Source organism: Syngnathus typhle, linkage group LG6, assembly GCF_033458585.1.
Source record: "Syngnathus typhle isolate RoL2023-S1 ecotype Sweden linkage group LG6, RoL_Styp_1.0, whole genome shotgun sequence".
NCBI lineage: Eukaryota > Metazoa > Chordata > Actinopteri > Syngnathiformes > Syngnathidae > Syngnathus > Syngnathus typhle.
The window spans coordinates 5,178,133-5,307,671 of NC_083743.1; the positions used below are offsets into that span (position 1 = coordinate 5,178,133).

At 44.8% G+C, this 129,539-nt stretch overlaps 16 protein-coding genes across 37 annotated transcripts; 8 read left to right on the top strand and 8 right to left on the bottom strand.

The window, feature by feature from the left end:
- The first annotated feature begins 1,102 nt into the window (after positions 1–1,102).
- Positions 1,103–17,352, top strand: prx (periaxin). The gene is made up of 9 exons (XM_061280559.1): positions 1,103–1,217; positions 3,768–3,823; positions 3,949–4,056; positions 4,604–4,729; positions 4,975–5,143; positions 5,216–5,409; positions 5,563–5,792; positions 6,016–15,746; positions 15,938–17,352. The coding sequence occupies exons 1-9, from the start codon at positions 1,103–1,105 to the stop codon at positions 16,186–16,188; spliced, it is 10,980 nt and encodes a 3,659-aa protein (XP_061136543.1). The 3' UTR covers positions 16,189–17,352.
- Positions 17,353–18,798: 1,446 nt separating this feature from the next.
- On the top strand, positions 18,799–23,814 carry si:ch211-14c7.2 (uncharacterized). Of its 2 annotated transcripts, XM_061280939.1 has the most exons (7): positions 18,799–18,937; positions 19,475–21,456; positions 21,788–21,936; positions 22,041–22,156; positions 22,566–22,680; positions 22,825–22,968; positions 23,214–23,814. In XM_061280939.1, the coding sequence occupies exons 2-6, from the start codon at positions 19,674–19,676 to the stop codon at positions 22,954–22,956; spliced, it is 2,295 nt and encodes a 764-aa protein (XP_061136923.1). In that variant the 5' UTR covers positions 18,799–18,937; positions 19,475–19,673; the 3' UTR covers positions 22,957–22,968; positions 23,214–23,814. The 2 variants fall into 2 exon arrangements, with proteins under 2 accessions (XP_061136923.1, XP_061136922.1); XM_061280938.1 differs by having other exon boundaries at positions 22,825–23,814.
- A 1,132-nt stretch (positions 23,815–24,946) lies between these two features.
- On the top strand, positions 24,947–27,778 carry kcnk6 (potassium channel, subfamily K, member 6). The gene is made up of 3 exons (XM_061280940.1): positions 24,947–25,444; positions 25,871–26,263; positions 27,232–27,778. The coding sequence occupies exons 1-3, from the start codon at positions 24,979–24,981 to the stop codon at positions 27,432–27,434; spliced, it is 1,062 nt and encodes a 353-aa protein (XP_061136924.1). The 5' UTR covers positions 24,947–24,978; the 3' UTR covers positions 27,435–27,778.
- A 51-nt stretch (positions 27,779–27,829) lies between these two features.
- On the bottom strand, positions 27,830–30,837 carry sertad3 (SERTA domain containing 3). 2 transcript variants are annotated; one of them, XM_061280941.1, is made up of 2 exons: positions 30,677–30,837; positions 27,830–29,414 (listed from the first exon to the last, which is right to left on the bottom strand). In XM_061280941.1, exon 2 carries the CDS (start codon positions 29,405–29,407, stop codon positions 28,589–28,591), a length of 819 nt encoding a protein of 272 aa, XP_061136925.1. In that variant the 5' UTR covers positions 29,408–29,414; positions 30,677–30,837; the 3' UTR covers positions 27,830–28,588. The 2 variants fall into 2 exon arrangements, with proteins under 2 accessions (XP_061136925.1, XP_061136926.1); XM_061280942.1 differs by lacking the exon at positions 30,677–30,837 and adding an exon at positions 30,010–30,588.
- Positions 30,838–31,464: 627 nt separating this feature from the next.
- Positions 31,465–40,608, bottom strand: LOC133155296 (remodeling and spacing factor 1-like). Of its 2 annotated transcripts, none has more exons than XM_061280507.1 (19): positions 40,382–40,608; positions 39,039–39,130; positions 38,853–38,945; positions 38,530–38,735; positions 38,324–38,448; positions 38,037–38,120; positions 37,347–37,880; positions 36,753–37,212; positions 36,445–36,640; positions 36,111–36,305; positions 35,921–36,025; positions 35,672–35,751; positions 35,544–35,592; positions 35,366–35,466; positions 35,223–35,284; positions 34,974–35,142; positions 34,433–34,638; positions 34,183–34,368; positions 31,465–33,913 (listed from the first exon to the last, which is right to left on the bottom strand). In XM_061280507.1, the coding sequence occupies exons 1-19, from the start codon at positions 40,533–40,535 to the stop codon at positions 33,234–33,236; spliced, it is 3,777 nt and encodes a 1,258-aa protein (XP_061136491.1). In that variant the 5' UTR covers positions 40,536–40,608; the 3' UTR covers positions 31,465–33,233. The 2 variants fall into 2 exon arrangements, with proteins under 2 accessions (XP_061136491.1, XP_061136492.1); XM_061280508.1 differs by having other exon boundaries at positions 38,037–38,123; positions 40,245–40,386.
- Positions 40,609–41,178: 570 nt separating this feature from the next.
- LOC133155297 (pannexin-1-like) lies at positions 41,179–44,348 on the top strand. Of its 2 annotated transcripts, none has more exons than XM_061280509.1 (8): positions 41,179–41,339; positions 42,103–42,292; positions 42,372–42,487; positions 42,551–42,738; positions 42,795–43,079; positions 43,145–43,367; positions 43,525–43,747; positions 43,832–44,348. In XM_061280509.1, the coding sequence occupies exons 2-8, from the start codon at positions 42,112–42,114 to the stop codon at positions 43,918–43,920; spliced, it is 1,305 nt and encodes a 434-aa protein (XP_061136493.1). In that variant the 5' UTR covers positions 41,179–41,339; positions 42,103–42,111; the 3' UTR covers positions 43,921–44,348. The 2 variants fall into 2 exon arrangements, with proteins under 2 accessions (XP_061136493.1, XP_061136494.1); XM_061280510.1 differs by having other exon boundaries at positions 42,801–43,079.
- Positions 44,349–45,589: 1,241 nt separating this feature from the next.
- On the bottom strand, positions 45,590–57,019 carry LOC133155836 (fibroblast growth factor 12-like). 10 transcript variants are annotated; one of them, XM_061281422.1, is made up of 7 exons: positions 56,912–57,019; positions 56,608–56,820; positions 53,875–54,016; positions 49,781–49,891; positions 48,825–48,928; positions 48,252–48,450; positions 45,590–47,716 (listed from the first exon to the last, which is right to left on the bottom strand). In XM_061281422.1, exons 3-7 carry the CDS (start codon positions 54,008–54,010, stop codon positions 47,538–47,540), a joined length of 729 nt encoding a protein of 242 aa, XP_061137406.1. In that variant the 5' UTR covers positions 54,011–54,016; positions 56,608–56,820; positions 56,912–57,019; the 3' UTR covers positions 45,590–47,537. The 10 variants fall into 10 exon arrangements, with proteins under 10 accessions (XP_061137406.1, XP_061137411.1, XP_061137407.1 ...); XM_061281427.1 differs by having other exon boundaries at positions 53,923–54,016; positions 56,608–56,985; XM_061281423.1 differs by lacking the exons at positions 56,608–56,820; positions 56,912–57,019 and adding an exon at positions 55,684–55,845 and having other exon boundaries at positions 53,902–54,016.
- A 246-nt stretch (positions 57,020–57,265) lies between these two features.
- On the bottom strand, positions 57,266–62,250 carry LOC133155969 (nucleotidyltransferase MB21D2). Its single transcript, XM_061281665.1, has 3 exons — positions 61,866–62,250; positions 61,394–61,776; positions 57,266–61,318 (listed from the first exon to the last, which is right to left on the bottom strand). The coding sequence occupies exons 1-3, from the start codon at positions 62,116–62,118 to the stop codon at positions 60,437–60,439; spliced, it is 1,518 nt and encodes a 505-aa protein (XP_061137649.1). The 5' UTR covers positions 62,119–62,250; the 3' UTR covers positions 57,266–60,436.
- A 1,054-nt stretch (positions 62,251–63,304) lies between these two features.
- On the bottom strand, positions 63,305–69,598 carry gpr4 (G protein-coupled receptor 4). Of its 2 annotated transcripts, XM_061281613.1 has the most exons (5): positions 69,434–69,598; positions 66,192–66,263; positions 64,931–65,490; positions 64,559–64,823; positions 63,305–64,460 (listed from the first exon to the last, which is right to left on the bottom strand). In XM_061281613.1, exons 3-5 carry the CDS (start codon positions 65,057–65,059, stop codon positions 63,742–63,744), a joined length of 1,113 nt encoding a protein of 370 aa, XP_061137597.1. In that variant the 5' UTR covers positions 65,060–65,490; positions 66,192–66,263; positions 69,434–69,598; the 3' UTR covers positions 63,305–63,741. The 2 variants fall into 2 exon arrangements, with proteins under 2 accessions (XP_061137597.1, XP_061137596.1); XM_061281612.1 differs by lacking the exon at positions 66,192–66,263.
- Positions 69,599–70,746: 1,148 nt separating this feature from the next.
- On the bottom strand, positions 70,747–84,052 carry eml2 (EMAP like 2). Of its 2 annotated transcripts, XM_061280291.1 has the most exons (25): positions 83,914–84,052; positions 81,350–81,416; positions 81,097–81,145; positions 80,498–80,717; positions 78,161–78,385; positions 77,917–78,034; positions 77,738–77,842; positions 75,586–75,614; positions 75,360–75,489; positions 75,006–75,155; positions 74,731–74,800; positions 74,525–74,635; positions 74,359–74,454; positions 74,156–74,290; positions 73,920–74,019; positions 73,679–73,833; positions 73,481–73,606; positions 73,171–73,302; positions 73,022–73,089; positions 72,865–72,953; positions 72,706–72,803; positions 72,398–72,485; positions 72,232–72,327; positions 71,871–72,001; positions 70,747–71,764 (listed from the first exon to the last, which is right to left on the bottom strand). In XM_061280291.1, the coding sequence occupies exons 4-25, from the start codon at positions 80,592–80,594 to the stop codon at positions 71,639–71,641; spliced, it is 2,475 nt and encodes an 824-aa protein (XP_061136275.1). In that variant the 5' UTR covers positions 80,595–80,717; positions 81,097–81,145; positions 81,350–81,416; positions 83,914–84,052; the 3' UTR covers positions 70,747–71,638. The 2 variants fall into 2 exon arrangements, with proteins under 2 accessions (XP_061136275.1, XP_061136276.1); XM_061280292.1 differs by lacking the exons at positions 77,738–77,842; positions 77,917–78,034; positions 78,161–78,385; ... (2 more) ...; positions 81,350–81,416; positions 83,914–84,052 and adding an exon at positions 77,049–77,180.
- On the bottom strand, positions 81,959–91,301 carry pak4 (p21 protein (Cdc42/Rac)-activated kinase 4). Its single transcript, XM_061280293.1, has 11 exons — positions 91,143–91,301; positions 86,964–87,201; positions 86,691–86,863; positions 86,330–86,522; positions 86,019–86,252; positions 85,487–85,930; positions 85,184–85,317; positions 84,951–85,077; positions 84,732–84,857; positions 84,507–84,641; positions 81,959–84,409 (listed from the first exon to the last, which is right to left on the bottom strand). The coding sequence occupies exons 2-11, from the start codon at positions 87,162–87,164 to the stop codon at positions 84,254–84,256; spliced, it is 1,923 nt and encodes a 640-aa protein (XP_061136277.1). The 5' UTR covers positions 87,165–87,201; positions 91,143–91,301; the 3' UTR covers positions 81,959–84,253.
- A 3,069-nt stretch (positions 91,302–94,370) lies between these two features.
- Positions 94,371–102,353, bottom strand: ccdc9 (coiled-coil domain containing 9). 2 transcript variants are annotated; one of them, XM_061281558.1, is made up of 16 exons: positions 102,245–102,353; positions 101,703–101,760; positions 101,252–101,356; positions 101,005–101,163; positions 100,114–100,437; positions 99,946–100,029; positions 99,567–99,731; positions 99,173–99,354; positions 99,044–99,108; positions 98,421–98,465; positions 97,243–97,363; positions 97,056–97,161; positions 96,535–96,982; positions 96,202–96,402; positions 95,843–95,989; positions 94,371–94,955 (listed from the first exon to the last, which is right to left on the bottom strand). In XM_061281558.1, the coding sequence occupies exons 2-16, from the start codon at positions 101,703–101,705 to the stop codon at positions 94,951–94,953; spliced, it is 2,160 nt and encodes a 719-aa protein (XP_061137542.1). In that variant the 5' UTR covers positions 101,706–101,760; positions 102,245–102,353; the 3' UTR covers positions 94,371–94,950. The 2 variants fall into 2 exon arrangements, with proteins under 2 accessions (XP_061137542.1, XP_061137543.1); XM_061281559.1 differs by lacking the exon at positions 98,421–98,465.
- A 3,061-nt stretch (positions 102,354–105,414) lies between these two features.
- bbc3 (BCL2 binding component 3) lies at positions 105,415–109,857 on the top strand. 2 transcript variants are annotated; one of them, XM_061281746.1, is made up of 5 exons: positions 105,415–105,693; positions 106,668–106,896; positions 107,966–108,138; positions 108,776–108,873; positions 109,524–109,857. In XM_061281746.1, exons 2-4 carry the CDS (start codon positions 106,680–106,682, stop codon positions 108,869–108,871), a joined length of 486 nt encoding a protein of 161 aa, XP_061137730.1. In that variant the 5' UTR covers positions 105,415–105,693; positions 106,668–106,679; the 3' UTR covers positions 108,872–108,873; positions 109,524–109,857. The 2 variants fall into 2 exon arrangements, with proteins under 2 accessions (XP_061137730.1, XP_061137729.1); XM_061281745.1 differs by having other exon boundaries at positions 105,416–105,693; positions 108,776–109,857.
- A 1,302-nt stretch (positions 109,858–111,159) lies between these two features.
- aldoca (aldolase C, fructose-bisphosphate, a) lies at positions 111,160–113,050 on the top strand. Of its 2 annotated transcripts, none has more exons than XM_061281068.1 (8): positions 111,160–111,275; positions 111,368–111,575; positions 111,708–111,762; positions 111,837–111,997; positions 112,079–112,162; positions 112,232–112,406; positions 112,500–112,699; positions 112,821–113,050. In XM_061281068.1, the coding sequence occupies exons 1-8, from the start codon at positions 111,160–111,162 to the stop codon at positions 112,911–112,913; spliced, it is 1,092 nt and encodes a 363-aa protein (XP_061137052.1). In that variant the 3' UTR covers positions 112,914–113,050. The 2 variants fall into 2 exon arrangements, with proteins under 2 accessions (XP_061137052.1, XP_061137051.1); XM_061281067.1 differs by having other exon boundaries at positions 111,160–111,271; positions 111,364–111,575.
- Positions 113,051–113,591: 541 nt separating this feature from the next.
- Positions 113,592–117,331, top strand: srsf1a (serine and arginine rich splicing factor 1a). Of its 4 annotated transcripts, none has more exons than XR_009714609.1 (5): positions 113,592–114,017; positions 114,884–115,083; positions 115,374–115,546; positions 115,702–116,639; positions 116,932–117,331. XR_009714609.1 is itself a non-coding variant. In XM_061280313.1 (4 exons), the coding sequence occupies exons 1-4, from the start codon at positions 113,830–113,832 to the stop codon at positions 115,909–115,911; spliced, it is 771 nt and encodes a 256-aa protein (XP_061136297.1). In that variant the 5' UTR covers positions 113,592–113,829; the 3' UTR covers positions 115,912–117,331. The 4 variants fall into 4 exon arrangements, 2 of the variants coding, with proteins under 2 accessions (XP_061136297.1, XP_061136298.1); XR_009714610.1 differs by having other exon boundaries at positions 113,593–114,017; positions 116,538–116,639; XM_061280313.1 differs by having other exon boundaries at positions 115,702–117,331.
- Positions 117,332–117,799: 468 nt separating this feature from the next.
- On the top strand, positions 117,800–120,262 carry dynll2a (dynein, light chain, LC8-type 2a). Its single transcript, XM_061280315.1, has 3 exons — positions 117,800–117,975; positions 118,367–118,546; positions 118,772–120,262. Exons 2-3 carry the CDS (start codon positions 118,415–118,417, stop codon positions 118,907–118,909), a joined length of 270 nt encoding a protein of 89 aa, XP_061136299.1. The 5' UTR covers positions 117,800–117,975; positions 118,367–118,414; the 3' UTR covers positions 118,910–120,262.
- The last annotated feature ends 9,277 nt before the right edge of the window (positions 120,263–129,539 follow it).

A 129,539-nucleotide genomic window follows, 5' to 3' on the forward strand; every position in this document is an offset into this window, starting at 1 on the left:
CAGCACCAATGGCTGAACCCCATCCAAGTCCAGATACCCCAAACTGAATAATGGAAATCCAGGCTTTGTGTTTCAAAGTCCATGTTTGCTGACAGTGATGGCAGCTGCCCCATCTCAACACAATCCTGATACCAGACCAACACAAAACCATCCAAATGTTAATCCTTATATGGGCTTCTTGGATTAATCCTCTAGGGTTATCTTATAAAACATCGACAAATTCCTAACACTACTGAGGCCATCTCCACAACATCCCATCGAAATCCAATGCCGTTCCCAAAACCTCTTGGCTAAATCCTAACACTCTACAGATGCAATCTCTACAAGATCTTGACATAATCCCAAAACCGATCCAATCCTATCCTAACCACAACAGCACCTCTGCAAATGCCAAAGGCATTCTGAAAACTTCCCAATGCCTACCTGACAAATTCCAACAACATCTTGATAACCATAGGTCCCACCATCATCCTGACTACAGTGTGATACTGGATTTGATTTGTAGCTACTGGATGAAGTCACACAATCTACCACAAACAAATGTATTATGCTGACTGTTCAGTCCTGATATCGAATTTACACTCTCCGTTTCAGATTATGAGAATTCTGGGAACACGTCTTGTGTTTTGTCATCAATCCACCTCATCACAAGGCAGGAATTTTATGCTGGGTCTGTTTGTGCGGTTGGGCGGACTCACTGTTTAGCACACTAATAATACACACTTAGAAACACACACTAATAATAGAGAGGGGCACACACACTGTTGCAGCTGCTCGAACATAGTGAGAGGAAGCTTCACCCTTTCTCCAAATCCCGTTCTTTCTATTTTTAGACCTTTGCTTTAAAAATAATCTGTAAACATCTCCCGCTGGGACCGTCATTCTGCAAGCCCATCAGAGTTTTCTCTCCACATCCCTAAAGTTCCTACTTTAACGACATTGGCTCAAAAAGGATACCCGCTTTTGAAATAATGCTTGTTCAGTGAGTAGCACCACATTCAATCTTCTCACAAAGCCACTTCCACCATGTCCCAACCCTTGTTATCTCTTTCTCCCTCCCGACTTTATCAGTAATGCAGTCCCCACCTCCCGCTGACCTAATATGGTGCATCTTCCTGCCTACCGGCCAATCAGCAAGCCGGCCCCGTCCCTCCTGGAGATGCTGTGGTCCCGTGTCGGGCCGGAGGCTTTCAGTGAGGGGAGCCACGGGCTGGCTGGTGACGAGGGATAAACATTATTGACAGAGAGCGAGGGGGGGGGGCAATTTTAAGAAATACCACTAAGAGTGAAAGACTGAAAGTTCTAGGGCGGGAAGAAGACAGAGGCTGAAATTGAAGATCTGAAGGGAGACCCTGAGAAGGCTGAGAGGAAGGTAGGATGGAGCTTCAGCTTCCTTTAAAGCGCCGTTGAGTAGCTCTGGAGAGAAACGTCAAGTTTCTGTCTTGGAGTTGTCATAGGAAGTTTTGCGGAAAGTTGCTTGGCCTGCACAGTACGGAATGGCTGCCCATGGCGGAACAATAGCATGCTGTTTCAACAAACACTCGAGTAGTGTGTGTGCCACCGTGACTTTTAGAGTGTTTGGTGACAAGACCTGGCCAAAATAAATGCTAACTCCCTCATTCAGTATTTAGACAAGCCACGTTGGGTAGGCTTTGCAGAATGTCAGAATTTCAGTGTTTGTCAGAGACCAAAAATTGGCAGAAAAGAAAATGACGCAGAGCTGTCAGAGGTTCTGCCATGGCATTGATTCAGCCTTCGTTTTAGCGTTACACACCAGTGACAGCTGCAGCATGATGGTCATTGGATCCGTTTGCCCCCTCCTACACAGAAATGGACCCCCCTACCAACCTTACCCGCCCCAGCCTGGAATGTCGGTATGGCGAGGGCACAACGATGAAACCCAAGATAGTATGGACTAGAACTTTTTTGTATATGTAAGCCTTGCAAAGCTTTTTCATTCGAGCGGTCGTGTTTAAGACTATCGGTGCTATCTGCTATAGTTTAGTCAATGGGCTCTATTTTCGTAGACTGTGCACATGCGCCTAGAATGAGTCTTGACTTATGTGCAGATGCAAGCCTCCTTTAGCATGTTTGGGAATTTGTCAGACCGCACTGCGCCGTTGTGGGTTTTCCGACAACCCAGGCACACCCGACAGTTTGTTGTCTGAAAGTTGCTAATATTTTACTATGTAAATGATGGAAGCAGGTCTAAGTTGTAGTGCAAGGTGACGTGATTTCGGTGAATTTGTTCGGACAATAAACATTCAAGTATAGAGTCCTCAAAAATCAAATTTGGTACATCAACCAAGTTTTTGTTTATTGTTACTTCCAACCACTGGTCACTACACAAATGGAATTGTAGTCATGTCTTCATGGTCAGATGTAGTGTCAAGCTGCTCCTGACATGTGAAGCCTCCATGAGTCCAGCTGGTGTGACTGAGGCCAAGAACTGGATTCTCTCTTTTTTTTTTTTTTAAAGATTCAGAGGGTAGTGGAAGCAGCTTGACGGCATCGCATGAACTCTTGATGCTTCGGCGTAAACATGGACCACAAGTGACATGATGGATTGCAACCGTGGTTTCCTGGCTTCCGCCGTCCGGGCGGTGGCTGTGGTGCAAGTGGGCGAGGTTCCTTTTTGAGCAGGAAGTTGGGTCAAGAATGGATCTGGGCTTGGGAAGGCCTCACCCCCTTTCCATCCCATGAGGAAACAATGTTTGACATCTGAAGGAGGATGAATCCGTGAGGGAAGAGCCCTGTCAGTGAATGTAACAGTTTACTCACAAATAGGTGGGCATCTTTGTCAGAAAGACTTTCCTGTTTACATGGAGCCATTTCCTGTCTAGAGATGGGCCAATCTGATTTATGGACCATCAGAACAAGAGCTGGCTTTACGCACTTGATCCTAAGGAGGATTGGTTCCGTCTGCACTCGTTTTTTTTCTTGTCTCATGAGTCAGACAGGAAGTCAGAGGATGTTTCCCGTCTGTGTTGGAAGTAACAAAATCCTGGCCTTTTTCAGGTATCCATACTCGACAGATTTTTAAGACCTTTGATTTTTAGGTTCTGCACCTTTTGAGTTGTTTTGTTTTGAAGTCGGTTGATGTTCAAATATCCGTGGTTGTTTTTAAAGTGCTTTCCAAATCAAGTTCAGTTCAGTTGAGCGTGTGTAGAAGCCGACATCCCAGCACGTTAACATTTCACGAATGGCTTGGCTTGCAGTCACTGCGGGCGGACCTTCAGCTATTTCATGTGATCACTTTCTCAGGACCTCGCTTTGGCTATGTATGTTCCATGCACCTGTGTGCGTAAATTCATCCATGTGGAATGGCGAACCCCGTTTGGGGTGTGTAGAAGAGTGTCCGGTAACTAGCGGGTCACAAGATGACATAACTCGCATTCTGTGGCGCTCACTTCAATACGGAGCGACCCTTGCTGCAATAAAGGTCCAGCCCCTATATAAGTCCCCAGCTGCGTCATCCACTTAGGGCAGATAAACGCCTTCCTTTTGCCCTCTTCAAGAAAAACATGCATTGCAACTTCACAGAGGCAATTGTTCACACAGGATATGACGTCTGTTGTTAACCAAAACAGAAGTAACAAGCGAGGGGTATAAAACAGTCTCTGACATTAATTTAAGTCCTGCACACTCTGACAAATGTGCAACCATGTTTATGATATGGACAGCTAAAATTGCTAAACGACTGTTGTGACCGCTCAGCAACATGGTTTGATATGCTTCCTTTATACGTTTTGTCGTTCCCCTTCCAGACTCTGACAGAGAAGACGACGACGGCCATGTTTACTTTGCCAGCAGAGATCACACGGTACGCAGAACGCATCTCAAATGTCGAGCTACGCCCTCACATTTGTTTAGCAAAGATAATTATTCCTTTCCATTGACACACATTGAAATATACGAGAGCCATCACTGTGTGGTTCCTCTGCACAGGTGAAAGATAAGAACCGGTCTCCCCCGTCCAGCAGACCCCCCGCCGGCCCACAACGCCCCCCTCACCACAGCGCTTCTGCAGAGGAACACGAGAGTCCAGAGAGAGTGGTGAGACGCAAATTCAGACATATACTGTAGCCTATTTTTTTTTTATCAAACTCCCATCCATAATCTATATACACAATCACTATGAACTCTATCCCAACTAAAATATTGGGACAGTGTGGAGTTGCTTCCACCTTCGATTCTTCTGCAAAGAGTCTCAACAATGGATCAATTGAAAAAAGTGTCTCCAGAGACTTTTGTTGGCTGCCACTCATGAGCTCAGCCGGCAGCACAGCCTCAACTCGCTCACTATGCTATTGTGGAGCACAATGGTCGGGCCACATAAACAGCTTTCATTTGTGCGGAGTCAGCAGAGTTGTCAGCAGTCTTTACACCAGGGCATCAACAACAAACAATGTGGATCATCTTTGATAAATTACTCGAGAGCCAGAAATAGATCTTACCACGGTAAGACTGCTTGGTAGAGTATGGGCAAGACAATTATTTAAAATATTGCTGACACACAAAAGACATGAATCAATGTTACCAAATTGAATAGTAATGATGGAGCCGAAGGCATTATGGCAAGCTCTTCTTGCTTTGTGCACAGGAGCAGAAGGAGAAGCTCCATGCAGAGTTGAAAAAGGTGCTGAGTCAGAAAAGAAGTCACCTTAGAGCATCCACCTGCCAACTGGCCCAGCCCGAGATGGACCCAGAAACTTTTGACGAGCAGACAGTAAGTCCCCAAAGCCGTCATACAAACATCGATCCGGGTTCAATTAGAAACGTTCAAGTAGTCTCCTAAAAATACAAACCATGCAAAAATGACAAAAAGACAAATTCACAACGAAGAGGCAGACGTGTTGCCCCTAGATGAAGTGCTAACAGTTTGGCTGCTGATGCTCACCATCTTGATTTGTAGCTTGATGGATTTCACAACAGTGACAGTCCAGACTGAAAAACCTTGCGTTTGTGATTGAGGACCAGACCCCGGCGAAAGCCGCCGAGCCTCCGGTGGAGATCATGGTGGAGACGGAAGCGGAGGCCGGAGCCAGTGGCTACAGCGTGACCGGTGGTGGAGAGCGAGGCATCTTCATCAAAGACGTACTCAAGGACTCGCCAGCCGCCAAACATCTCAGTCTGCAGCAAGGTGCTTGCATGCTACCCTATTACCTCTAACTACAGTCAACCCTAATTCTTGCTGACCTCCTCTGCACACCAGGTGACCAGCTGCTTAGTGCCAAGGTCTACTTTGACAATGTGCGATATGAAGACGCTCTGAAGATCCTTCAGTGCGCCGAGCCCTACAAAGTCAGCTTCCTGGTCAAGAGGACGATCCAGGGGGAGGATGTCTACTTACGTCCCCGCCTGCCCAGTGTGGACATCAAAGGTCCCAACACCAAGATGGCCAAAATGGTAATCAAAACATTTTATTTGTCCCACGTGACTTTCTAGCACCGGCATCTGAATTAAACATATTGCCTTTTTCAAATTGAAATTCAATAACAAGCTTACTATGACTTTCAAAAAATGCCTAAGGTGAAGGGTGACTGACCTTGTATGTTTCAGAGCGTGAAGGCCATCAAGCCATTCAAGGCCAAGAAAAAGCGAGGGGGGCGCTTTGGTCTGAGGAGGCTGAAGGAGAAGCGGCGTGAAGAGCTGGTGATCGAGGGAACGCCGCCCCGGCTGGACATTAGCGATGTGGACGTGGAATTTTGCCTCCCCAAGTTTAAACACAGGCAGAGCGGCCACCTGGAGGCCGATGGGAATTCTGCAGCAAAGGCAAAGAGGAAAATCAGGTTGGTCAAGGTGTACTACATATCATATGATTTTTTTAAGAACATATCTTGTGTGTATATATAATAATATACGTACATACGTACAATTAAATGCTCCTCCACTGAATCAGAGAAGGTTCAGTTCATGTGTGTCCACCTCTTGCCATTCACCATGATATGGTGTTGTGTCAGAATTCTCATTCTTCTCTGTAGCAGTTTTCATCCAAATAAAATGTCTTCTCAGGTTTCCTGGGATGAAGATAAAAGGTCAGAGCGGAGGAAAAGAGGACAGCGGACGACTGGAAGCAAAGGTGAAGGTCTCCCCGGCTGAGATTCCTGCAGCCAAAGTGAAAGCCAAAGGAAAAGCTCCCAAATTTGGAATCAACTTTGCCAAGAGTAAGGACGCCAAGTCTGGATCCGTGGAACTGAAGAAGCCGGGTGTAAACATTGCGTCGCCATCTTTAGAGTTCAGTTTGCCTGCTGGGAAAGGAGTAGATGTGGAGATGGGGGGAGCGTCGTTAAATTCCCCAGATGTGGAGTTTGCCCTCCCTTCCATCCAAGCTGATGCATCTTTGCCCGCCGAGAAGGGAAAGGTGGAAATTAAAGGTCCGAAAGTTGACGTAAGAGGAGCCGACGCCAAAGTTTCAATGGGGAAAGTTGATGTGGAAACAGGCAAAGGTGATGGAAAACTGCAAATGCCAAAGTTGAAACTTCCCAAAATGAGACTATCGCGTCATTTGGATGAGAAAGATGACAAAATGAAAGTCAAAGCAGGAGGAGAAATCAGCGTTCCAACGGTGGAGATAAAGGGAGGAAGTAGTATTGTTGTCCCTGAAGTAAACGTCACCAAAGGAAACGTCCCATCTTTGCCTTCTGTTGACATCTCTTTACCCAAAGTCAAAGGAACATCAGACATGGATGTAAAGACATCAATTAAGAAGCCTGGAATGGACTTTTCTGTGCCCGACGTGGACCTCCATGTCGGGAGAATTCCTGACGAGGTGGAGGGCACTTTTAAAGGACCAGAAATTTCCATGCCCACACTGGATATCTCTTTACCAAAGATGGGATCGACTGATCTGGATGTTGATGGTGCAGAAAGTAGAGGGAAATTTTCTCTTCCTTCTGCTGAGATTGGAGTAGACATGAGTCGTTACATTGGTGGCGATGGGACATTCAGCCTACCCAGTTTTGATGTATCTCAATCACAAAAAGCTCATCTGAAAGGACCAGATGTTAAAGGTGAATTCAAGATGCCCAGTGTGGACCTGACGCTTCCCAAAGGCAAAGATGTGGACCTCAATGTGCCATCGATCAGTCTTCCAGAGGGTAATGTAAAGCTGAAAGGTCCAGAATTCAAGGCTGGGAGGATGGAAATGCCAGATATTGACGTCTCACTTCCGAAAGGAAAACTTGAAGGTGGCGTTGAGCTTCAAAGCCCTGATATCCAAGGAGGAAAGTTCAAAATGCCATCGTTGGATGTTTCTTTACCAAAAGTCAATCTTCCAGAGGGTGGTGTCAAACTAAAAGGTCCAGAATTCAGTGGAAAGATGAAAACTCCAGATGTCAATGCCTCTCTTCCCAAAATTGAAGGAGATTTGGACATTGAAGGCCCTGATGTAAAAGGAGGAAAGTTTAAATTACCAACGTTTGATGTTTCTTTACCTAAAGTCAACCTTCCAGAGGGTGGTGTTAAATTAAAAGGTCCACAATTTAAAGGAAAGATCGAAACCCCAGATGTCGATGTCTCGCTTCCCAAAGGGAAATTTGAAGGTGACATTGAACTTCAAGGCCCTGATGTCAAAGGAGCAAAGTTCAAAATGCCATCATTGGATGTTTCTTTACCAAAAGTCAATCTTCCAGAGGGAAATGTAAAGCTGAAAGGTCCGGAATTCAAGGTAGCAAAGATGGATATGCCGGACATTGATGTCTCACTTCCCAAAGGGAAACTTGAAGGTGGCGTTGAGCTGCAAGGCCCTGATGTCAAAGGTGGAAAGTTCAAAACACCAACGTTGGATGTCTCATTACCAAAAGTCAATCTTCCAGAAGGTGGTGTCAAAATAAAGGGTCCAGAATTTAAAGGAAAGATGGACATTCCAGATGTTGATGTCTCGCTTCCAAAAGCTGAAGCAGATTTTGACATTGAAGGCCCCGATCTCAAAGGAGGAAAGTTTAAAATGCCAACATTTGATGTTTCCTTACCTAAAATCAGTCTTCCAGAGGGTGGTGTCAAACCGAAAGGTCCAGAACTTAAAGGGGGGAGAATGGAAACGCCAGATATTGATGTCTCACTTCCCAAAGGAGAATTTGAAGGTGATCTTGAGTTTGAAGGCCCTGATGTCAAAGGAGGAAAATTTAAAATGCCAACATTGGATGTTTCTTTACCAAAAGTCAATTTTCCAGAGGGAAATGTAAAGCTGAAAGGTCCAGAATTCAAGGGAGCAAAGATGGATATGCCGGACTTCGATGTTTCACTTCCGAAAGGAAAACTTGAAGGTGACGTTCAGTTGCAAGGCCCTGATGTCAAAGGAGGAAAGTTCAAAATGCCAACATTGGATGTTTCTTTACCAAACGTCAATCTTCCAGAGGGAAATGTAAGGCTGAAAGGTCCGGAATTCAAGGGAGGAAAGATGGATATGCCGGACACCGATGTCTCACTTCCCAAAGGAAAACTTGAAGGTGACATTGAGTTGGAAGGCCCTGAGGTCAAAGGAGGAAAGTTCAAAATCCCAACTTTTGACGTTTCATTACCAAAAGTCAATCTTCCAAAGGGTGGTGTCAAACTTAAAGGCCCAGAATTCAAGGGGGGCAAAATGGAAATTCCAGACATGGATGTGTCACTTCCCAAAGGAAAGGTTGAGGGTGATGTTGATTTTGAAGGCCCTGATGTCAAAGGAGGAAAGTTCAAAATGCCAACATTGGATGTCTCTTTACCAAAAGTCAGCCTTCCAGAAGGTGGCATCAAACTGAAAGGTCCAGAATTCAGAGGAAAGATGGAAAATCCAGATGTCAATGTCTCTCTTCCCAAAGTTGAGGGTGATTTTGACATTGAAGGCCCTGATGTCAAAGGAGCAAAGGTCAAAATGCCATCATTGGATGTTTCTTTTCCCAAAGTCAATCTTCCGGAGGGCAATGTCAAACTAAAAGGTCCAGAACTTGAGGGCCGTAAGATTGAAATGCCAGACTTGGATATTTCATTTTCTAAAGGAAAAGCAGAAGGACAACTAGGAATTGAAGGACATGCTGGCAAAGGTGGAAAGTTTCACATGCCCTCTGTTGATCTTTCTCTTCCTAGAATAAAAAAAAAAGGTCCGGAGATCAACGTTGAGGGTCCTGAATTTAAGGGTGGAAAAGTCACTTCCCCATCTGTGGATCTTTCCCTTCCCAAAGTTGAAGGTGAGCTAGATCTCAAAGGCCCTGATGTCAAAGGAGGAAAATTTAAAATGCCAACATTGGATGTTTCTTTACCCAAAGTCAGTCTTCCAGAGGGCGACGTGAAAGTAAAAGGTCCAGGACTTAAGGGAGTAAATCTTGAAACGCCAGACCTTGATGTCTCACTTCCGAAAGCTGAGGGAGATTTTGACATTAAAGGCCCTAAAGCCAAAGGAGGAAAGTTTAAAATACCATCACTGGATGTTTCATTACCAAAAGTCCATCTTCCAGAGGGTAGTGTCAAACTAAAAGGTCCAGAATTGAGGAAAGGGAAGATGGAAATGCCAGACCTTGAGGTCTCACTTCCCAAAGGAAAGGTTGAGGTTGATCCAGGAGACCTTGACGTCAAAGGAGGAAAGTTCAAAATGCCGACAATTGATGTTTCTTTACCAAAGGCCAATCTCCCAAAGTTTGATCCCAAATTGGAAACACCAAATATCAAAGGAAAAATTGAAATGCCGCACTTGGATACTTCATTTCCGAAAGTAAAAGTTGAAGGTGACCTGGATCTTGAAGGACCTGATGTCAAAGGAGGAAAGTTTAAAATGCCGACAATTGATGTTTCTTTACCAAAAGTCAGTCTTCCGGAAGGTGATATCAAACTAAAAGGCCCAGAACTTGAGGGACGGAAGACTGAGATGCCAGACTTGGATGTTTCATTCCCGAAAGGAAAAATGGGAATTGAAGCGCAGGTTGGTAAAGGAGGAAAGTTTCATATGCCCTCTGTTGATCTTTCTCTTCCTAAAATGAAAACAAAAGGTCCAGAGATAAAAATTGAAGGTCCTGATTTTAAAGGTGCAAAAGTCACCACCCCATCTTTGGATGTTTCCCTTCCAAAAGTTGAAGGCGAATTGGATCTTGAAGGCCCTGATGTCAAAGGAGGAAAGTTCAAAATGCCAACATTAGATCTCTCTTTACCAAAAGTCAATCTTCCAGAGGGAAATGTAAAGCTGAAAGGTCCGGAATTCAAGGGAGGAAAGATGGATATGCCGGACATCGATGTCTCACTTCCCAAAGGAAAACTTGAAGGTGACATTGAGCTGCAAGGCCCTGAAGTCAAAGGAGGAAAGTTCAAAATGCCAACGTTGGATGTTTCTTTACCAAAAGTCAATCTTCCAGAAGGTGGTGTCAAACTAAAAGGTCCAGAATTCAAGGGCGCAAAGATAGATATGCCGGACATCGATGTCTCACTTCCAAAAGTTGAGGGAGATTTGGACATTGAAGGCCCTGATGTCAAAGGAGGAAAGTTTAAATTACCAACATTTGATGTTTCTTTACCCAAAGTCAACCTTCCAGAGGGTGGTGTCAAACTAAAAGGCCCACAATTTAAAGGAAAGATGGACATGCCAGAGGTCGATGTCTCACTTCCCAAAGGACAATTGGAAGGTGGCGTTGAGCTTCAAGGCCCTGACGTCAAAGGAGCAAAGTTCAAAATGCCATCATTGGATGTTTCTTTGCCTAAAGTCAACCTTCCAGAGGGTGGTGTTAAAATGAAAGGTCCAGACATTGACGGACGAAAGATTGAGATGCCGGACTTAGACATTTCATGCCCTAAAGGAAAAGTAGAAGGAGAAATAGAGATTGAAGGGCATGTTGGTAAAGGTGGAAAGTTTCATATGCCCTCTGTTGATCTCTCTCTTCCTAAAATAAAAACAAAAGGTCCAGAGATAAAGATTGAAGGTCCTAATGTTAAAGGTGCAAAAGTCACGATGCCAACGGTTGACATTAAACCTCCTAAAGTTGAAGGAGACCTGGATATTGAAAGCCCTGACGTTAAAGGAGGAAAGTTCAAAATCCCAACATTTGACATTTCATTACCGAAAGTCAATCTTCCAGAGGGTGGCGTCAAACTGAAAGGTCCAGAACTCAAGGGCGGTAAGATGGATATGCCGGACATCGATGTCTCACTTCCCAAAGGAAAACTTGAAGGTGGCGTTGAGCTTCAAGGCCCTGATGTCAAAGGAGGAAAGTTCAAAATGCCAACGTTGGATGTTTCTTTACCAAAGGTCAATCTTCCAGAGGGTGATGTCAAAATAAGAGGCCCAGAGTTCAGCGGAGGGAAAATCGACATGCCAGACGTTGATATGTCATTTCCGAAAGGAAAAGCAGGAGTCAGTGGAATTGAAGGCCATGGTGGTAAAGGGGTTAAGTTCCATATGCCCTCTGTTGATCTCTCTCTTCCCAAAATTAAAACAAAACCTTCAGAGATCAATATTGAAGGCCCTGACATTAAAGGTGGAAAGGTCACCATGCCAACAGTTGACGTTTCGCTTCCAAAAGTTGAAGGAGATCTGGATCTTGAAGGCCCTGATGTCAAAGGAGGAAAGTTCAAAATGCCAACGTTGGATGTTTCTTTACCCAAAGTCAATCTTCCAGAGGGTGGTGTCAAACTAAAAGGTCCAGAACTTAAAGGAAAGATGGACATTCCCGATGTTGATGTCTCGCTTCCCAAAGGAAAACTTGAAGGTGGCGTTGAGCTTCAAGGCCCTGATGTCAAAGGAGGAAAGTTCAAAATGCCATTATTGGATGTTTCTTTACCCAAAGTCAATCTTCCAGAGGGTGGTGTTAAAATAAAAGGTCCAGACCTTGACGGTCGAAAGATTGAGATGCCAAACTTAGACATTGAAGGCTTAGATTTAAAAGGAGGCCAAATTAAAATGCCCAAACTTGATGTTTCTTTGCCAAAAATGAGTCTTCCAGAGGGTGGTGTTAAAATGAAAGGTCCAGATTTGGGGGAGGTCTCACTCAAAGGAAAAACAGAGGGAGAAATGGGTATTGATGGTCATCTTGGTAAAGGAGTTAAGTTTCATATGCCCTCTCTAGATTTTTCTCTTCCCAAAATGAAAACAAAAGTTCCAGAGATAAATATTGAAGGGCTTGATGGTAAAGGTGGAAAAGTCACCATGCCAACTATGGATGTTTCTCTTCCCAAAGTTCAAGGTGAGCTGGATCTTCAAGGCCCCAATATCAGAGGAGGAAAGTTCAAAAGGCCTACTGTTGATGTTTCTTTACCAAAGGTTAGTCTTCCAGAGAGTGGTGTTAAACTACAAGGTCCAGAATTCAGAGGAAAGATGGAAGCACCAGATGTTGATATCTCAATTCCCAAAATCGAGGGGAATATTGAGGGACCTCATGTCAAAGGAGGAAAATTCAAAATGCCAACCATTGATGTTTCTTTGCCAAAAGTCAATCTTCCAGAGGGTGGCGTCAAACTGAAAGGTCCAGAATTCAAGGGCGCAAAGATGGATATGCCGGACATCGATGTCTCACTTCCCAAAGGAAAACTTGAAGGTGGCGTTCAGCTGCAAGGTCCTGACGTCAAAGGAGGAAAGTTTAAAATGCCATCACTGGATGTTTCTTTACCAAAAGTCAATCTTCCAGAGGGTGGTGTCAAATTAAAGGGGCCGGAGATCAGTGGAGGGAAGACTGGGATGGCCGATCTGGATGTGTCATTTCCTAAAGGAAAAGAAGGAGAAATAGGATTTGAAGGGCATGTCGGCAAGGAGGGAAAGTTTCATATGCCCGCTGTTGATATTTCTCTTCCTAAAGTGAAAACAAAAGCTCCAGAGATAAATATTGAAGGTCCTGATGTTAAAGGTGCCAAAGTCACTCTGCCGACGGTTGACGTTTCTCTTCCCAAAGTTGAAGGTGACCTGGATCTTGAAGGCCCTGACATTAAAGGAGGAAAGTTCAAAATACCAACATGGGACATTTCTTTGCCAAAAGTCAATCTTCCAGAAGGTGGTTTAAGAATGAAAGGTCCGGAACTCAAGGGGGGCAAAATAAAAATTCCAGACATGGATGTGTCACTTCCCAAAGGAAAAGTTGAGGGTGATGTTGATTTTAAAGGCCCTGATGTCAAAGGAGGAAAATTCAAAATACCAACAGTTGATGTTTCGGTTCCAAAGGTCAGACTTCCAGAGGGTGGTATCAAAATCAAGGGTGAAGAATTCAGAGGAAAGATGGAAACTCCAGACAGTGATGTCTCACTTCCAAAAGTTGGGGGCGATTTTGAAATTGAAGGCCCTGATGTCAAAGGAGGAAAGTTAAAAATGCCAAAAATTGATGTCTCTTTACCCAAAGTCAATCTTTCGGAGGGAAACGTAAGACTGAAAGGTCCAGAATTCAAGGGAGCAAAAATGGATATGCCGGACATTGATGTCTCACTTCCCAAAAGAAAAACAGAAGGAGAAATGCGAATAGAAGGGCATGTTGATAAAGGAGGAAAGTTCCACATGCCCTCTGTGGATATTTCTCTTCCGAAAATGAAAGCAAAAGGTCCACACATAAATATTGAAGAGCATGAAATTAAAGGTAGAAAAGTCACCATGCCAACTGTTGATGTTTCTCTTCCAACAATCAAATCTCCAGAAGTTGACTTCCGTTTGGAGGGTCCTGATGTAAAAGGTGGAAAACGTGGAGCAGTCAAACTTCCAACTGTTGACATCTCAGCTCCAAAGGTGGATCTTGACTTTGGCCTCACCAAACCAAAAGGTGACGATGTGGAAGTGGCGCTTCTGAAAGCAGAGGGAAGTCGGCCATCTTCTGGAGGAAGTTTTGATTTGCCTAATGTTTCTCTCAAAGCCCCTAGTTTTACACTTCCCAGGTTTGGTGGAAAGTCCAAGAGTGGTCGTTTGGAGGTGTCGGGACAAAGTTCTGAGGGTGATATTTCTCTCAAGGCGCCATCTGTCGAGTTGGGTTTGGACAGTACAGTGAAGGGCAAAAAAGCTAAACTCAAAACACCCTCCTTTGGAATCTCCCCACCTGATGCCGATGTGTCTGTGTCTTGTCCTGAATTTGATGTCAATACAAAAAAGGGGGGCATTGCCATTCCTAAACCAGATGTTGATGTAGAGGGGAAAGGTCACTTCCATGCACCTGATGTCACTATCAAATTCCCAAAGTTCTCCATGCCAGGAAAGCCAAGTGGTGACCTTGAAGCTAAGGCCAAGGCCAAGATGCCCTCAGTTGAGCTATCACTTCCCGCCGCTAAATCACCAGAAATGGAGGTTCTTCTCCCCAAAGCAGAGGTAGACGTATCCCAGTGTGACATCCAAACCTATGAGGGACACCTGAAAATTCCCAAAAAGCCTGGGATTGATGTGACTGTGCCTAAAGTTGACCTCGATGTGCCACTTCCCAAAATAAAACTCGAGTCCAGTTCTGAGAGAGGAGCGAAATTTAAGATGCCTGATGTGGACTTATCCCTACCAAAAGGAAAAATCGGCAGCCTGCCAAAAAGTAAATCTTTAAAGATGGAACCACCAGAAGTTGAACTTAAAATGCAGTCAATGGACGTGTCCCTACCCAAGCCGCCAGATGCTGACGTACATGGAGATGGACGAAGCACTTTTAAGACGCCACGTGCCGACATTGACCTACCAGAAGCCACAATGCCAAAGCCAGACATATCCATGAAGATGCCAAGACTCGATATTACAGGTCCAAAAGGGGACTTAGAGCTGGATTTACGACTTCGGAAAGGAGACACCAAAGTAGATGTATCTGATGTAGAAACCAACAGCAAAGTCAAAGGGCCCAAAGTCAAAGGAACAAAATTCAATATTGGAATGCCCAAAAAGAAAAATGGTGGTGGTGTCAAAGTCTCTGGACTGGCATCCACAAATCACAACGGACACAAAGAGGGAAACGTTAACGTCCAAATGCCAGGCGTTGCGTTACCAAGTGCAGGTGTGAAAAGCCAAGAAGGCTCAGCAGAACGGGGCCTACCGTCATCATCTAGTGCAGTCCCCAGGATTCCAGACATAGACTTTGATATTGGCACAGCACAAGATGAAGATGAGGACAAATTAGGAAAGAGGATAAAAATCCCCAAGTTTGGTGTCCCTCTTCCTTCCCTGTCCTCCCCGGAAGGAAGACTGGAGCTCTGTGGGTCAGAGATCAAACAAGATGGCCCCAAAATAAAGAAAGCAGTTTTTGTTTTAGTAAATCCACCTCAAACAGACAATGTGACTTTAAATACAGGTGATGTCAAAGTGAAGACTTCCAAGTTTCAAACAAAGACCATGGAAACGTCTGTTAGCACAACCGGAACGTCAGCGTGTGCCAGTCCAGTCAAGACAGAAGACCCAATGTCAAGGTTCCATTTTGAAAAAGATTCAAGACCTCATAAGGTCTTCAAGAGCGAAGACGTGGCCGCTCGTGGAAAAGTCAAACTTCCAAAGGTGGAATTCACTTCTCCTTACGGAAAGAAAGCCGCAGGTGACGGCAACTTCGAAATGGCAACCAGACTGGGCAAACCTTCATTGTCCGGGGAAGCTCCTAAAGGGCTCCAGATAAAACCCGCCAAGGTTTCGTTTGAAGGATTTGCTGAGGAGTCCTCAAGGGAAGTTGTCTCACACCACTCCAGAACAGAAATGCTGGATCAGGACACCTTTGGATCACCAGCTGCTTTTACCATGGGGTTCAGCTCAACAAAGGTCCAAACCTGGAGCGAGGGAGACACCATAGAAGATCCCCAGGGAACAGAGGCTCCCTCTTGGTTCAAGGTCCCGAAGGTCACCCTGAAACCTCACTCCACAGGTAGGCACGGTTTGAAAGCAGTCGTGTCTTGTATTTTTAATTTTTTGGGCATTTGTTTATTCTCATTTTATTAACTGTCCCATCTTGTGTTGTCTCTCTGCTACAAAGGCTAACCTTCCCTTCTGTCTTACATGCTTCTCCTACTGTTTTCCCTCCTCACCTCTTGTCCTTTTGACCTGGCCTCCTGGCAGGCTTCCTCCAGATCACCCCAGAGGGGTCTCCTCAGGCACAGCGGCGAGGGGAGCTGGGAGGCGAGGCCAACTTGTCAGGCTCATTCTGCCAGCAGTCCTCCGACGTCACCACAAGGGAAGTGTCTTCCCCGAGGGGAGGGGGCTCGGTTACCGTGGTGACCAAGACCACCAGGACGAAGCAGCACTCCACGCCAGCCGGGACGTCAGCGGGTCATTGGTTGGGAACCACTCATCCGCCGTCAGACCTTTGAGGAACCGGACACGCCCACAAAATTCAAGTCTATATAAATACAGACACGTCCCACCTTACGAGTTATGTTCTAGGAGGCTGTTTGTATATTCAATTGTTTGTAATCCGTTACAGAGCTTTATTTTAATTTGCAAAGAACCCTACAGTAACTATGGTGTGACAGTCTTTTTACATTTTTAGGACTTTAGGGGAAATTTTGCCATTTTACTATTGTCACTACGTATTAGTGCCTGTTCATTTTGCGCATCTTTGTTGAAAATCTGGTCAATCCAGTCTCATTGGTGTACAGTTCTTCATATTACAACGTAAGAATAAATACGATTTTACAAGCGACGTTAAACAGGATTTTTTTGCAACGCAATTTCATTGTAGCTAAAGTAGTTACATTTGACATTACTGCCAGAGGATGATGTAAATAGAAGTTTGTTCCTTGTGGAGGTAGTTTAAGCATTAGTATTATTACCACATTCTCCAAGAGTAGTGACGGGAATGTTTTTGTCACATTGATTTGTGTGTCTTTGAGGCTTCTTTGACATTGTGACACATTTTGTACTTTTAGCTTGTGAGTCATGCCATAACTTTTTTTTTGGGGACATTTGTCTGGATCATATCTGTAAACTTTTGACTGGTGGTCAATCATTTAGACCAAAATGCTGCTGTTCTAGTTGATCTTTTTATTTTCCTTGGATCCCAAGTTAGGAATATCTCGCTGAATTGAAATGTTTCTTTTCATATGAATTATATGGACACAGTTATCAAGCTATTTGCGTGGGATAAACAGTATACAATAGAAATGAAAGGCTGATTGTCCATATAGTGAATATACACCTCACCCTCATATTTACCACAGAACACAAGTGATAGTTTTCACGAGATGACATTTTGTAGAATTAAAAAAAAAAATGAAAAGAATATCTGACAGCACTACCCATCATCACATTTGTTTTTGACTCCGGTTGCTGCGCCTGTTTTGCAGGTGAAATTTAAATTTTATTTTACAAATGCTGGATAAAGAGTATATGTCAGTACACACTGAGATGTTTGTGTAGAAACGAAAACTTTCGAGTTTGACGTATTTGTTAGGTGATATAGTAAATGTGTTGTCATGACTGCACTGGAGAGATTGTTAGTGAAGGAATTACACGAATAAAATAATATATTGACACATCGTGTATATTTTGATAACGGTGTATTAAGCTGCAACACAAATAACTTATGAGTCAATATAAAAATGAAAACCAAATTAACTAGCTACGAGATGCCGGGGTTCGTACGGGACGATTAGCATTAGCACAACTAGCAAATACCAACAATTTGTCATAAACTCGACATAAACGTCTTTTTAAGAACACCAATGGCCTGCTAACAAGACATAATCGGAACGATAGTATAATTTATTTATTACATACCTCTTAAAAAGTGACAATTATTAGAGAAGAACGACGGTACGCCACAGCTGGCGCCAATCAAGATTTTCCAGTCGACTTCAGTCATTGCCAACAGATCGCTGCACAATGGATGTGGAGAAACCATTAACAATATGGTAAACACGGTGAATTAATTATCAATGAACCCTTAAATATACTTAAACGCGTTCAATAAACAACTATTTATATATATAAAAAAAAACAATTTGGGGATATATTTCTCCTTATGAGTAACGGGTCAATGGCCACTTAATTCAAGGCATTGCGAATCGATCGCTGCACTAAAGATCACTGAATTCGCACTCTTTTAATAATCCCGTTAATCAATATTCAAACGTATTTCCATTTTGCTTATAATAAACATTCGTTTACCATTAAACACACCACTTTTTGGCACATGCACAGGCTTATCCTTTGAGTGTTTAGCACATTTACTTTTCCAATTTGCATGTTTGTCCCAGGATTTAGCCATTTTTAATCTTACCCCAGCAATTACTTTTCCAAATTTCAGCCGTTCCTTGTTTAATACCTTAAAATCTATGTACAGATAATGGAATTCAATTATCTTTTAAATTAATTTTTATTTTAAATGAAAAAAATATTGTGACAGTATTTTTTAAATGTTTTTTATTACACATTTTATATATGAATGACTATTCTATGTGAAGCACTTTTAGGGAATAAAAAAGATTAACAGTAAGAATAATTCAATTCAGTTTTAGTCTTTCTGAGCGCTAAGGGATACAATAGGAACATGAGAAAAAAAAGCAGTATAATAAAAAGAAACCAAGATTTTTCTGAAATGAATATTGTTATTATCGTGGTTATAAAAAGATTACATTACATTTTGACACTTTTGCATCAATTCCGTTATTTTTCCTCCCTTTGAGTGACAGCTCGATGGGCTCCGCCTGCAGCCCCCGCCAATGATGGTTAGTGGGCCGTCCTAGGCATCACGGGGGAGGCTGGCTGGCTGGCTGGCTGGGGCTTGCGACTCTGCGAGTGCGTGGAAGCGAGATGCGGTGATGATGCGGCTGCTCTCACGCAGTGCATGTCGCAGATGACGCGCAATGGCCGCAGTGGTGTCGGTACTGGTGCCGCTTGGGGGGGAAGGCTGACGATGTTGAGGGAGGGCAAAGTAGGAGGAGGAAAGACGCCTTTGTGGTACTGTCGTGTCTATTTTAAGCCAGCGTGGAACGGGCGAACATTCGGTTTATCATCAAGGCCCACAGGGAAGATGAGGATGCTGCACAGTCCGAGGAGGACGCTCAATTTCCGCCTGTGATTACAATAGAATGCAAGACAATATAATCATCAAATTGGGTGAGCAATTATTTATTTTCTTTTTTTTTTTTTGGTGTGTGGTCAATGACGTAAGTGACGTGCAAGCTTGGATACGAACGAGCGTGACGGCCCACGAACGACTATTGTGTCACTTTGTCTTCTACATGCACACAAGGGTTATATAAAGCATTTTTTTTACTCCACACGTGGAGCAGTCGCTCCATCTGATGACATCCGAAACAACAAAAAACATGTATAAATAAAATATGAGTCATAATAAATAGATTTGATGCAGTAGCAGCAGGATCCAATTTTCCTATTTAAAATGCAAGAGGGTTGATGATCAGCACGGCGGTAGCATGTCTGCCTGTATGACTTTTTCTCCAAATATGCAGCGTTTTTTCTCAAAAATATACACCCCCCCCCAAAAAGAAAAAATTCCCTTGAACCAACTGTACTTTTCTGATTATGAGTCACTGTATGATGCTGATTTTTTTTTTACATTCACTGTAGCTTGAACACTCTTTTGTGAGCTTAAAGATGTGAATAAAAATGTTTTATGTTTCTTCGCCCCAGGTTGTTCATAAAGTGGACCAGAAAGACTCATCCACATAAACTTCTTGTTACCTCCTGGGCGTCGTCACCAGGAGGACCACAGGGTGGCACGCTGAGGCCTCTTTTTTTCTTTTTTTTTTTTCCAAGCACCGTTTCGAGACTATTTGAATGACTTCTGACTGAAGTTGTTTGACAATTATTAAACAAAACGCCTCTCTCGATGAGGCTCACGTGGAGCGCCATGCTGCAGCACAACAACAATAATAATTACCCGTGCCTGAAGGCGTCCCCTCGTGAGGCCCCTCTCAAATGCCCCTTGGGCTCCCAGCCACTCCCCAGCAGGCTGGAACTCGGCTTGGCGGACCTACCGCTCATCCGGGGCCTGCGAGCGTGGGCGCTGTGCTCCAAGAACCGACAGAAGGGCGCCACTCCGCCGAGCGGCGCACCAGTAACACCCCCCACCGGTCGGAGGACTTCTTGTCCCAGGCCGGCGGATGTGCACTTAAGCGGGACGTGGGGTCCGGGGTATGGCCTACCCCAAGCCGGGGCGGGCGCCTTGGTGACGGTGGCCACTCTGAAGACATCCGAAGGCAACGGTAAAACGCAGACTCAGTGTCTCTTTCTGCGAAATGACAAAGGTTTGTACTCAACATCTGGTGGGATCAGCGGGGCCGGAGCGTGGCTCAGAGGGAAACCTGGGACTGGACGGCGGGACGTTTCCGCTCCCCAAACGCAGACTGCGGCGAGCCGAGTTCGAGTTCGGTCGGGTCGCAGATGGAGAAAGTCCACTCACCCGGTTGGCCGAGAGAAAAGACATCCTGACGAAGAAGTTGCTGAGAATCAGGAAAAACAAGGCAAAGCTATTCTGCAGCGTCTCGTCGCTACTGAAGAGGAAGGCTGTCGGGAACAAAGAGGACCAAGACAGAAAGAGGGAGCCTGTCAGAAAATCTGCAGACCAGCTGCGAGTCCTGAATGCCTTCAGAATACTTCCGATGAGGAAACCCAGAGGAAGCCCAGTCACGTGGTCAGCCAAGACAAAAAATTGGACCCGGTCTGCCAGACCGGTCTTGATGAGAGTCCCTGTCTCCTAGAACTGATTGGATGCTTTGAAAACGCTTTCAAGAGTGAGAGGAAGTCTAGTCATGTGGCCTGCCAAGACAAAAGAGTCCCTGATGAGGAAGTCATCAAGAAGCAGGAAGAGCCAGACAAAGTCAGTCCGGAGCACCTCGCGAGTCCTGCATGGGGGTTCTGTCAGGAAAGTCGAGAGCTGTGGAGTGCTGGATGCCATCGGAATGTTTGCAAAGAGGAAAGTGCGAGGAGAGAAGGCACTTTGTGTGGGGAGATACCAGGAACAAAGAGAGAGTTGGAAAAGAATTCGGAGGAGAACGAGGAGGGGAAGGGTCTCTGCAAGAATGGTCCATTTATTTTGTTGGGGCCCAACCCAGACGTGGAATTTTCTCACTCTCACTCGGAATGTAAGGCCGGCAAAGACTCCATAAACATAACAAAGAGACCAGATGAGGAAAAGAGAATCATCCAGACGCCTTTTGATGACATCACAGCCGCAAGCAGATGCATCGAGGATCCAGAAGCAGAAGGTGAGCTTTGCCAGGTTGGGAGAGCGCTCGGGAACATTTGGCCTGACCCGGAGCCGGAGCACAATGTGATCAACACAACAGAATCTTCTTCAAGAAGAAACGTTAGAGTGGACTGTGAGGAAGGGAAAGAAACTGATTGGACGCCAAATGAGGTAACTCCCGTTGGCCCCTGCCTGCATAATCCCACCCTCGCCCTGCCCAGCTCGGGCGCCATGGCAACCAGTCAGCCCTGCGTCGAGTCAGAAGAAGTAGAAAAAAGAGGCCAAGACGGGATAGAGCTGGAGAGCCGGGACAAAAAAACGGAGGAAGAGGAAGATGAGTTTGGAGGGTTTATGCAAGCGGAGGGAGAAGAGTCCAGCCGGGGCGTCGCCGATTCTGTCCCGGTGTCTTGTGGGAGCTCAGCGGGTAAATTTACACAACATTTAGCACGTGTTCACGCACCAGACACTTCATTAGGGACACCACCAGTGAGACCTAAAATATATATATATATATATATATAAGAAAAAACCTTCTACATGAATAATAATGTGAAAAAATTCCAAGTGAGGTCAGACCTTGAGGTTGAGCTGTTGGATTACATTTGTTTACTTCTACATTTTTGGAATTATTGCTCGGGATTAGGCAGTCTTGTGCTTCTGGTTTTAAGGCCATAAGGGAGAAATGTTTTGGAACACATCCAGTTATTTTATCAAATGAACAAATCTCCCTTTTCAACATTGTGTGTTCAAAATAGCATTCGCCAGCAGTGATTGGAAGCCCACCTGGAAGGGAAGTACGGACACATGGACGGCTTTTCCACGGGATGTGTGGGACCAAGGTCGGGATTCGGTGGGACAGTGGTGGCCCGACGAGGAAATTACGGATGAGGTAGATCATAAACTGGTAAGAAGGTTGTCTCATCATTGAAGGGCAAACACATTCCATGAGCGTGCCATGACAATGGCAGTTTACTTACATAAGACTGATGTGGTCTCGCCCTCCTGCAGGGTTTTCTCTTTGCCACAGCTTTTCCCTCGCTGCCCACCTCGGCCCCACGTCATCCTGCAGACGTCATTCCCACATTGACGCAGCTCCTCAGAGAAAGCAGCAGTCAGGAGCAGCGGTGAGTCAAATTTTGTTGATGTTGGTGTAAATACCGCCCTCGTGTGGCCATGGGGTGAACTGCAACATTAAAGGAGCAGTTGGGGTGAAAAAAAAAGCCATTCATCTTTTGAAATAGGAATTTATCGTCTTGCTATTATTTCCCTTGTTTTATTAGTCATAATTTATGGATAACCAATGATGTAATTGAACTTAAATATCACATTTTTCTTTTTTTTATTTATTTACAATAAATCAATGAAGACATTTTCATTTTGATAAATTAATATAACATGAATAATTACATCCAAATGGATTATATTTCATAAAATAAATATTGTAGCCAATATTACTTAGTCTTCATAACAAAACGCACTTTGCCCACCCCTCCACTAGGTGGCGTTCAATGACATTTTTAAAAATTTGTTCAGGCTGTTGGAGGGTTTACATGACGTCAGCAAAATGTCCATCCACAAACACAAGCGAGGTGTCAGCGTGTCCCGAGGTCTTCTGCTGAGCTCCTTACACGTGGAGCAGCCCAGCAGCGTAAGTCCATATTAGACCTACAGTGAATATAAAAAGTCTACACACCCATGGTCAAATTCCTGTTTTACAATACTTTGCCTTTCAGTGTTTGCAAATAAATTGGCTGAATTTTGCCAATTATATCTCGTAATTTAATGTGTACAGGACAACCAAGCCACTAATAGGTGGTCGAATCGGCGCCCGTCCCCTGGACTGCACTCACCCAATCGGTACACTCACAACGTGGTGGCCAAACGGCGGCTGTCGTATGACTACAACAGGAGTGGGCCAGAGTGACGCAGGCTTCCGGTCAGCATTCAGTTTTTTTTTTTTTTTACAAACAAAAACAAAAGATTTCTGGATGAGGACTAGAAAATTTTAAGATTCACCACCACACATATGAAAATACAGGAGACACACTTGTCAGAAATTATTACATCGTTCATGTTGCTTCTCACCTTTTAGGAATTGTTGTCCCAGAAATTCCTGTTCTTTTCACTAATTGTATTTTTCTATCTTTTGCCAACATTTTGTGTATTTTTTTTTTAATGTAGGTTACAAGAATGCTTTTGCATACAGAAGATTGCTGTCACATCTAGCACACAACCACTCAGTAGAAATGATTTTTGAATTTTTTTTTGTTACACCGCTGATTGTTGTCATACGTAGGACTCAGCCACAAAGCTCCGCAACTCCTTTTTTCCAGGAAGTGGATTTTTTAAAATGAGGATTGCAACCACCATTTTGTGTTTTTAAAAATAAATAAAAAAACACCATCCATGCCTGCTCAATGGTCAACCCTCAGTGATCGCTTTTAACCAGTAGATGGCGCTAAGGAGCGCTCACATGATATCCTGTGTTTATATAAGGCCATGATTTGTTTTTTTGGGCCTACTCCTCCACATTTACAAGTTGGCCCCGAGCAGGAAGTCACCTCGCTTCCAACTCGGACTCAACTATTGGCTGTATTCCACTTTCTGTCCTTTCCATGCTGTCAATCAAAGTGTTGCTATGGGAACGTGCTAGGTTTACTTTGTGGACTGAATGGCTGTCACTGGTTTGTTTGTTTGTGATGTCCTGCTGTGTTTGTATCATAACAACTTTCATTGCAATGAGGAAAGCCTTGACCAGATCATCAATAAATTGATGCTGCTTCCTGCGTCTTGTTGATCAAATGACATTAAAAATCTTAATTCAAGTCAGACCTCTAAGAAGAACATTTGTTTTAATAGGCAGACAGTCGAATTCTGACCATGGACTCACAAGACCACTGAGAAAGAGACAGCTAGGCTTGCAGCCAGAAAAAAAAAACACAGTGGACCTACTGTAAATCAAGTGTTGTCTTTGAGGGAACATCTATAAACAGTTTTTCTTAAAAAAAATAATAAAATACACTGCGTAATATTCATCTATCTGGCTAGCTTACTAGTATCTATCGATCCTAGCCTATTTATATTCATGTAGCCTATTCTTCAGACATCCCAAGATTGTTTTTCGCACGTGGATGTCAAGACCGCTACGGCTAGGTTGCGTTTTTCTCACCTCCCTGCTAATCACTTCTAGTAAGTAGGTTTTATTTTTCTGCTTCTTTGAACTGCGAGGTAAGAGTTAAAAAAAATTGCTGAGTCAACAGAGCAGCAGGATGACGAGAAGTGCTTTAAGCTAAAGAGGAAGGAAAACAAGGTTGCATGAAAAGAACACCCCAAAAGTGAAAACAAGTTAGATGAGTTGTTGAACAAACACTCATGTGATTCCAAGGACAATCTGGGTGGAAAATAACAACAGCGAATGGATTGGGATCTTTGTCATGTGTGGGAGTCACAAGAAAAAAAATGTGGACGTTCTAATGGATTTGTCACAGCAAATGTTTGGTGCATTTTTTGGTGCAAAGTAAAATAAAAGTATTACAAAGAAATTGCCCATTAACACCAGTTCCCCAAATGGGCATGCAAGTGCATGGACATGTCTATTTATAAGTGAAGCATGAAAAAATCTCTCAAAAACTATTTTTGTTTGAAGCAGTCATTTCGGAGTGCTTTAAAGAAAAATACACAAAAATAAATTTGTGAAAAATTAAATGAGTAAGTAACTTTAACTTTATTAAAAATTAACACCTGGTGGGACAGAATTTTAGGTTGAAACTCAGATTAGGTGGTGCAGGTGTACCTAAAGAAGTGTCCAATAGGCACGTGGAGAAAAATACTGAATGAACTTTTTTCCCCCCGCTCGAATGTTGTTTTTCGAACACGAAGCAACTTTTCGTGTGACGATTGTGTAACGTGATTGTGTGATACCGTGGATCCGGGATGAACCTCCGGGATGAAGTTCCAGGACGAACTTCCTCCTCCTGTGTGGGTGGAGGATGCAGGCGACGGGGCGGGGTCGTCGTCCCAGCTGGGGCTCGGCCCCCTCAAAGTTCCATCTGGGAGGCTGGTGTCTCCGACCCGTCCCGGTTTGGTGGCAGACATGCATCCCCTGGGCAAGTCGTGGCTGCTCCTCACCGGCTTTGTCATCTTCTACGTCATCTACCTCTTGTTCGGTGGGCTCGTTTTCTCCAGCCTCGAGCGACCCGTCGAGGAGCAGCTCCGTCGGGACGTGGACGCCCTGAAGCAAAGTTTTCTCAACCAGAGCTGCGTGTCCGCCGCCGCCCTGGATCATTTCTTGGACCAGGTGCTGGCGGCCAACAGGTACGGCGTGGCGGTCTTCCCGAACGCCTCTTCTGACACCTCCAACTGGGACTTGACCTCGTCCATGTTCTTCGCTAACACGCTGGTTACCACCGTGGGTGAGTCAGGCAAACTTTTTTTTTTTTTTTAAATCACCTTAACCTTCCTCCTGCAAACATTGAACTTCTCGAAAACGACCAAGAAGAAGCTTCGCGGAGGAAACTCCATTTTGACCAAAAGTTGCCACGTGGGTTCTTTTTGTGTCGTCACAATAGTGGAAGAAAGAAAGAAAGAAGACACGCTCGAACTCGTGAGACCTTAAGCTCAGTAGTCCTTCAAATGCTTTAACTAGCGCGTTCTTTGTGTCATCTGATTTTAATAGTTGTAATTGCACTCAACATCTGGGACGATGAATTTAAACATTCTGTGATTTCCGATTGTCACTGAAGGCAACACTAAATTATTTAAATAGAAATTTTATTGTGCAGGTTGGCTCGATTCAACTTTTTAATAGAAGTTTGAGAAGCTAATTTTGTGTTGTGCAGGTTACGGTCATACTACGCCGCTGTCTGACGTGGGCAAGGTCTTCTCCATCGTGTACGCGCTACTGGGCGTGCCCTTCACCATGCTTGTCCTGACGGCCTGCGTGCAGAGGCTGATGTACCCTCTGGTGGCGGCCCCCCTCAACCAGCTCCAGCGTTGCGGCCTGAAGGCCCGTCCGGCAGCCGCCGTGCACTTCCTGTTGCTTCTGGCGCTGGTGCTGCTGACTCTGTTCGCCGCTCCGGCGGCCGTCTTCCGTACCCTGGAAGACGGCTGGTCCTTCTTGGACGGCTTCTACTTCTGCTTCATCTCGCTGTGCACCATCGGCCTGGGGGACTTTGTACCCGCCGCCAGGCCTCAGCAGGATTTCAAACAGCTCTACCAGGTTGCCGTCATGGGTGAGTACATGGTCGTTGAGGTCAGAATTTCTCGACCTTTTTGTTGCTGGTGTCACACGGACTTGCGAAACAAAAGGGCAGACTTACTCGTGACTTTCTGGCATGCGTCCTTGAGAAATATTTATGTTGAGATGGATATGACCATCCAATTTCCTGTCAAACTGGTTTCAGGCTTCCGCATGTGCTTCTCGCAGCGACTGCTCTGTTCACGGCCGTTTCTTTGTTCTTCAGAGCTGGACGTGGCGTCGCATGAATGCCTGGGTGGCGGCGGCCCTCTTCTCCCCGTCCATCTTCTTTAATTTAATCAGGGTGCATGCTGAATGTTTTATTTGTCTCCAAATGTACCGTTTTTGACAATGACGGAGGAGGTGTCGATTGTCTTTGGCTGGGTATCGTTGGCCGAAAGGACTTTGCGTTGAACAGGCTCGGGTCTTCTATTCTGCAGAGAATGGGATTTAAATTTAAAAAGAAAAATGAGGCTAGAAACTAAAATTAGGACAGATTTTGAGCGAATGCTATTCCTGGAATGTCTGTAAAAGTAGCTTTGCTAATGTTTACATTGAGCAAATATTTGAGTTTGGACTATTTGACTGGGAGTTTTTGGTTGATTTCCTCACGTGTTGGAATCTCATTTGGATAATGTATTAAGGGGTATCACTGTTACTTTCAATTGCTTCAAACCGGACAAAAAAGTGAACTAATCCTGCGGCCACTGTTCACTCTTGGTCATAATCCTTCGCTCTTTAGTGGCTTGCTGGGTTGTGGGCGGAGCTTGTTGCTTGCATGTGACCGCATGGCCTTGAGATCAAGAATAACAGACCTTGTTATTGTCACCTTTGGCATAAATTTCTTTTAATTTCTTTTAATGAGATTTAAGAAATTTGTATTCAACATTGTGTTGAATACAAATTATAGCAAAGTTCACCACTCACATTTAATATAGGTTTTTTTCCCATCATGCTTTGCAGTCTACCTCTTCATGGGCCTGATGATGATGTACCTTTTGCTGCGCACCTTCCACAAGATGGCCGACCTCCACGGCCTGACCACCTTCCTGCAGTTGCCGCGTTGCGAGGAGTCCGACCAGGATGAGTTCCGCGAGCCCATCGTGGAGAATGGACACACCGCAGCCCAAAAGCGACCCTCGTACAATTCCATCGCCGACCGGTGACACGTGAATGGACGCTCTCCCGAGGATCTAAAAAAAAAATAAAATAATTGAATGAAGTCTTGACTTTTCCGGGACGATTTGAGGTATGCAATTTTTCGATGAACTTTCAAAGGAAGCCTTGCATCCTCAAGACGGCCCCCTCTGATGCCAAAGTATGTTTTTCATGTTTGTTTGGATTTTTTTTTTGCATCTCACAGCTCCTTATAAAATGTTCATGATGATTTAGGGCCAAATACTTCAAATGTTTAACACTTGAGAGGCACTTTAATGTGCATTTTAAGTGAAATACTGTATAGTTGTTTGAATTCAATGCAGATTGGTTGTTAATAAAGATGTTGAAATAAGTATTGTCAATTATGACTGATGGTGGGAGAGAAGGGACAGACTAGACAGCATTTTCATTATCACATTTTACTAAAATAGTATGATGAAAAATCAATTACAAATCTCATCTTGAACAGGAAATACAAAGGGGACATTTTGCCCTTCATTTTAAAACCAGCATGAGAAATACGAGTGAAAACAAAGACCTGTTTGAGGCTTACTGAAATTTGTAGGTTGTAAACACTTGGTGTCAACGGACAAAAAAAACAACTCAGTGGCGCATGTTAACAGTTATGCAAGATGTCCATTTAAACACTTGGTGTCAATGAACAACAAAGTAACATCAGTGATGCATCCTCACAATTAAAAAAAAAAAAAAAAGTGCAGTTATTCCAGCAAGGAAACGGGTCTGAGTGCCCTTACAGGAACTTTTGTGAATACGAAAAAAAAATTGTAAGACATGCTTGATAAATATGTGATGAAACTTTTCTTCACGGAAGACTCCACACGTTTTAGTGTTGACACTTGTCAGCTCAGGTTCGTCCGGTAACCGATTCATAAAGTTGCTTCATTGTCCACGGGCTCACTGCTTCATGGGGGGGGGCGCCCGAGCATTTATTCCATGCACTAGTTCACGCTTTGTCCTCACAAGTAACAATTCAGAATGAGATACAAACTAAGACAGTTACTCTACCAGGGGCTGAATTGTCTTACTAGTGAGGACATAGTGTTCAACTAGTACATGACCGGATAACAAGACTATGGAATGCTCAAACGGCTTTACATAATACTTATCAGCACTAGTTAGAATCAGACACCCTGATACCCTCTCAGGACTCGACCAACATGGTCATCAGGTGCTCAAGATCCAGTCCGTCCCGGAATGAGGTCGGTGGTGAGCTAAAGGACGAGAAGGACGGCAGGCCCTTGGCACTGTGGTATTCCCTGGAGAGGCCTTCTTCATTCCTCAGGCCCAGAATCCCCATGTCCCTCTCCAGCTGGCATGTGTCTATGTCCTGGAACATGTCCTCAGCTGTGACATCCTTCAGGTAGCTGGAGCGCACCGCCTCCACGCCGGCCTCCCACTCCATGGGGTCCTGAGTCCCTCGGACCTGCTGCCTCGGCCAGAATCCACCAGCGTCCGAGCAGGCCTGCAGGTTTTCCAGGGACTTGAGGGCTGCCCGCGGGGACGGCAACTGCACGCTCACGTCCAGGCTGGAGTCCAAGCCACTGAGGATGGACGAGATTGCGGGCGAAACGGCGAAATCAGGGTCAGCGGACAGAGAGCTCCAGTCCTCCGCGTCATCAGACGACGCACAACCAGATACCACCCGCTGGCATTTGGCGGGGGACGGCAGGTCATTCACGCTGTTGGCTATCGGTTGCTCTGGCGACGGATGGTCGAGTGGAAGAGGCGCCCGGATGTCAAGGGAGGACACTCGACATGCTTCCACTTGCCGCAGGGTGTTGCTGATGAGGACGGACCGCCGCAGGCTGGGCTCGGGCGACTCTTGGTCCCGCTGATACTTGTGCAGGGAGACGTTGAACACAAACTGACGTTGACGCTCCCACGCTACAGCGCTGCCGCCACCCGGAGACTCATCGGAGGACTCCGACTGGAGCTTGCGCTTGTGCGTCTTCATGATCATCTTCACACTGCAGGAGAGAAAATGTGCTTCAATTATTTTTAGATTAAGTAAGTGTTAATTATCAATTGTGAGTGGAGAGTCGTTTGGAAAGAAATCCAAAGTCACTTTGAAAATCGTGGGCCAAAACATCAACAACTTTAAATAAAAACGAACTCAGTTTTAACATGAAGGACATTCCAAGGCTGTGAAATACACATTGCTGTGCGACATGTGTTGTATTTGAGTCTCACAAACACATTCGTAAACACATTATAACAAGATGCTAAAGCTAACATGGCTACCTATAGCACCTGCCCCGCCAAAAACATCCCAAATGTTACTTTTTCAGCGTTGTTATCGATTAAATACTTGGTCTGAACCATTAACGTATATGCGGGGAGAACATCTAAATATGCTTGGGTACAAATTTGCCTTATTTTTAACAAAAATAAAACACAAGACTGTGCTGCGGTATAAATGACGTCATTAGGTGAGAGTTTTACGTACGCCGTTATATATATTAAAAAAAAAAAAAAAAGGCTCATGTTTACGTAACTAACTGGTCAAAGGATAGCTTTAAACGTATGGGGGGGGAAAAAACGCGTCAAAGTTCAAACACCGACCTGTTGCTTCTCCAGCTTCAGCTAACGTTGAAAAGTGTTCATTAACACTCACTCTCTTCTTCGCCAGCAATGTTTAACGTAAAAAACAAATAACGTATATACGCATCGGATTTTAAACTTTAAACACTGCCACCATTTTCTTGCTTCCTCCTTCTCCCGCCTACGATTCGAGAGAGAAAAAAAAAAGTCTGGAGTATTGGCGAGGTGCATCATGGGTAATGTAGTTTTAGCATGGCGGGCATACGGTGGACGTTTTTTCAAAGTAAAAAGAAAAAGCTGCAAAATGGGCGTTCAAGACGATAAAAATCACACTCCGCGTCAACGGGACACATATACAGACACAATTAGTGCTTTTCTACCGTTGTGTTTGTTTAACGGGTGTGTTTTTATTACACGTTGAGTCGCCGTAATTCCAACACGATGACATCATCGACGAGGAGAGACTCCCATGTGCTTCGCCGTGTTAAACTTTAATTTAAAACGAAATTAACGCGTAGATATGCGCTTCAGTTCACTGTAACAGATCGGTAACAAACCGGCAATAACTGAGTACAATTAAACTTTTATGAACTTCAACACGTCAACGGGCGGGGGTGGGGGGCAACGTCTTTTCGTACAAGATGACAGGAAATACGGCATTTAATATTTAAATGTCACGATATCTTACCTGGAATAAGAATCGTAGTTGCTACGAAACCACGCGGAAGCCGTGAAAATAGTGAATATAGTAAAAAATTGGCTATTTCAATTTTAAAATCCGCTGTTCGACCTTTTTGCCACATGAAACTCCTTCAGCCAATCAGTGAGACAACTTTCCGCCGGATGTTAATCATCACAGGAATTTCAAATCAAACTTTTAAAGCCCTTAAAAGTTTTGAAATCATCTTGATTATGAGTCAAACAACATTAAGTTACAAATTTCTCATTGTAGTACATTATGAACCGGCTTTTATTTCAGTAAAGGGATTGTAGCAGGTTCGTTATGACTTCTCACTAGATTTTATTTTGAAGGGAAAACCCATACAGCGAATTTCGGTAGTGCGTATATGTTTTTCCTGGGCGTGATTTTGAACTTGGCGGGAGTTGCGTAATACGTATCGATAGTTGAATTAAGCGATTAAAGCGCGACATCACAAATGTAACACTTAATTCAACGGCTACTGTTGCTGTTTTAAGTGTGACGTTTATATCACAATTTGGCGAAATAAAACGTGGTGGCTTTGTTTTGACGACTCATGCGCAACAAACGGAAATGACGTAAGAGACTCCTGACTTTGTAACAAACAATAAAAACAACTTTCGAAACACCGGAAGTGTTTACTTTCTGCGTATGATAGCGTTAGATTAAAATGTTACAAAACATTTCCTTCTAAGTAAATAAGGGATATTCATGTACCTATGATTTAGTACAATAACCGCTTACCAATAACAGAAAAGAAAGACATAGCTACAGTGTCTTTTGAGGAGATGCTCGCAGTGCTGGTTTTTAATAACTTAGACAACATTAAGGTGACACTACAGTAACAGAACAACAGAGTCACACGTCCTTGTCCAGTCCGTTTAAATCCCGACTAAGGTGCACTTAGGAAACACGACCACTTTTTTTTTCTTTTCTGTCTGATTCAGAGTCAGGGGATTTGTTCACACCTAGGTGACAAAGTGAATTCTCTATAACAAAAAACGGTAGAAAAACAACAGCATCTGTAAAACCTGCAGCTTGAATATAAAATATGAGATGCAGAGAATCTACATTTAGTGGCCAGAGGAAGGGACTTCCACCATTTCGTTTTGGCTTGACTTTACCAAGCTAAGAGCATTAACAAGCACAAATGATGTTCCAAGAACTTTGGGTATTGAATATACAGTAACTACAGCACTGGCTTTTTTTTTTTTTTTCCCGTGACAAATAATTGCAGTTATTTACATTTCATTCCAGTGGGACATCTTTCTGTAAGCCAAGCTATTGCTGCGGCTTGTAAAAAAAAAAAAAAAAAAGATAGTATAAACATCCTTAGAGCTCGTATGGAACGTCATTTGAGCCTTTATTCAATATCTAGTGTGAACCACTTTAAGGACAACTGCATGCTACTAGTGAGGCAATACTGCACTAGTTGACACCAGTGTGCTATTAGTTCTCGGAGTGAAGCTGAACTAGCACACAGACTAGTATCATATAGTTGTTCGACAAGTTTGGGGATTGCCTTAGTAGTGAGAACAAAGCTCATACTAGTACAACATGGGACCTTAATATGGAAGTCATATTGTTTTTGCAATTTTTTTGTGCCCCCACTAGTCTAAACATGATATAATGATTAATATTTGTAGAATATGAATTAGACCAAAAAAAAAACCATCTGATTTTAGCCTCAGGGGGCTGCCATTTTGTCCTGTACTGTTACCTGCTGTCAACCAAAATTGACACCAGTGTCCATGGGAAGATGACCTCCAAATAAAAATTGCGTATTAAAACCAAAACATTGAAAGGGGGTGTCGCAGTTATGTAATTTCTTTAAAGCCTGCGCTTGAGTGATAATTACTGAATGCTCAAACGGAAATTTACCGTGCATTTACCAATCAGACTAATGCAAAGTGAAATGAGAGCTCCCCTTCTACCTGACAACTTTATGGCCGTCGGGGGTGGCATCTATCCTCTCCGCCGGTCTCAGCGTGTCAAACTGGGCCTCCACCGACCACCGCAACATTCCTCCTCCTTCATTGAGAAAATAGAACACTATATTTTACAAGTGGACTAAAATGCAACATCTATTATTTTACAAAGAGAAAGTGCACGGCCGGGCCACACGCTATGTACAGCAGTGTCGAAAAGTCACTTCAAGTCAGGCGATCCAGAGTGCGGAGGCCGGGGCCATTGAACGAGTGCTGCGAGACGGAAAGGGAGGTTCGAGGGGAGAGTCAGGTCCGTGATCATCCGTAATGCCGTTTTTTTTTTTTTATGGTCACAACAACCTGTTTGTTTGGATGGAGGGGATTGCTGGAACTAGCGTTCTTGTAGCTTGGTGGTTGGTGAAATAATTTGCATTAAATGGTGTTGTACCATTTTACAAAGTGTTTACCAACAAGTAGGGACCGGTCGACCAATGAACAAACTTAATAAACTAATTACAATTGTTAAAAGCTCAGCGAAAGCTTTGGGAAAACGTCTCCCCTGGACCTATAGAGTTTGGGAACCCCGGGTTTGGAAAGCAGAAGCGACGAAGAACGGATCACGAGTGCGGACTGTTGTGGACAGAGTTTAACGAGTCTGACTTGGGCTCTTTGTCCTCCTCTCCTTCTTCCTCGGCGTGCAAGGGGCCGTTGTGTTTGTCCTGCCCACCCGCCGCTGCAGCGTCCCGGGGCGCGCCGCCGCGTGCGGCCCCCTCAGAGCTCCCGTGTTCGCTTTGTCCTCCTCGCTCCTCGTCACTGTCGTCTTTCGTCTCCTCCGAATCCTCCTCCTCCTCGTCTGAGTCAATGCGGTTCAGTCTTTTGCGGATGGGTCGGTCCTCCTCAGAGGAGGACTCCGATTCGTCGGACTCGTCCTCATCCTCATCTTCGTCCATGGAAGGTCTTCGCTTCTTCAGCATCTGAGCCAAACGCTTACGCCGCTGTTGGGACAACATCTCCCGTCTCTTCCCTCTGCCCATCTTCTCCGGGTCATCGTCCTCTTTACCCGTCCGCCGGACGTCCCTCCTTTCATCCTCGTCTTCTTCCGAAGTTTTCCGTCGACGCCTTTTCTTTCTGGCCTGGCTGTCGTCTTCTTCCTCCTCCCGGTCGTGTCGCCTTTGCTTGGCTTTGGAGCGGCGAGCGCAGACGTCATCCTCTTCTCTTTGTCTTCGCTGCTTCTCTCGCTTCCTCTTCCCCCGATCGCCTTCATCCTCATCCTCAGAGTCCCGTGAGGATGACGATGCTGGGAGAACAAGTATGATTTTAAACATTTTAAAATACACGTCAATTAGAATAAAAAAAAAAGAAAGAATACATAATTAGTGGAAACAAAGAAGTGTTGGATGAAATATTACACAATAAGACAAAAATACACATCGGAAATTATCTTGATGGACTTGGGCACATTATAACTTGCGTCCAAATCCAGCTTAGGAATGAAACTGGTGTAAACGGACGACTTAACGACTTCCTGTATTTGTAATTTTTACGATTTCTGTGGGGAGCACTGACCGTCACTGTAGTCGCTCGAAAACCGTTCCTTACGCGGCCGTCCGCGCTGTCTCACTTCTTTCTTTTTGGCAGACGTCGGCGAATTGTCTGACGACTCTGACGTCTCCCGGTAGTTGACCTGCTGCCGCTGGCCGCGCCTCAGCCCGCCGCGCGCTTTGTCCGACATGTCGCTGTACTGATCGGAGTCTGTCGAAGAAAAGCGCGTGAGGGTATTTGAATCCTGCGGCTTCGGGAGATCCATGAGACTCACCTTCGTCGCTGCCCTCCTCCTCTTCTTCAGAGGAATGTCTCCGGCGCCGCCGTCCAGGCGGCCTCCCGACTCTGTGTTTGGTCCTGCCGACTTTGTGTTTGGCCAATGCTTTTGCTGAACGTTTGGGCCGCGTCGCGCTGTCCCAGCTGGCGCCGTCCTCATCGTCATCGTCGGCCCCCGAGCCGCCAAATTCTTCCTCCTCAGAGCTGAACAACAAAAAGTCAGCAAGATACAGTCAAAAATAATCTTAACAAAAAAAAGCAATTCATTAAAAAGTGTATACTGTAATATGCGTACATATTGTATTCAAATAATTAATACATGAATGATAATAATATATTAATTTTGGTATTTATTAAAAAAACATGTTCTAATTTTTGTAATAGATTTTCATATCAGACAATTTTATTGACAATAAAACTTAAATATGACTAAATTAAGAAAGGAAATGTTAAATATCAAAAGTCTTGATAATGTAATTGCTAGATGACAATTGACAGCCTCGCTCTAAATGTGCAGTATCTTGCAGCCATGATGTTACCTGTTGCTGAGCGTAAAGTCGTCTTCACTCTCCGCCGCCGTGCTGTCGCTCTCCAGGTCGTTGAGACGCCGGCGCTTCCTGTTTTGCGCGGCAAGCATCATGGGCCGGCGGCGGCTCGCCGCGCCGTGTTCAGACAATGCTCCGTCGGCGGCGATGTCGTGGCCTTCCCCTGACATCGGCAGCATTGGTATCATTATTTTATTTTAATTAAAAAAAACCCACCAGCGAGTGGAAAGTGGACCAACTCACCAGTGTTGTCGCCAACGTCTTCCTCGATGGCTTCGTCGATGGCGTCGTCAAAGTCGTCAAATCTGAAGCACAAACGGTCACATTTCCTTTTTAGACCACTAAAAAAAAAAAATACAAACACGTTCGCCGACCAAGTCAGTCACCTGTAACTGATGTGCTTCCTCGTTCTGGTTGACCTCCTCCCGAGATTTTTACTCTTCTTGGCATCCTTTTTTTTGGGCATCTTTTCATCTTCCTCATTTCCCTGCGAGGACACAATAAAACGCCTCGTCACTCTCCGTCGCAAACTTGAAGGCGTCCGTCATTCTGCTGTGGACTCACGGGGATGATGTTCTCCACGCTGATCCCCACGTACACCAGCCGCTCCCGTCTGACACAGACAGAGATGTGTCATTCCATCAACTCGTTAGTGTACGTGTGTGTGTGCGTGTGTGTGTGTGTGTCTTTACCTCCTCTCAGCACGCTCTCGCTTCTTCAGCGCGCTGTCCAGGTTCAGCAGCTGCTCTTCCAGTCTTTCGCACAGCAGTTTCTGCAGTCACAAAACATGGGATGTTAGCAGCACAGCTAATGAGTTAGCATAAATAAAACCATTTGATTTGCCACATAAACTATCCTAGCATTGTTTCAATGTTGACACCAGAGGACAGCCTAGGACGGATTTAGCTGTGTGCGCCACTAATGGCCATATTTTGTCTTACGTGCTGGCAGGGCGGGCAGAACCACTCGCCATCAGGGATGAGCATGAGTGGCGGTCGGAGACAGGCTGTGTGGTATCCGCTGTCACACGAGTCGCACAACAGAATCTAATGATGACAAATGAGCTGAAGCGTCAACAAAACCTCCAGCGATGACATCATTCAGGCGGAAAAAAAAAGAAAAGTTACGTACAAGTTCCGGGTGGTTTGGAAGGCCGCAGTGGGTGCAGGCGTCCTCCTTGGGAACGTCCTCGGACTGGCAGGAGTCGTCCGAGTGGCTTCCTCCTTCGCTGGGCTCCTTGCTTCCTCCAGCTTTATTGGCCTCATCTTCGTTGTGTTTGTGGCGCTTGATGTTGGACCAGCGGGGGTGCCGATGTCTCCGCTTACCCTGAACATGTAAAAAAACAAAAAGCAGCGGTGGAGAGTCATAGAGGAGATTTGATTTTTTCCCCCAGGTCAGATTTGAGTGTTCATGTGCTGCTATCTAAGTGCAATCTGCCCATCGAGTGTAGAAGAGGCGACGTTACCCTGCGCTTCCTCATTTGGTCGACAGCTTTTGCTTTTCTGTCTATGCTGGCACCAACACTCTGCTCTTCGTCGTCGTCGTCGTCTTCTTCCTCCTGCTCCTCCTCCTCTTCTCCTTCCACTTCTTCTTCTGCCTCTTCGCCCTGCTTTTGTTGGCCTTTCTTTTTTTTCGGGCTCTCGGCTGCCTTGGAGCTTGGCCTGTGAGGTTGACACGGCAAATGTGCACTATCAAACACGGAACAGCTAATCAAGTTCTGGTTTCTAAAACTTCTGTGGAAAACTTTCACGATAGGTGAGGTGGGTGACAAACCTGGAAATCCTGGCAGACCTCCTGAGGGAGCCCTCCCCCTCCGACGACTCCTTCTGCTGTGCCTTGGCCTTCAGCTTGTTCCTGCGATGAGGCGGGATCTTAATTTTCAAGCGAATTCCTTCCTTCTGGAGCTCCGAGGAGGCTTCCTCTCGTGGCCGCGGCTTCTCCGCGCCACTCTTCTCGCTTGACTGATCCGGTAGCTCGCCATTGACGCCGTCGTCTTCCTTTAACTCTGCTTGCACTTTTCCTAAAGTACTGACATCCATCAGGTGTTCATCTTGGCTCGCTTCTTTTTCCACCTGAGGTTCTTGTGTGCCCACGTCAGCGGCCTCTCCCGGAAGGGCACTTTCATCGGTTTCTTTGTCTGCACCTGTGTCCGCATCTTGGTCGGCGAGTGCGGTCTCCACGACGATGGGCTCATTCCGCACCAGCACCGACTGGCGTCCCACCTCCAGGGTTCCTGCGCATTTCAAATGTAAAAATTCCACACCTAGTAGGAAGTGATTTATCTTGACTGTGAAACTTGCAATTATTGACAGCGAGCTAATTTTCCAGACCCGAAAAACGAATGAGATAAAAAAAAAAATGGCATACTTTCCGTACTTGCGTTGGAACCCTGCAGGTTCTTCTCTTCCTCTGCCGCTTTGGAGCCATTGGCTTCGTTGGACGTCGGTCCACGAATGACCCCCACGTGATGCGACACTATTGACGATCTCCCGTTAGTCAGCTCGGGGTGGTTTTGCGCCGCCGCCGCTGCTGACTGACCGCCAGCTGGTGCTGACGTGTCCTTGCTTTGTATGACTGAGGGATTGCACACTATGATGCTGCTGCCGCCGCCGTTGTTGTTGTTGTTGAGGTGGTTGTCATGGTAACTCTCGGCTAACTTCAGCTCTCTTTTTTTCAGCGGTATCTTAGCCTGTTGGCTGCTCTTGACTACGGCGCGCTCTGCCTCTCCTTCCTTGTTTGCGTCCTGCTTGGGCCCCGACGTCTTGACGACAGACTGGTCCCTGCAATCTGATTTGATGACGGAGGTGATGGTGCTCACGTGGTTATCGATAGGAGCCCCTTGATCGCTGGTCTCCTCCTTTGCCTCCTGCTTGATGCTCGCCGTCTGCTCCGTGTTTCCCCCTAGAAGCAGGCAAATTTTTCCCAACAAAAATTCATTTTTTTTATTTTAATTGTTTAGGAGTGCTATCGACAGCAATCCTTGAAAATGCCATGCAACATTTTTATAGCAAAACAGAAAAGAAATGAACAAGTTTGCTTAAATCCCATTAACCTTACCTTGTTGGAGGGCTTTCTCCTCTTCTTCAACCTTCACATCATCAGCAACATCCTCTGAGGTCTTGTGGAGTTTGCCGTCTTCATCTACTTTGATGCCACACAAGAAAGAATGTTGCTTCCAGGCAGTAAACCAAATAGAATCCATCCATTTTCTGTCGCACTTTGACTCATTTGCGAGAGAGGGTGAGATCAAATCCATCAGTTGACTTGTGCGTCACATTAATTTGTGGTTTCGATACTTTTGGGGGGGGTAACTTGAAAATATTCTATATTATTGAGTCACTTACCTGATTCTCTGGAAGCGGGACTGCTGCTCCCGGACTCAGCCGGTTTCTCTTTTTGGTCCTGGTTCAGGTTGGGAAAGACTTGGGCCTTGAGGAGCTCCAGAGCATCAGCCAGGTCGTTGCGAGTCCTGAGGCGACCGTCGGAAAGAACGCACAGGTTGAGAGAAACGCAAATCGGATGGGGAAAACCAGTCTTTTGGTTCCAGTACCTGACGATGCACCTCCAGGTGGAGCCGTCCAAGTCGTCCTGCTCCTCTGTGTACAGCCGGATGTTTTGCTCCTGGTCCAGCTGCAACCAGTACATCAGGCCCTGCTTGTCCCGCCCGATGGGCTGCAGGCGCATCTTGTCCGGCTCCTCCTCATTGATCACCCCTTTGAACTTCAAGTTGTCGTCAAACTGGCACTCGCAAAGATACTGCAAAAACACAGACAACAATACAATCGATTTCCATCGTCGCAAAAACGGTTTATCCCATCACATATTTATGTACGTGGTGGCACCGTGAGACGGATGAATGAACGAATGTCATACTTTGAGGATGCTGGACTTGCACTCCATGGACATGTCCTGGTAGCCGTTCTGTTCCAGCTCCCATGCCCAGGCGCTGTTCAGCTCCTGGCAACTCTAGAAGAGAATAAACATCAGATGTAGCCCTTGGAAGCTTCACTTTAGCGCAGATCACAAATCAACTTTGGACCGACTGCGTGCTTCACTTGCTTTGGCCAGGTATTTTTCCCAACGCTCCGTTGTAACGGTCTTGCCGAGCTTTCGGAGCAGTTTCACGTGAAGATCTACGAGAGGTTTGGGAACTGAAAAAGAAATGGAAAATTCAAAACTTGAAAAGTATGCACACATGGTCCACTTGTTTCGACTACTTTCAACTCGATAAACGCTATGATTTGAGAATTAGACGATCGCCAGAAAGACGGAGAGAGAGAGAGAGAGAGAGAGAGAGAGAGAGAGAGAGAGAGAGAGAGAGAGAGAGGGAGATACAAAGAAAATGTGATTTCAGACTGTCGCCGAATGCAACAACTGAGCTTCGATGTAATTGATTATAACATAATATCAGCAAGTGCAACCAAGCAGATGGATACTTCATTAAAACAATAAATTTAAGTCGATTTTCCACTGTGGTTGGAAGTATTGTCGTAAATCGCGTTTACGGCGTAGCGCGACATTTAAATTTTCAATTAAACTACTCGATTTACAAAGCAGGCTCAAGCAGTGTATAGCATTGAAGTAACACTTCCGTTACGATTTATTACGCCAAAAACATGACAATAACCATAAATCCAGCTTGTTTCAACTCTCAGCATCAATGCTAACTTCAGGAGCTAGTTAGCTGTGAAGGCCCCTACTGCGCATGCGTACATTTGACAGCCAGCGTTTCGCATCTACTGTTTTTATCTCTACCTTCTTTTCTTTCTTCAACCGTAACGACTACAAAGATGTAAAACAACCAAACAAGGTTGAGGTTGGACGTCAGCTTAAAATTCAGTTCTTGTTGCCGAGAGCCGCTGAATTAAAGCAAAAAAGTACACCTGACTCGAGTCGGAGGAGCTAACCAGACTCCATCATGGCTACCTTCTCTTATTCACATTTAAAGTCTTCCTGTTGCTCGTCTTCTCTTGAACACACCATAAGCTTCGTCTCAACACTTTAAAATAACAATGGACTCCAGTGAACTCGTTGCCTTTTTATTTCCACGTCAAAATGAGAGTAAATGTTTTTAAGGGGCGCTAGCTTCGTGTTAGCTTCGACCGTTCCTCCGCGTTCAAACTTGAGAACTTGTTTCGTGATTGATTGTGTGTCTAATGGCGCTGGACTGAAACGCGAGAAAAGCAGGACGAAAATGTCGCCATGTGGTGCAACGTCCTAAGTAGACTGGTGATGTTCACCAGGGCCAACACACAGCTTCCTCACCGTCACCATCCTCGCGATGATAGTGGTGATGGTGCCCGGGTGCCCCCCTTCTCCTCCTCCTTCTCCTCCTCCGAGTGTCGCAGCTTTTCCGCCACTTCTTCCCTTCGCCACAATATTGACAAAAATGAGCCTCTCACCTGACGTCTTGTCGCGTAGGTAGTCCTCCATTTGCGGGAACGTCATCTCGGGCAGGTCGAGGACAGCTCCGTAGCGCTCCAGGAACGAGCAGACCTCCGCGAAGCTCGGGCACAGCGCCGGTTCGGAGCTCCTGAGCAACGCCGGAGCAGCCATCTTTCCAGGCGGACTGAAGCGGGAGGGGAGGGCCGGCCGCGGATGGGAGGGATGCGAGTCGAAGGGAATGAATGGGGCACAGGGGCGGGCAAAGCAGCGGTTGTAAAAAGACTACAACTTCCGGATAAGCTTTTCAGAATAAACCTACAAGCCCCAGAAAACAGTTTTTGTGGGCTGATATTTTTTACATTGATAGCAAATCTATAGTGATATTTCTGGTGTGTGATTGTAACTTGACTCCAAAGTGAGACGTTCGGCGTGCTAAAAATGTATCGCGATAGAAAAACAGCAGCAGCAGTCCCGCTTGTTTTTTTTTACTTTAATTAAGCAAGCGCGCACAATAAAGCAATATTAAACGGCTCGGTATAAACTCATTTACGTTTCCGTAGCATAACAACGTTTTAAATTAAAAGTTGGTGCGTTTACAACGTAGAAAAATGAATTCAAAAGCAATATATTACAGCAGTTTAGAGCTCTAACAGTTGTGTGGGTCTTGCCCAGAATCCATAAAATTCCTTTAAACAATACTCGTCTTTCTTCATCCTAGTAAAGTAACAATTTAATAAACCCTGACAAATAAAATAAAATTGCGGGTTCAGCGCGCTGATGATTTTGAGAACTTTTCGATGAAGGCATCGCCGTCAAGAATACCGGAAGTGATGTCATAGTGAAAGTTATCTTTTGTTTCAGCTGTTGTGTGTCGCCGTCGCCGGGCACATGTTCTTCTTTAACTCAGTCTAGTTAACTCTAAACGTGTAAACAAAGTCATGTGAGAGTGGTAAACGACTTGCAAAGAGCGGAAAGGTGAGTTCTCATTCATTTCGCCAATTTTGTACATTTAAACTAGCCGATTTTGTTTATTAATTTTCAGGAAGTAATGAGTGATGCATTCAGGTACATTCTGCTAAATTAATATTAAAAACTCACCTTGTTAAGATGGCCCTGAATGCAACTTGTATTTGTTATTGTCGCATTTTGTGTTTATTTTTAGCCTACAAGCAGACAGCTGCACATGCAATTGTCCTGCAGGCATTTTTCCAAAGTTTTCACTAACTCCTTATTAAATCCACAGTGATTGTACACACTATTGATTCTGAGGGAAATGTATCTATTCTGTCATTAGATTGATTACGATCGTTATCTTTGTTGACTTTACTGATCACGCAAGAAGTTTAGGAAGTTTTCTTCGCGCGATGTTTGCAAACACACACACGGTGCTTCACGAGTCGCATGTTATTCAGATCACAAGTCATGAGTCATATTGGGCGTCATGTTTAGCAACTTTAACCACATAACTGGTAGTCTGCATACCAGTGTCAATGATTGTCTTATGACAAGCTACCATGTTTACCAAAATAAAAAGCTGCAAGTCGAAAGTCATCAAATGAATGCCAATTTCTGATAGCACTTATACAAAAAAAAAATGGAATAGCTCAAAAATTACTGCCCTGGTTGACCAAAATGCGCACACCAGAAGGAGCCACGTAATGTCCGAAGCATAAATCCAAACTGCTTGATATAAATCCAAGATGTTTTGGTATTGTTTTCTTCCTACTTTTTATCCCAGAGCGTGATCATGGCCATCGCCCACGTAGCCACCGAGTACGTGTTCAGCGACTTTCTCCTGAAGGATCCCAACCAGGCTCGATACCGCAGCGTACGCACCGAGTTAGCGGTGGACAAGATGGTGACCTGCGTGGCCGTGGGTCTTCCTCTCCTCCTCATCTCTCTGGCCTTCGCGCAGGAAGTATCCGTCGGTCAGTCTCCGAGAACGAGAAAATTAGCCTGCTAGCTAACAAATCCAAACATGTCTTCACAATGTGGAATTTGTTACAGGGACTCAGATTAGCTGCTTCGCTCCCAGCAACTTTTCATGGAGACAGGCGGCGTACGTCGATTCGTACTGCTGGGCGTCCGTGCACACGCACACGCTGCCTCTGTGGTTGCACAAGGTACCGCCAGCTTACCCCGTCGCACACGTGCTCTTTCACTAACACGTGTGTTTTGGGCTCCAGTTCTTCCCGTACATCCTGCTGCTGGTGGCCATGGTGACTTACAGTCCGGCATTGTTCTGGAGGTTCTGGTCGGCGCCGTTGCTCCAGTCGGACCTTGGCTTCATCATGGAGGAGCTGGACCGATGTTACAACCGAGCCGTCACGCTCGCCAAGCGAATGACCACCGACGCTTTGCAGGGCGCCGACAGGTACTTGAAATTTTTGCTCCTTTTCACTCGGACTATTGATTACCGTCGTCACAAAGTTGCAGCGATCCGACGGAGGGCTGCTTCAACTACCCATTGGTGGAGAAGTTCCTGACGACCAAGCGTTTCTCTCACGTGCTGCTGACCCGCTACCTGCTGTGCCGAGGTCTGACGTTGGTCACGTTGCTGTGCGCTTGCCTCTACCTGGGCTACTACCTGCGCTTAGCCTCACTCACCGACGACTTTGGCTGCACGCTAAGAGTGGGCTTGCTGGTCAACGACTCCACCGTCCCGGAAAAAGTGCAGTGCAAGCTCATCGCCGTGGGAGTCTTCACGCTGCTCAGGTACGTCCTACGTGAGGAGGGTAGAAACAGATTTTGAAAGGATGATGGAAATATTCTCCTCCTAGCATGGTCAACTTGATCATCTTCTCTGGGCTGATCCCCTTGGTGATCTATGCCAGTCTCCGCCCCCTTCTGTGTCACCGCTACGCCCACTTCCTGGAAACCTACCAATCGTTGCCCACGGTGAGCGTCCTGCCCACCCCCACCGGCCAATGGGATGACCTCTCCCTCTATCTGCTCTTCCTGGAGGAGAACATCAGCGAGCTCAAGTCTTACAAGTATATCAAGGTCTGTATGACACAAAATTTGACATATCACTTTTTAATTTTAAGTCCTCATTTTGTTTCCACAGTGTTCAACAATGGCCTCCATTACGTCCCATTTGTTGCACTTTTTTGTTTTTTGCCCCGATGGCATTATTTAATGATATCTTGATTGTGTGTAGGTGCTGGAGTTGCTGAAGAAAGGAGGAGAATGTTCCGGCGAGGACTTTGACGCCATGGGTTTGCTGCAGACACTGTGTCTCGTCAAGATGGACACCGTGGACGCCAAGAAAGCCGCGGCCAAGCCTGACCAGCTCGTCATCCACGAGGAAGAGCCGGACAAGAACAACAGCGCAAGACGCAACAAGCACGAGGATGAAGGAACGGTGGGAACCGAAATGCAAGGTAGGATGCTGGACAGGAAGTTTCTTATGACAGGGTGAGTTTTATTTTGAAAGGTTTAAGAATCTAAGAATCGTTTTTTTCCAGAGTTAACGCCTTTGGTCCCTGGAAACGGCGATGTGACGGACGGCAAAACAAACAGCGGAGGCGGGGCTCTGCGGCAGCGGGCCATGTGATTGCAAATATCCATCCAGCTCATTTGCATGTTGTTTCGAAATACTTTGTTTGTCCTGCTTTAGCTTCTTTATTATGGAATGTACCACTCTCAATAGGATCACATGACCATTTCTCCCATCCATAAACTAATGACATCAACAGAATGAGACTTGAATTTTTATTTACTCTGTTTTTCGATTGTTATGGTCAATTTCTTTGTGTGTAATGTCAAACTCATCATGGTAGCTTGACTCTGGATATACTGGAATAATGTAAAAATAATAATAATAATTACAATGGCGGTACAAAGGATTAATAACACGAGAATGGATTATGGTGCTACATGTCACTCAGCTGTTTTGGTGCAAACTTTTATACTGGCCACATGAATGTAAAATGGACCCTGATGAAGTTACTTGGGATGTTTTGCATTAAACTTTTAAAGTGATACCATTTGTGCTTTGTGTTGATTTATAATGTCTTTCTATTATGTTGTCCGTGTAACGAATATGGGGTAGTTAAGGATCAAATTATTTAAATAATTCATTAGAAATTAGTTCAATATTTAATGATTGATGGCAGCGTAAATTTACTCCCAGCAGTACAATCAACCGCCACTAGGGGCACCACGTTTCTCTTTCGTTTAAGAATGATACCATTTGTGCTTTGTGTTGATTTATAATGTCTTTCTATTATGTTGTCCGTGTAACGAATATGGGGTAGTTAAGGATCAAATTATTTAAATAATTCATTAGAAATTAGTTCAATATTTAATGATTAATGGCAGCGTAAATCTACTCCCAGCAGTACAATCAACCGACACTAGGGGGACCACGTTTCTCTTTCGTTTAAGAAGGCTTAAACAAATAAAATAATAAAAATGAAATCAGTCCTTAGATGCAAAGGCGGCCACAATTAAGAATATCATCATATAGAAAAGATAAGCAATAAAAGAACCTCAAAAGTACATGAATTGGTGTTAATGACCCAAAAGTGAACCAACCTAATTCCTATTTCCCTAAATTTATGCACCCATATTTTGTACACTGGTAAATTGCACTCACTGATTGTCTGGATGAGCTGGGAGGCGGCTTTGAAATGTCTCTGCAGTAGCCACGCAGGAAGAAGTTGGCAGGGAAATTGAAGGGAAAAATGGAAAAAATTAAAAAAGGCCGTGTCCGTCCCTGCTTGGGTCCTGGGATGGATTCTGGCCCTCATTCGTCGAGGTCCGGGTTCCGTAGACACGCAGGCATGACCCACAGTGCTTTCACAACCAAAGAGGAACGAGCACGTGGCAGGTGAGTCTTGTTATATTACCTGTAAAGTAAACAAAGGTGCAAGGCCTCGGCCTCGGCCCCGACCCCTAACTAATGACATCATCAGAATGAGACTTGAATTTTTATTTACTCAGGTGATAAAAAGGGCCTGAGGCAGTGCAGAGCAGAAGGGAGCTTCAAGAAGAAAGTTCCAGGAAGCAAAAGAGGAAGTGGTTGGGCTTAGAAACTCAAGAAACCAAACCCGCCTCCTGCTCAAGGATAGGCTGAATGAAGCAATGTCAGCCCATATGCAAATAGTTGTACATCATTTTTTTGAATCTAGCTTTGAAATCTAATCAATCATTTTCTAAATATATATATATTTTTTATTCTGGCATTATTTGTGAATTTCCAAAAAAGAAAAACCAAGTAATAATTGTTGTATCATTCCTTTTTATTTTTCCATCATCTTTTCATCCTGCTGCTGAGTAATTGCGATATTTTCTACTACATGATGAGTGTGTCTGGAATAAGCAGAAACATCAGCAAACACAAACAAGAACGCAAAAGAAAAAAAAAAGGCTGCGGCAGGTTCAACAACGGTTCAACATGGTCGAGCGGCTCTCTCTGGTGGCTCGTTTTTTCTTTCCTTTTCCGATCATTTCAACGGCTAAAATGATTTAAAGTGAGCAAGTTTGTTCCGACTGGAGAACACAAAGCAATATTAAGACACTCTCGTGATAACCTTGACTAACGAGTACACCAAATTTACATTTTAGATTTTTCACAAAATTAGGAAGCTTCAGATAAACCGCTCGCCACTTGTAATCTTGCGATTGAAAAATCGTGTAAATTAGTCGAGTTGTACTCGTACTTGCTTGACATCTGCTTTATTCTCATGAATAATTTCCAACATTGATTTTGCAACCCTCAAAAGGGCGCGACTAGTCAGAGATGATTCAAAAGCGTCTGACGTTCTTAAATGATGCTCAAAAACTCTGATTGGAAGACTTTCTTCGAGGCAGTGAGACGTAGATGGTGATTGGTCCGTTGCCGCGCATCAGTGTTCCCACAGACAAAACGACAAAGCAAGCATGCATCACAATTCAGCTGTCGGGGTGGATGGACACTTCATTTGCGAAGAAAAAAAAAAAAAAAAGAACGTTTTTGCGTCAGAGGCAGGCGGACTAATGGGAGGAAAATATTTCCATCAGAAAATCAATCAAAATTAAATTTCCATGATTATTTTTAAATTTGTGTTTTACATGAGAACTAACTCGATTTGGGATATTTTTTTCTATGTCAAATGATTATTATATTTTTCCTAATGAATTCACAGATTTTTTGAAAGAGAAACCCAACATATTATATTACAAAGAATGTTTTAAATAGAACTAATTTGCTTCAATCAATTTTAAGACTTGAGTGTCGTGATCATAAAATGGATTTAAGTGCATTAATTCCATATCCTTGATATTCTGCTTAAGTTCCATGTACTGGAAATACTATTACAAGGCCCTAAAGATTTTTCGACGATTGGCTTGCACGCATTTACGCTCAAAACTGTCTTTTTTTTCCTCTCTTGGTTTGATTTGAACCGATCAGAATCCAGCCCACAAGGGGAATAAAAACAAATAAAAGGGGTGTCGAGTGCACGCAGACTCATCTGCTAGCTTAATGGATTCAACTAGTAGCCTAGCATGCACACTGCAACGCCATCCACTCTACGGAACATTCATTCGGGAAGCGAGTGACGCGGACGACCCGGATGAAATATTAGCAAAATAAAACATGCTTGATATGAGATACAGGGAAGTTGTCTGGATCTTAATGGCGTACTTTGGCAGCGTTACGTTTTACAAACAGAAAGTTAAGTCAAACCGCAGCCTGCGAGTTTAACATCTGAATGATGACCAAACAATGTGGACAAGTTCTTCTCGTCAGGGCACGCACACACTTGCATTAACCTTTCCTCAATTCAAATTATAGGCTGCGATGTGGCAACACAAAAAGCTTAAGTGTGAAAGTGCACAAGTGTTTGCATTGCTAGAGAGAAAAAAAAGCGTACAATGATAATGGTGACGTTTCTACATGGCTTAAAGCTTTGGAGTTCTCGGCGCTCGACCGACTCGGGGGAAGGGGGACGCTTTGTCGTCACGGTAACGATGACGATGAAGAGTAGATGTGCTAGCCTCCGGGCCTTTTGCATAAAATGTACATCGTCATCACCAAAAGAAGATTGAAAGAGGATTCTTGCCCTTTTTTTTCCCGCTTCTTTTTTTCGGCTTGTTTGGGTTGGCGTTTCCATCGTCATGGTTGTCGGTTGGTGCGGAACAGTGGGGAGTGTTATATGGGAGTTCTCCAGCGGGGGGCGCTGCAGGCTACGAGCCCTCCCGCTCTGTGAAGTCCTCGTCGTCGTCGTCTTCCCGCTGCCCGTCTTGACCCGCCATGGCTCTCTGGGGACTCCGGCCTTGCTCGTCGCCGTTAATGGTGGGACTCCGCGAGGACTTGAGCAGCTTCTCCTCCAGCTCGTGCAGTGACGGCTCCTTGTACATGCACACTGACGACAAAAACAAGCATAATAGCAGTCGATAATACTGCAAAAAAAAGTCTCTAATTCAATAACTCCCATGCTCTTAAAAAAAAAAAAAAAATGACGGCCAGCATTCTGTCTCCCGTCCAAGCAATTTGCTTTTTACAAATAATAAGAATCGACTTCGAGAGATGTGCATGAGAGTAATGAGGTGAAGGAAGAAGTGGAAGAGGACAAGGTTGAAGGACAAAGAGGAGAAGGAAGTTGACAGATATTTTTAAATGACGCCATGGGAGCGAGGATTGAGGGAGGGAGGGCGAGCGAGCGAGCGGCTCGCACGCTGAAAGCCGAGACGGAGCTCGACGTTCTCGCTTGAAACTTTCAAGTGCGACACACTGCAGCGTCGCTTTGTGAACACCGGACGACCTCGGCCTGAAGCCGGTCTGCTAAGTCAGCGCGATGTAAATAGCGAATGAATATAACAAAGAAATGTCGGAAAAGAAACAATCGAAGGGAAATTTGGTTCCGCAGCACAGCCGAAACAATTCGAGCCAGAACCTACCTTCGATGGGTCTGGGCACAAAGTGCGAGCAGGGTTTGGTTTTCTTGACACGGTTGCCTTTCATGATGACGCCCTCCTTGTTAAGGCCCAGGAACCAGGCCCGGCCCGACTCGTGCTGCCGGTACAGCGTGGACGAGTAGATGACGTAGTAGTTCTCAAACACCGACTCTTTGAACTTGCACTCGGCCGTGAAGATATCCTGAATGACGCAAAAGAAAAAGAGAATTTAACATTATACATGTTTATATGATACTAAATCCACACAAATGGATTGCTGGGAAAATAAAACCGTCAGTTGACTCGACTTGATTTGATGAAATATTCTGAGCGCACGTGAAGGCAATATAACATTTTCCCTCCTGCACGAGTGCGTCAGCAAAGAATGACATTTTAAAGTTTCATGCCAGCAGAAGGCTGAATAATGTATAACGCAGCGTCATGAGCTCCACCGAGAAGGAAGTGTTACCGTGAAGATGGAAGAGAATTTAATGTTTCCATATATCACTCAATTTTCGGTCGCCTTATTGATTGGTGAGAGCAAAACATGGACACACGCGTGTAGCACGTTCTTACCGACGTGTAAAGGAAGCCCTCTGCGTTCATGGCCATGTAGAGTCCCGCCTTGACGCCTTGCATGGCCACCACCCGTAGACCGACCGGGATCAAGTTGAAGAGAGCTGCAAACGTGGAAAAGTTGGAGTACGATCAGTCAAATCGCTCTTAAGTCAAGTCGCTCGTATCTCAAGGCAGTAAAATGAAAAAGCTTCAACCCAGTTGTCATTTGTCAGTAATTCAACGCGTAATCCATTTCGACACGTATCTGTGCTCATGTTTAAGCCTGGATTGTTGCATAATTCTGCTTTATCTTTGGAGCCAATCAGCATCGAGGATGATGATGAACCTGCTCCATAAAGGAACATCAACATTTTTTGTTTTTTTTAGACGGACGATCATGAATGTCGACGACGCGCTCAGAGATAAAAAAAAAAAAAAAAAAAAAAACGAGCACGCAGTTATGGGTGAAGAGGAGGAGGCGGAGGAAGAAGCCCGTGGCGTTAATCCTCTCCGGGAGAACTAGGAGACAAAAGAGCATGTGAGATGAGGAAAAAAATAAATAAAAATCTCATCTCGCTTGCTCGCCTCTTCTTTTTACATTGCATTTACACTGCATATTGCACCACGCAATTTCCTTTTAGTGGATTTTGCTTTCAATATTTAATTTACTAAAAAAAAAAATCCCATTATTCTCCTGTTAGTAGTTTGGTTTCAAAAATTTATTTAATAAAAGAAATATTTTCCTTTTAGTGGATTTTAGTTGGAAGAATTAATTTAAGCAAAAAATATTTTCATTTCATTTTATTTAATAAAAAAAAGATCATTTTAGTAGAGTTTGGTTTCATAGATGAATTGAATAAAAACATCTTTTCCTTTTAGGGGATTTCGTTTTCAAGAATGAATTGAATAAAAACATTTATTTTTTCATCCCATCATATTGCAGGTGTCATGTTGCCAAGTGTTTTGGGACTCACTGTTGTCGCTGTTCTCATCCTTGTTCCCGCTGATGGTTCCATCGGGTTGCATCTGCAGGAAGAAGCCCTGCTCGCTGAAGAGACGCGTCACGATGCCCTTCAGTTGCGGCTCTGCAACGCACACACGCAAAAGTATCAAAATATGTTCTTTGGGTGAGTGCTACCAAGCCACCGGCACCCATCTGTGCACTCTAAACACTCTCAGGGCATTAATAATTCAAGCCGGGGATTATATTGGATGTTAGCGTAGCCAGCTACATGTGCCGTCATGTCGGTGAACATTTTACCTTCTCGCCCCCCTCCCCAAACTTCTCAGTGTTTTTTGAATCCAAGTGCAAGCAGCTCAACTATTTGTGTCATGTCCCTTTAAGAAGCTAGCTTGTGATATCGCCGTGGAAACAAGGCGGTGCATGAATGTATAAAACATGAAATTTGTCACATGTGCTGACTTGATGTTTCTCCGGAGGAAAACGTGACGATAAAACCAGGCTTTGCAATTACAGCTGGGGAAAATAATGACTTTTCTTATCGAGTCAAATCCAAAACAGATGTCTGACTTCAAAGACTTATATAATTAAAAATAGTCCATCTTAATAAAGACTTAAGTTGGATGCATAAGGGTGCTATTAAAAATTCTGTTTTTGGGGGGTGAACGCTGAACCCGACTAGGATCGATTCCGACACACCCGTGATGACCCCGAGAGGACAATGGGGGGTAGAAAATGAAAGGATGGATGCTACAATAGGCTTGAACCCGATCCTCGAACTCGATCACGACTGATGTATCAGGTATTTCATTTCTTGACGGGGGCGAGATATGGCATCCGGCAACACACCTGGTTTCCGTCGCACCGGTTTCTTCTTGCCACCGCTGCTGCAGAAGCGGACTTTGCTAAAGACGCTAAAGATGTGCCTGAAGCCTCGGGGCTCTTTGGTGGGACTGGAGCGCCTCTTGTTGCTGGTGACCTTCTCGCTGTTGGACTCGCGGGCCTGACGCTTCTGTCGGATCAGGGAGCTGGCGATGGCCGCCGCCATCGCCCCCGTTAGGCCCCCGAAATGGTTTTTCAGTCCGGGACGGGCGTCATGTCAGAGGGGCTGAAATGTCCACTGCTGTCACAGCGTCGGAGGAAGTTCTGAAGAATCCTTGATGGCAACTCTTTAGGCTTGGGTTTCATTCCAGATGACGATGTGAGGGTTTTTTTTTTTTACGGCAAAGAGTGTCGTATTGAGGATCCTCGATGACTGATTTTGATTTCCAATCCAGATGACGATTGAGCTTCTTGGTAAAAAATGGACATCATCTGCGACCGCTTCAGCCAGAAACTTCCGAATTGTTTCTTTCCTCAATCAAAACTAAATTATGATTTCTTCCGATGATGAAGAATCGAACGCGTTGGCCATATCTGAATCCGCTGGAGTTACATCCGACAATAACGAAGGTGAAAAGCACGAAAATAATAACGGATGAGCGGGAGTGAAGTGTAAAAACTTGCCTTCATCCAAGTTTAGGGACGCCATAGTTACGATGCATCCTTGGTAGCTATCTCCCGCGGGCACAAAGAAGATGCACCGCACAAAAAAATAAAATAATGAAAAAAAAACTGAAGCTCCGCTTTAGCTTTCCCCATAAATATTCATGAGGATAGCAGCAAGCGCTTCGACATGCCTGCCAGGAGGTTTTTCCGCGGCTTCAACTTCAACCGGCACAATGCGGCAAGTCACAAGTTGATGGCGATGAGAGAGAATCCAAAATGTGGACACGGTCCGGACGCTCCATCGGCTTCGGTCCTCGTCGCCGGCTGAATGTCGCCGAATGTGGCGGGATTTCGAGAGAAGAAGGGTGTGAGAGAGAGAGAGAGACAGAGAGAGAGAGGGGAGGGAGGTGGAGGTGTGGAAGAAGCTCCTAAAAATAGTCAGCCTGATGTTTCATGTTGCTCCCACATCACAACGTTTCTCTCCATCCACACATATGCCGACTCTTAGTGAAAAAAAAAAATTTCAGTTTGTTGAGAATGTAAAGGAATCCATTCCACTCCGATGCAGCGGCGTGATTCAGAAACTTAAAGAATGAAAAAAGGTGGATGCAGCACAAGCAATTTTGTTCTCCTCAGAGGCTGCACCAAAGACATACTCCTGAGATTTCACGTTGGGGGACGCCTTTGAAAACACTTCCAAGATGTCTTTGAGGTCTTCATTAAGTTGATTTTTTTTTTAATGTGAAAAATAATCAAATGTAAAACAAGGACTGCAGTCCTCAAGGTCTTTTCTTTAAAAAAAAAAAAAAAAAAAATCACCCTCATTATTATTGTTTTATCATAATACAACTTTTTTTTCTTGGCAACTTTTGAATTCCTCTTCTATTTAGGGGTACACTTGGTAATTATGTACAAGTAGGGCTATACGAGGGAGCCAAAAGTTTGAGAAACAGCCATGTTTGGATGTGTGGCGAGCAACATTACACAAGCAGCTTTTAAGCGCCAAACGCTCGCTCGCTCGCCGTTCGCTGAATATTTCAGCGAGCAGCACAAACACTTTGATGCTATTAAAAACTAATCCAGCACATCCAATCAGTTTGCCCGAGGCGGCCACATGCCCAGCACAATGCGTAGATAAAAAAGAACTTCATCATCTGGAAGGAGGGGGGGAAAAAAAAAAAGGTCAGCGCCTTCAATTACCGATGTGTATTTGTGTACCTGCGCACTGGGATGGGCCTCTTGGATATTTTACACTTGAACATGGCCGCCACTTTTCTTTTAACACCAATGCATAATGACAGCTTCATTAACTTCTACAGTGCAAACCTCGCCAATTATGATTATGATCGTAATGGCTTTTTTATTTTTTTTTCAAAACAACACTGACCTGCTTTGTCATCATGCACACAATTTGTGTGTGTGCGTGTTCACTCATGAGTGTGATGCAGGTATGTTTCCTGATCAATACACAGAGGGCAGATTAAAGTCGTCAGGTAAAGACGAAACCTCCGAGCAGCTCACACACACGCCGATAAGCCAAACTTAACGATGGGCTATTATTAACGGTGTTAGTAATATTAGAAGAAAATCTGGGCCATGCATTGTCATCGTAGAGTTTTTTTTTTTTAAAGCCTTCAGATTTTTAAATACAGTGTGAAACGGGGGGCGGGTAGACTTGTTAGTCAATATCACACATACAAAATGATTAGTCATCACTGTCAAGGAACACACAGAGAACAAACTTTTAACTAAAGATATGTGGGAGCCATGCAAGCTGATTCGAACCCAGAACCTTTTCACTGTGAGACAGATAGATGTCCCTTAAACACTGGTGCAGTGCTGAGTGGAGACACGTCGCCATCTGCTGGACGTAAGCATAACTGCAAGTGTACTGCTCACATTGAGTGGAGATCTCCATCGGCACACTACAACTACTCAAGTGCTGGATGTTGAATCGCATGATTTTAGTCACTCAAAGTACTAGTAGCATGTCAACTAGTTTTGTCTCACTCGTAACATACACGCGAGCGCAGGCACAAATTGCAAAGCAATGTAACAGAATTCATCCTAAGCGTGCATGTCTTAAATATTTGATGGTATATCCTTAATTGAGGACCTTCTGCTTTTGCAACATTTATGAGTGTGGAAACAAAAAAAAAAAGAGAACAAGCGAGTGATCTTAGCGTTCTCACGTGTACGCTGCATCTCCGTTTTAGTCACTGACCTACGTGTACTGTACTCACATTATTATTGCTCAATATTTATCCGCATCTCCATCAAAGTCCTCATCTTCTGTATCCGATTTAAACAGTTCGCCATTAAACGTTCCCTCTCGTCATGTCTTACTTCATATCATACGAATCCCCACTTAGGGCACAATACTTGGTGTGGCTTTGCCAGCAGAAAGAGTCAATATTATTTAGGCCGCTAGAGGGAGACATAGAAAGACTCACCGTACACACAAATGACACTGGTTAACTAGTTGAAGTCCTGTTAATCAATTGTTAGACGTGGTCTTAGTCTCATGGTGTTAAAACAAGCCTGCTCATTCGAACCAAACCAGGAGATGCAATTCCTTGTTAGAAAACAGCAAGCTGTTAAAATATCAAATACGCTGACCCAACTGACTTGACGGATGTGACTGACGTGATCGTCGTGACGACTCACTGGGCTTGCAGCTCTCTTTGACGACGTTGCCCTCATCCTGGTGCACCTCCTCGCTCTTCTTTTCGCAGAGACCGCAGTACGGACTCATTTGGCCCTTCAACGGACGGATTAATTGGGAAGTTAGTGAACGGAGAGCGGAGTGCCGCTCGCTTCCTGACTAAACACTTCTCAGCTGTTTTCAGTGCAACACTTTTAGAACACCAACAGTGTCAACACACTGAGGTATCAAGACCAACCGTGGCACCCGACCAGACGCTTGACCGGAACTTGATACGACGACTTTTAAATGGTGTTAGCGTGTGCCTATTTTCAACTGGCAGGGGAGCTTAGTCTGCTCTGGCTAGATAAAAGATCTTTTTGATGCACGCCGAGTTTGTCTCTGGAGCCTGCGATTGTGCGATTCACGTCGGGGGCGAAGAACGTGATGCGTCAGTAAAGAGAACAGCTATTTTGGGACTGGAAGGTGAAGCGGTGACTATTTATATCGGGAGCGTTCAACAAACACTGTCAGAGGGCGCTGTCGTCCCCGCGGCTCCGAAATGCAAAATCGTGTCAGGAAACACCGCAGCTTAAAACTCAGGCCTCGTTCCCTGGATTTATTAAAAAAAAAAAAAAAAGCAACGTCATTCAGGAAGTGATGCGTGGCCGCAGTGATGTTGAAGCCGCCGGGGTTGATGGGAACATTAATGCAGCTCTGCCCTCCATCTGCTGCAGCCACATCGTCGCATTACATTAAAGTGACACATCGTATTTTATAGCGTAATCAAAAGCTCCACAACGAGACGCATGCTTTCAGGGTATCGCCACTTTGATTTGACATCCTTCGCCGGTCTCCATGGCGTTAAAGAAGCACGGCGTCCGGCACGTGAGGTCAAACCGCTTGAAGTTGCCCGATAGGACCGCAAAAGCGTCAGCGCGAAGCTTCACGGTCACGGCGTCCTTGCACCTCGGCGCTGATGATCCATGCCAGTGCAGCAACATATTTTAAACTTAATGGGACTTTTTAATCGATGGAGAACACTCAACAGCCGTAAAAGTCTCCTCTGGCTTCTAGCACAAAACCTGACACTTCCCCCTCCTTATAACCGAAGCTGCTACTGTAATACCTAGCATGGACAATTAATGAAGTTAGCTGAGATAAACGAGCGGAAATTACTAACTCACTTAGTTAATAGATAATTGTGGAACTTGAGTGAAAATTACTGGAGTTAGACTGAAGTTCAATAAAGCTAAAGCTGGCTTAAGGCAAAGGAAGCTTAGTGGAAGTTGATTGGAGTAAATGGAAGCGAATTGGAAGCTAATGGACGCTTATTGACAATCACGAAAAACAGTGGGAGGTATTCAAGCAACTGGTTGAATTTAGAATCTGGAAGTTGGCAGAAGAAGGTAGCGGAAGGTGGCTCAAGTGACTGACATCTTCATCGAGAATGACTGCTAAAAATCCATGAAAAGCTTATTAGCGGAATTATTCCAACAGTCTGTTATTGACGGTGGCAGAGTGCACTTGGCACGGACGTCTACAAACCGTGAAAGAGTTTAGCGAGTGACAATCAAGCCGACCCACGCACAAACACGACAAGAAGGACACACTCGTCCTCCGGGACGCAGTCTCTCAGGTTACTGGCGGCGGGTCACAACATTCCATAACGTTGTCCATCCCATCCCGCAATCAATACAAACACACAGACTGATGTCTGGCGAAAATAAACCCACACTGAGGATGACGATTCACTTATCCGTACGCTAAACGACTCGCCTTACATTTGATGGGTCCATATTCTTGTGGCGGCCATGTTGGGTTTCGGACTTCCCGCGGGGCACAAAGTGAATGAAGGCTGCGTGTCGGCAAAACACTTAGGATCAAAAGTGGGAATGACTCAGCAGCAGTCTGCTCCTTGGAGATGCCGTTCCGGCTACTAAGTGGCTTCTTATTGCACCTCACGTCGACTGAAGTGGAATTCCGGTAAAGGAAAACTTGATATGTTTCAGAGACAGTCCAAGAAATGTCATGAGGTTAAATTAATGTTGAAAGAGCTTGCCATGGTGTTGTTTGAGAATGAATTTGAGGACAGTGAGGACAAACGTAATGATGATTTTCCATCAATTTGACCAGTCTGTCTTCTCGCCTCGGCCTGTCTTTTTGTCTTCATTCGAATCTCCGCAAATGTCTCCTGCTGTCGTCACTCATTACCTGTCTGTCAAAGTTCCTAGAAGTCACTGTTTGTCTTTTCCAATCAAATCTCATCCTCCTGTCTGTCTCTCACGATACCTTGCTGTCTCCCTGTATTTATTTACAACGCTGTCTGGTTGGAATCTGTCTTGCTGCCTCTTGCTTGTCTCCTGTACTCAAAAATTATCTTTCTTGTTATTCGTCTCTCAGCTTAATCGCTCATTCTGTCGAGCCTGCCTGTCTATCTCCCCTTGGCCCACCTGTCTTACTGAGTTTTGCTGCATCAGAATTTTTTTTTTTTTGAAACTGCTGGGCCCATAACAAACCCAGCACACACAGGCTGGCTGCACCAGATCCCATAATAACCACACCTAGGATGTGGGGATGAGCAGCTGCATTGAGGATACCGCAGTGTAGTCCACTTCTACCCAACATGCATCACGGTCGTCCCCACCCTCCGCTCCCCAACTTCCCTGCCCGCCATCCCGCATCACAAACTTGCATTGCCTCCTTACCTGCCGGTGCCTTTTCTTTGCTTTCCATTTCACGCTAGGTTCGGCTAAGCTTTGGCTGGCGGCTCAGTCCGGCGAAGTGTTGGCACAATTCCACTCGTCGTCGTCGCCGCCTCCCTCGTCGTTTCCCCTCCTTCCTGACTCAGCTGGACGAGTCGACAGGCGTAGCCGGTGGGTCAATGAAACCCGGCCGACAGTGTCCACGCCGGAATGGTGCTAACGAGCCAAAATGGTGGTTAATATAGAGCGGGCGAAGGCTGCGGATGAGACGACTGGTTTTCCCGCCGAGGCTCGTGCGTTCGTTCACCTGTGCCGCTCTCTCCCTCTTTCAATGTCTCTCAGCCCTCCTTCCTCTCTTCCCACTGTATTCCAATCTCTCTCTTCCGCCCCAACGTCTCTCTCTCTCCTCTCTCTCTTCCAATGTCTCTCTCCCCTTCTTGCTCTCATCCAATCAAACGCTCCCTATTCGCTTTCGCCTTTTCAATCACTCTCTCTCCCCTTTCCAATGTCTCTTTACCCTCTCCCTATTTTCCAATGTCTTTCACCCCTCGCTTTGTCTCTTGTTTCCAATGTCTCCCTCTCCTTTCTCCATCCACCCCATCCCTCTTTTTCAAGGCCTTGACAGCAGTTATAAAAAAAAAAGGCTTCGCAAACAACCGAGTTGTTGTTAAAAGACTTTATAGTGAGTGACTCTACTGTACAGTGAAGAAGAGTGGGAGCCTTGCTCCATGGTGACGTTTGCATAAAGAAATCAAGGGCAGAGCAGCAACACAAGAAATCACAGTTCAAATGATCTCAACAACAAAAGAGCACTAAACAGATTACGTCGCAACCAACCACAAGTGTGTGTTTGTGTGTTTGTGTGTGTGGGGGGGGGGGGCACTTGTATGTTGTTAGTGGTGTGGAGGGTTATACATTGCGTGTTTGTGAAAGTTTTTTTTTCTTTTCCACTAATTGCACTTGAGGGAAAAGGAATGGGAATCGCAAGACCACAATTACATTTTCTTTGTAGTATTACAAATATGCTGGATTCTTTTTTTTCCAGCCTTTTCACAACACGTATTTCACAGCTGAAAAAACTAAAATTGTGTTCAAACCAACCAGCTCAGGAAGAATTTAGTCCCGGGAGCATTTAGATTATTGAGAGCGTCATAATGCTTGTTGCATTTATGTAGCTGTCTCTTAAATTGAGTTAATGAATGAGATTATTTTGTGATTTATCTTGCTTATTAATTAACGGATGCATTCACCGTATAGTTAGTATAATATACAATAGATTTACTTCTTAAATTGAATAATTGGTAAACTTGCCCATATGAGATAATTAAATAAAGACAGTACATGATAAACGGGTGTGTCTGAGCTGGTTGTCGACAACAATGAACAAAAACAAAGAAAAACATCACAAAATATACTAATGTTAAAAAAAATCCAGGTCATCGAGGCTCAACAAAAACGAATTTACAAAGTTCACAAAATACAGCAGATATTGGAGCTAACACAATAAAACATACAAAAGAAGTGATTTATAGCTGCAGCAGTGGAAAAACAACAACAATCCAAGATAGAGGAGATATTAGTGCACGTTGTCTACGAGGAACATTCTGTCACGATGCAGCAGATTTTCAAACCTGAGTGCTGACGAGCAGCGGGTACCAAATGCGGCGGTAAAACCCGGATTGGACGTACAATCAAAGCTGAGCCCCAGTGTTTGCATAAAGACCAATCCTGCCGCGTTGATCGTACGCGTGCGTGCGAACGGGGAGGCAGCTTTCGATTTTTTACGCACAATTAAAAAAAAAAAAAAAAAAAAAAGTGTAATAAGCATGTCAGGCCACTAGTAGGCAGCATTGTGACGAAGATACATGTTCACAGAAGAAGGCGTCTTTTGAATACTACTCAACATGGTATTTCAAAGGATTCTTGGTACCTAAACTATTCAAATGGTTTTTTTTTTTCACTTAAGTCACGGCTCATCTGAAGCTTAACTCAAATTTTGACCAGCAAAGATAAATAAGTAAATCAAGCAAGCACAGGCTTGTACCTAGAAAAACTCCAAGGTTGGGCCACTTGTGAGTCACGGTATCATTGTATATGGAAAAGTGAACCAAGTTTGAGATTCAAATCATTCTTGTTTGAAAAATAAAATAAAAGCTAAAACACAGCTTGTTTTGTCTCGCTCACAAAAGAATTTCAGTATTTAGACAAACTCACTTTCAAAATGAGGCCTGTTTGCAAACAGGAACGTGTGAACAAGTTAGCGGTGGTCTCACAAAGCGGGAATGTGGTTTCGGAGTGTGGCTAATACACACGCTAAAGGCCCTGCAAACACACGGACGCTAACACACACATTTCCTAACACAATTGTGGCAGCAACATGCACACTTCACATACATGCTCTTAAATGCTCGCTTGCAAACATCCACGCCAGCACATATGCTAACACGTGTGGACGCTAACACTTGCATGCTGACAGACATACTGTACGTACGCTAACATACGCTCCCTCGCATATACACGCCAACACATACAAGTATGCTAACACGCATACCAACGGAAATATTCATTGACATGTAGGCTAACACACACACACACACACACACACAAACAAAGTAGTGTATTTAGCACCGTGGCTCACGAGCGTGACTACAATCAAGAGGAGTGTGGTTAGTGCTTTTTTTACATTCTGTGCAAAATATGAATTCGATGATAAGCAGTAGTCGGTACCGTTCTGGCTTCTTGGGATTATTTACATTTGAGTACCGTCCAGACAATCGACTTTTTTTTCCTTTTTTTTTGTAACAAAGATGCTTGTTGACAATCGTACAGTGGGGGGGGGGGGGGGGGGAAAGCTTCAAGGTGGTCATCTAGCTGCTGTTCCAAAGTGGAATTGAAAAGAAAACAAGTTCCAAATTTGTCCCACAGCTTCACGTGGAGGCCAAATGGAGTTATAAACGTAGCGTGTGATTTTACATTCAGACATTGTGGTTTGCAAAATAAGAAGCCATTTCACATTCAGTGTGTGACAACATAATGAAATTGCGATCGTGAGTGCCGAGCAATTAGCACTTGTAATTAAGATGAGAAATCTTTCTCGCTGATTAGTTTCTCATTAAGAAAACGTTTTGAGAATATTCTCGTTCTTAGTCTAGCAGTTTGACATGTACATGTGGAGAAGAAGATATGCTTTTAGTCCATAGCGCCACACTGAACAACAAAGATTGTACTACTCTTGTTGCCGTGACGACTTGACCTACGGGCATCGTGATGTGGTTCCGATGGGTGAACACGCAGCAACTTGGTGTAGATTGGATCGTTTTGATTTTCTGCAGACCAGTTTGGTGTCTTTTCACAGCATCCCTGATAGCCAAGTGAAGGTCCTGGTGGGATTCCTTGGAGCCGATTGAAGTCAGTTGGATTTCCCCCGGCAGACGTTTGCACGGACGATTTCTCCAGCTCAATTTGTCAAAGTGAAATTGTCCATTTCTCTTGGAAGTTTCAGCCAGGTTGAGTGTCAATTTTTGCAAGTGGGTGGACAACACCAGGTAAATCGCTCAGGGTGGTCAATCCAAGAGGATCATTTCAGAGTTCAAGTCGGGTTCTTTGGGTGGATGAAACTGGGTGCACGGCTCCTTTTCGATTTCTCCAGGCAGGAGATGTCAGCCTGAAAGCAGAGCGGACATCCCGAAGGATTTCTCCGGGTGACTTTATGGATGTCATTCTGAAGGCCTCCGGCAGGTAAGTACACAGTGAGTGAGGAGAACTAAGAAGACTATAAAATAGACACCTGACTGACACCGTGGCAAAAATGTGGGGCGGCAAAAAAAAAAGTTTAGAAGAACTTGTCATCGATGCGGAAGTGCGGCCGCGTGACATCATCCGGGTTGATGAAGACCGAGATGGACTTCCCGGGGTTCTCCGTGACCAGTTGCTGAAGCTTCTTGGCCAGGCGGTCGTCGGGCTGGTTCTCCCCGCCCGCGTCCGACTGCGGCGACGGCAGGTTGCCGGTGCTGCCGCGCCACTGCAGCTCCACCGTCAGCCTGTTGGCGGCCTTGGCGTGCTCAATGGTGGTGCGCAGGTGTTCGGCCGGGTCGGAGCGCACCGACGAGAGCTTGCGGGCGTGCAGAACGGCCGTGTCGTCCGACAGGTGCTCCAGCATGTTGCACTGCGGGATGAAGTAGTTGGGGCAGGTCTTGTTGACCAAGCAGTGCTGCAGGTCGTCGATCAGACCCAGCAGGAAGTGGGCGGCGAAGTCGTCCTGCGCCAGGTAGTTGGCGGGCAGTCGGTCGCAGGCCCACAGCATGACGCTGCGCAAGTGGTAGGGGCTCACCGCCTTGGGACGTGACAGCAGCTTGACGATGATGGCCTTGCACGCCTGGTACGCCTGCATGAGGCCGGGCGAGATGCACTTCTTCAGCTGCACCTCGCTGCGGGCGAACGACAGGCGCCACTCGTTCTCCCGCCGGCCCTTGTGCGAGCAGGCGGGCACCAGGTAGAAGCCGCTGATCACCTCCTCCTCTGTGATCTTGCCGTCCCAGAAGTGGTTCTCCATCAGCCAGCTTTGCGCCACGGCCGGCCAGCCCTTGAAGGACACCACGGGGACGACGTCGTAGAGCATGCGGCTGCTGCCCACGCCGAGGATGACCGACACCACCGTGCCGTTGCGCTCCACCTTCTCCACTCGGGGTACCCCCCTCTGCGGCTTCTTCTGTACCTGCATGGACGGAAACATGGCAGAACAATTAGAAATGCCTCATAGCAGTAAATATTCTCCGAAACAAAAACGGACCTCCAGAAGCACCAGCGAGACGGCCTGGTAGAACCAGTCGGCCACCAAGGTGGGCGAGAAGAAGTAGTTTGCTGCTCCGCTGATGTGCTCCACCACCGTGCAGCAGTCCTTCCACTTGCTAATGGTGCCCTCGTCAAATAGCCGCAGGCTGAGCCAGGAGTGTCCCAGCGCTGAGTGCCTCATGTCCAGCGTGACCGGCTGGTTGCGGTCGTGCAGCTTAAGCGCCGGTACCAGCAGCGTAAAGTCCATGTCGTAGTCGGCACCACGCGCATACACACTCAGCTCGTCCGGATCCATGTCCACCACGCCTTCGCGTACGCCACCCGACAGCAGCAGGTACTCGTTGGCCACAGGGAGCTTCTGGTCCAGCTTTTGGACCATTCCTGGAGGACCCGACAGGACAAATACAATAAATGTGTATTTGTGTGTTACTATTTATGTATGGATTTTTATCTTCGTGTAGGCTCCTCACCTAGCATGGAGAAGATGAAATCCTTAGCCGTGTGTATCTCCAGAGCCCGCTGATCGTCGTACTCGCGCTGGTCGTGTTTGCTGAACTCCTGGATGAGCCTGTTCAAGTCCTCCATGCGGGCCGCCGACCTGAAGTCCAACTCGGGGCCGACGCCGCTGCTGCCGTGGGGCAGCCTGCCGGTGGCGGCCATGGTTGGGCTGTTCCCGAGGCTTCCCGCAGAGCCGGCGCGACTGGAGAGAGCGGGGGCGGCCATAATTCCTTCTCCACAGGGATTTCAGCGGTCTTTCACACTTTGCTGCTGCCCGAGATGATGAATCGAAGCGGGCGTTAACACTACGGACGAACAGCAACCGACCGCATCCAAAATCAAATGCACATCAGCAAACACAACAACCGGAAATAAGAAATACACTTCCGCTAAGAAGCTTTCAAAATATAAGCTTTTGATCAATCGCGAGTGTATCCAGATAAATAACCTTAACCCTAATAAATAGGATTAGGGCCGCTATTAAATGCAATGATTTGATTTATTTTATCGACACCGTGATAACGGCTGAATGGATATCCTGTCTGTGTAATTTTGTTAATCAGACACAAGATGGCGGTGTTGGACAGAATTCAGTCAAGTTTCGCTTTCCGTTATTTTTTTTTGCAGTACTCAAAGATTGTCATTATTACACACTGCTTATGACTGCGTTATTTAAAAAAAAATTTTTTAAATAATGTTGCTTTAGTTCAAAGTATATTAAAAAGTTCAAACCAGTTTCCTTGGTGTTTTCATCTGGGCTAGGGTAAACATCTAAAGTCACGGGTACCGTGAGAAAGTTTATTTCTATGCACGTTCTAAACAGAAACACATTTTCTGAGATACAGGTAGTGACAGGGTTGATTGATCAGGGCCATGAAAGGTCAAAGGTCCATCACACCGCCAAACCTCACGACTGGCTATCGAATGTCTGACGACCTCGTTGCATCCAATGTTGATATTAACAGAGCTCATGCTGACCCTAACAAAGCGGTTTTTGGCAGGAAGTTGTGTTTCTGTTCCCCCTATAGAGCAACCACAATAGCATTCCCAGGCTTGAGTGGACCGGAGCCATCTCCAAGGGGGTCCGAACATTTGAAGATGCACGCTTGAAAATAAGGCACATTTGATTTTTAGGTCCCTATGGAGCAGCCGTCTTATATCACATGAATGTGCGGTTTGCAGTGCTGCTTTTGATCTCTAAATGGATTCTGGGTCACATTGGTCACGCTGGTAGGAGGAATAAATGGTACACGTTCAGAAGCTGTAACAACGGGATTAAACCAGTTTGGATATTTCAAACATCCATCCAAAAATAAATTTACCGTCGTTGTCCAATGATAAGAATGTGTTCCTGAGAAATATTTTTCATATAGGCTTTTCTTGGTATCCCTAAAAATTTAGTGTGCGTTGGTGAGGTGACATTTTTTATTTTGCTCATAAACAAAACAATGAATAACTTACAAACATTCATAATAATAATAAAAAAAAAAGCAGAATACACATTAACTAGAGTGTCTATTTGTGCATTAAAATTGCAAACGTCGGTTGATGTGGCCGACAAGTTACAGTTGATGGAGGAAGGAATCTTAGCATCCGAAAGACGTTGTCGGAACTTCTTAATTTGTTGAGGTCAAACGCGCTTAAGCTTGTTTCCTCTTCAACAGGAAGCGTCATGTCCTCTGTCACTTTTCCATCAAGCCGTCTTCCGCTTTGGAAATGGTGTGTGCTCAATGGAATGGTGACAAATTTTGCCTTACCTAACCCTCGCAACAGAAAATTGGTCGGCTCGGAATTTTAATTCGAATCCCTAATCCGACTTTTTCATTTAATGTCTTTTTAATTCTCAAGTCACTGTCTGCCCGCGAGTATGCTCATCTGCAGACATTCCTCCTTGAGCGCCACCACTTCCATTTTGTATCCGGCGGCCTGGCCGCCGTCGGCGTAGCCGCACGGCTGCTTCTTGGCCGCCAGGGGCGTTTCCAAGGTGACGGAGGCGCCGTTGAGCACGTCGGCCTGCGACGGCGAGAAGGAACCCCTGCGGCACGCCGCCGACATCAGAGCGGAAAGAGCTCGGCCCACGTCGTGCCTGGCGCCCTCGTTGACGAAGCAGTACAAAATGGGGTCGGCGACACAGTTGAGGCTGGTGAGCGCCAGCGTGACGTGGTAGGCGGGGAATAAGCGTTCCTCCGAACCGCAGTCGCACGGCTTCCGAAGAAACATCACGCTCCGCACCAGCAGGAGGACGTGGTACGGGCCGAAGCAGAGCAACACGATTAGAATCAGACTCAGCGCCAGCCGCTGGATCTTGGCTTTCTCCTGCCGTTCGGTGGAGACGTTGCAACGTACGGCGGCCAGGATGCCACGGTAGGCCACCAGCATGGCGGCCCACGGAGCCAGGAAGCCCAAGAAGATCCGGTACAGGTTCATGCCCGCCACCCAGTCCTGCATGGGGTACTTTTCGAAGCAGAAGGTGTGGTTGAAGCGGCCCTGGAAGAGCTCGTCGTGGAAGAGAGGCGCCGAGTTGGCTACGATTTCCATGAGCCACACTGTGGCGCTGACCAGGATTGCTGCATGGGGCCCAAAAAATAAATAAATGAAAGTTTTTCCTGTTCAAAAAAGACCATGTATAATAAGGCCCATTTTAATAAAAAAAATTGGGACATACCTGTCTTGACACGTCGCACCTTGACAAACCGTAATGGGTAAGCCACCGCCAGGTAGCGGTCCAGCGAGATGCAGCAGAGGAAAGCGATGCTGACGTAGATGTTGGTGTAGAAGATAAAGCCAAAAAGTTTGCAGCTCTCCGGGCCGTGGATCCAATCGTCGCGCTGCAGGAAGTAGTCGATCCACAGCGGCAGCGTTCCGATGTACAGCAGGTCCGCCACGGACAGATTAATCAGGTACACGCCCAGCTCGTTGTGTTGCCGCACCTGGATGCAGGGCGAGGTGGCATCGCATCAAATCTAGCACCCTCTAGTGGCCCGGCATGCACACTGAGCACAGCGAAAGTTTCTTGACTTTGTTCTTCCATGCTCACCTGCATGTAGGCGGCCCACAAGGCCAAGCAGTTGGTGGGCAGGCCCAGCACCATGACGATGATGTAGAGCGTGGGCTGGAAGTACTGATCCACCTTGCTGTCCACATTACAGAAGGAGATGTTGCACATTGTCCTCAATGTGTGTGTGTGTGTGCGTGCGTGATTTATAAGTGCCAAGTCACTCTCAGCTTTGCGGCTTCCTGCTCGTCCGCCATTTTAACAACAACACGGTGTCCTCCTCCTCTTCCTCCCAACCGGCTCGGGCCGAGGCGTCCTTCCCGTGATCCGTCATGACAACCGATTCCCGTCCAAGGGCCCTAAATTTATCATCATCCGCCGCCTCGGCCTCGCCCCTTGTCAAGGCGCCGCGTCTGATTGGAGAGACGGTGGCTTGAATGGCGGTGAAATGGAAGCCGTCTTATCGACGCTGGACCGGGCCTCGTGGGGCCTGAGTGGGCCTCATCAATCTTTCAGAGATTAGCGTGCGCGTTTGTGTGTGCGTGTTTGCAGTCGCTGATGCTTCGGCTGGTCGACGACCTGACACAGCTTGTGCTCGCCACCTGTAACACAAACATTAACAAATACGTTTGCGCTCCAGGGACACGGTTGGCTATTGAAGCATGAACAAAAGAACCACATCATTCATAAATGAGGTCAATAAAAGAAAGGTTTGAATGAGGGCTGATGATATTCCAACTAGAGAAAAAAAAAAGCTTTTTGGAAATTGTTTGGAAAAAAAAATGCATGACAAATCACATGACAACCAAGTTGGCCCTCCTGGAAAGGAACTCTAGAAAACCTTTCAAGGATCAAGCATGTCAGCAATGTGCTATTTATAAATAGACACCAGCAGACCCAGGTGCTAGGGCCAGACTTGACTGGAGAACCAAACAAAGACGGGAAGTCCAACGCGCTTGCACAACTGCGACAGGAAGTGAAACCTGACTCATTTTTAACACAAAGAACCTGAACTGTATTTGGACCTCATTGACACAGGTGAACCAAATACTGTTAGCTAAGCGTGAAGTACTCACAACAGGAAGTCAACAAATACTCACTCATCGTCTCATAGGGAGAAACAGCGCCCCCTTCAGTCATTAAGCAGCAAATATCAGAAATGGAGAGACTTAAGACTTCAAGGGATCAAATCAACGCATTTTTTCGGCTGATCTCAAGTTTTTTGTATTTAATTTTAATTATCAACAATAACACCATTTCAAGTAAAATTATGGCTCACAGAAATACACAAAGAGACACACACCTCTTTCCTTCCTTCCTTCCTTTTTTGGAATGCCTGAAAAAGCATTTGTGGAATTTCAGGTGGGGTGCCAGACTGGGAATAAAAACACGATGACATCAGTAAAGTGAATGTGTCACTTCCTGCGTGGAAGTCCAAACTCGAGCCAGAAAGACCAGTGACCAAATCAAGAATCAAAATATTAGGAACGCTTGCCAGTACGAATTGCCGGCTTTCTGAATGATAAGGCGAACATGCCCCGAAAATAATTCCAGATGCAAAAATCCATCTCTGATTAAAATTTGCAGTCGACCGGTTTTATCTCATATAGAATCTCATTCAAAAGAGTGTACCTAATAAAGTGACGGTGTGCAGGTTGTAAATAGCGGATGATTATTTCACACATGGGCGGGACGGCTCGTTAGACTTGCCCTCGAGGCCGAAAATGAACGACTTTAATAAACGTGCACCTTTTGCTTCATTGATCGCATCTCACCGTGATCGGATAACCAAATGCGTATAAAAGAGATGATGTATGATATCTGGTGAGTCATTTTATTTCGCTTGTAGCATCGGATTTGTTGCCGGGCGAGACCAGCCAGCTTCCTAATAAACAACCTATGCGCACACACACACACACACACTTGCTAGTAAAAGCCAATAAACATGAGCGCTGCCTGGCAAGCGGCCGCACCTCAGACAAAAGGACGTGAACCGAAATGAAAGGTTACACAATGTTTGGATTCACAACATGAGGAGAAACTTGAGTCTGTTCACACACAAAAAAAACGTCATGTGAGCGAGAACATTGGCAAGTGAATTTTCCAAACGTCTCTCCTATCTTGCTTGATACAATAGTGTGTGTGCTACGATGGTGGGTTGCTCGTGTGTGTTTGTCAGTGGGCTTCCTGGCTGCCTTCCTGTGTTCTGTCTTTTTTGTCTGATTGCTCGCTTGTGTTGTGGTTGCGCGTGATGAGAGACATGTGCTCGTTTTTTCTTCTTCCCTTTTTTTTTGCTGTCGTCGTTTCAGTGCCAGTACTCAACCATGGCGATTTCAAAAGCGATGGAATCGGATTTATCGGCAGACAATTTATTTGATTAAGCCGCTAAGGGACCAATGAAGGCTGCTGGAGGCCCCTTGCGTAACTTTGGAGAATCTTCAAAATGAGAATCAAATGTCGAACTTTACGGGCTGAGAACGGTTCCCTGCGGGATGCCGAGAACAAAAATATCCTCTACTTTCTGACTGAATTATTTAAATGCAATTCTACTGTGACTGACAGAAAACATTTTGTATTTCCGAGCATGCCCCGCCTGCGAAATACATTTCTAGCCACGATAAATATATCCCATCAAATATAATGGGTTTTGATTCTTCAAGAGGGTCATTAATGTTTTAGTGAACCATCCTTGATGCTTTTCAAAGTGCTCAAGACAAACATCAGCAGCCAGGAATTTCCCCATGCTGAATTCCCCGCATCACGGGACCCATTGCTGCTTGATTAGTAATTTTTATAGTCCCTTAACTGTGCAGTTACGTAAGCAGAGTTCAGGGGTCATTCAAATAGTACATCCAATTGAGTGAGAGTTGATTTTTGAAGACCACCCCGGGTCTCCTCGACTTCAATGCGAACTTCCAAAATCAATAAAACGGCATATCGATCGGTCAGATCACCGTGGCAACGAAGCAGTCAATCAAATGGCTCCACGTTACAGACGAAAAAAAGGATGTCATGTTTCACAAAAATAATAACTTCACATTTGTTGCATTCGGTTTTTTTACTAAGGTGAGCGAATGTTGTTGTTCCGCCATGCTTGATCGATTTGAATACAAAACATTTAGATGGAGGACAGGGATCAAGTCGGTCCTGACATCCTGGCGACTTCCTGTCCAGTCGTCATGGAGATGGAGGAATTACGCAATATTAAATAGTTGCCGCTGTTTTTATCTAATCAACCAACGAGCTGTGACGTAGAAGGATCTGGCTGATTGTCTTTGCTTCTCATGACATCCTCTCGAGAACTTTGACTTTTATCTTCATCTTCCATGCATACTTGTTTTATTTTCGGATAGTTTCTAATTGCATGGAGGGGGGTAGGAAAAGCCTACTAAAACATCTGAACTTTAAAAATATTTTTGATATATTTCATATCGCTTGGCATTTGAACAGGGGTGTGTAGACTTTTTACATTCACTTGGTCATCACTTCTCTTTTTAAGGCTTGTTTGTCTCAAGTGAAGTGTGCAACAAAAAAAAAAGAAAAAAGATCTCGTATGTGGACCGCAGACGTCTGTCCTGTCCAGCTTGGAGGTCGCAGCTCCGATTTCACAAAGCATCCTTCCTCACGGGCAGACGTTTAAGTTTGTACGCTGCTGACATAACGACCCTCATTAAAAAAAAAAAAAAAGTTTAATACAATATATTATCCTCCTATTTCTTCCTCTCAGTGGAGGAGTATAGTAAAAGATGCCGGTGTTACGTTTCGGACAAAGACCGGCAGAGAAGATTGGGGGGAAAATGCGCAAAGCAAGAATTCTGGAGGAGGAACTGAGTAAGCATTGTTGATTGTTGGGAACGTCCGGAAACGTTTGGGATTAGCAGACACGCACACGCGCTTGGCATTGTCGCCTACTTCACTCGATAATACTAACAATTTACATCTGGGGTCACCAACTAGGCGCCCCCCCAAGGACCTCATGAGATATTGTGATTTCCTAGGAAAGGTATAGAAGTTTTGCATCTGTGTCACATTGAGCCCAGGCCAAGCTATCAGCGCCTTTGTGGCGTGGCGGCCGGTCCAGTTTGGCCCCGGCTTGTTTGAACTCACAGTTGTCAGCCCCTCTGGCACCGGCAACAAACTCTTTTGTGTTTGTTGTGTGGACAGGTTTTCTTTTAAACACACACAAGCAGTTCTAAATTTGTGTGATGTGTGTAATCTAAACCTCAACACAGAACTGGTTTGTGTCTATTCTAATTCTAAGCCCATTCATTAGAATGGTTCAAAAATGTATTTACCTCCATTTAACACGTTAGAAATCTTGTAGAATGGCTTTCCTTGCTGTCTGTGTGTTTAAACACAATTTCAAAGTGCGGAAACATTAATAATTTGTGCTAGAGACCAAGAGTCATAATATTATTCAAACAAAAATATGATCCCAGCCCCAACCTGTACGTCAAAGAATAGATGAGAATAAGAGCAACATTAGTCAGAGGTACAAAAATGTGTTGAAGGATGGATAGGCAGACAAATAAAGTTTCTACTCACATTCACTTTTCAATCCAAAGCAAATAAAATAAATCCAACACAGATGTGGGGAAAATATGTATTTAAAAAAAAAACTATCAATTATTTGCCGCCGGTACAAGTGAAAAGAAAGAAGAGTATCATGCATGTGAGTCGAAGGGTGGCCGCCTGCACACTGAGACGAGCGAGAGGGACCACCGGAGGGAGGGGGGGGGGGGAGGGGGGAATGAGGGTGGAGACGTAAACAGCTGCTACGCGACATTACTTCCTGCGAGCTCGGCCAACATGTGCACCCTCCTTTACATTCTTCCCATACTATACGCAAACATGGACGCCGTCTCTCTCTCTCTCGCTACCCTCATGCAATGATACACAAGACGCGCGCATAGTTTGCCAATAAACAATCGATGCTTTTTAATGAAAACGATGTGCAGGAATGTGACGAGGGGTCAACGAGTCCTCCTCGGTCTTTATATTCAAGTGGAGTCCACAGAAGATGCCACCTTTGTTTTTCTCACAGAAGGCGAAACCATCATGGTTGTGTGCACAAAATGCAGTCTTGAATTTGCTTTTTTTTTTTTTTAAATCGTAGCTTTTGAAAATTGCATTCCATAGATCTCTATTTGGAGTTGATTAATTGTTCAGCAAAGTGCGTAGACCAAACCACATTTACCCATGACACTGCGCGTGAGCGCGCGTGCAAAAATAAGGTCGGAGCTTCGGGGGCAGCCGCTATATTCCAATTAAATGAAATGTTCCAGAATGTTTGCTCTTCCCACGACTTATTGTCACATAAACACACAGTCAACAAAAGTATTGAGACACAAAAGCAGCAACAACTGCATCCGGGAATTTCTTGCTCGTTGGTGAGAGTAATTCTTTCACACTAAACTCATCTTAACATGAGGCAGCTGAAAACAAATGATACAGAATTATTTACATTTTTGGTTGACAGCCGAGTTTATCACCGCTTTGACTTCAAATCTTAATTTACGAATAAATCCTGCTACGACTCTACACCGCTTGTGCCATTTTAGGATTGCTAGTGCTGCTATTCGGTTGAAACTGGATAGATCTCTGTGTTTATTCATCACATGGCAATATGAACGATTGTGTTTGCGAGTCATGCTTATGCACGAGTGAGGGCCACAGCTTGGTTCACTCGGACACACTCAAACGTTGTTTACTCAATGAAACTGCCCCCTCTAGCGTTACATTACAGAACTGCATTACCATTCTCATTCATTTGCTCAAAGCAGGGAAATATTAAAACACCGCGATCAATAATTTTCTTTATTCCTGATGATTACACAAACGAAAGAAAAAATGCCATAATTGGTTAAAAACTTTATTAACAAATAAAAAGGCCACACAAACACAGTTAAGCTGCCCGTCAACCACTAGAAGCGACATGCCCACATCAGACATATCCTATTAAATATATTAAATGCTTCGATATTAAAATAGCACAGCCACTCGGATACACCGCATTACACATATATGTATTTGTATAATTTGTATATAGTGCATTTTGTAAATCTATCGACCGCTTTAGAAGCAACTCCCTCATGCACTAGTTGCACTGTAGCGCCACCTGGTGCACATTATGCACTTATATGAACAGGTCAGAAATCATCATTGGACCTGAGGGACGAGTTCGAGCGGGAGGAAGAGAAGAGTGGTGATGGAGGAAAAAAGGGAAAGGTGGTGAAGGAGAAGGAATAGAGGAGAAAGCGGTGAAGCTCACCATCTTAGTAAGCGAAAGGGAAGGAAGAGGAGGAGAAGCATATTGCCGTGGAGCCGAGATACAAGGCAGCCGGGCCACTCTTAAAGGGACAGGATGCTGTTTTTGTTGTTTACATTCACAACTGTGTATGTGACATCTGCGAGGTCGAGCTTGCGCCACATTTTTTAGCGTTAGCGGTTTTTGCATCTACACTGTTTCAAAAGGAGCCCAGCACAGCCAGCAATTCATCTTCAGCTCTTCACAGTGATAACGAAACAAAGCCCACATTTAGGATACAGGCAGTTTGCGCGCAAACGATACTTTTTTTTTTTTGTTACATGTAACATCCTGCTGCTCTTTTGAACACTAACTAGAAATTTATGCACCATAATAAACATTCATTTCATCCAGCGTACGCGTGTATTAACGTGCAGGCACGTAAGGGGAAAAAGATGGTGCTGCCCTCCAGTGGACAGGAGGTCACCAAAAGCAGGAATTACCTAAGCGACCAACCACTGGAGGATGCTGGCGTCCTTTCCTCCGGTGGAGATGAGGCGGCTGTCATCGTGCAGGAAAGCTACGCTGGTCACGTGACTGCTGTGGCCACCATATTCGTGGCCTGGCGCCTAGAATATTTAAATAACAAAGGTTCAACAAAGTACCATAAATAAACCCAAACGGATGTTAGCATAGCAAGTTAGCACGGCAAACGAGAGGAGGGAGGCAACTCACCCTGGGTTGGGAGCACGGGTACGACAGCAAATGCACTTTGCCAAAATCGTCAGCCGAGGCCAGCAGGGAGTCGTCGTGTGATCGGCACACGCCGTTGACGTCTGTGCCATCTGCACCGTCTGGCCAAATTCCTGTAAAACCATATAAAAAAAAAATGTAGGCATAAAAAGCAGGATTACAGCATATGACATTTAATCATTCTCAAGAAAAACAGCAGACTAGCCTTGAAATAAATAAAAACAAATATCCTGCCACCTAGCGGATGACAGTGGTATTACAAAAGGATACAATCAATAAAATAAAAAGGTATCAACTTCATAGCGGGACCACAAAACTGGAACCTGGAAATGGCCAAACCTACCAAAAGTGTTGAAGCTCAGCGTGCAGGTGGATGTAGCCCACGTGAGGTTTCGTACGGCGTCCATGTTGGTCACGTGTTTGCCGCTGGGTGCCTCCCCTGGAACACGCAACACCTTTACTATGTATTCATGTACGCACAAACACAAGAACGGGAAGAGAGCACTCACAAAAGAGGATCTCATAGTCTCCTGAGTTGGTGACCAGGTAGTGACTGTCAGAGGACCAGTCCACATGCGTCACGAAGCTGGAGTGACCCTGAGGAACGCGTACATAAACGCAAATTAGAATAATAATCATTACGAGTTGAAATAAATGACACTGGCACCCCCTGGAATTTGCCCTGAAAACCAAAACGTCTTCGAAACATTTGCTTGCCAAATTTCTGCCCGTAAGACCACGTGAAAAATATTTTCTGATAACATGCTGTGTTTGCTCATTGTTGCTAGGCAGATTATTTATTTTTTTTGATACTCACAGTACATTTTCCTGTGCGGTTGTACTTGCGTCCGTTCTCTGTCACGGCGTAGATGTAAACAAAGTTGTCGTGGGAGGACACCGCCAGGAAGTTGCCGTCTGACACAAAAGGCATTGTGGTCAAGTTAGCATCAAATGCTAACAAAATCGGGGGGTTTACCTGGAGAATATTTGACGTTGGAAATGATCTCATTGCCATCTGTGTGCATAGACACAAGATCACGAGTGTCTGTGTCCAACACTAACCATCTGAAACACACACACAGATTAAGAGGGGAAACACACATTTGCAACAAAAAAATATTAAGCTCACATACCTTCCAGTCATGGTGCCGACAGCCAGAACTTCACCGTTGGGATGAAAACATGCACACCTTGCAGGATCCTACAAACGCAAACTTTGTGACATTGAGGAGACATTTGGAACATCTTGTTAATGCTATCAACGTTTTGCTTTTTAAATGACCTCAATGCTCTTGGTCCAGATGGGCTGGTGGGTGTTTGTGTCCCACAGGTGAACTTGTTTATCCTGACAGCAGGTGGCAAACTGATCCAGATTCGAATGCACGGCCAGACCCCAAAGCTCGTCCGTGTGACCCTGAGAATGAGCACAATCCCAGGGGTACGTACATCCCACAGTCAGTTAGCATGTCAGCCAGTTTAGCAGGTTAGCTCATGCTAGTCAAATTAGCATCTTTGTATTTAGCATCTTAGCTGCTGCAATTATATCCAAATGTGCAATTTAGCATATTTTATTCTAACAGTGTTAAATTTACCTGTACAACGGGTGTCAGTGTGTCAGGGAAGGCCGCTTTGAGAATTGCGTTCTTGGTGGTCCCGATGAAGAGTTCCCCTCCTTTGCCTTCTGTAATGGCCCGAACTGGACCGAACGGGTCACCCACCTGTAAAAAGCGGTTCATTTATATTCAGTATCGACGTATACCGCTATAATGTAATCCTAAACTCATTCTGACCTCCATGTCCGCCTGCTTGCGATAGTCCCGGTCCCACAGCGCCACCTTGCGGTCCTTCCCTCCTCCAGACACCATGGTGCCGTCTTTCAGGACACAGATGGAGAAGATACCGCCTTCGTGGGCACCCGGCAAGACCTGGCTGATCCGATTCCCACCTGTTTGTCCGGCCCAAGACGACTCATCACAACTTGCCACACGCTCGCTACACTTTCTGTATTTATGGTATACAAATGCGGTGTACCTTTGGCCCAAACGTAGATGTTTCCACTGGAGTCTCCGGTGATGGCATCTCCGTTCTCGGCAAACGCCACGCACAACACATATTTGGGTTTCTCATGTTTCTACGGTGGAAAACAAATGGAGCGACATGGAGTACCTCAAGGCTTAGTACTAATCCCACTATTTATAGATACATCATTTTATTTGTGTTTTAGAAAAACATAACATTAAGAAAGAGAGTGATGTTGTAGTGATCACCTCAAAGAGTCCTTGTTTCTTAGCCAGGGTGTTTCCCTCCAAGCTCCAGAAGTTGATGTGTGATTTTCCGCAGGTGACTATCAGGTTAGCGTCCATCGGGTGGAAGACGGCCGCTAGCACCGAGTCGTTAGAGCACTGCGAAGATGTCAGGATGCCTTTAGCGTTCCAAAAAAGCAACATCGAGGTGGACTTGGGACGCTAACCTTGACGTCAGCTAGTTGCTTCTCCTTCTGCCAGTTCCACACAGACAGGATGTGGTCGTTGGCATCGTCGACAGCACACAGGAAGCTGCCACCGTTCTACAGGGTTGAAGTCACACTTTGAAACTTTGACCAAATGGAAAGCTGAAGTCGAGTTGGTGGGACTTACTGATTTGGAGAATGACACACAGGTGACCGCTCGGTCGAAGACACCAAGACCCAGCACGTGAAGAGTGTTCAGGCTTACCGAGTCCCACACCCGGACGTGGGGCGGTAGCAGCTGAACATGCACACAAGTATTTCTTTATAGTAGCACGTAGCATGTCGTTCACAGGTTTAGCATCTAGCATGCTAGTGAGCGTTAGTGTTAAGTACCTTTCCGTCTTTAGTATTTCCTGCCACTTGTCCCGTTGCTATGGTAACCATGTCAGGATGCACACTCAAGCTGAGAAGATAAAGTTTGCATCAGCCCATCGTGCATGTTAGCCAAACGTGTTTTATTTGAATTTTTTTAGTCTGATATGCAGTACATCAGGTTAGCCTCTAGTATGTTTAGCATTTTACGGTTTTCCATATTATACATTTTAAATATATACTAGTTTAGCTCGTAATTTGTCCGGCTGTCAAGAGATGAATTTGTAGCATCTCACCACTTGACATCGTCATTGTGCCCCAAGTAGTGTCTCTGCTGCTGTTCGTCGGTATTGTACAGGACCACCACGGAGGCGTTGAAATAGACAATCTCCCCAGTAGGCAGAAGGTACAAATTGGAGCGACAATCGCGCCCACGGTAGCCGTAGCTGTAGCCGCGCCATCACGGAAAATAAACATAATGTAGAATACCCACAGGAAATTGTGTGTCACTTGATGTGGAAAGTACACACCCACGACACTCTAAAATGATTGGTTATGAAAATAGCCCCAGGATAGCATAGCTTAGCATTAAGTTTTTTTTAATAGCTGCTAAGAGGAAAAGAGGTCGGAGCATTTTCGTTGAAGGATACACCCACTCCAGTTTGAGCTTGTGCTCGGGTAGCGCCACCTTGTGGTCCAAGCTGTAGCTCTCTCTTAGCTGGTCGGGCACATGCATGGTGACAGGACGGCCGCGCAGGAACATCCTCACGTAGCCGTCCTCTGATGGAGGGAGAGAGGACGGGATGATTAAACAATTTTAAAAGTCCGGTTTATTCCTATGCCCCATGATCCTTTGCGTGACGGAAGGCCTCTTACCTGCATTATATGCGCATTCTTTGGATTTACTGAAATTGAGGGAAGAAAAAGCATGTTAGGGTTAGTTAGATGTTAGCCAAACATGTTTTAGCATGTTAGACCCAATTCTCCAATCAGAATGTTTGTTAGCAAGAGGTTAGCCTCAAGTTATCCAACAGTTTAAATGCAGTTTTAGCATGTTGACCAAAAGTTCCTTTTAGCCTTTAGCATATTAGCCTCAAATTCACGGACAATCTTGTTTTTCTGTTCCGTGTCTGGAGAGTTCGACTTTTTCTGGCGGTTTCCACGGAAACGCTGATTTGATGCCAGGCAAAAAAAAAAAAAAAAAGGCTGAGAGGCTCATCAAACACACAAAGAGGTGTTTTGTCTCCAATAACGCGTGTGTGCGTGTCCCATTTGTAGCCAACGCAGTGCATGGTGGGAATTTAACCACAGCCAAATGGTTGGGACAAACACGGGCACCAATTTGATGAGCACTTATCAGAACCAGTCAGAGGTCGCCCACGGATGCGTGCGTTCACGATTCAGTCATGTGTGGTGCTGCTTATCATCATCATAATAATAACATAATCCTTTCTTTAGACTTCCCCCCACACGCACACACACACACACACACACACTCGTCTTTTAAGAGATAGGTGTTGCATTCACACAATTAGTGTGTAGTTGGTGCCGAGCTTGCACTAAACACATTAAATTGATTAAAGCTTAAGTTGTGTGCCCTGCGTCAGTTGTTTATTAATGTTTGTTCTCATTCTGGCTCCAACCAGTTTTTACATGTGCAGGAAATTTGAAGATTTTCCTCTTTTTTTTTTCCGATTTGAAGGGTGTGACTGACTTAATGTTTTTCATTGTCGGCCATATGGGAAATGTTAATGCGCTGTTACTTTGCTTCTAATGGACTCGCAAGAACCACAAACTGCACTCCATTGGATTTTTTTTTTTGCGCGCGTCTGAGTGCACGCGCGTGCGCATGATGTAATCACATTTAAACAACAAAACACTGCGGCAAAACTAACACAACTCAATCCCTTCTCGTGTGCCTGCAACGCTCATATTTAAGATACTTAATCCGTTTTTCCTGCATAAATTATTACCAAACACATGAGAGGAGCACTTGAACGCAACACAAGGAGACGCTTATTCAGTCGCGCTTGTGCGCGTCCAGACGGACGCCTTCCAGCATTGGCTCCAGTCAATAAATAAAGTCACAATGTGTATGAATAATGCACACATATACACAATAAAACTTGAAACAACTTTGCAACAAAAAAAAAACCTAATCCTGTGCGTTGTCTCCCTCCACCCCCGGCTCGATATTCAGTCGTTGAAAGTTCAAATTACACTTGATAAATATGAACTTGAACGCAACATCTCTCACTAAAAACGTCCAACGTAGCATTGACAAGCTGCACGATGATTACATAATCGATCGGAAGTTATAAAACCTTACAAAGTTGTACCTGCTTGATTTCTTCATGGCTGCTTGCGTCCGCTACGACAAAACGTGACCGTTACTGCGCGTTACTGCGCGTTGCTTGCGTGTGTGTGTGTGTGTGTGTGTTTGCGGTGCTCAGCAACACTTTTTCACTTCCTCATTAAACCTGCCAACTCATATTCGGCTCTCGACCAATCAGAAGTCAGTTTCTGAACTTGCCAACCCCGCCCATCGCCCCGCCCCCTTTTCCAATGGAGAAATAAGATGCTATCAGCGGCTGAAACGAGGAGCACTGCACCATCTCGTTCTCGTCTCACGTTCGCTTTTCATGACTAATTGTTGTTAAAAATATACAACTCCATCATATTGGCTGTTCCTAATATTTGGAACATCTTGTCATGATTGATTATAATTCATTGATCTGTCAATCGATAGTGAGGCGAAAGTCAGCGAACGTGCTGCGTTCGCTGTTGCTGGGACATATCGACTCTTCACAAGAGAATCGCATGAAAAACTGTTGTGTCATGCTGCGGTGCAATTTCTCACACGCCCGCTCGTCTCCATCATTCTAAGCGAGAGGAAAATGCTATATATACTGTACAGCAAAGATTCCCATGGATGGATTGATTAGCATAAATATGATTAAAAAAAATATATATATACACATTAAACGGTTTTAAAATGCTCGTAGGTAAATTGTAGAGTGCGATTCACCTTTTTCCGCCTGTAGAACTACTGGATGAAGTTGTTCGACTTCTACTCTCGGCCGCTGCCACTTCCCTCCTGGCCAGCGTGAGGCGCTCTGTCGACATGCTCTTCCTGGACAGACACGTGGCATTATAGTATAGAAATCAATCTATGTACACATGGATCCATGTTCTAATATTAGCTACCGCTTGATGGAGTTCAGCACGTCCTTCTTGGGCGAGGACGGTGATGAGAGAAGGCGTTTGTGTTGTACGTATCCGTTGCTCAGGGGCTTGGAAGGAAGAGCCTGAAGTAGCTGACGAACTGAAAATGATTTTACTCCAATAAATGTGTGGCTGTCACTGCTGTCACTGCATCATGCAATTCGTGCACAAACGAGCATCTGCGGAGAAGCTAATTAGCTGTAGCCACTCTCACAACCGTACTCACCCTTGGCGGGCGGGGCCGTGCCGGGCAGAGACCGCCTCCCGGTGGCGTGGACACCTCCCGGCTGCGAGGCCAGACTCTTCTCCTCGCAGCAGCCGAGACGGCGCAGGGCGTCGGCCAGAGCCGCTTTCAGGAGCTGGATGTCGTCCTCCTGAAGCTGAAGCCGCTGCTCGAGGTGGGACACGCGGTCCTCCATCTCCATGTTGCTGGCTGCCGACATGGTGTCATCTGCACGGAGGAGCACATTGTTTTAAAAATTGAGAAGGCCCAATTAATTGTCAAGACTTCCTTGGTATTTTTTTGGGTTTACTCACTTGGTTTGTGAATGTGTTAGGAGGTAAAGGAACATTAAGAGCTTACGGGAAACCTGATCATGTTTAATAATTCAGCGTCTTCGTATTACAATTTAACAATAAGACTACCCATCAACCCTACCACCTAAATCTACTCATCTGGTCCCATGCCGTCACTGGTAAAGTAGACAGGAAGTAATTTGCTTAAACCAGATCAAGATAGTGAACGTCTGAACAATGAACCGGTCTACAGTATTCAAAACATCTTAACACAATTGCTGCTATTGTTGCTTTAAACACGCACATCCTTTCCAACTCACTTGATACGAGGCCGTTTTACACCTCATATGCAAAAAGGACATTGGAAAATAGTAATTGCTAGTGCTCCTAGATTTCTTGTTCAAGTTTTTCTTATTTTTTCTAAAATAATAAATTCATTAAGATTAATATAAAGTAATATCAATGTATTATTATTATTAATATTAAGTCATGGGGAAAGTACATGTGCCATATGTGGTGAAGTTACACTACGCTGAATTGCAACTCGCCTGTATCCGATAAAAACCCGTCAAATCAATTCCTAAAAAAATCTGTAACATAATATAGGGGCGCAATCCACGGGTCTCGATATAGCAAAAGGACACAGTGTAGCTGAATCCGTGCCACAAAAGAGGTTGGCCTGAGCTTTATAACCTTGAAAACACACACACACATGTAATATCTGCTTGCTATTCATCCGGCGCCACGGATAGCACCAGGGTGAGGTGGCAAGGTGAGAAAAAGTCCCATGATCATTGTCAGGAAGCTCAAAGAGGATGGAAAATGGGGGAGACATTGATGATGATGATGATGATGGAGTAGGTCCGGCCTACCTGCCATCTTGCTGGTTTGCTGGCTGCTGTCCATTAAAGACTCCGCAGAGCAACTATCAGGCAGGCGCGGCGTCCACTTAGCACAAACCCCTCCCCCAGTCTCTTCCTCCACCCAGACCCTAGCCCCCCACCACCAACCTTGTGCTCCTCCATCACCCAAAACCCCAGCCGCCTGCACTCACACCCCTGCAGGACGATTCGTTGAAACCGCGCCCACTTCCTGCTTCCATCACCCTATCGCTTCCTTACATGCACACACACACGCAAGAATCAATAAAATCAAGCACCACTAGGAAGAGATGCTGCAAAGTGCACAAGATCATCAACACACACACACACACGACTGCATGAGAGTGAACAATCAGCAGGTGGCGCTGTCGTATACAACAAACCTCCAAAGAGGAAGATGTCTGATCTCAGTGGCCGGTTCATTAGGTACACTAACACGTCTTTTCCAAAACTTGATTCTGTGTCAACCGAAATGAAATTTCTTGAATTAATGGTCAAAATATGGTGAATGTAATTTTTAAAGCAACAAAGAGCCTTGAATGTAACACTCAAAAGGGCAATAGGGCAAACAAAAAAAGGCCTAAATATAACATTAAACACAAAAAACACATGTATTTTTTGTATTATTTTCTTCCTCTTGTTTGATTATTAAAAGGGCCTGACAATTCTGGTCTCCAGCGCCACCTGTTGCTTCGGCAAGCATACTCCCACAGCCGTTTTTTTATAAATACTAGTTGATTGAGGAAGTAAAAATACAGACAAATTAATTCTAAAACAATTTCACCGCATCAGAAAAATGTTTCCTGATTTGTTGACACTCACGACACCAAAATGTCCAAATATCAACAGGGACCAACACATTTAAATCATCTGAGGGGATTGTGAATTGATTGACATGAATATATTGTCTAAACATGGAATAATTGTCGCAAAATATAATTGAAAATTACACGTTTCATTCTAGTGATATTTGCGATCAAACTGAGCATTTTAGGCGTCTTTATTTTCAATTTAATTGATATTTTGCATATATTCTGGGGCATTTGATGACAATTTGAGTGTGTGAAATCTTAAATAATTGGCCACAAACGTGGTGAACATAGACCGTTGTATATTGTGATTCTGTGTGTGTGTGTGTGTGTGTGTTTGTGTGTGTGCGCGCTAACCGTTGTTGCAGTACTGCATGAGCAGGCTGTTGCTGTCGTACAAGCTCCCGCACGAAGACATCATCTTCCTCTTGTCCGATCCCCTTCTTCCGTCCATCCTGTCTTTTGTCTTTCTCCTTCCTTCTCCTTCGCACCTTTACCTGCTGCCGCCTTCTCGCGCCTACCTCTCCGACTGACTCCAAGTTAAATTGACACGTAGATATGCACTTCCGCGGGGGCACTTTCAAAGTAATGACAAAAGAACAGCCTTTGTATATTTCAGAATCGGATACACGCACCCTGATGTTTTTATTGTTTTATAAAAAAAACAGGTTTGGAGCCCTACTTATCATTTCTTGAAACCCTACTTTAAAACCCTGGGTTGAAAATTTATTTCAAACCCAACCCATTGATTTCCTAATCCACAACTATGATTTCTAACCTCAACCATGTTCTGAAACTTGACTGAAGCTCCAAATAAGGCCCGAAATAATCATTTGAAACCTTAATCCTGACCCATTCCATAGTTTTTCAGATTTTACGTTCATATTCAATTTTAATTTGAAAAGCAAAAATGTTGTTCTGAAGTACTTTCCGTTAACTTGATGAGACCTCCTCACCTCCATCTGCCTCGTGCAACAGTGCTGCTGTTTCCATGGCAACAAGAGCCTTCTCGTGTTCAATCGTTGAAGCACACCGTGTCATGTGACCAAGGTACAATTACCAACACCGGAAGTGTTGAGTAGACCAATCGAAAAACGTCATCAGTTAATAATTCACACGAGTTGCCTTAATGGGCAAGCAAAATTACAACAAATTATTAAACATGGTGCATGTTTTTAGTATCACATTCATTAATATCTGCAAACAAACCTTATTGAATTGTTCAGTCTTAATTACCGGATCAGACCACCCCTGTTGCAGGACGTCAAGTGACCACCTGGAGGCAGCAAACGGCTTTGTTTGAAAATCAAAGCCTGTCAATATTTTTTTTTTTTTAAATGAGCTTTTGTAATGCAAGGCGCAGAATGACGTCATCGATTAGATCACGTGCTCTCTACACTTCCCTAAATCATAACACGATTAAACCACAATATTTACTAAAACAGAAGCACATTTATAAACAATTATTTAATTTTAGACAATTATTGAAGGTTCTGTAATAACGGCATATACATATTTACCCAAACTAATATTTTGTTGTAGTTTTTACTCTAATGGTATACAAAGTAAAGGCAACAGGACTTTGTTTTCAAATGTTTTAGTGAGTCTTTTTCCTCATCAGTTGGGTGTCTTCCGTGTGGTTTTTTGTTGTTTCCGTTGTGGGACTAAAAGTGCTATGTATAAGCTTGGCATATAAACTACTCATTTTGGGAAAGGAGATGGGCAGACAGATAGATGAATGAGTGAATGGACAGAAAAATAGAGAGAGAAACTGACGGTTTACTGACAGAGATATTTTTCCCAAAATAATAAAACATATTTCAAAAGCAAAGTGTTTTTTATTTTGTCGCAAATCCCAGTGACAACACAGGCAGGCGCTGATGATGTCATCAGCTACCAGAATGGAACTTTTGCTCTATTTACACTGAAATACCCATCATTTAGCCAGCGATGACGTCAAAGCGTCCACGCGAGGCAAAGAAGGCACTCAAACCAACAACGGCTGTAGAGACGATGGCAATGGAAGAAAAACATTTGGGAACAAGATCTGGAGAGAGAATTAATGAATAGTCGGTCGCAGTACAAAGTTATGCCCTGCTTCTTAGACTCAAAAACCCCAAGGAAAATTTTGTCAACTTTCAAGGGATTTCCCCATGCATGTCATATTGTACAACGTGACGTAAAACTAGCCTAGTCACTTGTCAAAAGTAGTCAGCATGTTCTACTTGTTCAGACTCCAACTTGGCACACAGTACAAGGGAAAACTTTTTTAACATGTGAGGAATGTGTAAAACTAGCTAGCTGCAGTCGCCAGTGTTAGCTAGCCTTTTGGGATGCCACCTTGCAGCTCAAAAACATTTTCTACACGCAAAGAAGTTTAAAATGGCACAAAACTAGCTAGTCGGCAGTGTTGGCTGGCCATTTTCTGTGATGCTAGCACAGCAGCATTGAATAGCATTGTAACTATGTTCTACTTCTTAGACGCCATCTTGTTGCACAAAAAGCCAAGAAAACACTTTTAAGGTGCAAGGAATGTTATGCGTCTTAGTGTCTTGGATCTTGATGTAAAACATTGTCATCAGGAGTTAGCTGGTCTAGTCATTTCGTTCTGCTTTATGAAAATCATTTAGTAACTCATAAAACACAAAAAAATGAAAGCAGGAATTATTTTACAAACAATAATGGTCTAACATTTCAACTAGTTGTAGTTGCCAGCGTTAGCTAGCCTCTTTCCGCGACATGCTAGCTTGCCGTTACTGAGCATCTCATTACCTCCGAGTCCTCACCAAGGCTTTTTTTTTGTCAATACTTGTTTTAATGGAACAGAAAAGCATGACTTTTCCACACATTTGTGCAGAAGGGTGGTACTTTAATTTTGGTGCATTCGAGATTTATACTAATATTTTGCAGATATAGTGTACATATGTTAATGACACAACTTGGATACACATTCAAAATTTGGGCTCTTGAGTGAGGTTTCGGCTCAAAAGAGTGGCTTCTTTGTTTTTAGCGTTACCAATTTCAAGTGCACCTGATTGTCGCTTCACTCACGAAGTGTCAAACTACAAAAAAACAATAATAATAATAATTTCAGGCTCTCTGAGTGGTTAGTGTTTTGGAGGTCAAATCTACACAGTACACATGAATCAAGACGAAACAAAGCAAGGATAGGTGTGCACGCTGCCCCCTGCTGCCCCCTGCTGCTTGGGAGCGGACCAGGGACGTACCAGCTAGCTCTGCTACATGATAAGCACATTTCCATGTATAAAAATAACAACATATATGTTCTGTGCTACGCGCTAAAGCCATGTTTGTTTGGTATCAAATTAGGTTCGTCGTTCACGGCAGGGAGGGAAAAGGAAGCACCGCTTGTAAAGTTGTCATAAATCCTCATCGCTGTATCAAATATCAGCGTCATCTATTTCCTTTTGTAAAAAACTAGTGTGAGCTAAAAAGTTAATTAAAAAACTGTATGTACACATCAGCCACAACATGACAATCTGTCTGTCAGTATGTACGTGTGTGTGTGTGTGGCTGCATGTTTGAATTAATTGTGTCAAACTCATATTGCAGTCATGTTGTGGCACGTGTGTGTGTGTGCAGCTTCTAGTGTTGACAGTGCTTGAAAAATCATCATCATTATCCTCATCATCACCACCATGATCATCACATCAAATTATCATAAACATTTAAAAATCAACTCAAGACCTTATGACAGTGACACTCATCATACGCACACGCAGAAAAGCAACAAAATCAACTCCAGTGTTTACCTCTGACTTCATGTTCTGCTCTTTTTTTCCCCCCCGCTGGTGTGCACCCTTCAGTAGTCAAAAGTCCAGGCAGGGCCAGGCCCGGGACCAGTGTCTCCCCGTCAGCATTCAAAATCCAAGCCGGGTCCAAATAATAATAATAAAAGTTCCAGGTTAGGCAGGTTACGGTACGTGTTCTTTTCATTAACAGTGAGAATCGTGCTCGAGTCGTGAACACACACAAACACTCACGCAGTCACTCAACCCAAATTATTGCTTTGTATCCAGAGGAAAGCACGCACGCACGCAGTCCCCCCCCCCCCCCCCCACAGTAGAAAAGCCCAAAATGTACAAGTAGTCCTCATCTCAAGCGGTTCTGCCTCATGAGGGGCACGATGCAGGACGGTGGGCCGGCCTTGCTCAGGAAGCTGTGTTTCAGGAGCTCACTAGCGGAGGCGCGCTGGGACGGGTCGCGCACCAACATGCGGTCCAAGAAGCCCTTCAACACCGGCGACACCTGAACAGCACAAACAAGTCCGCGTATTGTTGTGTCATTTTCGGTCGGCGGCAAATTGGCCATCCCTTAGACTTTTTGTATTTATCAGCGACTCTACCTTGTGCAGGTTCTTGAGTTTGGGCGGGAGGTTGTCTCGGATCATCTTCATGGCCTTGAGCGGTGGCTCGTTGAAGTACGGCGGCTCCCCGTCCACCATCTCAATGACCATGATGCCCAGAGACCAGATGTCCACCTGGACAAAGAGGCGGGACCCAAAGAGAGATCAAAACATGGTCCTCTGGAGGTCCAGACAGGGAGTGAAAAAAGGAGGCTGGAATGGTACCTCGGGACCGTAAGGAAGTCGTGATATGAGCTCAGGCGCCATCCAGTACGGCGTGCCCACCAGAGATTTCCTGCGCTGCACTTCCTTTGACACCTGAGCGCAGAAACCGAAGTCGGACAGCTTCACCTGGACAACCGGAACAGAAAACATCAGCCACTTTTTTTTTTCTTCCCAAGCCGCCTTACAGGTGACACATGAAGTCAACTTGAATGTTTGTACCCGGCCGTCGTGCGTGAGCAGGATGGAGTCGCTCTTGATGTCGCGATGGATGACGCCTTGCGTGTGCAGCACCGACAAGGCCTTCAAGACGGACAGGCACACGGTGGCAATCTGTTCCTCGTTCATCCTGCAAAGTGCCACGAGAGAACCTCTGAGGTGACATGGGCCGAAACCGACTTGACCTGACTCTTGAGGTGTTACTTTCCAATTCGCAGGGGTTCCTCGGCTCTCACCTGGTGTGCGTCACAATGTCCGTGAGCGCGCCTCCCTCCAGGAACTCCATCACAACCCAGAGCTCGTCACCCACCAGGTAGCTGTTGTACATCTCCACCACGTTCTCGTGGTGGTAGTCTCGCATGATCACCACCTTAAATCCACACATGGAAGAAGATGGTGAAGGTCATTGCCACATTGAGGTGTTGAGGCAAAAAATGAATGTAATCCACTTTCCAATCAGGCTGTAACAGAACACGATGTGGACAAGGCAAAGCTCTGCGAATACTTTCCAGATGCTCTGTAAGCGTGTTAGCAGTTACCTCATTGAAGAGCAACTCTCTGCGCTGCTGCTTCCTCAGGTCCATTTTCTTCACAGCTACCAGTTTTCCCGTGGTCTTGACGGTGGCGATGCACACGATGCCCGTGGAGCCCTCTCCGATCTTAATGTAGTGATCCAAGTAGGTGCGGGGGTCGCCGGGATCCACCACCATCTGCAGAGCCGTCCGGAACTGCTCATGGGAGACCCTCTGCGGCTCTCTCTGCGGGGAACGGGCGTCGGGAGGCGGCGGAAGGCCGGAGGGGGCCGGCGGCCGTGGGGCCGGCACGCCGGGGTGAGGGGTGTGCGGGTGCTGGCCGGCTTCGGGTGTCAGGCTGGGATGCGACGAGGTGTGGTGAGGGTGGCCGACGGGAGGCTTAGAGCCGGAAGATCCTCGGAGAGGGACGGAGGGGCCGTTTTGAGGGGATGACTCGTTGGGGCGCACCGGCTGGAAGGAGGTCAAAGACGAGCATGGTCACCAACGCGTCTGCAATGGATTGGGGAGGTCCATTGGGATGTTCTCCTAGCGTGCTTACCGGTCCGGTGGGGCTGCGCCCCCCGTCGCTTTCCGCCCGAGGATACGTGTTGAACGGCCGCGTCGTCTGCTGTGCGGTCTTCGCCACGCCGTCGGTCACCGGCAGGTTCGGCGTGCGGATGTTGGGCCCCGATAGAGGCCGCTTTTCCCGGGGGGACTGAGGGCTGCCATCCCGCACCTGGTAGCTGGACTTTGGTCTGTGTTCACCATGCGGATCGCGGCGGACAACCTGATCCTGAAGACAGCAAGTGTAAGGATGACGAATAATTCTTCATGAACAGAAAAATGAATACATATAAGGCAAGGTCTAACTTGGTTCTGGTCCCGATGCTGTCGGTCTCTGTGCGGCGGTGGTGGCGGGGGACCGGAACCCGGTCTGTCCCTGTGGACCCAGCCCGGCTCTTGGCCTCGAGGTTGCTGCTGAGGCCGAGCGTGGGGCCCGTCTTCTCGCTGAGAGCCTCGGTGGGGCTGCAGATTGTGGCGGGGGTCTGACCCCAAGCGCTCTCTATAAAACAAAACACGGGAGTGGTCTCCAAAGTTTCTTTCATGTTTATTTAATTTGTGGATTGGAGATCCACTGGTCTGGTACATGGGTGGGCAGTAGGGAAGAAGGATTTGGAAAAACAATCCAATTGTGATTTTCCCTATTTGTGTTCATTTTGACTTGTCTCACCTGTCGAATTGCGAGGGCTGTCGTTGGTGGGGGTCTCCGTTCTCCTGGCGAGGCTGCACGGGGGGGCTGCCCCGCCTCAATGAGTTGGAGCGAGTCACCGACATGGTGTCAAACTCGTCCAGAAGCCAAGTCAGTGAGCCATCCACCCCCAGCTTAGTGCCGCGCACGATGGGCTGAAGACAAACAGAGAATTCAATAAATACAGAATATTTGATGGTTTCATATTTACGGGGTGACAAATGTTGTTCGATGAAGCCGCGGTGCTCGTCCCACCTTGTGCGGCTCGACGGTCGTGATGACGGTGGCGTCGATGAAAGGCTTGGGCCTCTTGGCCGTGTCCTCGATGAGCGACTGCCATTGGCGGGGCAGGCCCACGAACTTCTGCTCTTGCTCGTCAAAGTCGGTGTGCACGCGGTGCTCAAAGTTGGACGGCGCCGAGATCTGGATGCGCGACTTTTTCTTCTTGGTGAACATGGCGGCGGCCGGGGCGGCAAACAGCCGAGCATCAGCGCTGCGGGGGGGAGAAACCATGACGTCTAGGTGGGCAAATCCACAACGGATTGTCAACCAGAAACACAGTGGCGGCCATTTCGCTCTCTGCCGCATGTTCGCCTGGCCGAGCAGTGAGAAAGGATATCGAAAACCATCGGAGGAGCACGGTGACCTCATTCCACTTCTATACATGGGATGGATGTCTATGAATCCGACCCCTATCTGCCGTGATTTTCAGTCGGAGGCTTTTCGTAGCTTACATAGCGGGGCCGTCTGGATGCCAGTCTTGCACTCGCCTCGGTTGATAAGGCCAACGTAAACAACTCGGCGCACTTGTCCTTGATCGAACGCAATGGAGGACAAAGACACGCCTTGACTTTCAAACCCGGACGTCCGCTTGGTGAAATTGTGTTTGTGCACCCGCGCTTTGAAATAGAGAAGATGCGATAACCCTCAAGACCAGAATCGGGGATAAAATAAGCGAAATAAAGCAGAGTTTGTTTTTCCCTTTCAGCTCCTCCCAACTTTTCAAAATGGGGGAAAACAAAAGGAGGACTGACCAAATGTTTTAAAAAGTGTGTTGAAAAGCCCCCAAAGCAGGAGATTTCAATTCTTTCAAATGTGGACTAGCAGGTAAATGTCACGTAAAGGTAAACAAACCCGAGGGCAGGAAGTCCAAACGGCTCCCCTTGGTTAGATATCAGTAGGGACAAAAGTTAGACAACTTGTCTACTGCGGTGATACTGTAAAAATACCTTTAAAAAAATAAAAAGAGGAATAATCGTATTCTGCTGGCCTTGACTTTCTCTCTGTGTGTTTAGTGGCTTTTGTTAACCATTGATGAGTCAATTTGGTCAGCTAAACAGGTGCTTGAGAAAACTAGCACGTACATGCTATCACCAACAAATCCAGCACAAGTCAATTACCTTTCGAATAAATAACCAAATGTGACACACTGAAAACACACGTATGAGGAACTTGAAAACGACAAAACAGGTTGGCAGCCAATCACGAGATTTCTTTCAAACAAAAGCACGGAGGGCCGTGGCCAATGGCCGTGAGATCCCAGTGACGGGGTTGTGGAATGTGGGACAGCCAATGACACACAGACACACACACACACACAGAATTCACAAGGTAAAATGTGCAATGAGGAAGTTTCGCATCTCTCGCCGCTGTCGTCAGCCCATCACATGACACAGCAGAAGTACATTCGTGACGCATCAATCCTTACAAAAGACACCTTTCAAACATAATGGACTGATTCAAACTTCAAATCCAGATAAATACTGGGTCAAGTGGGCCCCGCCATTCCGTGTCAATGCCTTAATACAGTGGGCAAATCTAGTGGGCTTAGACCAGAGCCTTGGTGGACTCCAGCAGTGCCATTAGCGCGACTTGGAAACTTTGCGTTGTTTCAACTGCGCTTCCTACTCGTAGCATTCCTGTCGGATTCTTTGATGATCCTCGCGTATTTCTCCGCTACTTCTCTCCTCCCGCACACTTTCTCGTAGGTCAATGAAAGCCAGATGCGGGTCGACACTGAGACTACTACAACTTCTCCGTGTGTGCTGTTAAAAAAATGGACGCGGTCGCACTTTGGAAACGTTCAACTTATTTCTACACGTGGAACCCCCTTTTCAATGTTGCAGTTTTTAGACTAACTGTAGCAGCTCTAGTTACAACAATGCTGTGTCCATTCGCAGTCAGAACCATGCGGAACATTCCGGTCCAAAAAAAAAAAAAAGGTTCAAACAGACAAAAAGGCAACTCTTGTTTACTCCCACTACTGTTCTCTGCTGCTTCAACACCACCGGGACATTTTCTAATTATGTGTGTTTGTGAAGAGCACGTCCTATCTTGCCTTTTTTTTTTGGATTGGCATTAAAACATCATTTGTTCATGTTATTCGCATATGTGAACATTGGGAGGAGAACAAACTGACAACAACACAAAGGAATGCGGCGGGAACGCTTAGCGCCCTTGATAAGGACGCCGCTAGTTCACTCTCACTCAAATGGTTTTGTTTACCTTTTGTGTATTTTTTTCCCTCTGTTCCCAAACGTGGTGGGGTGTTGATATTGGGCCCTGTGGTCGTTGTGGTGAAGACCCACCCCCAAATCCGGCCCTCCAAAGGCAACAAACCTGGCCGCCCCTCCCTGTGTTTGTTCTGCTTACGCGCTGAGTGAATTTTTGCTGTGTTTATTTCATCAGCTTAACTTGCCGCTTCATGCCTCCCCCGCCGCTGCGGGCCACCCCTCAAACAATTCTGCGAATGGCGTGGAAGCGCCAGCGTGCACTCAGATTAGAAACATGATAAACCTCTTTACATCAAGTTAGCCGGGAAAGCCTAAAAATAAAATCTCAGATTTCTACTCACGCAATTTAAATTTCCATGAGAGCAAATATTGTTCAAAACATGTGTTAACTTACACGGAAATAATAAAAATGTAAAGAATATATATTTAACAGATTATGTGAAAAACTAATTTTCCTCTACCAGGTGTTAGACATGACTAGCTTAGACGATGACTGACTGTGCCTGGAGTTTAATTGAAAGTACCGTATTTTCCGGACTATAAGGCGCACCTAAAAACTTAAAATGTTCTCAAAAGCCGACAGTGCGTCTTATAGTCCAGTGCGCGTTATATGTGGATCAAATTCCTAAATCTAAACTGGCCCGAAGCATTGTGTCATGAAATCGATCATAAGTAGCCCACTGAAGACTATGAATCATGAATCAAAAATACTATGGATCATTATTTTGTGATTATAAAGTAATTTGTTGCGTCTGAAGTCGAAATAAAGATAAAATGGAGAATGATTTGATTTGGATGAAAAATCTGACATGGTGCATTAATGGTGCGCCTTATAGTCCGGTGCGCCTTATAGTCCAGAAAATACGGTATGCAATTTAATGTCCTCCACTTTTCTTTTTAGTAGAATTGTACTCTTGCCCGAGATGTTTTCATCAGCCACTGCAAAGGGCAGCTCCTCCCTTGTGGTCATTCAGCAGCTGTGTTTGCCTCAACGCGAGCGGCGAGTCAGATGATTTCAAACTAACCACAACACACACTTCCAGCAGGTTCAGCCTCCCTGCTGAGATGATCCCTAAATCCAAAGAACCCAACCCACAAATTCATCCGCTGAGATGCATAAAAGCTAAAATGGTATCATATTTTTGACAAAGGAATGCAAAAGGGCTTGTGAGGCTAGCTCATCCTTGAAAGAATCATTTAAGCGACAAATTGCTGGGATAATTATCACCCCATCATTCCATGTCAGTGGCTTTCACACAGCACAACAACATTGCTCCGTTACCACGTAGATACGACCCCCAAAAAACGATCAAACTGATCAGATCATTAAAAAAAATGTCAATATTAAATAATAAAGAGATTATAATGCCCATGTGGGCTGAAGTTATTTTTACCCACTTGAGGTCACCATCCTCACAATCGGAAAAGTGCCCGGCCAACTTAGTCCCTCAAAATTTCGACAGGCTTACTTTTAACCGCACCATTAGACCAACATGCCAAAATAGTAGGGAGTGACGACCCACTCGTGGATCCGAGGTATCCCGGGAATGTGCGATCCTCCCAACACACGCAGGAAGAGATTTTAGCATTTAGCTTCGATTTTAGCCCTTGCTGGAAATTGAACAGCTGTAACTCTGATGCTTCCAACAACTCCACCAGGAAGTGTCTCGTCGATTTGATTGAAAACACTAAACCCGCTTCAGAAGATAACAACATCAGCAATAAAATCTTTTTGTGACATCATATCGAGGCATAAAGTAGGAAAAAGTGAGCGAGCAAAAGTATCCTCGCAGGAGGAGAAGCTAACGTTAGCAAGTGATAGCAGGTAAAGGAGAAAAGCGCCCCCCCTCAACTCAAAACTCGAACACAAGAAGCCGCTGAAGTTTCGCTTTATAAGTATGAAAAAAGAGAGCTTACTCACCACGTGAGATCCCCGGTGAACCGTCCGTGGCGCCGCAAAGAGCGCAAGAGAGCCCCGGGAGGACTTTATGAGAGCCGTAAACTATCAACCCAAAGTCTCACTTTGCCGACGCCATGTTGGAAGCGTCAGGGGGGTGGTGGTGAGGAGGAAGGGGTGGGGGTAGACTACATCCGGGAAACTGCAGAGCCGCTGCCATGGTAACCGAGCAGTAATTCGATGGGAACGACACGCGACGTTTCAAAGCTACGACGGCTTGAAATAGGGAGAAAAAAAAATGCACGAACAATAAAAGACCAAATATATCATCATCAGAATGAATAAAAATGATATGCTCAAATGAGAAAAATAGAAGTAAAAGGCACATATTGGAAAAATAAATCAAAAGAAACATGTGAGAGGATGAATACAGGAATATTGAAATGTTGAAAACAAGTTGGAAAAAAGAAAAGATACATCAATTCTGGACAATACGTGAGAAAAAGCGGGAAAAATACACAACTACTATTTTAGAAACAAAGTAAAGATGGTTAAATGTGAGAGGAGAAAAAAAGGATAGTGAACAATACGAAAATGGTAGAAAGAAATGAGAAAAATACGAACTATGGATACAGACCCGACGCTAGAAAAAGTCACTGCTGTGCAACACCACCACCTAGTGTCTAAACCCTGTACTGCATGATTATGAAATTTGTTTAGTAGAGTTTACAATATTCTCCAAATCACAGTCAATCCTCAACATCACAGTGTTGCGGGCTAATGGTGACATCACACACAAAAAAAACACCCACACAGGAATAAATGCATAGTTTATCATCATAATCATTGTCGCAATCAACAAAACAGTCACTGCGAGCAGAGAAAGTGCTGTCACAAGGTACAATGAAGCTCCATCCAAAGCGTTGCCACAGCGGAGCTATACAAACATACTAGATGATATGAGGCTACATGTTCTGCTACACTTGAGATATTACCTGAATAGTCTTAAATCAGTGCACATACTGTTGTGAGACGTCTGCTCACAAGAGCCAAGCTATATTCTAAATCAGTTCTGCTATTGAAAGCCAGGTTTCCCGAACTGAGGGTCCCGGTTTTGAACGGTGTTTTGGTCATCGGCAAGATCACAAAAACCGAATTATTCTGAGCCTACTTAGATTACATTTAGGACATTACGTGAGGAAAAGTGATTTTAGAAATATAACCTGAAATATGTTAATGTGGTTTATCGTGGGTGATCGTCAAGATTGTACCTTGACTGATGGCAGAAGTTAAATTCAGAACTTTGTTGCAGGGCTCGACCGGAGTTTCTGTATGTCCTTATCTTTCTTTTATGTACTAATTTACCTTTTTTCTTTTTTTTTCTTTTTTTTTTAATGAGGTAAGACTGGCCAAGTTTTTGTGAAAAAGACATCGTCACATTAAATTAGCTGGACGATTTAAGTCACGTCTCATTTTTAGGGTCCAATTTTGATCAAATTGATGACATTACATAACAAAAAGCATCAGTAGATGACTCATTCCATAATCCTGCAACACGTAATTTTTTCCAGTGAAGTTATTTATAAAGTGCCCTCAGGTTTTTTTTTTTTCTCCCAATACATTAAACATGCTTGAAGATAATTGTTGAAAACGTGTGACTGACAACTAGTAGAAAGTGGCACCCCAAAAAAACGAGTTTAAAAAGAATAAAGCTATCCTGGAGGTAGTATATTAAGGGTCCACAGGGAGATACTTCGAGGTAAATAGAGTGTTTAACTAGCTTTGAAGTAGGGGGGGGGGGGGTACATACTAGCTGAATCAGGTTTAGTACATATTAAAATGAATGCTTTTGGGGAACATTCCTGAAGGTCCTTCAAGGTAACGTGTTTAAATATATCTCTAAGGGGATAGCTACATAGCTGTAAATATTGAATAGGAACCCAGAAGAGTCCGTTCCCGGAGATCCGTCAAAGTAAACAAAGTGTTTAACCAGCTCCAAGAGTGGGCTGCAAGGTCAATATGAGATCCTGGACGTCCTTCAAGGGTAGCAAAAGGTTGCGAGCACTTCGGGGTCTTTTTGGTGCATCGTACAGCATCACCCCCCACGCCAAAAGCAGGACGACCCTCCCCCTCTTCCTCCGGTGTCCTCCATCCACGCATCCATCCATGCGTGCTCCTGCCGCAGCCTCACGCAAAACCCGCCCGCTCTCATGCGGTCACCTGCAGCTCAGTCATCCGAATTTAGGCGCGCAGTCGGTGTAGTTGTGCGGCTCCGTGACGCCGCTGACGCCAGACGCGCCGCTGCTGCTGGTACTGTTGTTGTGCGGGTTAGGCTTCCAGAAAAAGACGTAGTAGATGACCAGGATGAAGGCGGCCACGGACACGCATAGGAAATAGGCGATGGCCATGGCCACTTTGACCCACACCTTGGCGGACATGCTGGCGTGCTTGGCGCGTGGCTCCCCCGGGTAGCTGGGCCTCCGCTTGGGGTCGCCGTTCAGTTTGTCCACAGGAACGTTGGCCCCTCCGTCGGTTGCTTTCATCTTGTGAGTGGAGCCACTTTCCACACCGGCATGGAGCTCATCTGAGGCGGGACGGGTGCGAAACCGAGAGACGCCCCTCGGTTCCACTATCTCCGGAACGTGCAGGGGCGCAGTGTGGTCGGCTTGAGGAGACGCTCAAGTGCCGCCGGCTCTGGTACTGATGCCTCGGACGCTTGTACTCTGCACTGAGCCGGACAAGTGAACTCAGGAAGGATGACATCCGCGGGACGGGACAGCTGTCAAGCCCGTTCAGGGACACACGTACAGTCGTTTCCGGAATGTGTTTCAAAATAAAAGCAATACCGGAAATGAATGAAACGTCCCAGAAATACATACACACGCCACAACTTGTGCTTAGAGTATTTCTGGGTCATCTCATTTCACTAGGAATGTTCTTAAGAAAATTCTTCTGAAGGAGGAGCGTCACTTCTGACCACCCTGAACTTGAAATAGGTCGAAATGAGGGGGCTGAAAATGCGCAACCATTAATTTTGTCCCACGTGCATGGCAACATAACAACACAAGATGGAGTCTGTAATAAAACCAAAAATAAACACTCTTGCACTGATGAGTCACTTGCTTTGTTTCAGTCCTGCAAGGTCAAAGTGGCCCACTGGCAGCAGCTTTAAACACGTCAATGTGATGGATAAACAAGGGGGGGGGGGGGAGGGCGTAGGGGTAGCGACAAAGGTGGTCTCAAACGTGGGCATTTTAAATTCCTCATCAGATTTACATTTTAATTGAAGGCATGACAAAACAATGCAGATTCTTACCAATCAATACTTGGAACATATACAAGAAGACAAAATCTGTTGCATAACCCGCATTATAGAAAATTTGTGTATTTTAATTTTGCCCACATCACATGAGCCATTCCAAGCGCCAATTATTGCAGTGCCAACCTTTTTGAACTGCAAACCTAACATTTCATCGTTAAACTGTATGAAGGACTGTATAGCAGTCATAAATCCAAGAACTGATCGTAATATTTGCTAAAAAAAAAATTTGTTTTGAAACAACTGAAGCCTGTTAAAGGGTCCGTGCAAAGAAAAACTCACTGGACATTGATTGGCTTCTGTAGACTTGTGATTGTTTGATTATGTGTCAGCTGATTCCAGCAGCTCCATTTCTTTTTTTTTTTTTCCTCCCGCCGCTGACGTGAGCGAAGACAAAGCGTGCGACATAATAACAAGGACTACGAGATAACCTTCTCCGCAGCCAGACTGTGTGAAGGCAACCCGTCTTGTTGGGAGAAAATGCGTGACATCACTCCAGCAACGTTGTCCTCTTCAGACTGTTGACAAAGAACATTTTTGAAAAATAGTCAGTTTCAAAGCAGTATTGGCTTTGAGCCTTCCAGTTTAGAGGTAGCACAGTATTGTATCAAGGCAGTAATGATGTTTATACAAATGAAAGTCTGCTGTCATTTTACAATGAGGAGACGCTGCTTTAGTGTTGGTGTGTCATCCGTCTTGTGATTTAATCCAATCACGTTTCAGCACTTTGCTCATTTGGAGGCAAAAACCTAATTGCGCCTCTCATCTCGGCATTTCTCTGGTTTCCTGTTCCCCGCCCTGAGCTGAGCTGACCGCAGCAAGAACGAAACGGAGACGCCGCCACAATGAGGTCTTGGGACTTTTCAGTCAAACGAGGGCTTTTAAAGCCAACAAAGACGCCACTAGGTCTCACCGGAAAGCGTTTTGTTCGACTATATGTCAATCAAACAATCGGCAAATGGATAGAGGCGGGGTCGCTTGCTGTGACAACTTCTCAAGTGATCCATTAGCCCACGTGACGCCACCGCAGCCGCAAGCTGAGTGCTCGCCGCGGTGGTCGCTAATGGTCGGTCCCAATTGACTGGCTCAAAGAAAGATTCGGATTTAAGTCCTGAGTTGAACCTAGAAGTTTGATCAAACATTTTGGACAATTCTATGCTTGCGACTCTGTGGGGCCACTTTAGAGATGTTCTTTTTATGTGCTGTGTGGAAACCTTCCATTGACATGAGAGAGATAGTTGTAAAATTGTCATTAACTATTATGGATGGAAAATACAGATGTTACTGAATAAATAAGAATATAACTGACGCCCCAGTTGTACATGATGCCGTGTCATCACTTGGTGAATGAGGAAATCGGTGTGAAGCACTATGACGGCCATTTGACGTTGAATGAGTAGCAAACCTGAGGACGGCTCCTCAGAAGACGTCTCTGCTGCGATAGCGGCGTCTGTGTTCACGTTGCCCGTGTCGTCGTCTCTCTCATCTTTCTCTCCCTCAGCTTCGATGGGCTCACTCACCAAGACGGTGGGGGTTGGACTGTCTGCTTTGTCTACAAAACAAAACGACTGGTCTGATGGAGGGCTGACTGAGTTAAAAAAATCTTTTTTTTAAATTTAACTCAATATTCCAATTGCGATTTAAAAAGCAATTCTTCAACACCATGTATTTTTTTAACAAACACAATGAATTCATCATGACAAAAAACAGCCCTAGTCTGCGACATGTCACCAACACACACATGTTTTTGTAAGTGACGACAACCTTGCGAGGGTGTGTCAGGAGCATCCTGGAGGTCCTCAGAGATGTCCGGGGCCGTAGCGTCGGACACGTCTGTTGGAGCGCATTCGGACGGCGATGGGTCTGATGCGAGTGAGGGCGGAGCTTCTGGCTCTGACGCCATGACAACCTCCTGGGCTTCTGACGTTTCTGGAGGTGGTGCAACAGATATGTCGCCACTGGGAACTGAAAAATAATTAAAATGACGTGTGACCCCTCCAAAGAAATCAACATGACTCAATGCCAGCATTTGTATGGCACACTGTGGTTGTGCTTAGTCATGCTCTTATTGTTCAGGCTTTCGTATATCAGAATTACCAGAGTTGTCCTCGATGTGTTCGGCGGTCTCCTCCTGCTCCTCCTTTTGTGGGGGGCTGCTCTCGACACTCTGAGGTTTCATGGGGGACTCCCCCCCCATGCTGCTCCGTGGCGACAGCATGTCCATCTCCTCGGCCCAATCCGACACGGGCTGGTGTCCGTCCAGCAGCTGGAACGGGCTGATGGGCTTTCCCGCCTCTGGGGTATTTTGTGAGGGCGCCTGCGGTGCGGGGATGTGGATCTTGGGTCTCGGCGTTCGCTGCTCACGGGGGCTTCCGGCAGACGGCGGAGGGGAGCGAGGAGAGGGTGCCGCGGGGGTGCCGTGGTCTTTATCGGCTTCCTCTTTCCCCGCATCTTTCTTCCCATCTTCGTCGGACATTTCCTCCTCGCCCTCGCTGGCGTCTTCCCACTGGTCGTCGTCCTGCTCTTCATCTTGTGCCTGCTCCGCCTGAGAGAAGACGGAGTGAGAGTCACATGAGGTTCTAACACGACCAGGGCTTCCCTAGATTCCGGCTGCCCACCTTCTGTGTTGGCTCAGGCGTGGATTTCTCCTTTTTCTCTCGCTTGGGCTTGTCTTTTTTCTCCTTCTCGTCATCTTCCTTTTCTTCCCAGCGATTGTCGTGCATACTGTAAAAAAAAAAAAAATGGGACAAAAAAAATCAATTTACCGCTTTATGATGGGATCCAGTGACAGAAAAATTCTCCTACCTGTAGCTGGGCTTCCCTCCTCTGCCCTTGCCTCGACTCCGCTCCCCTCGAGGCCCCTGGGACCTGCCCTGGGAGAGGAAGTCGCCAAATGTGTGTGCTTTGGGCGGATGCTTGCTATCATCTGTTGGGGGACACATTGTCGCAAAATGTAAAATGCATGTCCGTGTTAGTGGGAGAGAAAACACTCGCATGCAACTCATCAGATGATGGTGAGTTTAAAATGACATCACGGAGCCTGTGCGTCATAGTTTGGTCCCCCCCCCCCAAAAAAAGAAATAAACACTGTGGTTTAGAATGAACGAACCAGCAAAATAACATCAAACATGGAATTGTCGGAAATTGACAAAGAGAAAAATATAAAGCAAAGAAGTGGGAGATGAGGCGGAGCAAAAGAGAGGAAGGTCACAGCTTTGTAGGGATGGAGGAGGAGAGGCGGGATAAGTGCTTGAAGAGCGAGGCGGGAGGTGATGAAAAGGTTACAAAGAGAAGGTAGGAAGCAGGATCAGCGAAAAGAAAAAGACTGGAGATGAGGACACCGGAGTCATCCAGCCAATTAAGAGTCAGAGAATGATGTAATACAAACCACACTTCTTCCACTTAAGTCTGGCAAAGCCTCAGAAAGCCGCAGTCAAGTGGCGCTAAAAATAATTCCCAGCTTTGATCCGTCACACCTCTCACGGCTGACGCCAACCACTCTTCACCCACATCCTGTGTGTGTGTGTGTGTGTGTGTGTGTGTGTGTGTGTGTGTGTGTGTGTGTGTGTGTGTGTGTGCATGTAGAAGAGAGGGCGAGAGACTACGCGACTAATGATGTGCGCGAGTAAGAGAGAACGTGTTTGTGAACGTGAGCGAGTGTGTACACATTTGGGTCCGAACGATATTAGCTCCTTTTAGCAACTTGTGATTATTTGTAACCACGTTAACACCAGACTAAGATAACGACCTTGGAACTTCGATCTAGATCTTCCTCTGCTTATTTCGGGTCGGGTTGCAAGGCCAGAAAGGCTCGCGGGAAGCTCAGACTTCCCGCTCCCCAGCCTTGACCGCCATTTCCACACAACAAACAAACAGCAGCCACACAAAACACAGAACCAAAACACACGAGGGCAAACTGCTTGGATAAGTACGCACACACAGACCGCGTTGCAATGGTCAGTAGCCCACACTGGGGGTCTAACCTGAGGTTCTGCCCCGGGACCCGCCGCCAAAGTTACGCCCTCGGACTGCGGGGAGGACACACAAAGCATCACTCATGATGGGAAATAACATCGAAGATGCCTTGTGGGTAATGGGTCATTTTTCAGTATGGACCCTGGCCTCTTATGAGGTCTCCAGGGAGGTCTCAACCCCACTCTGGGGAAATACAACCAACCACTTAGCTAATGAACTTAATAAACGGCCACTCGCATGAAGTCACTCGCTCCTACATGGCTCCATGCGACATGGGACACCGAAAGCGAGAAAATGTGACGCTGCTCTCCGCTTCTGTGGAGACGATGGGAGGTGTATGCTGCCTTTCCATTTGTAAGCGTGGACAACTTGTTTTACACGGTAAATAGAAAAGGAAACCAGCCAGCGAGCCGGAGCGTATGTGCGAGTGTGAATGAGCACGTGACGTTGCAAGTGAGTAAAGGGAAAGAGTGATTGAGTGCCTGACCGGGAACACAAAGTGCTATAAAAATATCCAAGTCACGTAAGGAAACAAAAATGGCTCCCTGTGGTAAATTATTTTTGGGAATGTCCAATATCTTGGTCCCTAAAGTAAAGGGCGTGTTGTGTTACCATGGCAACAGCAACATACCTCTCCTGCCTCCCTGCTCTGGCGTGCCGCCGCCCTCTGCTGCCGCATTCGCTTCCTCCTTGAACCTGTGGACGAAATACAGGTCTGCACACGGCTGTAATGGCGAGGCAACGCTGCTTCTTGTCCTACATGTTCTCCGTCTTCTGCGCGTCCCACTCGCGTCTCCACTGCCCGGTGGCGTTGCGATGGCGCGCCAGTCGCTCCTCGTCGATCTGCTCGCGCTCCTTCTTCCAGCGCAGGTACTCGGCTCGCTCGCGGCCCGTCATGGACATGGTCATGTCCATGGAACCCTTGGGGCCGGGACGCCGACTCTGTCGGGAAAAGCACAACATTGCGGTTTGACTCACACAAAATAATGTGAGAAGGCTGACTGCCGTTTTGATTCCAAGAACGCATATTAGGGTTTGATGGCGCATGGCACTGACGTTTGATGACTCCCCATAAAACGTCTTGCGCCAGATAGTTTTTGGCTGAATTGGATATTTGTTTCTATTCGCATGATCCATCTCAGTATTCCACTCACGGTCCACTCTTTCTCCAGATCGCCGCCGGTCTTGACATTGTCAAAGTCCAGCCCGCCCCAGTTGCGTACGTGTCTCCTGCTGCCCTCCTTGCGGTCGATATCGGGGGCCGGGCCGGAGCGACGCGGGTCGTCTAGGAAGTGGCGCAGGGGCTTATCACTATCTGCCTGAGGAGAGAAAAACATACGTTGTTCTTTTTGACAGATTCAACAAACAAGTCAACGTGGTGGTATAATGCCAGCGCAGTGATGCACTTTGAACAAGAGAAGTGTCTAGAAAATTGTCCTGACAATCAAACACAAATCAACCCATAGAATGGATTCATCGTCCAACACTAGCAGAAATGAATACATATGGAACCCAAATGTGTTCGTTTGTTACCCGCTGGCCTCTCTCATATTCTGCTATTTTCTCCATTTCCTCGTTCATCTTTTCAATGTTTTGTCGCCTCCTCTCCTCCCATTCCTGCTTGGGAAGAAGGAAATGTGTCAAAAATGGTGAAAATGGAACATTAGATATTGTTTTAAAAAAAAAAAAGAGACAATCCACCTTGGACTTTCTGTCCCCACCACCTGGTGTCCCGCCTGCGTCTCCTCCTCCGCCTCCTCCTCCACCTCCTCTTCCCCTCCTTCCTCCTCTACGTCCTCCTGCGTCACCCGGCTCTCCATCTCTGGGCGTGCGTGGTTCTCGCGGTCTTCTCTCCTGGCGGCCCCCGTCTCCTCCTCTGGGGGTCCCCCCTCTTGCTAGCCGACCGGAGCCCATCCGTCTGTGGGGGCTGTGGCCGTCGCTGGGCCCTCGGGGGCCGTCATTCTCCTCCGACGATCGCCGGCTGTAGGGCGTGGCGGCCTTCCAGTCTTCCACCACTCGCTTGTCCTACAGCCAACAACAAGTGGCTGGCATTCAGTAAGTGCCTTAATAGTTTTTGCTCTGAGCTTTTTGGCTCATGAACAAGGTGGATTTTCTTTTAAGCTATACTGTAGTTGTGCAAGTAAATGTGTAACAAAATAGATTTGATGATATAAAGTCTTCCAAATGAGGGCCAAATTTCTGGAGGCTCAACGGTCAAATTGAAAAACAAAGCATGGCCTACCTTCTGGCGAGCATGTGACGCAAAGGGAACAGAACATAAAAGCGAGACATAAACAAATTACAGCGCCTGTGTGAACGTTATAGCATCATGTTGATGCCGCTGCTCTGGTTTCCAGCTGCTGCCAGGGAAGGTCGTTCCGTCTAATGTTGATCTTTAACAAGGCACGCTCACAGACGAGAACACAGACTCGGCTCGCCGTGAAGCAAGCGACAAATGCAGTCTAATGCCATTATCAGTTGTTTGATTTGTCATGAGAACAGCTTTGCATGAATGATACATATGGATGACTTGCTTCATGTCAACAGCAGTGTTTCCTGGAAAAGAATTTCAGGTTCTACATTCCAACTCACCCCCCCTGCTGGGGACTTGGAGAAGTCAACCGTGACGGTGAAGTTTTCCTTTTCTATCCTCCTACGGTCCGATTCTGCCGGCTCATGGCCACGAGGCTTCCGCGGGGTGGTGATGGCGATGCCCTCCTGCTCTGCCTTCTTCTTGTCTTCTTCTATTTCCTGTTGGTAACAAAAATGCAGGCCAATGAGTCAACATCAAAAATTCGCCATCCTCCATTAGGAAGATGTATTAGAGTTGACCACGTACTTGATAGCGCTTGACCAGAGCTTCGTTCTTCTTTCTCAGCGCTTCGATCCTTCGGTCCAACTCTGCATCCTTCTCCTCCTTGGTTTTGAGGTCCACTGCTGAAGACTGACGTGCATAAAAAGAATAAGAAAGTAAAGTGGTTGTAAGAAGCCACAAAAAGAAAGAATAAGAAAACCAAAGATAAGAAAAAGTCGACAAGGAAACCAAAAAGAAGGTTAGAAGTTAGTTGACAAAAAGTGGACAGAAGAAGAAAACACAGAAAGAAGAAAGACAAAAAGAGTAAGAAACATGTAACTGGAAAAAACAAAAGACAAAAACAGAGTAATAAAGACAACCAAAAACATGTACACTTCCAAAACACAAGCTAGTAATTAATTGGAAACATGTCACTAGTGAAACAGCACCACCTTGTGGACGCAAAGCGCTAAACATTAAAAAAACAAAAACTTACCATAGCTGCTTCTGTCTTGTGGTCATACACAGGCGATGGGCTAATTGCTTTGAGTACACTGGAAAACAAACAACAGTCCAAACCTTTATATTTTACGATTTAATTTTATGGACCGAAGAGTTGTTTGCATTTTAATGGCAATAGCAAGGCCACGTGAAGCTATTTTAGCTCAAATTGAACTAATCCCGAGCTCAGGTGAGGGAAACATACATTGGCGCATGCGTAGAAACAAATCCTTCCTGAGGACCCGCTGCCAGCGAATTAGAGTCACAAAATACACAAATTAAACCATTAGAAACACACTTTTAAACAACGACATATTGGAGAAACATTGTCGTCCATATAAAGAGATTTCCCGCTCTTTCCCAGACCATTCATGGAACGAATGTCTAATTTTAACGCAATGTAAGCACGACAAGCCATGACACAAAGCGACCCACAAGAACCGAGCCGTAAAGTCCAAGCGGACGCGGACCGTAAATCAAGCGAGTAGTACGACAACGCTAATAAACGTAAAGTCTTGATTTTTATAAAATAGTTACCCAGTCTACGCCTGCTGGCGATGAGTTTTGTACTAGTAGCTCCCTGCCACTTCCAGCACCGCACGTTAGTTGGATTCCGGTGAGGCAAGGTTCATTTCCTGCCAAAAAGTGAGCCCAACTCGGCGGATTTAAAGGGACAGTGGCGCTAGTTTTTTCCAAGCATGTTATTTTTGTTCATTTTGCAAAATAGCTGTCATATAAGGTTACATACATCGTCAATGTTATGTTTCCACTCACACTGAAAATCAAAAGTTGACGTTAGAATTTAGAAGTTTTTTTAAATCCGCAAAGGAAATGTAGTACGAAGATTTTCCGATGGATGGCGCTGAATTGCTACAAACTCGTTTGTTGTCTATCTGTTCATGTAGTATGAAATTAGTTTTGTTTTTACCGTCAAACTATATATATCTAGTAATTTATTATATTACACATTTTATTATACTGTATTTGTGCATTACATTGTCAATATAACTAAGCCTATTACAGCAATATCGTTGTATGCTGGATTGTTTTTGATGAGTAATCTATAGAATGCCTTCACTGGGTCACATAAAGGTTACACCATGATGACACATGATTATAGTGGCATGACATCAGGTGGCCAGTTTGATTATATAATATGTAGAAGTTGAACATAATAACAACATGTTTGCAAGGGTCAGTGGTCGTCCATTTGTGTCAGTCATGCTCATCACTTCCTTGTTGGAGGAGGTGAAAGAAGGTTGAGGGAGTTTGAGGTGCGGGGTGCTGGGCGATGATCTCATTGTTGAACGAGCCAAACAAGCTCCCGGGAGACAACATCGGAGCCCTTGAGGTTGTGATCACGGAGAGATGACACCGACGTTAGCCACTTTTGTTTATACACAAGGCTGTCTCTAGGGTAGGGGGTAATGGAAATAGCAGTGGTGTGTGTCTCCGGGCAGTTTACAGATGCAATAACCAAAAGCACTTAAGTTTCCTCCAGCTCTAAGCCAACTAGTGTGAACTTTCTGACTTGTTAATATGACTCATCTCTACACACCTGCAAAAATGGCAGAGAAAAAAAAAATGCAATATGCAGATCAGCTCCCATGTGACGAATGAGCTGTAACGGTCTGGGCCCGAACCTTTCCGTTTTCTTGTAACTGTTAGTGCGAGTCCATTTAATACTATTACACAACAATGTCAATCAGCACCAGTTACACATGATATTGTTTGTGTGAAATGATGATAGGCGATACTCGTCCGGGCATGTACCTGAATGAAGCTTGTCTCCCACCCTCAAACCCCCAATTCAGCAGTGCGTGCGGAGGCAGGGGATTGGGGAGGGGGGGGGGGTCATTTCCAGCTGATTAGACCGCCTTTAACCTTGCAACAACCCACCCCCTTTCTTCCCTCTCTACTCTGCAGCTGGGGTAGACAATGTGTGCGGGGTGAAAGGTCACCTCGACGGGGGCGTCACAAGTCATTTGTGATGCTAATGCTATTCTATGATGTCACTGTAAACACTGCTACTACTACTGCCACTACTCCGAGTGACATCATTTTTTCCTACCATGCGGCCCACATGTGTGTCACGACAATGTAAACAAAACAGGAAAAAAGCAAGCTGTGGAGAAAGCTACTCAAAGAAGTCATTTGAAACTCTCAATAAGCTTAGCAACATCAATTAGATTGACGTCATGCTATGTGTTGTTTCTCATCTTGTCACGTGAAATCTTAACATGACTGCTGCAGGCCACAAGCACATGACGGAAGGATGGAAATTAATCCTTGAGGTTGGTCATACGGGAGCCCCAAAAAATGTTCTGTTACAAAATGCATTTACTATAGAATCATGTGATCAAAATGCTTATAATTGACTATAGTTGAAGCCCTAAACATACAGCAAACCAATATCCAAAAACAGTTAAATAACTTAATTTCAAACTCACCTTACCACATTACAGGGTATGGATCTATTTTATGATGCAAGAGTATGGTGGCCATTAAGGGTCAAGGCAAAAGCCTTTTGTCATAGCACTCCATTAATGTACATGATTAGTTCATACATATTTTTTTATAATACTGACACATATTTTGACTCTACAGACGAATTTGGACCTTCACACATCTGACCAAACATCAAGAGCTTTGCCTGCAAAGCAGTCTGTAGATGGAAAGCATTTGCTTCAAGCATGAGGCCTAAAAGTCTGTCTGCTATCTCTGGATGTTTAGTCACATGTTTGTAAGGCGTGTACGTTGGGGGATTCCTCAGTCAAGTAGATGATGTCACATTACATTTGTTTATGCATTGCCATCCCGTGCTCGTTCAACAAGTATTGCTGCCTTGTATTGAGCGTGAGTCTGAATTGAGTCATTATTATTATTACAAATGCCAGCAAGCATGTGAGGCAAAACACAGAGAAACCTGACACCCGAGGCTGACTCATTGTTAGGAAGTGGAGGGGAAAGCCGGCCAGGGGAAAGCCTGCTGAGGGGGTTGGGGGATAAAGCTCAGCATGGGTGCAGGTTTGTTTATATGCCAAAGAAGAAACCAACTGTTAAAATGCAAACTACTACAGGCTCTGTTTGATGACAATGACAGTTTGCATGCAAGGAGGTGACTTAGTGACATGCAAGTGTGAGTAAATACTAAGGAAAAGTGTAAAAAAAAAAAAAAAAAAAAGAAACTGTTAATGAGGATTGCAAGTTAGAGGGGGCGGGAACAGCAGCTGGCGTCAGAGAGCATGTCAGCACTTGTTTAGGTTAGGAAAAGCGAAAGAGGCTACAAAACGGAAGTCAAAATGAGACGTCAAAATAAAAGAATCACACCCAGAGGGTTTCTTGCGTTTACATTTTGTACATTAACACTCGTTGCATAAAGTTTTCATGTCATTTAAATGAATATTAGGATCACACTGGGGGGAAATCACGTATACATTGTCAAATGTATTTATTCCCAAGGATGTCTTTTTTGTCTTTGAATAATTCAGATGTAAGTATTTTTTCCACACGGGGGAGGAAAGGAGGGTCTGGAAATGGCTTTAAAATGCAAATCAAACTCAAAAATTCTAACGTCACATGGAAGATAAATGAATGAAATAACTGAAAATTCAATTTTGTCTTCAATTTACAGACTACTGTTTTACGAGGAAACTATCCAGTCAGGGAAAAAGATTTATTTTGAAACTTCAGACAGGATGTTGCTGCCAAGTATATAAATGGGGGAACCCCGCTCGGCGGCAAAGACTCGAAAAAGACGAAGACTAGCCAACATGTCAACCACTCGTCGGTAGCGGTCTCACTAATGGACTCGTAACAATATTCGACGAGCCTCCTAAAGTCATCGGGCGAGATCGTCTGACATGAAGTGACCTCCTTGAATCGACCGCATGACACTTTTTTTCCCAGCGGCCCGCCTCTGATGTACCTGGGTTTGCACCTCGACTTATCGACCCGAAGAGAACACGGAGAAACACCACATAGCGGTAAGACAAAATGGACGATGAACAACTGCATCCTCCACTGTACTATGTTAAATTAATCGTATTTTAGCATCCTAGCAAGCCTATTAGCACTTTACAGTTATGAATAGCATCTTATCGCCATTTAAGTAAACCCCACGTGTAAATGGAGTAGTACGTCATCTAAACGTACCTATTTGGGCTAGAGTAAGTGGATTTAATTAAAATAATAATCATTAAATGGATTTATTAAAATACTGTGGGTGTTTTGTTTACAAACACGGGAATCCGAAAAGGGCTAAGTGCTGCCCCCTGGCGACCAATGAAGGAGTTTCGGTCAAGCATGCTGTTCGAAAGTAGTTTGGTTGGATTATAAATACTCGGCAGTTTTTGGACGTTTTATGCCATTTGGAACTCTTATAACGTTTAAGTAAAGTAATTAAATCACCGCCCCTCCAATATTTTATCTAACATTAAAATACAGTAGCATAGTAGGTCATAGTGTTCATTAGAAACTGCCCCCCCAAAAGTGTATTTAATATTATTGTAAACCACAACGTTATGTAGTTTCATTGCTACGTTTGAATATAGTTGAAAATGGTCAAATAAACATTCAACTAAAGCTTTCATATAAATGGATTGAACCTAAAAAATAAATAAAAGGCAGTGATTACTGTACCGTGATTTGCAACTCTCATGCTAGCGCTTTTTTTTTCTTTTGCTAACTTGCTTTCGATTTTAGCTGAGGCCGTTAGGGTGATGTCAGTCCAGTTATTGTGTGTTTTCTGTTATCATGCCAAAATGTTCAACATAAAACTAAATGTCTTCTTCACTTCTCCCAATTGGCTGGAGGAAATTGTAACCACAGTATTTGAACCCATGTCTTGAAAATAAAAGCAGAACTTCTAGCCACTACACCACAAGTGACGCAATGAGTATGCAAGCCGATTCTAAAAATGTAAAATATGATTGGATTTGTTATTGCGCTGTTCACTCAGGCAACCACTAAGATGGCTCGTGCTGAGACCGTGGAGAGCGTGGGAGAGGCTGCCAGAGGGGCGGGCGGCCCGTTGCCCCATCAATACCCCATCGCTTGTCACTCCTTCTTGCACTTTCCCAACAATCACCACCAGAGCCAGCAGCAGAACCACCAGGAACAACCCAACCTGCCCACACCGCCGCCTTCCCCACCCGGTCATCCAAACCCCGTCTCGGGAGAACAATCAGGTAGGAACATGGAATTCTCCTAAAGCACCCAAAAATGCTAACATAGAGCATCGTAATGGTAACAATTGGAGTCAACTTCATCGTGCAAGTGCAGAGGTCAAACATATATTTCTCAGGGTCTCACTAATTGATCAATATCACGTCTTTCGAAATGGGCAAAAATCAGCTGATTGTCTTTCTCTTGTTAATGTAATTTAAAAGAGATTTTTGTCTATTTTGAAAAAGATAATACTGGCCGATTAATTAATCAGACCCGAATGATTCGGATTTGCAGCCGACAAAAAAGCTTTCGAGGAAAATCTAGAAGTAATCATTTCATGTTGAATACGTTTACAACATTATTGAAGTCGTTTTGGTTCTATTTCATTGACATGTGACCGTATTTGACATCACAAGTAATGGAAACTTGGAGGGTGTCTGTTATTGCATCTTGTAAAGAAGCGACATGGTGGCTCAGCTGGTTGTGTGGGACACCCCCCTTCCTCCCTCCCTCCCTCCCTGTACTTTAGTCTCAGCTGTGGGGCATGTTGAGACTTGTCCTCTGCAAGCACCCAAAGCAGCAGCCTGGACTTCCTGCTACCTCACACCCTCAATCGAAACACACAAAATACTATCATTAATGTCCCTTTCTATCAACTCAAACTGTCTCATAACTGTCAAATTAAGATCAATAATTTGAGGAAATTAACTGGCGCCAACGCTGCATTATAGTTGGTGACACACGTTTTAGTCGTAAATATGCTTGTTGTTTTTATTATTCCATGTAATAATGCTCATGAACATTTTGATTCAACTTGTCAATCTAAAAAAATCTTCAATCTAAAATTGACTTGGATAGATTGTTTGTAGTTACATTTTTACGTGGTGTCGCCGCAATTGACTTTATAGGTTAAGATTTTTCAGGAAGTTGGCCAATCAGAGTGCAGGGTCCAGCTCCATCTGCTAATCCTCCCATCTCGAAAAGCTGCCCGGGTTACTGGGGGGCTACCGATTCCATGGCAACAGGGCGGAAATACGGAAAAAAATACATCTTAAGTCAACAAAATCAAAACTTGTTGTTTTTGTTTAGACCAGCGGCGCGGTCCCCTGCCAGACCTGCTACCCCGGGATCAGCGCCCGGCTGGGGGTGGGTCACATCCCAGAGGCGAGGCCACGCTGGAAGCGAGGCCCATAGACACCACAGCCGTGGGCCTGCAGCTCCGGACCATCGGCGATGAATTCAACGCCTCCGTGCTGAGACCGGTAAGATATCTGACTTGACCTCATAGCGTAACATCATTGCGTCACAATGTAGTGTGATGTCATCGCGTGATGTCATCGGCTGATATCACAGCTGGAGTCCCAACTGCCATCATAGCGCGACGTCTGGGTGACATCTCACTGCGATTCGCTGCTCGCTGAGCTGAGCCCTTGTGCGAACCGCTAATGGTTAAATATGACTGACTGGTGCGGCCCCCGATGTTCTTTTGACATTCATGTGACAGGCCGACACGTGGACTTGGCTGTTGTTGTAATCAATAACGGAACATCACGCACGCACACGGCTCAAGACTTAATAATTACTGTTGATGTGCTGCCTTTCTTATCTCCTTCCCCCTCCCTCCTCACACTGGCTCGCGTGAGGACTTGTCAACAGACTGCCTTCGCACAGCCCCCCCAACCGCCCCCCCCTCCCCTCACAGACGCACACAGGCTGCATGTCTGAGCGATGACATCATCTTTGTTTACATGCTCGAGGTTGCGCGTGCGTTTGTAGACATCTTGACTGGCCTATTTGCACGTGTGTGTTAGATGGTCAATTTGACTGGGTGGCTCATATAGTTAGCATGTTAGCTTACAAATATGTGACTTAATGTGTTTGCGTGTGTCTGCCCTCCAGCACGCCGCCCCCCACTGGCAGGACTGGATCGACGCCGGTCGAGGCTTCCTCAACCTGGCAGCGCGCACCCTCAGCGCTCTCTACAGGCTGACCTAGAGGTAGGCTAATCCATAGAGAGTGGGTTACCACGGCAACCACTAGCCGGCGGCGTGAGACTTCGGTGTCTGCTGGTTCGGACTGCAGACAACACCTTTGTCGTTTTTTTTGTTTTTTTAATTAACTGTGAAAGTGGATCGAAAATCTTTTACATTTGTCCATACCTGATGCTAAAGCTAATGGCGAGCTATTTATGTCAAGTTAGGTGTTTTTGTTTTGGACAAATGAGTTTTATTTTATTTTTTTGCCCCAGCATGAAATTGTTTAGTTTCAGTGTGACACATCCGGTGCCTTTGTACTGACCAATCACACACACACACACACACACACCGTTGGTCCTCCATGTTGTTTGGAGCATGTAAATATTTCTTACCAATCCTAAACAAAAAATTGTGTTGTAATGATGATTAGAAAATAAATCCAGTGGATTTGAGATGTATGTCACGCAAAACAAGAAAACACATTTTGATTTGAGTCCCGGAAAAGTATTTCACCATGTTTTGAAACGATTGTCTGATAGATAATTTATTTTTGCGGTAGCATATTTGTAGCCTATTTTTTTTTTTTGTTCATTGTTTGTCTTGTTTTCCATGACGTTTTTTAATTTATTTTGTGTTCTCAACATTCCTGCTGTGCGCGACAAAATGGGAAGCTGCAAATCCGCCGGCGACGTTACCCTGGTGGAACGCAAAAAGTGACGAAAAGATTTGCCAGTCTAAGAAATCTTCTTGTACTTTGATCAAAGTGCACTTTTTACTTCCAGTTTTGTTTTCAGTGTTTATTGACATTGTTTAGCAAGTTTACCGCTTTGCTTTGGTACCGTTTGCTGGCACGTTTCCTCACGATGATGTGGTCAGTTCCCGTTGGGCCGCTTAGTTAGTGGCCACTCAACTGAACTCAACCAGTTATTTTGTTTTTTACTGTTGTAAAGTTTCTACTGGAATTTTCTACTTTGTTCTTTTATATAATAAAGTCAATTGAATAAAGTTTGGTTTCGATTGTTTTTATTTACATAATAGGCTGTTCTCCAATATTGAAACTGTTTGTATTTCACCTACAGGCATCTCTGCTTTTCGAGTAGGTTAGAATAGTGGTTATAAAATGTCAACACACCCCTGTTCAAACAATGTTTGAATAATTTATAAAAATAAAAATATATATATTTTTTTTTAAAGAATGACACCATTAATGTGACTGTACAAATCATTTGAAAAATATAGTTTTGACAAGGGAAGTAAAAAATAAGCTGAGATTGGGGTTGCAGAAGTGTGCACACCCTCATAATCAATGTAGCTGTATTGAGCATGCACCAACCTCATTGAACTCACTGGACAACTTAAGCACACAGACAACTGCAAACAAACAAAAATGAAAATCTTTCCTTAATCGTATCTTCGCTATGTTGCGTATATCACGGCCAATTTCAAGCTGACCCATTTAGCAGAGACCCGAACCAGCCAGCCAATGAGGGCGGCCTCAATAAGAGCACCAGATAAAGTAGGGTCATTAAGTGTTTTTAATTGGCTGACAGTAATGGCGTCCCAGTGGAGGAATCCATATGTAATTGCTGTTCTTGATCTATTTCACACTCATGAATGGGAGCGACATGAAATGTCTCTCGGGTTTTTGTTTTGGCCCACCAGGACCATTCGCACGAGCCACACTGACCCACTGTGGGACGGCTGCAGCCATCATTTTACAATAAATGTACCGACCAATCATACCATCCAAAAATCTGCCTGACATCATGGCAAAAACTTTTTGGACTTTCAATATCTCACGCACAGATGAATTGCTTTGAGACTGTTCAAAAGACCTTTGAGGATTCCAGGGTGAGGACCCAAAAATCAGGAGGGTTGACCAAAGCCTCCCAGGGGACATTTGCGCTAATTAGAATATAAATAGAAATGCGGTTAAAGGCTCAAATTGGGTTCCTTTAGGCTCCTTAATTTAATACATCGTGTTAAACGTGGCATTTGACATTTAGTTACATTTACTTAACAGCCAAGCGGCTTTCATATTAGCATGATTGGAAAAGAGATTGTGCCTAACTGTCATACCCATATTTGGTATAAGACGTGATGAACAAGCTCCGCCCACAGTGCCGGAGTCAATCAAAAGGCCGCCGCCGTCGTTCCAGTTCGTCCCATCTTGAGAGAACCTCCGTGGTCGTGCACTTCGTCTCCTGTCGAGGTAGGAACCACTTTTGCTCAAATATAAGTCCTATTTTAAAAGCTATTTCTGTCTTTTTATTTTGTCCTTTATTTCAGGTAGAGTCTTTCGTCAATATGACGCACCAGTTTGCCGCCTTGTCCGAAGCTCAGAAGAAGGAGCTCCACGAAACGGCCATGCGTATTGTCTCTCCGGGGAAAGGCATCCTAGCTGCGGATGAGTCAGTAGGTACGTACACAACTCGAGGGATTCATTTCACTTCAATGGGTCAAATTGCTTTGTTTGTATTTGAACACAGCTTTTTACTTTTTTTGCGGCAGGCAGCATGGCCAAGCGTCTGGCCCAGGTTGGCGTGGAGAACACTGAGGAGAACCGCCGTCAGTTCCGTCAAATCCTGTTCAGCGCCGACGAGCGCGTCAACGGCTGCATCGGCGGCGTCATCTTCTTCCACGAGACGCTCTACCAGCACTCGGACGGCGGGGTCGGCTTTGTCAAGATGATCCGAGACAAAGGCATCCTGGTCGGCGTTAAGGTACTCTTATGGAATAAGAACGTGGTGTCCAAACTACGGCCTGGGAGCCATTTGGGAGCCCGTTTGGTTTTAGTGGCTGGTTCGACAGGAAGGTTATTGAACTGTTTTGGACTTTTGTCTTTTGTCGCTAAGGTTGACAAGGGTGTTGTTCCTCTGGCAGGAACCTGCGGAGAAACCACCACCCAGGGTGAGTGCTGGAAATTGATTCCACAATGCATTTCCTGCATCTGTGCTGGATAACGCCGAAACGTTTTTCCACAGGGCTGGACGGCTTGTCAGAGCGCTGTGCCCAGTATAAAAAAGACGGCGCCTCCTTTGCTAAGTGGCGCTGCGTGATGAAGATCAGCGATGCCAACCCATCCAAGCTGGCCATCCGTGAGAATGCCAACGTTATGGCTCGCTATGCCAGCATCTGCCAGCAGGTACCTGTCATTTTTGTTGTAAACCTCATTTGACACAAGATGGCTGTTTCATCTGCCACATTGCGATGCCTTCTTCTCCAGCAAGGCATGGTGCCCGTCATCGAGCCTGAGCTGTTACCCGACGGAGACCACGACCTGAAACGCTGCCAGTACGTCACGGAGAAGGTGAACGACCGATCACTCGCATCTAAGAGTTAAAGGCGTAAAAAAAAAAAAAAAACTCTTGGAATTTAGGTGCTGACGGCGGTTTACCAAGCCATGTCGGACCATCATGTGTACCTGGAGGGCACATTGCTCAAACCCAACATGGTCACCCCGGGACACGGCTGCAGCAAAAAGTACAGCCCGGAGGACATCGCCATGGCAACCCTCACCGCCCTGCGCCGCACCGTTCCTCCGGCGGTGACAGGTAGGTCAACTCATACATCCAAATCCTGCAACCCCATAGCCATCTAAATAACGCGTGTCTTCCTGGATACTAAACATTAACCTTCCCGGATAGGCGTGGCCTTCCTCTCGGGTGGCCAGAGCGAAGAGGAGGCGTCCGTGCACCTGAACGCCATCAACAACTGCCCCCTGACCAAACCCTGGACCCTCACCTTCTCCTTTGGCCGCGCCCTTCAAGCTTCGGCGCTGCGGGCCTGGCGTGGACACAAAGAGAACGAAAAGGCCGCCATGGAGCAGTTTATCAAGAGGGCCGAGGTCAGAGGAGGGGGGGGGGGGGGGGAAACGTCAGATCGTCTTTTTCTCTCAGCTTGCCTCGTTTGCAAATCCACACGATCTATGTGAACTTATCAAAATGATTTTGGTTTGTGTGTTTCAGGTCAATAGTTTGGCCTGTCGAGGAAAGTACAAGGGTGCCGACAACTACGCCGATTCTGCGCATGGCGTCTACGGATCCTGTTACTCGTACTAAACACGATCATGAAGCTGAGAACATCGCCATACGAGTGGGAATAGATATAGTGATATAGACAGGTGATTTAGCACCACATAGCAATCGTACTATACTTGAAAAAAATATATTATTTGTCTTCACAACAAAAACAAAGACGAGGGTATTTGGATGGAGTTAGAGGCCGCACATTTTGGAAAAAATAATAATGGATATAAATTGCTTTAATCCCTAACGCAGACTTGAAACCTTTACTTGAGTCACTAAAAGGATTTTTAAACCCTCCTTTGAAAGCCGAACTATTGTTGCTTTTAAATCCGGAATAAAAACATTGCCCCCCCCCCCCCCCCCATATCTATTATTACGTTTTTTTAGCATATTCCTAAAATACTTTATTTCCCAAAATCATGCTCCCGCGCTGTAGAAATTTGAGAACATATTTATTTTTATTTCTATACTTTTAAATGTCTTCAATTCTTCTGCTTTTAAATGTTGTATTTTGCCTTTAATTAAATGTGTTTTGTAACAATGTGAAGAACGTTGAGTCACCTTGTGTATGAAATGCGGGATATAAATAAAGCTGCCTTGCCTGAAGGGGCATTGACAGAAAAGTTATAAAAATCTGTTATCTAATTCAGATCGATCATTTCAATCGACATATGAATAAAGACTACTTCGTTACGCGGATGTAGTTGCATTTCCGAGTCACACCGGAAGTTCCGTGTGTGGCGGAGGGAAAAAAAATGAAGGCTGGCTGACAGAGGGAGTTTGCTTGTAAACCGCAAGCAAAACAAACGACGGTGCGTGACCAACTCCTCCACATCTAACAGGGCATTGAACGACTGATCTGTTCGGGACGACATATCCGGTGGGATTTATACATATTTATAAATCAAACCCGAGCAGCAGAAGCAACGAACAAGCCCCATCCAGAACAATGTCTGGCGTTGTGCGAGGCCCGGCGGGGAACAACGATTGCCGAATCTACGTGGGTAACCTCCCGCCCGATATCCGCACCAAAGATGTGGAGGAGGTCTTCTACAAGTACGGGAACATTCGTGACATAGATCTAAAAAATCGCAGAGGAGGACCGCCATTCGCTTTTATTGAATTCGAAGACCCGAGGTAAGGCGCTACTTGATAGCTTAGCATACTTCGGCCAGTAGGCCGCCATTTTGTGGCTAACTGCTAACATTTTATCCGCGGGTCCGGCACAACACGTTGAACCCGTTTCACAATGTATTCTAATCTGAACACATTTCTTTATTTTGTACTTTTTTATTTATTTATTGAGTTAATTAAACTCACTGTCATGATCATCGAAAGATACCAAGGTGCATGCTGTGCATGTTTTTCTTTGCATAGCTTCTCATTCTGGTTCATTGTGCAAATGTTGAATTGAGACAACTTGAATCTTTGTTAAAGTTGTTGTCTCAACATATGGAACTACTAACATTATTTTATTCTATTACGTCAACAATTTTTGTACCTCCCTCTTCATGTAAACCACTTCGGTAGCATCCGAGCTATTTGTTGTCCCTTAAATGTGGTTCAGTCTATTCTAAGTATTTTGAGTTACGATCAGTCACTTAGCCAGATTTGTTTTCCCTTTGAGTTTTGCGAGCTAAAAATACATGCAAGCTTCAGATACTTCAGATGTCCCACCACTGGAGTGAAGTAAAAATAAAAAAATATATATAGTGCTGTCACAACCACTTTAGCTGTAACAAAGCGCTTTCCAAAAATAAGTACAACAGAAAATATCACAAAACATTCGCAATAATATAAACATTAACTATCCCTCCATATGCTTTGTAGTTTGAAGCCCTTATAGATGAAATAGTTGAGAGTCAAAGGTGTCTGCTTCAAATTCCCAAAATTTCCATTTTAGACTCCAGACAAAATTCCTCAGTTTAACTTTCCAAAATGACTATATGTGTTTTTATTGCTCCCATTTCCACTGTTACTTACATTTTCCCTTTCACGGGCAGGGATGCTGGGGATGCCGTCTACGGCCGCGACGGATACGACTATGACGGCTACCGGCTGCGTGTCGAGTTCCCCCGCAGCGGCAGGGGCGGAAGAGGGGGCAGCTTTGGCGGTGGCGGGGCCGGCGGGGCCGGAGGTGCGGCCCCCAGGGGCCGATACGGGCCCCCATCCAGGCGCTCCGAGTACAGGGTGGTTGTGTCCGGTAAGCCTGCAGCGTTATCACGTTATGGCACCAAAATTGATTGTCGTACTGTTTTAATTTTAGTTTTGTCTAAAAATAATCTTCCTTTTATGTGTGCTGCATACTCTTCAAAAAAGTGAGGGTGGATTTTTTAATTTTTTTTTATGGGATGAAAGGTATTTGAAGCCAAGCAACTTTTATGCTTTCAAAGCTCAGAATATGTTTTTGACTCAAAGATGTGACAAATCCATCTAGGATGCATACAGAGGAAATGGAATGATTGCATCATGGTGGACGTCTTGTGTGTTCAGGGCTCCCTCAGACCGGCAGCTGGCAGGACCTGAAGGACCACATGCGCGAGGCGGGCGACGTGTGCTACGCCGACGTGTACCGAGACGGCACCGGCGTTGTAGAGTTTGTGCGCAAGGAAGACATGACCTATGCCGTCCGAAAGCTGGACAACTCCAAATTCCGCTCGCACGAGGTATGTTGGCATCACCACGGTCTCTTGGCACTGTGGATTTGTGTGCGTGTGCCAAGTGAGGTGAGTAGCCCTTCCCAACCTCTCCCCCCCCCCCGCATCCTCCGCCCATCTTCGCCCTTCCACCTACAATGTGCAGTTGTCTTGTGTGCCGCCAGGGAGAGACAGCGTACGTTCGCGTGAAATTAGACGGTCCCCGCAGCCCGAGTTACGGACGGTCCCGCTCTCGCAGCCGCGGCAGCCGCAGCAGGAGCCGCAGTCGCACGCCAAGCCGAAGCCGGAGCCGCAGCGACTCCCGAGGACGCGGACGGGCGTCGCCACGCTACTCGCCGCGACACAGCTGCTCTCGATCCCGATCCCGCTCTTAGAAAAGCTGGTGGCGTTCCTCCCTCTTTCGCCATCCTCCCTCTTGCCCTGTGATGTAACTAGGGTTGCAAACGGGTGGCGAATGGATGTATTTTCTCGAAGGTTTGCGGTGAATCTTCTAAAGGCTTCTGTCTCTGATTCTGTTTACCTGAGACATGCAGCGGTTTCTTGTCAATCAAGTTAGAAGTTCTTCGTCATTGGCAAGAAATCAGGTTGTTTGAACAAAAATGCAGTTCCGCCTCACAACACAACTTCCAAGTTCCTCATCGGGCGCTAACGCTCAACTTCGTAAATTTCTGCTTTATTCCCGTTGATCAAATTCCTGCTACTTCTTGTGGAACGTTTCCAACCCCTAATTTTGCAACCCTAGATGCAAACCCAACACTTTTAACCGTTTTTTAGGCCTAGTAGACGAGTATGGTATGTATGTAGTTGTGCCCCCCCCCCCCATCCCTCCTATTTCCTTTCCCCCTCTTCGCTCCCCTCTCCCAAAATGTGCAAAAATGTTGAGCCACACAACGTTTTTTGCAATTTATTGGGGGAAAAGGGAAAAATGGCGACTTGACATTGGATATTTGGACAGAAAGACTGACGCTTTAACTATATTCTACCTTGTGTCTTCCTTTAGACTTCTGAAGAGAAGGATTAAAGTGATTTGGAATAAAAAACCCACTGTGGTGGAGCACATTTCATTTGTATGGTCAGGATAGGACATCAAATGGAGGCCATGGTATGCTTCACATTCCGTCAATCCATGTCATTGTTTTATTCTTGTTGTCGTGCATGTCATAGAAATGAAAAGAAAGCAAACGCCGCTTTGGCTTGTGACACAGACAAAACGTGTTGTGATCTAAGTGTAACATCTTTGCTGTCATATGTAAAAGAAACAATCTGAATTGATGCAACGTGTTAGGGAATTTTTTTAATTTTTTTATTTGATCTTTCTCGCATTTTTTTTGCCCCCGGTTTTTGTACGTTCTGTTCTAACGGTCTGCCTCTGATTTTCTTCCTGGTATTTCAAGGTTTTGATTGGAGAGGAGTGGCTCAGTGGATCGCAATCCTTTGGAGCTGGATCCATTTTTAGGAAAGGGATTATAGGCAAGGATGGATGCTCGGGAACGGGATCAGTTTTCCAGGATTTCCCAACAAAATTTTCAGAACTTTTTCTTTTATTTTTCTTTCTTTTTTTAATAGCCTGCCACCTGCCTATCTTTTTGTAGAGTTTTTCAGTGATATTGGCGAGAAAATTGACGAGAGAAAAACAGGACCAGGAAGTTGGATCAAAGGATGGAATCGTAGATGCCTGGTATGCGGGGAAAATTTGGGGAGGGTTTCATACGGGGTACTCGTTTGAATGTTGATTTCTTTGCTTAATCCTTTTTTCTTCTAGTATTTTCAATAAAAACACCTGAAGGCCATAAAGACTCTTAGATTTTCTTCATTTATCCAGTAAGATATTGCAATTTGTATGGGAAAGAAATGAGCACAAAACATGGTTTATTTTTAAATATTTACTGCAGTATTACATTTAATAAGTGAATGTATCATTTTAGTCTAATAGTATTTTTAGTGAATCTTAGGTATTTTATTCTCCCTTTGAGCTGACATTTACCAACTGCAGATGAAAAAATAGTTTGGCTAATTTCGGATTATGAAATATTTTTATATGTATTCTCTCTGATATAAATAAAGAACAAATATATTGAAAAGATTTAAGGGTAAATTATCACAATATTTTTAAAAAGGAAGATGAGTGAAAATAATGTCTACGCCACGGGTGAATGTTGCATTGTGGGACGAAATAAGATGCCGGCATAGAGTGGCTGATGGAAAACGCCTGCACAGCGCGGGGAGGCGGTGACTGGCCAATAGGAAGCCACGACCAGCGACAGAGGGGCGGAGCGGGTCATCAGAGCAAGCGAAAGTAAAGCGTAAACATACCTTTCTACAACAAGCTCAAGCGTGCTTTATAAACCAAAACCTAAAGAGCAATTAAAACGTCTTGAACAACTTGGCCACCTATATTCACATTTGGAACGCTTCGTTTCCCTTTGTCTCAAACACAGGTAAGCTAATATTTTCAATAATTCATAGGGCTAGACTCAATTGAATGTTTAATATTTGACGTTATCATTTTCCATGTCTAAAACGTGTAACTCGTGAGATACGTAAATAATGAATGTTTGAAAATGGCGACTACCGAATATGCTTCACTGCAGGATTGATTTGGCGAAGTAATGTCACTCCACCTGTATCAAGTTTCCCCAAGTCATGTCTGTGACGCTTTTTAAAAAAAGTTCCAACACACAATAACGGCTACAATATTAGCTAGGCTACATGTTTAGCTCAACGGTGCTAATAATTCGTCTTGCGTTTGATTGACAGGTCATTTATGTGCGTATGTTGACTTCCACTACGTCATAACGTCTGTGATCCCTCTTCCTCACTCTCTCGCAGGTTCCATCCTCCTCTTCCTCCTGCTTTTTCTTCATCGTCTCCATCGTCATGACTGACAGGAAGGCTGTCATCAAGAACGCAGACATGTCTGAGGACATGCAGCAGGACGCCGTGGACTGCGCCACGCAGGCCATGGAGAAGTATAACATCGAGAAAGACATCGCAGCCTACATCAAGAAGGTGACCAGGAAGTTGCAGAGTCACATTTTAGAAAAATTAAGTCAAATAAAATAGCTAGCGGAATAGCTAGTTAGCGAATCAACACATCACTGAATAAAATAAAATTAGACGATGTGATAGTACGTAAAAGAAAATTAAACTCACTATCATAGCACCGACAATTTTTTTTAATCACTGTCCACCCTCGCGATTGTTGCTCACGCTCATCTTTCGGTGTTTTGTCAGGAATTCGACAAGAAATACAACCCCACTTGGCACTGTATCGTGGGTCGGAACTTCGGCAGCTACGTGACTCACGAGACCAAACATTTCATCTACTTCTACTTGGGCCAAGTCGCCATCTTGCTCTTCAAGTCGGGCTGAATGCTTTTTTCCTCTCCCTTCTTTTAGTTATGTTCTTGCTTCTCGAAGCTATGTGAGGCAACCGCATCTCGTTTTCGAATAATGACAACATAACGTAATGATGCGGCACTGCATGGGCGACAACTTTATTTCGTACGTACTACGTCTTTGTGAGATGACTTATGGGGTTGCCAGTCCAATGCAAGTCATACTTTTAATGTTGGCTAAATTTGCTTACAAAACATTACCGCATCATAACAGTTCACTGCAATCCTCCAAGTTGGTTGAAGATGGTGAAAATATTTTCTTTCCAAGGTTTCTTTGAATATTGCTATCACAAATATTCATATTGACACATTGATTTGGGCTGATTTGTCTAACTTTCACATATCGTCTACCAAATAGCTGTGGCATTGAGTTAAATTTGATGAAATCTTAACAATTACAGCTTATATATTTTGACCAAGTTAGAGCATTTTTTTTTTTTATTTAAATGAGAAATGCTAAAGCTTGAATGTCTGCTACCAAATTGGCGGATCATTCTCATGAAGATTCTCGTTAACTTATTTAATCATCAAAATAAATCTGCTCCAATTTTGTATATAATTATAGATTTCCTTTTGTCGCTTTAACATAATCGCTAACAGTTTTTTCATTGTCGTCATCTTGTCAAAAATCATTACGATTTGCGCCAATTTGTTAATTAAAAAACCTTACCAGTGAACAGTCATTTTTTTCCAGTCTTTTGAAGGTCGTGGATAAACACGATCGTAACAAAATGAGTTATATCTTTGTTGTTTTAAAATATCGCTCCATGTGAACAATTAGTGCGATTTGTTAATTTGGCAGAAGAGACCTAACTTTTGAATTTGTGCAACTACTTTCCCCACAATGTGAAACTGTGATCTCAAGCGCTTTAGTTTGTCGCCATAAACAATCACCGCTGTTAAATTAGCCTGTTGCCTGACTTGTTTCCATTTTATGTTTCTGTGCATTTTCTTAAACAGGTAACGTTGTCTTTCATTTTGTATGCAAAGATGGACCACATATTGGATATAATGTGGAAGAAAAGTTCTTGTTTCAAAAGTTTTTGTTGGCATTTTGACTTTATGTCGGTCATTGCATCCAAATTCCAACGGCAGCGCTAACACAAGCTAAACATTAGCTTCAACTGTGATTTTTCTTTACAAAAAGGAAGTCTTCCTGTTCCTTTACGGATTGTTTCCCCCCGGAATGTTGTCGTCGTTGTAAATATTGAAGCTGCTGTATGCACAAAGCGCGTCCGCCTTGAGAACAGTCACTCACCATTTACAGTTAGCTGTTGCTAAAACAAAACAGCATAGAAGACTCCAATAAAAACAAATTAACTTATAATTTCTTCAATTGTGTTGTCATTGTTTCCACTGAAAACTAACAAATTATATAGTTCAGTATTCTGACCACAAGGTGGCAGCCTTGTCCCTTATCACTCATTCCTGAGAGGTAGACAGTGGCGAGACTTTACACATTTAACGAAAGTAGTAAATGTATAATATATACATTATCGGGTCCACAAAAATCGATTAATTTAAAAAAAAAAAAGTCTCATGGATTTTGTTGAATGACTGTAATGCACAATAATTGCTCCCATAAAATAAAGTTTACTCTATTTAATCCAGGGGTCTCCAATAATTTTCATGATTGACAGAAAGCAATCCAACATCAAAACGACTAATGCACAACTTTGACATCATGCCTCAAAAAAGTTTTTTTTTTAAGTAGCTGCTCACTGTCATGAATTTTATCACAGTATTGCAGTTTTGTTAGTTAGGCTTGAAAGACTTAATACAAATCTCACTTAAAGGTTAATGGTCGCCCTGTTATTAATGTGTGTGTCTGTGTGTGTGTCAGTTGTCCTTGTGTGTAGGGCACCCTGAGGGGAGGGGGTTGAGACATGCTTCATAAATGACGCCCTCCCAACCTCCCTACCCGGTCTGCTTTGCTGCACCATGGAGCAAATCTGTGAGGCAGTCACCCCGTGCAGTTTCGCTCAGGTGCGGTATCGCTCACATGCCATTAGGCTCATTAATGGAGCCATTCAGCAGATTAGAAAGGAAACAAAGGCCTTTGGCTCGGGAGACATTTGCATTGTCGCAATATTTTGTTGACTTTTGGGTCGTTCCTGAGACACTAAAGCACAAGCGAGTGGGTCATTCCAGAACTAGAGGACAGTTAGGAATAAACAAGCAGAATGTTTGCTTGCTCATTTTTGTTTTGGTTCCAGAAAAATTAAGACTATCCCGATTAACTTGTCCCTGATTAGAGGGCTTCCATTAAAATATAAAATTATAATGTGTTCTAAGGCCTGACCGATGAATCGTCTGGACGATTAAATCGGCTGATTATGGCCCTTCAACCATTGGCTGTCTATATCTAATGTAAAAATATTGCTTTGACGCTACCTAGTGGCAGTTTGAAGAACTATTTAGGTTTTGTTAGCAAACCTATGGAAATTTAGTAGCGTAAAGGTTTATTCAATGCTGGCTAATTCTTGGTTTATCCGTAGTTCTACTCAATTACTTTTGCTGCGTTTGAGTGCTTGTATAAATCATGTGTTTATGATTAGTGGATGATTTTTATCCTTGACAGCAGCGGGATTACGAGGTGATGAGATTACGGGGCGGTGAGGTGATGGACCATAAAGGGTTTGGCTCGGATAATAAAACTTTTGTAAGAATGCAGTGAGGAAGACTTTAACTCATGTCTTTGACACCCAACCCACTACGGAAGAAAACAAACACAAACTATGGTTTGAGCTATGCCATCCAGTAGAATGAACTGTCCATGTGTTAACATGTTTGTAACGTGCTATGCGTGCTATCATCTCAAACCATAAAAAGATGGCGGCCCTATGAAAGGAAGTCCCTTTTGTACCTTTGGACCTTCACTGCAGCCGAGATTGAGACGATCCACTCACTATGCAGGTCGACTTTGACTTGGGTGGTTAAATTCATTCCGTAACCAACGAATGCCATAATCAACCATTTCCTCCACCCTAGAATTGAAAAATAAACGGTCGGGTCCAATTAAACCGCTTCAACGAGGACGTTGCCCGCTAGCAAGCTTGTTTTTCAAAATGGTTTACGAAATATTTGCCGGGCTTAATTCATGTTAAGTTAGCAGTCGTTCAGCAAAACGATTTTCTCCTAAATTGGTAATCATTTTGAAATTGTGAAGAATGAACAGAATGCTTTGCGACTGTGTTTTGTCTTACAACGAAAGTTCCGGCCTATAAATTTAATTTGAGCGGTTTAATATGGCACAAAGTGCATCTGTGGTTCTGTCACTTAACTTTACATTTTCATCTATAAACACGGTCAAGTTGTAACGCTCTTCTATCATACCCTCTAACGTTATATGTATTTGAATTCTGAATTTTATGAACCTGGAGTTTGAAATAAACAATCGAATTGAAAATAACCCTCAAAGTTCAAGACATATACCTTGACAGGTAGTGTCAGACAGGTAAATGATGACCTATAGATTGCCCCCCCCCCCTCCAAGTGCCATAAAAGCGACTTTTTTATTTGATTGCTTTTTAGTCTGTCCCTGACTCTAGTCAAGGTTTATTTAAAGACAAAGGACACGAGAAGGTATGTGTTGTGTTGGGAGGGTCACGCAGGGGTAAGTCACACAGGTAGGCGACCTGGACGCAGGCGGTGGTGGGACTGTGCAGTCACCGTGTTCTCAATCTACAAACTGGCTGTGCATGAGTGGCCCCGGCCAAGCCGCCTAATGGCCCCCAATTATAGTTTCTCTGTCCTCCACAAAGCAGCCAGTGTTGCGAAACCTCCGACTCACCCAATAAGTCTTCCCCACCAGCCCGTAGCAACAAATGACACGCTGAGAAAAGCCATGGACACCAGAGCTAATGGCTCGTTTTTGAAAATTCAGTCTTTGGAACCTGTTTTGAGTTGGCAGCATAAAATCTGGTTGTCATGACATATTGCCATAAGAGTAGATCCACACCAAAAAAAAAAAAAGTCTCAAGAAGCCCGGCTGGAAAAAGCTTCGGAAGGCCATTTTGCGTTTTGGTGGTCATTTTAGGGTTTGATGATTCTTTGGAGTCTCTTTATATTTTGTCTGACTGCTAACACATTTGTAAACCTACAACAGCATTTTAGTTGACATGCCTAACATGAGTAGACCCAAAAAAAAAAAAAAAAAATCAAGAATCCATGCCTTTAAAGGCATCTTGGGTTGAACTAGCCATTTATGAGTCCATTTTTACCGATGTTTCTTCCTCCCTTCAAATTTCAACTTTGAGATTTTCACTGATCCCAATCCGAGCAACATATGCGTGATGGCAATCTTGTGAACGGGGTCCCCACCTAATATTTTTTTCTACTCTTCACTCAGGACTTTAGGGTGACGCTTCCCCATCCTTAAGCTAAACCAACAAGATGGTGGGAACACAATCAAGGAGGCAAAGGTCAAACCGATGTTTTGCCAGCAAGCTTCGGTGGGATGTTTTTTTTTCTTCTTTTTTTCCAAGAGGATGCCTCCCGAACTTTGAGGCTGGGGCTTAATGTGCTTGTGTGCCACTCAGAGATGTGCATGTGAATTAATTTTCAGGATGAGCAGAGGAGCGTGGAAGCTGAGGGACAGAGTCCACTAGAGGAAAGGTGGCAGGCCTAAGTTTTAGATGGCTGCTTCACTTTTAGGCTATTTGTCGTGACTTAGCTAGTTTTCACTATTCAGGTTTTTATAGTAGAATGTTGTCAAACTTACACACATATTCACTGCATATATTTTTTTCTGTTTCTTTTTCAGGCTTTTGTGTGGCCCCCCGCTGTGTAACCCCCAAACTGTGAAGGTGGATTTAAAAACTTGTTAGGAGATCATTTTGTTGACATGCTCTTTGTCATCCCTCACAACTGAACCGCTCATCTTCCTCATCCAGTTGTCGCCGGCCGGTCCATCATCGCCTTCGTCGTCTCCGCACCCCCCGCAAAAAACTAAACTCCGAGCCGTCGCCAATGTCGGTGAGTGTCGCCAAATGTCCGTTTAAAGAGTAACAGACACTCGACTGCATCGCTGAGGTTAGAGAGGGAGAACGTGAGGACGAGGTTGCTTTTTGGATGCCACACCGGGACGGGACAGGACAGACGTCGCGGTCCACCGAGTGTGAAGCCATCCGTCTTCACTCGTGAAATAATAGATAACTGCGGCTTGCACATTAGGTGGCACCAGGCCAAAATTGAAATCCCTCTCGGGCTGACTCGAGAAGGATTTCAATTGAAAACGCACAAATGTTGATTCAAGAGGATTCGAGTCCATTTTTAACAAAAACACGTCCGACACGTTCGAGTGAACGTACGTCTTTATGATCTCCAATCATCCGAAATCTATTGACAATGACAACGCTGGGTTCGAATCGATCTGCGTACGACAAAGAGGAAATGTGCTGATTCCTCCGCAGCCGGGTTATATATTAACTGTCAAGAGCGAACAAGAAAGACGGAAATAAAAAAACAAAGAGGCTAGGCTGCTACTGGAGATAACCTGCTACTGCGTCTTGTCACACCAATGGCTGACAGAAAGAATAATCTCCACACACTAAAGGTCGACGCGGCTACCGTCACATTTCTCTGCTTATTGGACATTTTATGGGACAAAATAAAAAGAGACGTTTTGCTCGTAAATTTAAGCGAGGCCATGAAATATGCCGGAGATTGCTTTCTGCGCACATTACAAGTGGTGGTAAGAGAAAAAGAGAACAAAAAGGATCTCAGAGGAAACAGTCATTTAGAAAAAGTTCCTAAATATTGAAATAGGGACCGACCGATTCATTTGCCATCCGATTTAATTCGTCAATTAAAATCGGCCTTTTTTTTTTTGCTCTGTCAACATCCCTGAAAGTGAGCTTCAGAGATTGATAGGAGACTCCAAAAATAAATTGCGATTTAGCTCGGGTGAACTTGGGTGTAATATTGATTGATTTGACGTCTCAATTTTTCTTCGCCTGATCCGATTTTTTTTTTTTTCCTTTCAGATTATACTGACTGGGATCCAACCTATTAAACCGAGGGTGATGACAAAACCTCAGTTGCGGTTAAAAGAGCAAGTAGGTATGGTCCAGTATGAATATCCAATTTGATTCATCTTAAAGGGTCGCAAAATTAAATTCTGAGCAAATTCTGAGCAATTGGATTTTTAGGACCCCCCCGCTTCCTTCCTCATGCTTCTCGTGTTTTTCTTTGTGAGAAAAGTCATTACCTGCTCGACTTCCTCGACCGCTAAGAGTCGAAGTCGTGGCGCGGCTCATTAATGCAGTCGCATGCTCGCACGCCGTTAGCGCCACGCTAGCGAGCTGCCACACATGGAATGTTCTGGACAAACATTGAAGGACGCTCAACATCTATATGACAACATTTGACTTAAACTTTTGTCATATTTTTCATCATATTATGAGACTTTAAAGCTTCTCTTTGTTGAGTGTGCGAACCTTTGAACTGTTGGGCCACATTTGATTTTTTTGGGGCTACCTCATTTGTTAATTAGATCATAAAAAAGTTCAAATGTATCTGGAAAATATGTGAATAATGTTTTAAAATGCATATAAATTATATTTTTATACATTTGGTTTTATTTCATATAAGTTCAGCACTTATTAATTCTTAATTTTTAAAATTCTATTATGTATTACTAACTAATTATTTCATTTAAAATGTTGACTATATTGGCCTACAGTATACATGTACAATGCATATTTACTAAGCCTGTATATAATAAAAAATAATTAAACACATGAATACTGATAGTAAAACTGTAAACAATTACTATGACTAGTAGTAGCACTACTCCTGCCACTATTAATAATAATAATAATAACAAAAATCCTAGAAAATACTAAAAATCAAGTAAAATATTGGAACGTGTCATTGGATCGTGTAAGTGTTTGTTCCCTGCGGTACACGAGGGGGCAGCAGTGAGTTCATCAAAAGAGCCATCCAAAAGATTGCTAAATTATAACAAAAGAGGACTGTCCTGTCCGGCACTGTGCCGTTTCTGTAGTCCCAGGACCAGCACACAACTATGCAAAATGTGATCTTATGACAGCTTTACCATCTGCATGCAAATGTTGAACTTCACGAATAGGTTCCCTAGCAACACATTTGAATGCTACTTGCATCCCTTTTTGGAAATCCCTCTTTTATTTGACCAGTTGAAAAAAATGATATGGTGTTATTATCATATAAATAACATGATAATTATTAAAAAGGCTGGAACCAATGTATGTTTTTATTAATCGATTTAAATAATATCTTCCTATTTTTAATTTCATTATTCTAAAAAATAATACTTTTTTAGTCATTTCATTTTAGTTTTTACAATTTTCAATGTATGTTATATTGTAAAGATGTTTTTAAAAATCATTTTAAATGGATTTGTTTCATGGTATTTGCATATTTTACCTTTTGTGCAAACTAGAGCACGCAAGTTTAAGCCCTCACAATATTCAACCAGAGAAAACTACTACCATTAACTCTATCCTTGGAGTTAGCCCCCCTCTAGTTCTCAGTAGCTCAATTGTTAAATGTGACATGAACGCAGGTGTACCTAATGTTATGTCCCGCCATAGCAGTGCGTCTAGTCACAGTGAAATCAAAGGAGCGAAATGGCAGTGTGACAAAGTGCTTCTCCCTTCCATCCCTGAGTCAATATTGACAAGCGGCCAGCGTGCAAGAGAGAGTGACGAAGTTTGGGGGTCCTGGTGGGGGTTAATGGTGCTAGCATAGTGCTAGCCGCTGTCAGTTTAACACATTTCAGGTTTGGCGGACACAAAACGCTGTCCAGTCTACTCCAAATGACCTTTTGTCGAGTAACTGTCAAAACCTTTTCGTTCCAGTCGTACGGTTGAGAGCAGGCTAACCTGGCAGCCATGTTGGCAGGGGCAACGTTCCCATCATAGGCAACGGAAAGCATTGACGTTAGCTTAACATTGCCAGGGTCGTGCAACTCAAGAGGGTCGAGTCTACTTGTAAAATTGGTCGCTCGTTGTGTACACATCTCCTAAACATACAATGTTGATTTTGCTATCGTTAGCAGTTGTTCCTCTATGGTGTTTACACTTGACCTTGGTTTTGTCATTGCCCCCGAAAAAGATATCACCCCCTGAAACTTGCCATTTTGTTTTGAGGCTGCCATTTTAATGTTATTTTGGCCATTTCCTGCTTTAAAAAAAAAAAAAAAAATCCCCCAAAAGCAATTTAGTTGGCAGAATGAGAGCGATGAGAATGTACATATGCTCTCAGGACATATATTTTTCAGTGTCATGACTCAGACTGTTCAAAGCTGCTACAATGTGACTCAATTTAAGAAAAGAAAAGAGCAGGAAACGCTCAATTCTTGGCTACACACACACACACACACACACACACACACACACGCACACACACACACACACTTTGTGCAGAGCAAACACATCCGAGTGACTTTCAAGTCTTGGGCCTGATTCCAATCTACACACACAGACACACACACTTTGCTGTGTTGACAGAGCGCACACGTCGCAGCCCACGAGATTGGTCGCCTCGGGCCTCAGCGTAGCCAAAGATCACCGGCGGGTCATGTTTAGGAATCGGGAAGGGCACTTGGATGCCAACCTCCTCCATCACTTTCCTCTAAATAATAAAAATTCTCTCGTCTGAGTGGCAGTTTCAAATCAAAATGGTGGTCGTCCTGTGTCTTTTCAGGTCTTACGACTTTTTTTTGTGGGTCATGAACGACACGTCTAGGACATTTCATATTGCAAAATCCGACTTGATTTGGTCACTGATTTTTTTCTTCTTGGGAAGGACATTTAATTGATTTGCCTGTTACTCTCCACCACTGGCATCAATAGCTGAACAAAAATGATTTTTGTAGGAAATTCAATTGTAGAAAATGGTGAAAATGTGATCACTTCTCTTGACCCACTTGGTGCTCTCATGATTGGTGGAGGCAACCTAGTGATTCAATCTCGTGAGCTTGTCTGGGATCAAAGTTGCTGCCAGTGTCGGAAGACCGTGATGCAATCACGGCGCTTTTATAACATTACAAAATGGCCGCCGCATGATTTGCATGATTAATTAGGTTTTTGTGCGGATCGGGTCTTATCTTTGACTTTTACGAGGCGTTCTCTCCTTGCAGGAATCTGTTCCCTGGCCGCCACTCCCTGTTGTGCGGCTGAGTGAGTGGACAAAAGCCATCGAAACAGAAACGTTCTTTGATTCCTGGAGGCAAGAAAGGAGAAAAAAAAATTCAAGTTGGGTGATTAAAAGGTAAAAAGTCCACTCATACGAACAAACGTTTCCATGAGCAATGTCAATAAAGTTTTTTTTTCCTGACAGTTATGACAATATAAGTAAAATAGCTCTCAATTACAGCCATAAATAAATGCTTAGAAAACTGAATAATAAATAACATTTTAAGATAAATATTTCATACAGCTATATTAAATGCACATGATCAATCCCAAAGGGAGGCCCAAGGTGGTGGTGGGAGGGCATGTTCAGAGAGTTCAGGTTGAGGCTAAGGTCCGACTCACTGTGCGGAACGCTGCATGGCCGCTGCTTCCTGAATCTCACGCACACGCGATGTAGCCCTTGCCCTTTGGAGCTCGCTAACGCTCCCAATGTTCCGCTTCTTGCACCCACGCGGCATGCGAGCCACAGACGGACAGAAAAAAAAGGTTGCAAGAGGTTATTGGAACGTGTCCATGCCACCTGCTTGCCTTTATTCTGCCATTTACAGTAAATCTGAGCAATAATTCCCAATCGATGTTTGACAAAATTGTCATTTTTGGTGATTGTTTCCCTGAGATTTTTTTTTTTATGGGTCTTTTCATGAGACTTTTTTTGCGGGTTTATTCATGCGACGTACCTACCAAAACTTGTGTTGCTACCATACGTCAAGTGATGCACTTTAAGAAAAAAAAATAACAGAAAAAAGGAGCTACTGAGCCAAGTTTGCAATATTGAATATGAAAACACGAGTCGATCGACTGGTCCCAAAAATAATAAAGAACGTTTTACGTAAACAGGTGAGCGTGTGTTGAGCATTGGATGTTCTGAGACTCGCTCCAGTGCGCAGGTCGCTTTCACAACAGGGCGGGATGCTCCTCTGTGTACTCTGTGGATCAACTTTTTCCAGATTTTTGTTTTTATTTGCTGTTAATGGTTGATGGATTTTTACATCGTGGAGACTTGTGAAAGTGTGTGTGTGTTATCCTAAGGGGCGTCTGTGTTTCTTAGCTTCCTTCTGTCTGACCTCCTGGCCTCTGAGTCGTGCTTAAAACACAGAATGTAACACTGAAGATAATTTTATACGCTCAACATGTTCATAAAATCTCCCTTTACAAAAAAAATATCAAGGTGGCTTTTGAGTTTGCTCGGCATCCGCGCCACTGTCCTGTTTTGTCTATTTCAGCCCCAACAAGAGAGCCATAGCTGAAAGAAACAATCTCAGCTTCTTCTTTTTGCACTTAATTGCACTCCATCTCTTCCAGTCCAACTCAGTGCTGCCCGGCATGTTGTGGCACAACGCGGTACTACACCAAAGGTGAGAAATTCTACATTTAGACTTTCTTGATAATTGATAGCAATTAAAACAAAAACTAAATGTCATT

Coding starts and splice junctions, on each gene's coding strand:
- prx (XM_061280559.1), top strand. CDS start 1,103: ATGGTGCATCTTCCTGCCTACCGGCCAATCAGCAAGCCGGCCCCGTCC. Junction 5,410..5,562: donor ACACCAAGATGGCCAAAATG/GTAATCAAAACA, acceptor TGTATGTTTCAG/AGCGTGAAGGCCATCAAGCC. Junction 5,793..6,015: donor AAGGCAAAGAGGAAAATCAG/GTTGGTCAAGGT, acceptor ATGTCTTCTCAG/GTTTCCTGGGATGAAGATAA.
- si:ch211-14c7.2 (XM_061280938.1), top strand. CDS start 19,674: ATGAGGCTCACGTGGAGCGCCATGCTGCAGCACAACAACAATAATAAT. Junction 22,157..22,565: donor AGCAGCAGTCAGGAGCAGCG/GTGAGTCAAATT, acceptor AAATTTGTTCAG/GCTGTTGGAGGGTTTACATG. Junction 22,681..22,824: donor ACGTGGAGCAGCCCAGCAGC/GTAAGTCCATAT, acceptor TAATGTGTACAG/GACAACCAAGCCACTAATAG.
- kcnk6 (XM_061280940.1), top strand. CDS start 24,979: ATGAAGTTCCAGGACGAACTTCCTCCTCCTGTGTGGGTGGAGGATGCA. Junction 25,445..25,870: donor CACGCTGGTTACCACCGTGG/GTGAGTCAGGCA, acceptor TGTGTTGTGCAG/GTTACGGTCATACTACGCCG. Junction 26,264..27,231: donor CTACCAGGTTGCCGTCATGG/GTGAGTACATGG, acceptor CATGCTTTGCAG/TCTACCTCTTCATGGGCCTG.
- sertad3 (XM_061280941.1), bottom strand. CDS start 29,407: ATGATCATGAAGACGCACAAGCGCAAGCTCCAGTCGGAGTCCTCCGAT.
- LOC133155296 (XM_061280507.1), bottom strand. CDS start 40,535: ATGGCTGCTCCGGCGTTGCTCAGGAGCTCCGAACCGGCGCTGTGCCCG. Junction 38,449..38,529: donor ACCTGGAGGTGCATCGTCAG/GTACTGGAACCA, acceptor CGGTCGCCTCAG/GACTCGCAACGACCTGGCTG. Junction 36,641..36,752: donor AGGTCTGCCAGGATTTCCAG/GTTTGTCACCCA, acceptor TCAACCTCACAG/GCCAAGCTCCAAGGCAGCCG.
- LOC133155297 (XM_061280509.1), top strand. CDS start 42,112: ATGGCCATCGCCCACGTAGCCACCGAGTACGTGTTCAGCGACTTTCTC. Junction 42,739..42,794: donor GCTTTGCAGGGCGCCGACAG/GTACTTGAAATT, acceptor GTCGTCACAAAG/TTGCAGCGATCCGACGGAGG. Junction 43,080..43,144: donor GGAGTCTTCACGCTGCTCAG/GTACGTCCTACG, acceptor TTCTCCTCCTAG/CATGGTCAACTTGATCATCT.
- LOC133155836 (XM_061281429.1), bottom strand. CDS start 50,815: ATGGCGGCGGCCATCGCCAGCTCCCTGATCCGACAGAAGCGTCAGGCC. Junction 49,892..50,616: donor ACCGGTGCGACGGAAACCAG/GTGTGTTGCCGG, acceptor TGTGCGTTGCAG/AGCCGCAACTGAAGGGCATC. Junction 47,717..48,251: donor TGTGCCCAGACCCATCGAAG/GTAGGTTCTGGC, acceptor TTTTGTCGTCAG/TGTGCATGTACAAGGAGCCG.
- LOC133155969 (XM_061281665.1), bottom strand. CDS start 62,118: ATGGCCGCCCCCGCTCTCTCCAGTCGCGCCGGCTCTGCGGGAAGCCTC. Junction 61,777..61,865: donor TTTCATCTTCTCCATGCTAG/GTGAGGAGCCTA, acceptor CGGGTCCTCCAG/GAATGGTCCAAAAGCTGGAC. Junction 61,319..61,393: donor TCTCGCTGGTGCTTCTGGAG/GTCCGTTTTTGT, acceptor CCGTCCATGCAG/GTACAGAAGAAGCCGCAGAG.
- gpr4 (XM_061281612.1), bottom strand. CDS start 65,059: ATGTGCAACATCTCCTTCTGTAATGTGGACAGCAAGGTGGATCAGTAC. Junction 64,824..64,930: donor TGTGGGCCGCCTACATGCAG/GTGAGCATGGAA, acceptor CCCTGCATCCAG/GTGCGGCAACACAACGAGCT. Junction 64,461..64,558: donor GGTGCGACGTGTCAAGACAG/GTATGTCCCAAT, acceptor GGCCCCATGCAG/CAATCCTGGTCAGCGCCACA.
- eml2 (XM_061280291.1), bottom strand. CDS start 80,594: ATGGACGGAAGAAGGGGATCGGACAAGAGGAAGATGATGTCTTCGTGC. Junction 75,156..75,359: donor AAGCTCAAACTGGAGTGGGT/GTATCCTTCAAC, acceptor GCGCGGCTACAG/CTACGGCTACCGTGGGCGCG. Junction 74,636..74,730: donor GAAATACTAAAGACGGAAAG/GTACTTAACACT, acceptor GTGCATGTTCAG/CTGCTACCGCCCCACGTCCG.
- pak4 (XM_061280293.1), bottom strand. CDS start 87,164: ATGTTCACCAAGAAGAAAAAGTCGCGCATCCAGATCTCGGCGCCGTCC. Junction 86,253..86,329: donor AGCATCGGGACCAGAACCAA/GTTAGACCTTGC, acceptor TGCTGTCTTCAG/GATCAGGTTGTCCGCCGCGA. Junction 84,410..84,506: donor AACTCAAGAACCTGCACAAG/GTAGAGTCGCTG, acceptor TGTGCTGTTCAG/GTGTCGCCGGTGTTGAAGGG.
- ccdc9 (XM_061281558.1), bottom strand. Junction 98,466..99,043: donor AGAGCAGGGAGGCAGGAGAG/GTATGTTGCTGT, acceptor TCCTCCCCGCAG/TCCGAGGGCGTAACTTTGGC. Junction 97,364..98,420: donor GTCCCGGGGCAGAACCTCAG/GTTAGACCCCCA, acceptor GTCCCCCAACAG/ATGATAGCAAGCATCCGCCC.
- bbc3 (XM_061281746.1), top strand. CDS start 106,680: ATGGCTCGTGCTGAGACCGTGGAGAGCGTGGGAGAGGCTGCCAGAGGG. Junction 106,897..107,965: donor CGTCTCGGGAGAACAATCAG/GTAGGAACATGG, acceptor GTTTTTGTTTAG/ACCAGCGGCGCGGTCCCCTG. Junction 108,139..108,775: donor ACGCCTCCGTGCTGAGACCG/GTAAGATATCTG, acceptor TCTGCCCTCCAG/CACGCCGCCCCCCACTGGCA.
- aldoca (XM_061281068.1), top strand. CDS start 111,160: ATGACGCACCAGTTTGCCGCCTTGTCCGAAGCTCAGAAGAAGGAGCTC. Junction 111,576..111,707: donor GCATCCTGGTCGGCGTTAAG/GTACTCTTATGG, acceptor TTTGTCGCTAAG/GTTGACAAGGGTGTTGTTCC. Junction 111,763..111,836: donor CGGAGAAACCACCACCCAGG/GTGAGTGCTGGA, acceptor GTTTTTCCACAG/GGCTGGACGGCTTGTCAGAG.
- srsf1a (XM_061280313.1), top strand. CDS start 113,830: ATGTCTGGCGTTGTGCGAGGCCCGGCGGGGAACAACGATTGCCGAATC. Junction 114,018..114,883: donor ATTGAATTCGAAGACCCGAG/GTAAGGCGCTAC, acceptor TTTCACGGGCAG/GGATGCTGGGGATGCCGTCT. Junction 115,084..115,373: donor GTACAGGGTGGTTGTGTCCG/GTAAGCCTGCAG, acceptor TTGTGTGTTCAG/GGCTCCCTCAGACCGGCAGC.
- dynll2a (XM_061280315.1), top strand. CDS start 118,415: ATGACTGACAGGAAGGCTGTCATCAAGAACGCAGACATGTCTGAGGAC. Junction 118,547..118,771: donor TCGCAGCCTACATCAAGAAG/GTGACCAGGAAG, acceptor GTGTTTTGTCAG/GAATTCGACAAGAAATACAA.